The sequence below is a fragment of the Simochromis diagramma genome, unplaced genomic scaffold, assembly GCF_900408965.1.
Source record: "Simochromis diagramma unplaced genomic scaffold, fSimDia1.1 OVJJ01000557.1, whole genome shotgun sequence".
Lineage (NCBI taxonomy): Eukaryota > Metazoa > Chordata > Actinopteri > Cichliformes > Cichlidae > Simochromis > Simochromis diagramma.
In genome coordinates this window covers 3,087,790-3,231,968 of record NW_024387156.1, presented here as the reverse complement: position 1 = coordinate 3,231,968, position 144,179 = coordinate 3,087,790, and the positions used below count along the sequence as shown (strand labels likewise).

Below are 144,179 nucleotides of genomic sequence, written 5' to 3'. Positions count from 1 at the left end.
GTTTTGTGGGGTCCTTATTCAAGGTTTCCACTAGGAGAGAGACACCAAAGTGGAGTTTTCCCGAAAGCACAGTTGAACTCATTCACATGCAACCCTGATTGATACCTACCTGTTACTGGACTCAAATGGTTGGATACCAGCTGAACTGGTGAAATAGTATGAAGTCGTGACATTTCCTTTGTCTTTTAATTTTTTATTATAGTTCTTTCTGAGTAATTCTTTATGCATTAATATGCTAATTGTGAACAGTTGTTTAATGACTGACCACCTGAGGTTTCTGTTTGTTTTTAAACAGGTGTTCGGCATTGGGAAGGCCAGTGGTTTATTGGGGGTGCTGACTGTCACTGATGAAGCTGTGCCCAAATCCTCTGCACCTTACAGATTTTACTGGCAGACATCTGGGGAGAATGTACACTGGTGGTTGGTGTCCTGCAGCACTGCAGCTGTCTTTGCAGCACAAAATCCTCCTGACTGATGGGCTTGTGGAGCTCCGGAATAACACTTTGAAGGATGCAGGGTAGGTTATCACAGGAAAATTTGTTCCAGGCCCAGGAACGTCAGCAGTGCCTGTACAACAGTCACTAGGCACAGACAATTTACAACAGGAGATCAAATACTTGTACTGCTTCTTTCGTCCAGCTCAATTACTGACCAAGTGGTAAGGACCCTTTGTGGTCACACGACAAATGCGGACTTTGATTATGAAGTGGTGTGGTAGGACCGGGGAAAGCCATACAGGTTTACCACCTCAAACTCTTGCATGGAAAGAGGCCGAATCAAGATGAGCTGGCGCCTGTAATGCCAATTTCTACCATTCCCGCCTCACCCCATTACTGTAACCCTCTCACACCACCCCAGAGAACAGATCTTGCTGCAGTGCAACAGTATTTTGCAGATGCATTCTTCCCTCCGCCCGGTCACACCCAACTCATAAAGCCCGATTTTAAAAACTGCCCCAACAAAACGATGCATTCACAGACCTATAGGTTACCTGAAAATAAAAGGCAAATAGTTTGGAAGGAATTGGCTGCTATGTTGGAGATGGGAGTGTTGGAAGTACAATGCTTGGTGTGGCTCCATAGTTCTTTTGTTAAAGAAAGATGGGTGTATAGGTTTCTGTGTGGACCACAAGGTAAATGAAGTGTCACAGTTTGATGTTTGTCCCATGCATGCACTGCTCATTTTTTTCACACTGGATTTGACCAGGGGCTACTGGCAGATTCCCTTGTCTTCAAGTCTAAAGAAAAGATGGCTTTCTCTACTACATACACTGCATATGATACAACCTACCGGGATAATGTCATCATCCACAGTGACATCTGGCAGAAAGTTACTGAAGTGCTAGAGTCCTTGAGCCAGGCGGGGTTCATAACCAGTAGCGGTTTTTGATACGGGTGACACGGGGCGGCATCGTGGTGGGGGGAGGCATCACGGGCATCGGCAAAAAAAAGAAAAAAAAGAAAAGAAATTGCTCGTAGTCATGTTGCCACGACGTCATGCCAGCGCATATCGGGAATGGCATAGGCACCGATCGGTTTTCTATCGCCCATTTGCTGGGAGTAAGGGCGCCCTCCGTTTGCGAGGTGCGCCTGCTGCTTGCGGTACAGGGAGGAGAGGGCGGGGCGGCGGGGGATTCTCTGACCGGATGGAGCAGCATCTAATAACTAGTGATGTGTCGGTCGCGAACGAAAAGCCTCTTAGAGCCGGCTCCTTATCGCGAGCCGTGGGTTTTTTTTTTCTTTCTTTCTCTCACCCTCTCTCTCGCACTTTTTTCCGTTTCACTCCGCACAGAGGGAGGAGTGGCGGTAGTTACACTCGCAGTAGCACAGGAACAAAGCGGGAGGGAGAGAGAGAGAGAAAGAGAGCCAGGGACAACAACGTCACACTAGAAAGGTATAGTAAAGGTATAGTATCCTATAGTAAAGGATTAGGAAAGTTTATTCATGCAGGCCTATATGACAGAGAATATGCATGTTCTTTTTGTTTTCATATTTTAATTTATATTTAATTGTGTTGTGGTTTGCAGTGTTTTGTGGTTTTTGTATTATATGATTTATTTATTACATTTTATGTGGAGTGAATAAATAAAAGTATATTTACGGTGGCTCCTAGAGACAAAGCACGTACAAACTCCAAAACACGTAAAAACTCAGAAGCACATAAAAACGCAGAAGAACGTAAAAACTCCAAAACACGTACAAAACACAACAGAAGTGCTCCAGGATGCTCGGGTGCAGTGTTGAGCTTTTGTTACTCAGTGGCTACACAAGCCAGAAAGTACCAACGACCGGATTTGGTGTGTGTTAGTAACAGGTAAATTAACTTTTTTTTTTTTAATTATTTGAATATATATGTGTGCTTGTGTATAAATAGTAATAGTAATTCCTTTTGTGCATGATTTTATATTATTGTTAATAATAAATTAATTAAAGCAACAAAACAACCTGAAGAGCCGGTTCTTTGTAGTGAGCCGAGCCGAAAGAGCCGGTTCTCTAAAAAGAGCCGGAAATCCCATCACTACTAATAACCAACTCGCAAAATAAAGCAAAATAAAAACAAACCAACAAACACGAAAACACCAGACATTATGATACAGACTTATAATATTTTTTCGAAATTCTATACACAAAAAGTGAGCGTGAGAGCCCTCGGTGCGCCTGCTCACTGCTGAAGTCAAAGTAAACTTTATTGTCATCTCTGCTACAGTCCAGTATATAGAGAGACGAGACGACGAGGCTCCAGCTACAGCAGTGCAAGTAAACAAACAATATATATAAGAAGAGTAAGAAAATAAATATACACTTTAGGACCAGGGGTAAAGGGATCAATAACAATTTAAAATTTATAATTTACAGTTTGATGAATTTAAAGTCTCACACACAATTCGTCAAAAGGGGAGGGGGGCCGGCTGCTTCCAAATAGAGCACATTTCATTCATAATGATGTAAATCCAAGCCCATTATGTATTCATGATTTGAACCCTGGGTTGTGCGAAATCCCAGAAATAAACCCTAGACAAAGTGAATATGTGAACTAAGGTGTAGGTTGTAGGGGATGGGTGTTCATACTGGAGTGCAAAATTGAAACCAATGGAAGATGGACAAGAAAAGTTCAAAGCCATCAGGTCCTGAGTCTAGAAAAGAGAGAAAAAAGAGGAGGAGAAACGAGCAAAAGATGCAGGTAAGCAGATGTGTCATTGGATAATGGCAGGTCATCCTGAAACAATCAGAATCGGAATACTTTATTAATCGCTCAGGAAATTATGTGGGTTACAGCTGCTCCAAGAAGAAATGGTAAAAATAGCAACAGTAACAGACTAAACTCCAAACAATACATTATGTTACAGATTATAATATTAATTAGTCCTTGTTAGTTGTTGATTTGTCCTGTTCTCATTGTATGACGAATTATGATGGCTGTTTGGTAGTCGTTTTATGTTAATGTACAATCCTTAATATGTTTTGTGGGGGGGGGGAGCAGTGCCAGGGGAAGCTGACTAACACTGCTGGCAGACATCAGCCAATTCTGCCTCTACCATTTTACACAGTAGTATGCTGGGACTGATTTGTGTGGCAGCCAATGACAGTGAGGAGCTGGGGACATAGACTGGAGCTAGGCAGGCAATGGCACAAGCATTGCATAAAGTGAATAATAAAGAGTTATCCTGAGCTTGGAATGCCGCATCCCGTGTGTCTATTAAGGGACCAGATCAAGACTAATGTCACAGAGACCTGGACTGGAAATACGTGAAAATGCAGCCAATGGCCAAAGAAAAACTAGACATTGAAGGAAGAGTCCTTCAGAAGCCATTTAACCCACTTAAAAAATAGAAGAAAGGCAAGGGTACATAACATATATGCTGTTATTTTAACTGTTATACTCATTTTGTTATACTAAAATACATTTGAAAGTAGGTTGCTGAAATCTAAATCTCAGTGTCTCGTTTATGGCCAAGAACATGACCCTGCATTGCTCCATTATAATCACAGTGAATCAAACACACATATTCCATGCCGTTCATGCCAGTTCCAGATGGGAAGAAATTCCTCCTTATTTTGTTGTTATGAGTAATGTTTTCCATCAGGCTCAGCAGGAAGGTCATTTTTTGGGAAGAGAAATTATTCTTTTTCAGTCAACACAGTTGCAGCAATCTTTGGGTGTATTAAGCAGAAGTTAGGACATTTTGTATGTGTTTTAAAACAGGCAGGATATTGTAATTTTTCATTCTTTGTTCAGTTTGGAGAATTAAGTATTATGAACAGCAGCATCTGATCTAAGCTCCAAACCTACATTGCTTGATGAGATATTGCACGCTTAGGACTGTGCAGAAGTAGAACAGAAGCAGTGACATTGTGTTGCTGTGTTGTTGGTTAATTTACTTTGACCCTCCCACAAAGTGAGAAATCATAGTAACCAAAGAACTTTGTTCTTGTAAAATGAAAATATTAAATAAAATGGCCCAAAGAGAGGATTCTTATTGTCAGTGAAAGTGTACCAACACAGACCACTGTAATCGGCACCCGTTGGCTAGGTCTTCTCTGCTAATTTAAGTCACTAAAATGGATAGCTCCACTCTTTGTGCCTTCAGCAACTTTTAGAGCATTTTAAATAAATGATATGATACATTTTAGGGCTTCTATGTGGACATGTTTGTGCTTCAGTTTTGGTGAGTGAGATTCTAGTATCTTATTAATCTTTTACTTAGAACTAGATGTGTGACCATATACATTTCTTTTGCTAACATTAGCTAATAACTAAATACAAAAAGAAAGAAAGAAAAGAAAAACAGTTGGGCAGCAGCCAAAACTTTAACATAAAGGCTTTATGAAATCCTTATTCAATGTTTCTCACAGCCATTGATGAAAAGGAAGTTATTGAAATTGTCAAACAAAGTAAATATCAGAAATCATTGGACTGTAATGATATTGATATGATAGCGGTTAAAAAAAGCTATTGAGGCTATTTTAAAACCATTTACATACATCTGTAATTTATCATTTCAGTGGAAATAAATTTCGTGGGGTGATAATAGATGAAAAACTTAACTGGAGAGCTCACATAAGATATATTCATTCCAAAGTATAAAGAAGCATTGCAATCCTAAACAAGGCAAAGCAGGTTCACTTCATACTCTCTACTGTTCACTGGTTTCACCTTACTTAATAAGCTATTGTGCAGAGGTCTGGGACAATAACTATAAAACTACATTACGTTCACTTTTTACTCTTCAAAAAAAGTGGTCCGAATCATCCACAACGCAGGTTATAGGGATCAGACAAACTCACTTTTCTTGCAGTCTGAAATATTGAAATTTGCTGATGTGAAATTCCAAACAGCACAAATTCTGTTCAAAGCAAAAGATAATGAACGACCAGGTAATATTCAGAGTATGGGCTTTTTTGGGGGGGAGAAGGAAATTATAATTTAAGGGATGGGATGCACGTACTGCCAGGAAAAGCTTTTGTGTTTCTGTGCGTGGAGTGAAGCTGCGGAACAGAGTGTTGAGTTGAAGCAATGCCCAAACATAAAACTGTTTAAAAAGGGTTATGAAGAAAGGGAAAATGTTGATATTCAGTGAATACCTCTGTTTAGGAATTTTATGATGATGTATATATTATATCAGACATATGTTCATTAATATTACTGCAGATTATATCAGTAAGGAGGCTGATTAAATATTGATCGATAACTTATGGTAAAGGGGTGGGATTAAATAAGTGTGCACAGCTGACGCAATGTTGAAATGTATTAGCTTTATTTTGTATAGCATTTTTTTCTCTTCTTTTTTCTGCTCGATGGACTTTGCATATTGTTTACATGATCGAAATAAATTAGAACAAACAAACAAACAAATGTGTCTTATGTTAGGGTTTGTGGGTGGTTGTAGTTCGGGAGATAAAGCGGGTCATCTACTAATCAGAAGGTTAGTGGTTGCTCCAGTCCGCATGTCAAAGTATCCTTGAGCAAGACACAAGTTGCTCTATGATGGATACATTGGAGTGTAAATGTTAGGTAGCAAGAACTTAAGTGGAAAAAAGTTCATGTTGTATAAAGTGCTTTGATTGCTCAAGCGGAGTAGAAAAGCACTATATAAGAATCAGCCTATTTAAAAATCAAAGGGTCCAATAAAAGAGTCCAAAACCATTTGTCTTCTTTTATATAAAGTCTATTTTCTGGTGGGGCGGGGCAAGGACTGTTTCCTCACAGCAAGACAGTTCTTGATTAAATCTTCTGAGCGTGCAAGTTTTGTTTGTGCCTGTTTTGGTTTCCTCCAGGTAAAAAAGAAAAAAAAAGATGCTAGTTAGGTTAATTAGTTATTCTAAATGTTCTAGATTAGATGTGCAATAGATGAGCTCGAGTTTTTGAGCTGTCAGTAATGCTAGTCTAGACTAGACTAAGAAGAACTCCACCAAGGTGGTTATTGGACTACAAGCTAGTGCTAGGTTTTAATAAATCTTTTAGTTGTTTTGTGTGTGTGTGTGTGTGTGTCCCATAGACAGAATTATGTATTTGTGTTGCTTTAAATAACAACAAAGGTGTAGTCCTTTTAAATTAACAAGACTGGACAATCTCTTGTCTGTGCATCACTGGACAATCACGAGAGCTCAGGTTTATTGTTACTACAAATTGCGTTACAATAATTTCATATTTTCTTTGGGCAGTGCAGTATTGAATCATTCCCATCAAGTTAGCTTATGTTGCCCTGAATGCAGTTATTGCATCCAACTGTGCTCTCTGTCTTCCTAACATGCTCTCAGCCTGCATTCAAGCCCAAAGCTCTGCACTGTTGATGTGACTGGACAAATTAGTGTTACTCCAACTAATGTATTCAAACTGCTGCCGAGTGGCTGCAGAGGACATTGAGCGGTATTAGAAATGATCGCTTTGACTGTGAGCGACGCTAACCACTCGTGAAAAGGTGACAGCACATTTGGCTGCTATTTGCTAGGGGAAAGAAAAAATACCTCCAAGTTTAACTTTGTGGTATTTTAGATATTTAATTCATACAGGATGTGGAAAATGTGTTTGGTCTATTCACATCTTAAAAGAGTCATTCTGACGAGAGAAACATGCTACAGAGTTCATCTCATGCCATTGCCCCTTGAACACTTTAATGATTTTGTACTTTCTCAGTGCCAGCCTACTCACTGACAAACTATTCTTTCATAAAAATCTCTGGATGGCCCAGCTCTGTACCACTCCTGTTGAGCGCTTGCACACACAAATATTAAATATTTGTGGTGACTCCTGGATGTGTCTTAAGCAGACAACATCTGACAGGCCTGAAATGAAGCCAGGGCAGATATGAAAACAGGCACTGTCTGTCAAAATCAGGAAATAACCCCCACATTCACCTCAAGGGCCCAGCTGAAAATCATTAGTTTAAAACAATGTGCTGCTTCTACTGTTAGTCTGTTGGCTAAGCTACTGTTAGCTTTCAATTTGACGTTTTCTTTTACAAAAATGGTCCAGCTAAAACTAGTTTTCATATCAAAACAAATTTACAGTATGATTCGATAAAAGCATGGAAAACATGACACATCTATTAATCTGCAATATTACATGATAATTTATTTAAAAAAAAAAAATACACAAAGGCAAAAATATTTACAACTGACTGCACACTGAACAGAAGAAAAATGGTTTTAGTGGTTGTGTTTGATAAATTTTGTACTTCCTAGAGAACTCTAGTGTGTCTGCCCATATTTGGTTATAAAAATGAATTCAGTTTATTATTTTTAATAAGGATTTTAACAAAGAGAGGAGGTCTAAAAAAAAAAGTTAAAGGACTGTAAATGTCTTGCAGTTTGCAAGCAGATTACAGTCAGTCCAGCCAGACAAGATCTGTGGTGATATTCAGAAATAAATAACTATGATCGAGATTTGGAGAGCTTATCTGATTCTGCCTCCTTCCATTGAAACTGTTTGTCAAGAAACTACACAGATGAGCCCTTCCTACACAGAAAAAACAACTAGCATCTATAAAATAGGATCACTTGAGGGAACTATCGAAAGTCTGCAACAATACAATACAACAGAAAAAATGAGTATATTACACTAGATTTCCATGTTAACAATGTTGACATCAGCACAAATGATGCATGAAACCAATACAGATGTCATTATTGGGGACCAATGCTAACATCAGCATGAAATATCCAAGTTTTAGTATTACCCTTGCCCTTTGGGGGGAGTTGCAATCTTTGGGTGTGCTTGTTTTTTTGCTTTTTTAAAATTAATATCTATTATTATTTTTCCCCAAAAAACAACTAAACTGTCCCCACATCAGCTCTATAAACATGCCAACATATGCTGTAAGAGTCTATGTAATTTCAGACAGAGATCTGTCATCCCTGTTTTACACGCAGATCACAATGACTAATTAAACTGAGAAATTAAAATATTCCCAGTTGGGATGTGATTCATTTGTAAATTTTCCACTTTGTGGAAACATTCTAGTTTGGTGCTGTTTTGAATGGCATACTGCTCTACATTTATAATATTACTTTATGCAAACAGTTAGCTTTGACTGGACTGAAACTATGATAAGGTTAGCTTGGCTAAAAAGTTAAAAATTGTTCTGAGGAATAGGCTTGCCCAAGCTAGGTGTCTGACCTCTACAGCATTTTCTAGTTCTGCCAGTGCTTCTTTACGGTGGCCCCTAGAGACAAAGCAAGTACAAACTCAGAAGCAAGTACAAATTGCAAAACACAACAGAAGAGTTCCAGCACAATAGGGGCAGTGTTTAGCTTCTCTCTGAGCAAAGCACACTGACTGTTAGTTAACGTCAGATTTGACTCCACCTTAAGCTAAGCGTTCATAGTAATTAAAAACAAATTAAACAAACAACAGTTTGCATATTACCTTTCTTATAAAGCGTGGTTGTTCTATCCTTGCAGGTGTTTCCCGCCAGTATCCAACGCCCTGTGTTTGCAACAAACTTGCCATTTATTTTGCAAATCAAGCTAAACACTGCCCCTAGCATCATGGAGCAGTTTGTATGTGTTTTGGAGTTTGTACGTGCTTTGTCTCTAGGGGGCCACCGTACTTCTTAACTGTTAAGCATTCCCAGAATACACAGTATGATGACATACTGAACCATCCCAGCTGTTTGCTGTCAAGTTTTCTAAACAAAGCTTTTAAAAGTTAGTTTACACCTTAGCAAAACCAATTGAAATGGCATGGTATCTGTATCCATCCACTGCATGCAACAAAAATAACATATTATTAACAAAAATAATATGCCATTTTCCAGACAATGTATCCAGATATATATTACAAGTTTGTGCAAAGTTTTGTTATTAAATCTTACATGATTCATATTTGGTGTTGATGTTTGATTTAGTTAAAAACTAGTCTGAACCACAAGATCAAGATCATTGATGTCATAAAGATATAAAGAGATAAAAGTATGAATCTGCTGACATACAGGATGCTGTCGTATACTGTGTGTGTATACTGTGGCCTTAAGAAAAAAAAATGCCCCAGTTTCCATAAAATCCCCTTGGTTGCCATCATGCTGTCCACATTGCTTTGTCAACATTTATAGATGGATTACACTGCTAAGATTTCTAGCTATGTTGTTCTGCTTTTCAGCAAAACAGCAGAAAAAAATCCTGAAATATCAAGTGAACTCAGCTATGAGCTGAATTTTCCTTTGTGTCTTTAAAGCAAACCACAAGCTTAAGCTGTTTGCACTAAAATTGTCTCTTCTATTTCATAGCAATCATCCAGACAGGCATAATGATCTCTGGGAAGCCTCCCTGTCTCTCAACAGCCAGGACCTCCAGTCCAGCCTTGGCAATGATGGTCTTCATGATGTCCAGGTGGCGGCTAATGCTGCTATCGATGGGGTCCAGCTTGCAGCCTTGCCTAGCCATATTATCCTTGATTATGATAACACCATTTGGACGCAGACTCTTTTTGCAGCGAAACAAGAAGTTCATCAGGTCCTTGTCTGTTAGGTGGCCTAAAGGGAAAGACAGGAAAAATAGTCACTTCTAACTGATTTATTAGTCACTGCAGAAATCATCAAGTCCCCCAATAGAACTATGGAAGTCCAGTGACTGTGATCTCACCCAAATGCAAAAACCTTGAGTCAGAATAATCTTAACAAAAGTCACGTCGTTTATTAAGAAGATAATTCATTAACAAAAAGCTAGACATGAAATACAAAAGGAACTGAAAACTTCAAATTACACAAAATAAACTGGGAAACATACTATGAGGTACGAGGAGCTCGGACACATTAGGCAAAATGAGCTGACGCTCAAGGACAAAGGGAGACCGACACAATATATTCATACAGGAGGGTGATTAGGGGAGCAGAGACACTGTGATACACAGCAGTAACAAATTAGACATAGCGAGACGGGGGGACATAAAGCACACGAGACAGGGGACTATCAAAGTAAATCAGGACGCACAAACACTGAGAGACTAGGACAATGTGAGCTTGACGCAGACAAAAAGTAAAAAAACATGGAGACATGGCAAACTTAACATGAATGACACTAAACTACAAAATACAGATATGAGACTAAAAGGACAGAAAGGGGATGCCAAAGGGAACTAATAAACCTAAAGTTATCTAAAATAAACTAGAGATACATAATATACAAGGAAAACAATATGAGATTAGAATAATTCATAAGCACAAATATAAAAATAGAACCTCGGAACATTTTTTAAAGAATTTTAGGATTTTCTGTTTGAAAAAGTGCAAAATGCATCAACAAGTTTGCAGAATTACAACAGCATGCAAAATATTTGGAAAAGTTTCATTTTGTATCTGTATTTTGTATCAGCCAAAGATAAGGTAGATAAAGTGCCGAGGGTATAAGTGCTTTCTGTCAAGGGTACATGGGCAGTAACTTAGAGGACAGCAGTTAAGTGACAAGCCATTGTACCTCTAAGTCTAAAAGTATAAGTATAATGAGGTACTTAAGAGTATACTGTATCTTCATAAGTATACAATTTGAAGCGTCATTGTACAATAGATGACAATTCAAATATATCAATACACCTGATCTTTCATGAGCAGAGTGTATAGATAACCTTCATACTTACATGCCACCCATTGCATCCATATGACATCATACTTGTTTTGTGGAGGTGTGAATTCTTGCAGATTGTAGCAGTAGTAGGTCTCAATACGGTCAGCATCGTCACCCAGGTACTCCTCATGTGCATGGAGCAGGAAGTGCTCCATCATGTCTGCCATCTCCAGTTTCTCAAACACAGGAAGGAGCACACCTTTGGCTACCCGCCCGATCCCACAGCCACAATCCAGAGCACACTGTGTGCCCGCACTACCGGGCCCCTGTTGTTAAAAAAAAAGAAAAAGAAAGGATAGACTCATATAACTTTAATCAAATTAATTTTGAAGGATACTTAGAGTTTAAACTTAGGAAAATGCAGACTGTCTATAAAGCAAATGTAGTCATAAAATGAGATTTTCAATTTTACAGAAAACAAAAAGATGCTTAAATCTTTCTTGTTCTTCTAGTAGTGCATTATTATCATGTCTAAATCATAAAAAGTTCTATACTTTATGTTTTATGTTACCAGGTGTCAAGCTTTATTGCTCAAAAGTACCAAACAAATCAACCCCAGTTCCTTAGGGTAACAAAGCAATGAACTTTAACACAAGGGAATAAAAAGTCACCTCACTTGACTTGTGCTGGTTTTCTTCCTCTTCATTTGGTATTCTGACCTCACTACAACCCCTCCACATCAGGGACCCCAGTTTATGATTGTAGGAAAGTATGGGGGCCCACAGGAGCTCTGTTACAGGAAGCTTCTTGGTTTCAGTGAATTACTGCCATACTGCTGTGCGCTTATGTAGCTCTCTTTAATCTGGATGCGTTCTAAATCTTTTCCTGCCACACTCTTTTTTTAATGGAAACGTCAGGTGTAAACAGAAGCTGTTCACAGCCAGGGAAGAGACTTTGGAAGAGAATAATGATATGTAGCCAGACACACACATAGATTTTTTACTCATCATTCACCATCTTTACATTCAACCGATGAGAGTGCCACGATAAAGAACCCACCACACAGCAGTGTAGGTTGAGTGCTTTTATTTTCAGAATGTCCTTGCAGCAACTTTCCAGCTGGCCTCCTCCTGCTTTACGCCACACACAATGGGGAGACATAATCAGATGATGCAGGTTATGTGTGTGAGAGCCCTCCCCGAACACCACACCCTGAAGCCACTGATCCACCCCCCTGCAGCAAAGCCACAAGCCACCCATACCCCCATCGATGGAGAGCCATCTAGGCCTAGCCGAGCAGGAGAGGAAATCAGTGACAACCATCTCCATCCCTGGCCTATGGACCACCTGGTGGAGAGCCAGATGCCACCAAGTGATCCGGACATTGGCATCCTTCATGCGACGGAGGCACTGCAGTTCCATCACCCATCCGAACACAGGGTGAAAAGGCAGCCCAGGAGGTAATAATGAAGGAGCATTGTTGATTGCCCACTGGAAGACCAGGCACTCTTTCTCTACTGTGCTGTGCCTAGTCTCCCACTCCGACAGTTTGCTGCTAATAGGAGAATTGGCTGAAGCGGCACTATGGGATATTTGTGGCTGTCCCCATGCACACATCTAACCTCCACCCACTCTGCCTCCAGCAATGCCCCAGGCCAAACCAGGGTTTGGTGGGGCAGGGTCTGCATAAAACCCGAGTCCACCATAGCCTGGTGGACGCATTCAGACTCCACAGCATTCCTTCTGACATCATCTCTAACTAGTGGCTCCAGTTCAGCTCTCGTGTATGGGAGTTTTGGACTGAGGTCCCTCTTCAGTGCAATGTCTCCTCCAACCTGTCAATATGGCACTCCAAGCTGGTGTGGGTAGAATACGCCCACAACACCATGACCTCTGCTGCTATGGGCCTATTAACCTTTGAAGCATGGCTTGGCTAGGAGCCACCTCATTCCCAGCCACTGACGGTGAGCTCACTGTACCCTCAGATGTCCCCTCCTATGAACATTGCGCTCTGTATGGAGTTGTTAGCAGAGACGGGTCTTCTAGCAGAATCTGCATGAATATTGAAGATACTTATTATCTAGAATATCTAGAATAATCACACGTGGGGCATCGGCTTTTACCGGAACATTCACACCAAAAGGTGACTTTGTTTATTGAACTCTCGCGTATACTCCGCAGCATAAGGCAAGGCAAGGCAAATTTATTTGTATAGCACAATTCAACAACAAGGTGATTCAAAGTGCTTTACAGAGACATTAGAAACAAAAACAAATAAAAAGCATGATTTAAAATTGATTAAAACAAGCAAACAAACAAACTAACTAAACACACACATTTCACACCTGTTCGCGCGATCTGAATCCTTATCGTAAGGGGAGCTACCAGTCCTTCTGTGGACGAGTTACTTTCTATTTTAAATTCCCTGAATTTAAAATACTCTCTAGACCCAGTCTAGACCCAGTTGGGGAGCTACAGGAAGCATCCTTTCAAAATAAAATCACAACAGATGACAATGAGGGCATACCTATTAACTAGCTCAACAGGAGTCCAAAAAATTGGCTCCCAGTTTCATTGGCCTGTTTGAAATAGAATAAATCATTAACCCTATCTCTGCCAAGTTGAAATTGATATAGAATGTGAAAATTCACAATGTTTTCAATATCTTCAGTCCACTGTGTACATTAATGTTTAAATTGCTGTCCCAATTTCCCATTTTCTTTATGCTTTTTGAGCATTATAATTTTATATGGTTATATTACTGCTAGAGAAAGGATGCCTCCTAATTGTCTGTAGTTCCTTTTAAGCAGTCTTAGGAGTTTGTAAATAAAGGGCATGTAGCCTGACTCCCCTGTCTACAGCAGCAACACACACACAGACAAACCCAGAACATTAAAGAAATCCTTTCCTTGTCCACTGTACAGAAGTTAGCGCTGTTTTTAAAAAAAATAAATAAATACCATAGTACAAAGTGATTACCAGCTGTTGGCTCAGCTCACTCTGTGTGGGTGTTTATGAGGCTGCCATCACGACTCCAGTATAATTAGAATTTGCACTGAGGCGCCATCATCATGAAACAATAATTTGTTTTGTACAATAAGGATGACAAATTTCTCACCAAAAATAGATTCTGGCATGTACACTAAGAGCTACATTGCAAATTGATATACTACAGGACAATATGCAGAAACTATGACAAAGTGCATGCAAAGCATATACTTTAAAGCTTAAAAGCTATTTTTATTCATCTTTAGGCATGAAAAGATGAATAAAAATACTTTAAAAAAAATCCTGACAGAGGTTGTCATAATTCATGCATGACAGGGTTAAATAACAATAATTACAATGAAACACATCATAGTAACATTAAACGATCAGTGGGTGGCAGGGTATGGAGTGACACATCAGTGTCCAATGGGGTGGTTTATGTTCAAGTATACCAACAACACTCACACAAATACAAGAATACAGCCTTTGACTAGCTGCCCACTGTAGTGACCACTATGCGTGAAAATTTCCCAGATTTGTTTTTGCCTGGATTCTATTAATTGAATGTGAGGTACTAACTTTTGACTTACCACGAACCTCTTCAAAAACTGAAGGGAACCTTCCAGATCAACATTGGATATTTCTACGAAATCTCCCATCATGCCCTCCTCTGAGGCAGGAACATCCTCGTAGAACTTCTGAGCTCTGTAGTAGAACTGTTTCTCTCCTTTGATGTACTCACAGGTGACTGGGAACAGCTTCACTGTTAGAACACATGGACAAACATACCGGGTGACCTATCATAAAACCCAGAACGTCATTTGAACACAATTGTCTGGTGCTCTATTGTCACTTGTAACCTGCAACACAAAACTTGTGATGACCAACTACACAGACTGTTTATTACTATTCAATGACAGTCACAAGACTCATCCTTTAATGTGTCTTGTATTCTGTATGAGATACGAATATTATTGAGGACCAGAATTATGTGAGACTAAACATTTAAACATTTGGGATAAGGGTGCAGGGCAGAGCTGCAGGACAGAGAAAAAGTTCTGGAACTACACTCACAGCTTTCCCCATTTTTAGCAGCAACTGTCACAACCGCATCAGGCACAAAATAGGCATGGTATTTCACTCTAAATATAGTTCAGTGGCGCTATAGTTAACATCAACACCTCACAACAAGAGCTGATGCCAGTAAATTATAAACATTGCCAGTGCTTATTCCTAGTTTCTGTTTTGTAACGCTTATCCACTAATATTAAATTGTGTTCTGCAAAAATCTATTATATCCACTCAGTTCTTTCAGATTACCTAATCTTTTCATGTAACGTGTGGTTACTGTGGAAGCACCCTCTGAGGTGTTTGTGCCCTTGGTTGAGGGTGAGTGAGAATGTCATTGCCACCACTTCAGACTTCAAACTTGTGTTAGTTTTTAGACTTCACCATTTCGCAAAATTATGCTATAGCGATAACCCATGTGTTACAATGTGACAATCAACGCATGTAATGAGCTATAGTGGGAAAGTGTTAAGAAGTTTATATGAATTTATAAGAATGATGTCTGTTTTAAATAATGATCAATTAGTTTGATATGATTATTTTTGACTGGTTTGAGTTTTTCCAAAGCATTACAAAGATGACACCAGACTGCTCTGTATGAAGATGGTTTCAGTCCCATAGGAAATGTAGAATGATAATTTGATCACTACTATAAATAGGGATGCGGTGTAGTATTCCTACACTCAGCTCAGCTGTTATATGGTACATGATAACCCTGTGGTTGATTCAAGTTACTGTTGTGAATTTACAAATGTTTAAAACGAATAAGTTTTATTACTGGGAGGCTGATAATAGAAATGTATACAGTGTTGAAATTTCGATATTGCCTTTCAAGAAACTTTATAATTCGCTTTTTAAACTATCCCAAACTTCCACTACTTCAGCTCTACTGAGCTGCAAATAATTTCTGTAATAAATGAACATATTTCTTGTCACTGACTTCATAACAAGTTGTTTCGGGGAGGAGGCTGAGGGCAATGTGTCAGTTTGATAACTAATAGCATGATTCATGACACAGTGGCTTAATCATGCTGCACCTGGCCAGGCTCACTAAAATAAGATGTAAAAGGAGACAAATGTGGTTATGACCTAACATTTTTCTCACAGTACCAGCTTTGATCAAAGCACCTACAACTGGTGTTTACTTGTCATGTTATCCCTCAGGACAGCTTTCAGGGGAAGTGTAAGTATAGAAACGTCGAGAAGAACGGAGAAGACCTGAAGACAGCTTGATAGCACACTTGTCTGCCAATCAAACTGTACATCTACCTCACACCTTGAAAGTGCACCAGCTCATTAGAAGCTGATCTTGGACTTTCTGTGTAACAGAATACTTGCTTAGATGATACAAGGTATGAGGATTAATCTGTCACGCTGTTAGTAAATGACCTGACTGCAGCCGTCTGATGGTAGATCAGACGGCATAGCACTGTCTGACATGAGTAAGTGCTCTCGTGTTTGATATGTCATTCCATTAATGGTCCTTGTATCAAATGGACGGTAAGAAAATAAGACACGTTTGAGCCTGAATGACCTACAGCTCAAGATCTCCTGTTGCTGCTGTTCAGCCCATGATCTCATGATAGACATGAGTGCACTCTGGAGATGATTAGCTATTATTTAAACTGTTAATGCACTGCAGTGCTTCCAATGACACTTTTTATATGAATGTACTAACCATTAATGATTCATATATGTCAATTCACTCACTAGCATTAACACTAACAAATCGCTATCCTGTAACTGTTTAATGGTATAAAAACAAAGCTACAAAAGAAATTTTACTTTGTTTCTGTTAATAAATATTTCATTACACATATGGTTCAGCACTTGGGAGAAAGGCTAAGTTGTTGAAAACATTAGGAATTACCAGGACTTACAACCAATTAATAATAATAATAATAATGGATTGGATTTATATAGCGCTTTTCAAGGCACCCAAAGCGCTTTACAATACCACTATTCATTCACTCTCACATTCATACACCGGTGGAGGCAGCTACAGTTGTAGCCACAGCTGCCCTGGGGCAGACTGACAGAAGCGAGGCTGCCATATCGCGCCATCGGCCCCTCTGGCCAACACCAGTAGGCAAGTAGGGTAAAGTGTCTTGCCCAAGGACACAACGACCAGGACAGAGAGCCCAGGGATCGAACCGGCGACCTTCCGGTTACAGATACGATTCCCAACCCCCTGAGCCACGGTCATCAAATCCAATCAAGTCTTCATCTAAGCCACAATTACGGACAAAAATCCTGTCTGGTTACACTGATATCAGCTGTATTTGCTGCTTAAAGTCAAGTGACCTCTTGAATTTAAATTTGGAGCACCCCCTTAAGCAATAGATATGGCAACAACCTATATTGCCATATCTATTCACTCATCAATCCAAATCATTAAAGTCAAGTTTTTCAGTCACATCCATGGCCGCAGGTGTATAAAAGAGCTGAGCAGTCTGATGGCTGAGTCTGGGTTTGGTGGTTGCTAGGAGAACGGTACTTGCTTGGGTGGACTGTGCCAACCCTAAAGTTTGGTAAAGGGGGGATTACGATGTGGGGTTCTTTTTCAGGAGACAAGCTCCTTAGATGCAGTGAAAGGAACTCTTAATACTTCAGCATAGATAATTCAGACAATAATATGATCCCATTTGTGGATCCGTCCCTTCCTGTTCCAACACTTCCAACACACTCCTCTAAACATTGTGGAAAGCCTTCCTAGGAGAGTTGAATCTGTTGTAGCTGGACCAACATCATATTCAATCCCGTGGATTAAAAATGGGATCTCAGGTTCATATGCATACTAAGACAGATGGGGAGTACATTTGGCCATATATAGGCAATATCGCCTATATATTTTCTGTAGCTGCTTGGGAAACTAACACAATGATAAGAAGGCATTTTATATAAATTCTCCATCAAAATTCTTTATGTTCTCTCTGTTGTTTGCCACATCCCTATTGAGTTCCTGATGAAGACTTTTAGGGCCCTGTTGATCTCGGATCCTTTCTTGTAGTCAATGAGTAATTTTATTTTTTTATTTCAAGTAACATTACCAGGAATTTCTGTTTGCTAATAGTATAAGTCTTTCAGATAGGCTGGAAGCAGAAATGTGCAGGTAACACCACAGTTTATTGAACAGTGGTGTTGTTTGTTGTTGTTTAAAAGGGATTCACATGCTTTTTATCTTTTAGTGAAAGGCGAAGTGCAATATACTGGAGGTGTATGCAGCAACTCTAGTGTGACCATTACATGAAAATATCCACATCACCTTTCTATCTAAGGAAAGAGTTGTACTCTGTCCACTTTATTAGGTACACCTTGCTTTTACTAGGTTGCCCCCGTATGCCTTTACCTTAATTAGAAGATTTTACAAGATGTTGAAAATATCAGAGCTTTTGATCCATTTTGGCATGATAGCATCACGGAGTTGCTGCACATTTGTCAGCTGCCACGAGGGAGCAATGAGGCATTTCCCATTCTGCCACATGCCAAAGGTGCCCTTTTGGATTGAAATCTGTTAATTGTAGAGGTCATTTAAATACAATTAACTCAATTTTATGTTCAAGAAACCAGGCTGAGATTGTCTGAGATTTTTGACATGGTGCATTAATCTGCTGAAAGCAGCTGTTAGAAGATGGGTCCTGGTTTGGATATTAAGGTATAGAATTTAATCAATGCTCACTTGATACTAGGGGCCCAAAGTGTGCCAAGAAAATATCCCAAAATATCATATCACATCATTACCGCACCAGACTGAACTTTCTGATACAAGGTAGGATGGATTCAATGTATGTATACATGTTGTGATAACTTCGTCTATTTCATTACAAATGGCATCTGATATAAAATAAATAAGTTAATACATTTAAATAGTGCCAAATTACATATGTATTCCATCTGCTGTGTCAACCTTTTAGGAAATAAGGTAGCAAAAGTAGGAAAAGGGCTACTTAATCTATATAGAATAAAGGGAACTTAAAATCTTTTATATAATATATATATATATATAATTTTACATGTTTAAGTTGCATTCACACAATGGGACACAATGTCATGAACATGCACATGTGAGAATGTTTAAGTATCTGGTAGCTCAGACAGGACCACTCGAGCTACAATCCGAGGAGACTTGTTTATACCCCACAGACGGACAGCATTTGGGCAGAACGTCCTCTCTGTCAAGGGAGGCCATCTGTGGAACAGTCTTCCTCAACCCATTAGAGAATGCTCGAAATTCAATTTGTTTAAGGCAAAGGTTAAAAACTGGTTATGGACAAATCAAGTGTGTGATCATGTATGAGTTGTATAGTTTTAATGTTTTATTTGGGAACAGAATGGTGTGTATGTGTAAGTTTGGTGATGGAGTTTTTATTATGAATGAATGATGAATTTTTATGAATTATTATGTCTATTTTTATGCTTAAGGACAACAGATGGAAATTAGCCCTTGGCTATAATCTGGTATGTTTACATTCATGTAATTTTTTTTTACATTTATGTTCATTAACATGCACTGACCTAAATAAATAAATAAATAAGTAAATATAACATTTTGTATTGTAATGCAATTAATGCAATTAAATTTAGTGCAAATAAATGACTATTCTGGTTATACAGTCACTAAACATCTATTTAGACTATATAAAAAACATAACAAAGGAAAAAGAGCTATTTTTATAGTGGACACTGCATGTCCTGCAAACTATACAACTGCACTAATCAGTCATAGGGGAAATTTATTTTTAAGGGGTTTCTCCCATAAAGCCTGAAGCCTATAAAGCAAACTTAAATGAGCTGTGGCCCACTGCTGGCAGTGTCATCTCATTGGAGGGCTACGTTAGTGCTCAAGTAATACAAAAAACAAACAAATACACAAAAATATTTCTGAAAATGTAGTGTTTTGCCTTTTTTTTTATTTTAAATGTTGTATAACAAGGCAAAACTGCATACATGAGCGCAAATATATATATATTTTTTTCTCACTCTTTAACTGAAGCCCTTCATTGAACTACCAAATAAACAAACTGGTACTCTCTTTCTGGTAAGACACATGGCAGCATTTCTGCTATAACCTTTTTTGTATTTAGCAAAATAAAAAATCAGACACATTAGTTTTTGACTGCTAGTGAAAATTGTTTTCTTTACAAATATCTCCATTAATGAACTGAAACAGCCAATCCCTCAACATGTTTGTACTCTCTGCTCATACTGCTTTCATATTAAATCATTTTTTGCTTTTTAAAGAATTTATTTTAACATTGAACTCAACAACAAACAAATCCTCCCTATCAAAAAAAAGGAACTTCAAGAGCCAAATTGCATTATATTTCTTCACGTCACTACAAGTAGGGGTGACGTGGGCAGCAAGTGGTCCCCGTGCTGTGAGTTTGAGACCCCTGCTATAAAGCATCTCTGACCATAAAGGTGATTGTCAGAGTTGCAAAAAGATGTACTGCAATGGTTAAGTAGGGAGAAGACCCATATGTAGACAGTCAGTTAGTCAGTCCAAAATAAGAGATTTATGAAGTCAGACACGTGCTTTCAGTTACTAAGTCAACAAAACAGTTATCAGAAACAAAAACAAACAGGTGAACTCGTCCAAAACACATAAGGAAGAAGCCTATGAAGGTGAATGCCAAAGCAATAATCTCAGATAATCTGAGAAAGCAAGAAAAACATCTTGAGAATGGCTAGAACACTTGACTGCAGTAATAAAGAAATTAAAACATAGATGTCCATAAATCAAGTTGTGTGTAACAATGAAAAATCACACAGGGAAATAAATATTGAACACCCTTATTTTAATTTATTTAATACCTTGTACAGAAGCCTTTTGTGGTGATGACAACTTCAAAACACCTCCCATATGGAGGAACTACTCACACGTATTGCTCAGGTGTGATTGTGGCCCATTTTTCCTCGGTCTTCAAAGCCTTTAGGTTCAGTGGGCACCTTCTGTGAACTCTGTTCAAGTTCTTTCCAAGACTTTCAACTGTACTCCGGGCAGGCTACGCTATTCTAGCAACTTTATTTTCTTTCTCTGAAGCTAATAGAGAGCTTACATGCCTCTGTGTTTGAGATCATTATCTTGCTGAAACATCTACCCATATTTCATCTTCATCATCTTGTTAGATGGCAGCAGATTTTTATCAATAATGTCTCGGTACATTTTTCCTTTAATCTTTCATTCAGTAAAATGAGGCATGCCAGTGCCATATGCTGAAAAACAGCCCCACACCATGTTCCCAACTCCAAACTTTCATCTCAGTAGAGTAGGGCGATATGGCCAAAAATATTTATCACGATATATATTTGAAAATTTGCGATAACGATATAACTGACGATATAATTGATGCGAGACAAAATACAACTCCACAACATTACTAGCGCAAAAAGACAACCTTCCATTTATTTTCACTTAAACAAGAAACTGGTTTTTATGTACATTAAAGCTTTATAAAAATTTAACAGTGCAAATGCAAATTCCTTGCTGAAAGTTTAACCAAAAGGCATTTTCAGTAGAAATGGGCTGACATATCCTGAGCATAACCATGTATAATATCCACTGAAGTTAAAAAGAGGTGCTTTGCAACATTAAACTGCAGTGTGCAGTACGTATTTTTCGGACCATAAGGTGCACGAGATTATAACGCACATTAAGCGAAACAAAGCAGTCAGATAAATCAAACTTTATTAAACTCATTCTTCTTGCTTCCTCCACTTCTGTGCCATTGATTCATTAATGTTGAATTCTCTGGCAGCTGCTCTATTCCCATGTTGTTGCAGTATATTAAAGACTAACCTCGTATTGTGGATGGATTATCTCAGTTGTTCTCCTGACTGAAGTTTGGTCCGTTTACAGCATCCTGCCATGCGATTGCATTTGTCTCTAACCATGAGGAACCTTCACGTTAACTTTTATAAGTGGAAAAGTGTTAGTGTTCGTCCTCCAGCTTCACTGTTTATGTTATGCTAACATAGCTGTGTCGCTAGCGAGCACGTAGCATATAATTATATACCAGCTAGCCCAACTTCAGTAACCCTACAAACGTCACTGCTGTTTAGTTTTCTGTCTTCATTTATGTTGGAAGTGATAGCAGAGCTGTACGTTTGATTTTTTTCAGAAATCTCTCAGTCAGAACATGCAATATCATGCTTAGGTAACTGGCGAAACTAGCGAGCTAACTTCCGCTAGCTTCCTGCTAACTTCTAACTCCGTTAAATGTAATACATTTTGTTTTCATGGATGCCTGGAAGTTAAACTTCATAGTTACACCTGGTAAAGCAGCAATGCTGATCGTTTTATTAAAGATGAAAGAATTTAGACAGTTAACTCTCGGTGATGCTGCAGTGTTCGTTTGACCCGAAGAAGACGGAGTTTAGGACCCAGATTACTCCCAGATTTAAGAGCATCTTAGTCCGACAAATACGACAATAACGACGGCCGCTTGCATGTTTTGCAAAAAAATGTGCTTTGTCGTGTATCTGACGGACAAACACCAAACCAGTTCCACATCACTGAAGTTGCACCATTTTTACAAACCAATTCTGGTTCATCTGTTTCACTCAACAATCGGCCATGTGCGTATGAAAACAAAGGCACTGCGCATGCGCGTTTTACTCATATTCTATCGCGATATTTCATTTTCCTATCGTTGCCTAACATTATACCGGTATTACCGTGAACGGTATAATATGGCCCAGCCCTACATCTCAGTATGGTGTTTTGGGCTAATATGCAGTGCTGTTTGACCTCCAACCATTATGGTATCCAAAGAATTCAATTTTGGTCCCATCTGACTAGAATATATTCTCCCAGTATTTCACAGCCTTGTTTAAATGTTGGTCAAAAAACCTTAAATGCGCTTCAACATGCTTTTTCTTCAGCAATGGAGTCTGGTGCATACAGGCCATGGTGGTAGAGTTCATTACTTATTGTTTTTCTTTTTAAACAATTGTGCCTGCTGATTCCAGGTCTTTTTGTAAGGTCCTTGGGTCTGTGACAACTATTCTAATAATTATTTTCATTCGTCTCTCTGAAATCTTGTGGGGAGCACCTAGTCATGCCCAGTTTATGGTGAAATTATGTTTTTTCTACTTCTGGGTTATGGCCACAGCAGTGCTGACTGGAACCTTTGGGAGTTCAGAAATTCTTTTTTAATTAATGCCAGTATGTTTTTTAAGTTGCAAAGGTCTTGAGAGAGCTTATTAGTTTTACCCATCATGAGATGTTTCTTGTGGGAAACCTAGGTAATGAGACATTATTTGATAGGCCAGCTATTGGGACAAAACCAGCTGATATTAATTTGCACTAAGTGACAGGATTGCTTTCCAATTCCTGATAGATTTCAGTTGGTGTCATGACGTTCCATGTCCTTTGTGTTCAGTGTTCATTATTATTCACATTCACATTATTAAACATAACTTGATTTATGGACATTCTTTGGAGTTCTTTGCATGCATGGACTGATTGTGTTGTTATCAACATCAAGTGAGAATTTCATATCAATTATATATATATATATATATATATATATATATATATATATATAGATAGATAGATAGATAGATAGATAGATGGATAGATAGATATGGATACAGATAAGGCAGGAAATTGCAGCAACTTAATAAAAACTTGATGTCAACTTAAGCTGAGTGATATCAAAATAAAACAGGAAGTGGGTACACAGTCCAAATCATTAAATGTTTTTCCAAAAATTAAGAAGTAGTTTTGCTGGCTACGTTTAACAACTACAACATCCTTTTTTGGTGTGTGTGTGTGTGTGTGTGTGTGTGTGTGTGTGTGTGTGTGTTTTTGTGTATGGACATACTGCAAATCAATTTCCCATTGGGGGCAATAAAGTTACCATTGGAAAGACATAAGTTAACTAAATCTGAGAACAAGCCATAGTTAGAGGTAAATCCTGGCATTCTAGGTAAGTGCAGTGGTGGTGATACAGGATTTAAAACCATACAAATCAATATTTACGAGTAACCGTCTAGATACCCTCTAAGAATAAGGATCAGCATTATCCGAAGGAGTCTATAATGTGCCCTGAGGTGCAGTAAGAACAACCTTTTGTTATTTTAGCTATTTCAGCAACCTGACTTTGGCAAAACATGGGTATGAAAAGAAGAGAAGAACACATCACACCTGTCATGAAATCAACATTCAAGAAAAAATTTTAGTACATTTCTATGACCCATCTTACCCAGTGGAACCTTCTCTAGCAGGTACAGGTAGCTGGCAAAGAACTCACTCCTCAGTGTGTGGTGTAGGTGAAAGGACATGCTGTGGCGACACATGGTGTCATCTGTCCCTTTCCAGCGGTCCCTGAATGCCTGGTGAGCACCCTTGTACTCAAAGTTTGAGGAGCTGTTTTTGTCATTTTCAAATGTAATCTCCATTTTGTCCTGTTGGTCTTTTTATCCAGAAAGATCTTGAAGAGCAATGGTACAGCAGAGAAGTCTAAAAGACTGAATACTGTGGTGCCCGTTTAGGATACTGTTTCTCCAGCTGCTGCTATATCTGTCTAGCTGAGTGTTCAACAAGTCTCTGCCAGTGTTCAAATAACCAGCAGAGATCTTTTTCACAGGAAGCACACAGGAGGTGCCACCAGATTTACAGATCACCTGCTAGAGACACTGACTGTAAAGAAGTGAGAAGGGGGCAGGGCATAAATGAAAGGACTTATTTCTACAGGAACTCATGGCCAATAAGCCCACAGAAGGTGACTGAACTGCAGGGTTTAAATTCCAACAAGTCCTTACACCCATATTTATGACTTGATCCTAAAAACAGCGTTGTCTTATCAAGTTTGTATACTCTAGAATTAAAATACCACAGTTTAGACAACAGGCAGCAGTTATTAAAAGCTCCAAGATTCTATGAGTAAATATGACCAGACAGGAATATTATTCATTATTATGAAATATGAATTGAATACCATTTTTATTCAAGGTCATTTATTCAAAACTTGGAATAAATATTAATTGAATTTATAAAGTTTTCCACTTTTTTAATACTGTTGAAAAAAATTGGGAATAATCTAAGTTCAGACAAGTTAACAAAATATGTGTTAGTATATCTGTGCACCCAAGTTGCAAAATAACCCTGGGACTGTCCAATACAGAGTAACAGGATGTAAAACGCAAGCTGGGACATCATACTCTAAGAGGCACAAATGAGTGGCTGGGGCAGTGTGCAGGAAAATTTGTCCAGCATATAGATTAGAAGTCCCCAAGTCCCCAACACATCCAAAGGTGGTTGAAAACAACAGGGCTTAGGTCCTGTGGGATTTCCAGTTCCAAACCCCAAAACTGAAAGTGTGGCTCCATTCTTCTGATATTGTAAAGATGGGGATTTTAACATGAGATTCTATGGCAGGCGTGCTCATAGTCCAGCCAGGGGGCCAATCATGGCCCTAGGTCAGATTTTATATGGTCCCTGACTCCTACCATAAAATGTATTATTTATAGTCAGCAATCATAAACAGAATTAATAAAATGTAATTTCTCTTTTCACCATGAGTTGGAAAGTGAAATTACCAAGAAGTGCATAGGAGTTTTCTACACTCACACAATAAACACAATAGTGAGTGTCGTTTAAAATAAACCTGAAATGCTGATATTCAGCAGCTTCACTGAGGTTTCAGGTATGCCAGAGAGCTCAATCTTTTTTCTTTTTTTTACACAATGATTCATTGATTTTTTTTTGGAACAATACAAACAGCAACAAATCAGCACAGCCAAATACAAACAAGAAGAAGAGGAAGAAAAAAAACAAATACAGGTACATGAGTTACAAGTGTGCATGTCTGGGTCAAAATATGTACAGTGTTCCACATTTAAAGTCAAGAGAAAGAAGAAAAAAAAGGGAGAAAAAAAGAGGGAATACAGATATTAATTATTATGTTTAAAAACAAAATGTGGTCCCCCTTTATGCAATAGCACAGCAAGGTCACGAGGTAGGTGATCAAGCAAAGGCTGCCATATCCTACAGAATGCATCACAATTGCCCTTTATGATGGCACTAAGGCGCTCCATTGGCAGCACCTTGAACGTTTCTCTGTACCATTGTGTAACAGTAGGGTGCTGTCTCTGAATCCATTGAAACAGTACACATCGCCTCACTAAATGTAAAAGTTTACATAACAAAAGCATTTGTACAGAAGACAGAGAAAGCTCTTCTATAGACAGACCCAAAACGAACAGGACAGGGTTCAGTGGGATCGTCTGGTGAAAGATTGAGCGAAGCTCTATAGCAATATTCTTCCAAAATCTAGTAATTAAAGGACATTGCCGTATGCAATGGTAGTAAGTCCCCACATCCATATCGCACATTACACAATGAGGAGAAATCTGAGGATGAACTTTATTTTAAAACTCTGGGGTACGCTGCAGTCTATATAAGATTCTGTAATGGCTTTCCTGGAGTCTGTTACAGGAAAACAATTTCTTGGCAGATCTAAAAGTTCTGGACCATGCTTCTGCACTAAGCTCAACTTTGAGGTCGGTTTCCCACCGAACCCTGGCCCTTATCGGTGGTTACAAAATTCAGAGACAATGATTTCCTGAAACATACAAAGACAAAACTAATTTAAAGACAAAACCTTTAATGAGCCAAAGCCGACACAAATGTGTTTAATCTACTTTCTAATCCATTTATCATAAATGTAACAATGAACGTGTTTAGAAAGTTGGCACATACATGTAATTTTTCATCTTTTTATGCATCCATCTATAGAACGCTGCATGTTATATTCTAAATCTGCCTGTTCTTTTTTAGAAACCTGCCTGCAAAAAATAAACCTAAAGTATGTAATACATCAATGTAATCACTTTCAAGATGGAGAAAGCATAAAGTTTGTCTGTAAGTGACAGTTATGGATACCTAATATGATAAGGAGATTCTGCAGGTCAATTATCAATGTATAAAACTAAATGTACTGTAGTGACACAGGACACAAACACGGAAGCAAGATATATAATTAGGATTATTTATAGTAAATATGAATAAATTATTGCAATTTCTTTAACCATTGAGAATGACTAAATCCTTCAGGACAATATCACATCAATGCACTGAACTCACTATGTTATCCATCCACAGAGTCTCCACATGTTCTCACTGTAATTTCGCCCTCATGACTGAATTTATGCTTGCGCTAATCAATCTGAATGTTCACGGGGGATCAAACGCATTTTACTCGCAGTACTCAAGTTGACTTATCTTTTTTTGAATGATGACTTACTCACAACGTGGAGGCTTAAAAATAGGCAAATCTTGTACTTAACCATTGGTGAATTGGCTGTGTGCCTCCAGAGATTTATAATTGCGCAATTGGCTCGCCGTGTATGCACTGACTCCAGAGACGAGGTATGAAAATATATCAGGGTAAGTTAATAGCGGTTTGGTCTTCGGGGTTTCTACTCCACTGCCGTATTTCATACAGGTCCACATTTCCAATGCACGCTATTTTTTGCAAGTACCATCTCTTTGCATCCGGACGCGATTTGTCTCAATAACATCCTTTTTCTTTTGAGCTGTTTTTAAGCATGGTTCATAGCAGTCTTCCTTCCAACACAGTTTGTTTTGATTCGTGGCCTTCAAATATGGCACCGAACTCCCACAATACATTGCGCCGTCAATTCCAAAGCCCTATATACATATTTTCCGCACTATAAGGCGCACTTAAAATCCTTTAATTTTCTCAAAAATCTACAGTGTGCCTTATGTATGCATTCTGGTTGTGCTTACTGACCTCGAACCGATTTTATGTGGTACATGGCACTCAAAAATCTGTCAAAAATTCTTTAGTAAGCATTTACTAAATGTAAAAGTAACACACCACTTGATGGATTGTCAGAGCATTACGGCTACTGTTCCAAGCCTGGCGGTGGAGTAATCAGGGTCCAAACTCCGCTTCAGGTCCTAAAGTCAAACGAACACGGCGGCATCACTGACAGTTAAGACTGTCTAAATTCTTTCATCTTTAATAAAATGATCAGTGTTGCTGCTTTACTAGGTGTAACAATTAATTTTAACATCCAGGCATCCATGAAAACAGAATTTATTAAATTTAACAGAATTAGAAGTTAGCAGGAAGTTAGCTCGCTATTTTCCACCTAAACATGATATACCATGTTCTGACAGGGATTTCTGAAAAAATTAAATCGTACAGCTCTGCTATCACTTCCAACATAAATGAAGACAGAAAACTAAACAGCAGTGACGTTTGTGGGATTACTGATGTTGGGCTAGCTGGTATATAATGATGTGCTACGTGATTGCTAGCAACACAGCTATGTTAGCATAATATAAACGGTGAATCTGGAGGATAAACGGTAACCACTCGATAAAAGTTAATGTTCACCCGTTCATCGACAGTGCACCTTCTAATCTGGTGTACCTTATGGTCCGAAAAATACGTACAATGATTTAAACGAAATCTTACTAGGAATGTTTCAAGTAATGCAGAGACATTTGTTTTTGGGAGCGCCTGGAAACTGTGAAAATATTTCAGTGGAGTGGAAAAATACCCCGCTGAGTCATTGAACATCTCCTAAGTTTAAGGCTTTAATGTTTCAATTTTATTTTATATTTTGGTTTGCTTTGTCAGTTTACATGATAACAGCAGTTAGACGTTTTTGAAAGTATCTCAGAGGAAGTAAGTTTGAATTTGATTTAACCACAGAGGCGTCTCATAATATAGATCAGTCATTATTTCGTCGCTCAGTTGATTTCTCCCAAAAAGGCATATGATTGCATAGCCGTGAGACAAAAAACACTAACCAGCTAAACAAATCACACAAAAAATGAGATGAGGTGTTAAATACTTTATGCATCCTTTATTTGGTAAATCTTTTTGTTACAGTACTTACATATGTGAGATGCCTCTCTGCCACACAGATGTATAGTATTTTCACTGCTGGTGTCACCAGCCGTTAAACAGCAGACCACAGCAAAATACACTGTACTTACCACAGCTGACTGTTAGAAAATGATATTGCTGCACACTTTAAACGGTCTCAGCTTCCTTGGGAAATTGCACCTGTTTACTGAACTGTGTTGGACTTCCCGTTCAGCCTGATGTCGATGCGGATGCCCATCTCATCAACATCCTGTCTCAGGGTAGACAAGGGTTGTGTAGCTGTCCTGTTCCTTTCTGAAATTGATCACCATCTCTCTGGTCTTCTTCACATTCAAAAGCAGATGATTCCTTTCAGACCACTCCAAAAAATTGTCCACAATGCTCTGTAAATTAAACTACCGGAGACTAATGACAGTATTTCTGTATGTGGCATGACCCAGAGTTGTATTGAAAGTCTGAGGTTGTACAAGGTGACTAGAAATGGAGACACCACAGCCCCACAACACCAGACAGATCACTTCCCAGTATCATGTACTACAGCCAGTCTGTCAGGTAGTCATGAGATGGTGGATGTGTTTACTGAGATTTCCAGTAGCATCTTTTTTTTTTTAGTAACAACAGCTGAATTGTTTTAAATGTACCCAAAAAATCAAAACAGGTGATTCTCACTGGAGAGCTGTTAGTATCTGGCAATTAACTCTCTGCAGATGATTACAACACCATGGTTTTGGTGTAAATTTTACAATTGCTTGACTCACAGGAACTTAAAGGGATGCACTCTGGATATCCACCCGACTGACACAGCTCTTGTTGTTCAGTATAAGGTGGAGGCAACTGTTCTTGGGGAGCTGGAGGAACCCAAGGTTGTCGTCCAAAAAGATTGTCAGAAAATGTGAGACTAATTATTGACATGAGCTGATTTTTTGTTATGTACCTTACATTAAAAAAAAACATTGTAATTTAATGTTTACCTTTGCATTTTTGCCACTTTTAGCATTTGCCTAAAAAGCCTGAATGCCAGCACAGATACACACTCTTGCTCAGAAGGTGGTTGAGGAATGTCCACTGATTCACCCATCTAAACTCCATGAAGTGGAACAGTTGCTCTTCTACCTGCAAAACGGCAAGCAATCAAATGGTACAGATGAGTTTTCTAGGACTACTTTAATATGACTGCGAGCATTTGTTGTAAGACTCATTCTTTATGAATAATGGAACTAGTTTATCGTAATAGTTTTGTTGTGGATGTTGCTTTTCACAGACACCAAGGAGAAGAAACGGATATCACTTCGAGACTTTCCTCCTTATGCTGGATTAGAAGTAGGGACTGATTTTAAGGCTCCATCAAAATCTTGTTTTAGTTAATAATGGAGTGCAGTGTTGGATCATATGTAAAACAGTATATATGTTTATATACTATTCTTCAATATGGTACTGTATTCTCTTTGAAGACTGGTGTTTATTTTCTTACAGGTGGACAACAAAGCGGGCATCATCAGAATTGATGAATATGTGAGCTGCTTTATGAGGACATTGAGGAAAAGACCAGAGGACCAACTCTCATCCTCCAGCTGGCTCGCAACCCAGATAACCTGAGGGAACTCATACAGAATGGTTACTTTCTCTAGTAGTTCTATGTTTTTGGTTTTGCAACGTTATTTTATGTCATATGCTAATTAATGGTATACTTCCAACTTTTGGTTCAACCAGCTTTATCAGAGTATGGTGGATCAAAATCCTAGTTTTATATTATCACGCAGTGCCCATGTGTGATATGTAGTGTTCATTCTTAAACACGGTAAAATTGTTACTTGAAAATTCATAATAACTGAACACAGCGTGAGGTATTCTGTTGAAAATGTACTGGTATCTCTTTTATAATTGTGGTTTATGGTTTAACTTGTTTTGTGCTCTTCTGATTACTTTTAATTATATCAAGTGACCTTAGGAAAACACTAATTATATCAGCCGGGAGAGAAAAAGAGCACTGAGGGACGTCTGTCAACCGGGCAGCGACATGGAAACCGGTCCAGTCCTGGCTAGCAGGTGAGCTCGAGAGAGAATTCAAGAATTTCAGCATAGGGATCCCATATGGAAAAGAAATTGTGAAAACTTATAAAAGACTTGCATAAGATGTGACCTACTTCATATAGTTAATCATATAAGGTTTATATGATTCACTCATGAAAGTGGCCACTGTCTCATTACTTTCATATATTGTTTTAGTAAGTATCCAAAACATACGTTTCATTTATATAATTTTTCAAGGGATCTTATATCTGTTTTCACTCTTGTATGCTTTTCATACAAGTTTCACACAAGACAGATAGAAACTTTATAAGATTTACATATATCTTTTCCATATGGGATAACAATGAATGAGAGGCAAATATGGAGACATATGACAACAAGATGGATCTAAGGTGTGTCTGGTAGGACTATATGGAACACAAAGTTGGCTAGGGATGGACTGTACATAATAACAAGCACTAGTATGAGTGTGACAATCTTTCGTGAGTCATATCTCATTACTGGAGGGGGGGCTTTTCAATACGAGAGACATACCCCCCAAAAACAAAAAGAGGAACAACAGGTGGGGAAGGTGGCTGGTACATCTTTATTGAAGTCCTCTTATTTGTACATAGTTAAACTAAGTTGCAGTTTGTTAATGAAAATGTTTTATTTAAACAAGGGTTCAATGGGGTGCCTGTGGGGGTCTCAAAAGACAGCCAGTAAATCACAAAAGGATAATGCATACTACACATGAAGAAATAAAGTGTATGTCCTTAATGTTGATGGCACTGGTAACCCAGTTAAAAGAGCCGAGATTATGACTAAACTCAAAAAGGAGAAGACACAGATAATTTTCTTACAAGAAACTCATTTATCAAAAATAGAACACGAAAAATTAAGGAAATTTAGGTTCAAAAAAACCTTCTACAGCTCTCATACAAATTCTAGGAAAAGAGGGGTTGCAATTCTGATAACTAATTCCCTTAAGTTTGAATCTCGCAAAGAAATAAAGGGTAAGGAAGGTAGATACGTTATAGGCTACGTCCACACATACACAGGTATTTTTGAAAACAGAGATTTTCCATTTTTGTTTTTTTTAAAAAAATCTTGTCCACACGTGCAGTTTTGAAAAATCTCTCCGTCCACATGTAAATGGCCAAAACACAGTCAAACGTTGTGAAGAACCAAATCCAAGCCGTGTAGAAATGTTGGCCAATTAGAAGTCTAGAAGCCTGGGAGGGAAAGAGTAAACAGGATTTTATGCAGTACTACTGAAAAGTATTTGTGTTTTTTTGGAAAGACAGATAGTTTTGTGCAGTGTTGGGTGTAACGCATTACTATTTATTTTTCTAATTATTATTATATTTTTTTATATATTGTTTTTTCTTTTTTTCCCTCTATAGATCCTATATTTGTGCCTTAAGTCTGTGACTCTCTGTATTCTATTTCTCTGAAGAAACTGTATTTGTACATAGATAGGAGAGTTGTTCAAATAAATAAAATTTAAAAAAATAATAATAATAATAATTTAAAAAGCCGCAGTCTGAATGAGGTGGTCATATACTGAGATCAGATTATTAAGTGTTTGTTCAAAGATATTCTTCCTGGATCATTCTCTGACTTGACCTTACTCAGATCTATAAAAAGTCTTTATGCTCAAAATTGGAATTAAACTCACATGACTTTTAGAAGACGAACCATGAATTACTGCAAACCTTTACTTAATGACTGTATTTAGATCAAAATTGCTAGAACTCACTAAGATCTCAGTGTTATAGCTCCTTCACTCTGCTACTCTTTGACTTGGGAAGAAAACAGAGCTCAGCTCCTGCTCGTCTCCCTTTCGTGACCAAAAGCCCTTTTTTTCCTGTAACAGCATGTATCCATCATTGCCTCCATCCTTTGTGAGATGGCACAACTTCATTTGTTTCTGTCATAAAGCATTGTCTGCTCACTCCATCTGCCACGCCACATCAGGCAGTCCAGTACTGATAAGAGCCAAGTATTCATGTGAACCGAGACTCTGGGGTCAGGGTGGAAAGAAGAGATGAACACTGAAGCATATGTTGGATGTGAAGCACCCACAGGTCACAATCCCCAGTAGCAGTCAGCATGATCACATTACCCAACACTCTTTTAAATTAACCTCCAGTTGCACTTTCAAAAACTCTGCTTTTCCTTTCTTTTCCTTCTTCATTCCTTTATTTTGTCTCCTGCATATGCATTACACATATCTATAATGACTCTTGTTTACCCGTGTGTTCCCAGAAACTGTCCTTAGAGCCTTGGCCAGAGTCCTAAGAGAAGACTGGAAGTGGAGTATGGACTTGGCAACAACCATCATCTCTGTCTTCTTCTGTTTCTCCAGGTAAAAAATCTAGTATATTGTTTCAAGAGTAGTAATATAGCAGGGCATTCAAGCCACTCTAGAATAAGCTTGGTGTATCTACAATAGAGGCAGGGAGAACAGTGATGTGGTTTGCTCCTTAACTGCATACTGCTCCAGCACGCTGCTGAAATGGGAAGCAACAGAGGGATTAGCTCATGTACAAGAGATGTGCCAGTCACCTCACCTGTTGATGGCCCTGAGCCATCCAGCTCCACCTCCCCCATTTGGAGCTGACCCAAGACCCCACCTCAACACCATAGTTAGATACATCTTTTTATTAAATCAATTTGTATGGATACCCCTAGCAATATACTCACTACATGGCCAAAGGTATCTGGACATCCGAACATACCAGCCATATGCATCTTGTTAATATATTGTTAGATTATTTATATTATTATATTTCAGTTGTCCTGTTCCGGGGTCATGTTCATGTTTATCTGCTCTCTCTCTGTCTCTCTCATATTAATCACCCATCTTTGGCAGCAAAGTTTTACTCTTTAGCTGTGTGTTTTGAAACGATAAAATAAGCCCTCACTAAAACAACACATAAACGTCTGTCAGGGCGAATTTAGGCTTCAAGATGTATGTCTGAAAACTGATCGTCATTCTTGGCTTGTCTCCCTGTCCGTGTTACACTAATTGGCTTGTGAAATGGCTCAGGTTGGGCTGATTATGCGTCAGACAAGGACATACTGTTTGACTGGATGTGTTTTGACTTTGTCAGTTTGCTTTGTAAAATATTTCAGGGGTGACCGATTGGGTAATTTCAATGACAGCTGGAATCCCAAATTTGATTAAAAGAAAAAAAAATAGTTTTGAAAATTCACTTTTGGATAAATAGTAGTCTTTTACTTCAGTTCCATGGAATGATCACACATTTCAAGATTGGGTCCCTGTGTGTGAACATCATTGAATATGAGCTGAAGAAGTATGACCTTTGGCAAGATGAGCTGCAGAAGAAGGAGGCTTATATCCTTTTATAAAGAGTCAAAAACACTTGATTATGTGTTTTTTGTGGTTTGTATTTATTTGAGTTCCTTGACTATTGCTACATGAAGCACTCTCTGAGGACAAAAATCTAAAGAAAGTAGAGGAAGAACACAAGAAGTCTATGTAGACTTAATTTTAGTGGGTGATTAGTTCAGCTGTCCTGTGGCTTGTTCTCCGTATGCAGCTATAATTGTTGATAAATTAGGTGTGATTCCTGCTGTTTTGGTTCTTTGACCCGTTGTTGCTCCAGAAAATTAAATCAGCTAAGTTTATTTAATTTCACAGACATTATATGATAACTTAAACTGCATCATTTGGCCATAACTGCAGCACTTTTGTGAGTTAAAAAGTGGCCAGAATAATTATTTTATCTGAGTTGAGCACTGAAGTCAGATAAAAAGTCAGATCGATAGAAATCGAGTAGAAACTCTGAGTAAGGCTCAGGTAGATGATGGATAACAAATAAAAAATAAAACAGTTTTTTGAGGTTTTCAGCTAGGGTGGACAAGGCTAAGCGTCAGGCTTTCAAATTAAATAAAACTCCGTTTCGGTCTTTGGTTGATTAATAAGCTGGAGTGGAAGATTCCCTCCTCGGCCTGTGCTTTGAGGACTCTGGCAATTAGTATGAGTCTGGGTGCAGATTTAAACTAACATAGTCATCCTGCTGTAACCGGGTTTCTCCAAGGTAGAGTGTTCTTCACTTTGATTTTCCTCTATGCAATAGATCTTTGGTTTTATTTGTTGTTCCTAATTATGCTCACCGTGCTGTAAAACTAGTTTCAGTAACAGGATTTTATGTCCTTTGTGGGTCTATTTTGCCTTTTTTCTTAATTTTTTGTCTGTGATTTTACTTTTAATATGAATCATCTGTATGAATGAATCCATAGTTCTATATGATGTTTTTGAAACGAAATGAAAAGTTCAGCTTTTCACAAGGAAAGATGTGCTCTTTTTCTTGGTCATAGATAGTGAGGTGGATACTTTGGGTGCTATACTGCTGATCAGACAAAAAAATACCTGGGGTTGCTTGTCTTCACTGTTTTTACATGAAATTAAATGCAAGATTAACCAATAATTAACCTAATCACTGGTTACACTTAAGAAGCATATGCAGTTAATCTGCTTGAGGACTGCTACAAAACAAAAGAAAGATATCAGCAGTATTCTTAGAGTAACCAGTGTTGGGAAGGTTACTTTTAAAATGTATTCCACTACAGATTACAGAATAAATGCCCTAAAATGTATTTTGTAACGTATTCCGTTACATTACTCAATGAGAGTAACATATTCTGAATACTTTGGATTACTTAATATACTATCAAGCTTTTTCCAACTACATGAATGTACTATTGCTGTGTGATTTATTACTATTACTGAAGGATAGTCGCCATACCAATACCAACTAGATTTTTAAATCTTAATATAAAATGAGTAACAGTAGGGCGGACGTTAGGTAAAGCTGCACTTTTTGCAGCGAGCTCGTACAGGTCCGCGGCTCCGAACCGTAGCAAAGGGACCTCTGGCTAATACGTCGGGTTGCGTGTCGGGCTCGTAGCTGAAAACTAGCTTTACTTTGTTGTCTGGGTCAACTTTGCTCGTGAAAGACAGAGAGAGGCGTTGAAAGGCTGCTCCAACGGAACTTATTGTTTCAGAGGAAAACACGAACACAGTGTACAGTCGAGTCTTAGTAGCTTACTTACAACTGGGCTATACTGCCCATGAGTCCCCATTCTTTAGGGCTATACCTGTAACACTGCCTATTGCCTTCATATTAAATAATTTTTTGAAAAATAATTTTTAAAAATATTTAGTCATGTCATTATGTGGGCCGCAAGTAGAGGTGACATGGACAGCGAGATTAAGACACAGGTATTAGAGCCTCTAAATGCGTGTTTTGTTTGGGTTTCCACCGGCGGAAGTAGTATTATTTGAATATTTCATGAGCTCAATTTTAAAAAAAGATTTTATAAGATATAAATGTCCAAATTCTGAAAAATATATCTTCTTTTATGCTCATTTATGCTCCTTTGCCAAGAATTACTCTGTCAGCGTGGCATAACTTGGAGGTGATCCATGTGTGCCAGTGCTGAGGTGTTATTGAAGCCCAGATTACTTTGAAAGCAGCTTTCAGCTCATGTATATTTTGGGGTTTTACACTTTCTGTCAACTAGGTAACAGATAAATACTGTCTGCTGTTCTTTCATTAATGAAAATGGACTGGCATTTATATAGCACATTGTGAGTCTTACTGACTGCTTAAACAACTTAAGTCTACAATCAACAGTTTAACCACCCATTCATACAGTGTTTTATTCTATGCACTTAATCCTTTCTTTCGTATTGTGGAAAGAAGCTGATGTACTTGGAGAGACACATGGAGAACATACAGACTCCACACACAAGCCTCCAGCCAGGTTTTGAACTAGGAACCTTCTTGCTGTGAGGGGACAGTGCTATCCACTCTATCATCATGCCACCAAGCTCATACTACCTGGTATTGCCATCAAGAACTTGAGAAAACACAGTGGATCAACTACCACCACCTGTGTTCCAGCTATGATTGTGTGAGAGTTGTAGCAGCTGTCACAAGTTCTTATTTAATAATTCTTTAAGGCTGGTTTCATCTCCATTGCTTATACAGTATGCAATTCCAAGTAGGAAAACACTCTCCCAAAAAATCCTCCCAGGCCTATATGACAGAGAATGTGCATCTTCTTTGTTTTGCATATTTTAATTTATATTTTATTGTGTTGTGGTTTGCAGTGTTTTGTGGTTTCACTTTAAATTTGTTTAAAAGGAAAAAGCTGAAAATTTAAATAGTTAAAAGCTGAAATGTGAATAGTTGGTTTTTGTATTATATGATTTATTTATTACATTTTATGTGGAGTGAATAAATAAAGTATATTTACGGTGGCCCCAAGAGACAAAGCACGTACAAACTCCAAAACATGTAAAAACTCAAAACACATACAAAAGACAACAGAAGTACTCCAGGATGCTAGGCACAGTGTTGAGCTTTTGTTACCTAGTGGCAAGCCAGCAAGTACCAATGACCGGATTTGGTGTGTGGTAGTAACAGGTAAATTAACATTTGTTTAAATTATTTGAATATATATGAGTGCCTGTGTATAAATACACAAACAATACACATATGCTTTCAATTGTGTAATTTAAGTGATCTAAGTAGCTCTGTTTTGGAAGTTCAGTTAACGCTAGCAACGTGTTTTGGAGTTTATAGGTGCTTTGTCTCTAGGGGCCACCGTATATATTTATATATAAACATATATAAATAATAAAACACAGGTTTTTTTTACATTAGTAATTTCTTTTCTGCATAATTTTATATTGTTGTTGATAATAAATTAATTAAAGCAACAAAACCGCCCTAAGAGCTGGTTGGGAGCCGAATGAGTCGGCTCTTTTTAGTGAGCCGAGCCAAAAGAGCCGGTTCTCTAAAAAGAATTTCCATCACTTTTTTCCATTCATATCCTTTGATATTCAGTTTTTTCAGATGTGACCTTCATTACCCTTCTTGTGGAGGCTGTCCATCATCATCATCATCATCTGGACAAATATTAAGTCATCAGTTTTGCCCATGTTTGTGATTGAGTGTACTGAACCAGACCAAGACACATATTGTACTTTTAAAATATTAATTTACGTACTTGAGATGTAATATTCTATTATTTTCTCATATTAGATTTCTGAATTATATGAGCTATAAGCTTTAATCATCAAATTTAACTAAAAAGGTCTTGAAAACAATTCACATGTAATGAAAATAGTTTATTAAAGTTTACCGTTTTTAAATTCAGCTGCAAATAAAGAACAACAACAACCAACCTTTATTTGTCACATACACAATCATACAGAGTGCGGACAGGCTGCAGACGTAGCTGTGCCATTCCAGGGCTTGGTTTTAGCATGGGGGGTCTAGCAGGACCCTTACTGGATCCGGGTGGGAATTTAACTTTTTTACAGTATTCTGTTTTTTAAGGTACACTTGTATAAGTCATATTTTTTTGCTAGTTTAGTGTGTTTTTGTATTTGTGTCTTTTTATAATTAAGTAAAGGTTTATTTATCTCTAAACAGCAGTTCTAAAAAGTCTTTAAAAGCAAGGTACAAGAACCACAGCTAAAATAACTGTTACCTGCACTGTTATCTTTGACCCTGCAGTTGCTCTGTCTCTGCTGCTCAACCTGGGTGAAGACACACACACAGAGCTGAAGATGAGGAACAAAAACACTGTTCACATGCTTTTGAAGATTGTGGACCGTGAAGATAATGAGCTACTGCTGGTTGTTATCACCATCCTCAAAAAGCACTCTATCTTCCTGGGGAGCAAGATTGACAATGGTAAACAAAAGATCTTAGATTATAAGAGAAGGTATTATTAAACATTGTAAAACTGCATTCGGAATATTTGTATAGTATTTCAAAATTCAGAAGGAAAATATCAGGGCATCTATACTGAATCTCATGCAGCACAACAGCTACCTTCAGCACAACGCAAGTATTTATAGGATGATTAAAGAAGAATAAAGATGTTTTCTAGTAGCCAAGTCAAAGTCATGACCTTAATCCAACCAAAATATTATGGAAGGACCTGAAGTTAGCATTGCAGAATCTGGTTTGCTCCGGGTTTAATAATTTGAGGGAAGATTGTGGGACAGTGTCCCAAGTCAGCAAAAATGTTGAATGTTAAAGCAGCCTATTTAATACAGACTTGCTCACATTCTTCTAATTAAGTAAAACAATATTAATATTATAATATTGTCTTTTTCATACAGTCTGTATAACCTACAGACACCGTGGAGCACAGAGTCTTACCAAAATAGGTAAAATCTTAACAAAATGACCATTGTTAGAAAAGCTTGGACTAACTGTTTGAAACTAGATTTTTAAATTCTATTTTCTACCTTTATCTTCACCTCGTCTAATCAATGGTTTGTTTAAATGCATTGTTTTGTTACATTACATAAATTACTCATAAAGGACTGAGGATTTATTTTACTGTATACAAAAATGTAAAGGATAATATTTTCACAAATGTCTGTAACCTTCTGCGGTGCCAGTTAAAACCATGCTTAGATTAGATTTTCATTTTAAAAACATTATTCAGAGTCCACTTTGGTGGGCCATAGTGCTCAAACAGAACCCTGGCTTTTCAACTGTCCCTAATCCAGTCCCATCTGGTTCCAGTCTAGTTCAAGTTTGTGGGTCTTTATCAAGCCCAGGCCCTGTCAGAAACTTGCTTTATCTCCTTGTTTACCATTGATTACACCTTTAATTCACATTAGAAAAACTTTCATACCCACACAAGCTTGTGTCCAGCATGGAAATGTTGGTTTCAACACTTTGACTCATTGAAGTATTTAAGGGCATGGGTGTTTAATGAATCAAAAAGTGATGATCCCATCAGGTTATATTTACTCAGCAAACTGAATCTGATAAGAGTTCAGTACTGCCTAATACATTTTTATTCTGCCTATGTCACCAGTGGAAATGTCAGTGGTAGGTGACACAGGCTGCAGTTGATAATGCAGCTCAGTGTCTGGTTTGGGATGGAGTGACTGGAGCTAGTTTTGCACACAGAAGCAATGAGTGTGTTTTAACTGGTAGCAGATTGTATCTCCCTGGTTTCTGGCAAATCACAGGAGATGGAAACAGACACTTTAGAACGCAGAACTATGGTAAATGGTAAATGGCCTGCATTTGTATAGCGCTTTTCTAGTCTCTAAGGACCCCAAAGCACTTCACACTACATTCAGTCATTCACCCATTCACACACACGTGATGGCAAGCTACATTGTAGCCACAGCCACCCTGGGGCGCACTGACAGAGGCGAGGCTGCCGGACACTGGCGCCACCGGGCCCTCTGACCACCACCAGTAGGCAAACATGGGGTTAGTATCTTGCCCAAGGATATTTGGCATGCCACCAGGAGGCAGCCTGGGATCGAACCACCGACCTTCAGATTAGTGGCTGACCTGCTCTTCCACCTGAGCTACAGCCACCTGACTGAGTGGCACTGCTGGCACTGCTGTGCTGATAGTCACAATCATAGAGTGTAGCTGAAGTTGAACCCTGTGCTATATCTGTGTCAATCTGACTTCAGTTCACAACAACTCATTTCAAGGTGCTTTATACTGTGCTATACAAAGTGACCAGTAGAGAAGCTGGCCCGTTTAGTTCCCAGTGACTACAAGGAGCTCCTGGACGCCACCCTGCGCCTCCTGTTCAGCCTGTCTTTTGACACTTCTCTCCACAACCAGGCTGGATTCATTCCCAAACTTTCCTCTCTGCTTGGTAATCAGTCTCAGTAAAGATTAAGTGTTTATGTTTCCCTGTGTTTGCTCCTGTAGATTTGTTTAATTGTGGGTTCATGTGTCGGAACCAGCATTTAAGGTGTTTTCTAAAACAGAAAGACACGGGACATCAGAAAGACGCATTGATCTCTGCTATTAATTTGCAATCATTAAGGCATATGTATATAGCTTTTATGCCCATCCCTTGAAGTTCCCCTTGGGACCATTTTGCAAAGCTGCACAGGGTGTGTCTTTGCAGAGTTGTGTGACATCGTCATCTCTGTTGGGGCTTTTGAAACCTCTCAGGAGAGGCTCAGGTAACAGTACATACTTAATAGAGTGTATTTGTTCGAATAACATGCCAGATTCTGGTCACATGATTTTGTTTTATACGATCAGGGTTGAGAGATGGATATTTATGTCTTTGGAGATTTAGGTAGAGCTTTGTGGAGGGGTGGGGGCATGCATGCACAAGTAATAACACGTAACAGTGAACAATCACGCCTGCTTATAGTCTTGACACTAGGTGTGTGTGTTCTGTGCCCTGTGTGTGAACCAGGAGACCATTAATCATCTGCTCCCTCTGCCAACTGTCCAGTTTTCAGCTGACACACTAAATGCAATTATCTCTAAGGACAGACAACACAGCAATGGTCTCCTCTCCCTTCATGCCTTTTGGATCTCTGTTCAGGCCAGACCTGAGGTCCTGACCCTGACTGATAAGATGAAAGTGAAGAGGGAGACTCTACTTGACATCATCACCTCTTTCCTGTTTCATCAGACAATCAAGCTTGAACACATCATTTCTCTTCATCTCTGCTTTGCAGCTCACGCATAAACATTTGGTAAAAAAAAAAATAATTCACAGTTTAATGTGCAGTAAATTACATTTTTCATCTATTAAAGTGGATCAGTGGGGTCGGGAGTGCAGAAAAGACTTGGGACCTCAGGACCTTGTGGCAAAAACAAATTTATAAACCAAAAATAAGTTTTCTCTGAATTTAAGACAAAACCAAAACAAATAAATAAATAGTAAGTAAATAAAACTGAATTTAAGATATTGCCTTAATTTCCAAGAAGTCACAAAGCATGTTATTGTTATATTTTCAACTACTTTATTTAAAATGACTCTATCACATGAATCTGAAAGTAAGTAAATTAGTTACATGACTCATCATAAAGCCATACAGACTCCACTGTAAATTAGTTACATTAGTGCATTAGTACTATGAGCAGGCGTGATTGTTCACTGCTACATGTTATTACGTGCTATTACTTGTGCACGCATGCCCCCACCCCTAAATTAGTTACATAACTCATCATAAATGCATACAGACTCCACTGGAAAAAGAGCTAGATATTGTCAGAATTTGGGCTCTTCACAAACACACAACCCAAAATGTGAAGATCTACAGTGCAAGTGGTTAGAATGTTTGTAAAGCTTTACTCACATGTTGTAAACAGCACAGTTAGAGTAATTGCATTCACCAAAAATTTATTGAAACGATGTTGAAGACAGCTTTTCCACAAATCTAAATTATACTGAGATTTGGAATAAAAGTCAGATCTATAAATCTATCTTATGAGGTCATTTGGAAAATGATAGGAGGTAAGTATTGAACACGTGACTAATTTTCTAAGTAAATATTTTCCTAAAGGCCCTATTGACATGAAATTCTCACCAAATGTCGGTAAGAACCAATCCAATCCGCACATGCGAAGCAATCAAACCACTGTGCATAAATTAAGGTATGTGTAATAATGAGAAATGGCAGAGGGAAAAAGTACACGAACACACTTACTGAAATGTATTTAATACTGATAAATAAATTTCTACCACTGCTAGCGCTTCAAATCATAAGCTACAGTGCAGCATGTTGATTGTCATTACAAGACAAATTAGAGGATTTAAGTGGGGGCAGGGATCTTTGTGAAGCATTTTTATAACATCTCGTTATGTGGTATGTGATGTCTTCAAATACCCAACCCTTCATGCTTATTTATCCAGAAAATTCAATAACAATGGAGAGGTGCAGCCCACAGACATTTCTTAATGTTTGTGGGTGTAATTTTACAAAGGCTAGGCAGTTTTAAATTAGCCTGGGGTGTAATTGAAGTTTAGCTCTCCCACTAACTGCCCTTGAACATAGTCTAGTTAATTCTTAACAGCTCCCCTTTACCTTTTTTTCCTTCTCTGCTGCCCTAACCCTACTTGTGTTTTGAACATTTAATGGGGTCTTTCTTTTCGCTCATAAAGAATCCTCGACTCTATGTTCATTCTAGAAAAGTAGGGAATTTTCTTGGCCTGGACAAGCTTATTGCCTCTCTGTGTGTGCAGTTGGTAGTTGTGCACTTCAAGGTGCTGGTTAAGGTAAAGGCTCACTAATGAGCAGCACATGTTCCGGTCAATTGGTGGGCACACGGGAAGGGCCAAAGCAGCGAGCAGCGTGGCTTTAACTTATTAAAGGCAGTAAAATTGATGCTTCCTCCTGTTTTCCCAATTAAAGCTAGAAGCTCCCTCTCCTTAGCATTCACTCCCTTCTGTGATTCCAGAGGTTCACTGAGTACATCTGGATCTAATTTTTCTGAGATAAGGCTTCCTAAACAGCCAGTGACTGAACACAGCTGAGATCAGTTTTAATTGGAACAGGGTGGGGCTTTGGAGGCTGGTGGACATTACAGGGTGTCTCTCAGTGGCTGTCCTCCAGTGAGAAGCCTCTCTCTTAACACTTCCCTTAATGAAAACTCCCAAGGTGAAACTCTGGTTTCAGCTTCATTAATTCTCTGTAGCTGGTTCCTCCTTCAGGCCCCCAGCTGTGGTCACAGGTCAAACTCATAAAGTTCCTGGGCTCACCGACAGCCTAAGCCTAGATTATACCCCACTGTGGATGTGGACAGGGACAGCAGGGGACCAGTGGCTGAGCAGTCATTCCTGTTATACTTCTTTGAACTGTGCTCATGGTGGCGCATGCAAAGTTGACGCTTTAAAATGTAAATTCTCTGCGAATGAGTCTGCGCAGTTAAGGGGCCATTTTTTTTCCACCTTCCGATAGATGCATCTGAGAACAACTTTGGGTTAATATCTTGCCCAAGGATATTTGGCATGCAGACTGCAGCAGCCAGGCCTCTGAGCACCAAACTTCCAGTAAGTATATGACCTGCTCTACCTCCTGAGCGACAGCTACAGCTGTGGTGATGTTTGGTGAGCTGTGCCTTTAGAGCATGACAATCTTGCCTTCATGATGTTTTTGTCTACTAACTGCTTAAGAGACGCAACAAACTGAGAAATTGCAGTTGACTGTTGCTGATTCTGCACTGAATGTCAATTGACCTTCAATTAAAGAGGCCTTTCAGCCCATTAATATTTTTAGAAAAACACACAGCCCTCCTAGATGTGGTCATTGGCATCCTGTGGAACATTACAGCACAACCAGTCATTCATCCATTAACTTCCCTCCCCCTCCTCCATTGACTTACCTCCTTCTCTTGTGTTTATGTTGTAGCTGATGAGGGCCAGAGACAGCTCAGCATGTCCATTCTGTATAACATCAGCATGGACCACAAATTTAGGTCCATGTTTGCCGACACAGACTGCATACCGCAGGTAAGACTGGCTAATGTACACTGCCAGTAGAGCAAGAAACATACATTAGCATCAGCAACTAATGACATACAGGAATTAATGCATGAGAAACAGAGCGAAAGTGAGAGACACACCACATCTGGAACCAAAACCCACCAGAGGATTGCTGCTCATTCTTCTGTCAGACTGTGTGCACATTGCTTTGTTTCCTCCTTCATTTCTTTTTCCAGTGAGTCCTGAAAGCAACCTGGCACCATTTCACATTTTTCTGTATCTTTTTCCATATTAGCGTTTTTAAGTTCCATTACTAAAAGGGGACATAAACACCGAAATACAGCTGCTGATGAAAATTAAGGTAAAACCTCAAACAAAATTCTTTCAACTTTTATTTTAACATCTTTTGAGTTTGCTAAGATTGAGCTGACCGGGTCAGTCATTCCTTTCATCACTGCCATCATGTCCGTGTTAGCAGCTAATGTTAACATCAGGGTTCTCCCATGGTAGAAGGAGTACCAGTTTGCAGTGTGACCAGGATGTGAACTTCAACCTTGCCCTTAAATTTCAACAAAAGTGCTCCAAAGGCACAGGCACAGTGGAGAGTTGAGTTCAGGGAATTAAATTAGGCTCAGGAGATGGCTAAAAAACACATCCAATGTATGAGTTATAAAAATCCACAAATGTCATGAAGAGTATCCATAGAGACCAAAAGCGTTTGTTTGTTTTTGTTTAACCAGTCTGTAAAAATATTTTCATGGCTAAAAGCTTGAACATTTTAAGATTTAATGCTGTTTGATGCATTCTTTCAGAAAACTTCAAGGAGCTCCTTTGGTTTACATGAAAGGTGGTTTTAGATCAAACTACCATAACTGGCTGGTTCAAGACATCTATGAACAATAAAATGTCTGTTTTTTTGCATCACACTCACTCGCTATCCTTCTGTCAGCCAACCTTCGTCTTTGTGGACATGCTGTGACACCATACCTGGATTACCGTAATGACCCTGATATCATTGAAAAGCACCTGTCTGATCCCAGCGACAGGTTAGGCTTTAGAGGCCTAGGGAACTACAGTTTTGGGCACTTTGGCATTTTAATATTTTTAGCCCTATGTTTCCAAACTGGAAACTGGCATATGTGGCAAAATGATGATATCTCTAAATTGGTGAAGTTCTTTCTGGATACTGCTCGTGAAACTATTATGAAGCTTTTTTTGATCAGCACAATGAAAACAAAAGTGACTTGAGAACATTAGAGTCCTTGTATTATTCCCAAAGATTCACTTCCAGTTTTGTCTGTCTACTTAATCCTCCTTGTTTATCTTCCCACACAAAACACAATTTCAATTCAGTACAGGGAATACGTGTTCTTCCATTTGTAAAAAAATGGATCCCTGACCAACTGTTTTGCCCCATTTTCCACCTTTTTATCCTCTCACCTTTCTTGTATTTATAAGACCCCTCTCTTTGATCACTTTCTTAGCATGCTCACTGACCTGCCCTTTTCCCCGTCTTCTGTTTTAATGGGGTCACCATTTGGTACGATGCAAGCTTTACAGAGCAGGGAAGCCAGAAGTAAAGGAGAGGTGCTTACAGAGATGGAGGAGGGAATGGAGGTAGCTGTGTTGGTCAGATTGTGGCATGGTGCTGTGGCCCTGACAAAGCCTCCGGTGGCTCTCTGTGGTAAATAAGCAGATGCAGGTGCCAGAGAGTCTAGACAGGGCTGATTTGGAGTCTGGGGCCCCTGGTATGTGATACCTAACCCTGGCCCGCCCTAGTCTTTCTCTCCCTCTCTCTCTGATTCCTAACGCCTCACTTCCCCGTGAGGCGTTAGGAATCTGCTCCCTGCCCACTGCCACCCCTCAGCTCAGAGCCTTTCCTGTTTAATGTTAAATCAGTGCAGGAGAAACGTACAGACAGACTAGTTAGCAGAAGGAGGGTAGCTTAGGAAATGACGCTTCTTCTCTCTTTCTTTTTAAAATTATTTTGGGACATTTATTGCCTTTATTTTTATAGTCATCAGCTGGAAGAGACATTAAATGTTGATAATGAAAGCTGGGAATTGACACAGCAAATAGTCCAACGAGTCGGAGAGTAAGAGCTAGAATTTGCATTTGCAAATTTCTTTCTTTTTAAATTATTTTCTTGTCACTCTATTTTGTCCTCACCCTTTTTCACTCTCACACTCAATGTCTACAAATCTGAATATGAAAAGAATTTAAATATATAAAAGTGTATGGAGTTTTCATCTAGCAAGGGTTAGAATTATGCAAGAAGCCTGGCTCCTATATAGCATTTTCTTTTACTGTCCTTGAGCACCTAAAGTGCATTATACAACATGTTTTATTCATCCATCCAGAACATGCAAACAGAAAGACCCTAGACTGATGGTGGAATTGAACTCAGGACCTTCTTGCTGTAAGGCAACAGTGCTAACCAACATGCCACCGTGCTGCATTCACTAATCCTTTTATACAGACATCCATACAAGCACTTTTTTCTACATCTAGTTGCTTTATATCACACAAGCACACAGAGCATATCACCAGGGCAGGACAGAGCATCTCCAAATCTGCAGTTCTTGTGGGATGTTCCCAGTCTGCACTGGTCAGTATCTATCAAAAGTGGTCCAAAGAAGGAACAGTGTTGAACTGGCAGCCAAGACACACTGATGCATGTGGAAACGAAGGCTGAATGAATTGTTACGTATTGAAACAGCGTAGTCGCAGACTAGTCAGGGTGTTCGTGCTGACCCCTGTCCACCCTCAAAAGCATCAACAATGGGCACCACAGATGTCACCGTCTAAACATTTGCTGACTATGTGCACACCATTTCATGGAAACGGTGTTCCCTGATGACTGTGGACTCTATCAGCAGGTTAATGTGCCCTGCCATAAAGCAAAAATGGTTCAGGAATACTTTGATGGGCACAACAATGAATTTGACTTGGCCTCCAAATTTCACAGATCTCAATCCGATCGATCATCTGTGGGATGTGCTAGACAAACAAGTCTGATCCATGGAAGCCTGACTTCACAGGGTTTAAAGGATCTGTTGCTAAAATCTTGGTGCCAGATACCAAAGCACATATTCAGGGCTCTCTCTAGTGGAGTCCATGTCTCAATGGGTGAGGGCTCTTTAGGCTAACACAATATTTGGCAGGTGGTCATAATGTTATGTCTGATCAGTGTACAGTACAATTCAGACGTGATGCATTCTGGATTCATTTTGTTTGATTTATACTTCTAATCGAACTGCTTGACTGATTTGGTTGGATCATGTGTTTGACAGCTGATGAAGAATGGTGTATGTGCATCTCTACCCCACAGAGCCACTGTGGGGTAGAGATGATGGACATTGTGTCATGGTCCCCGTGCCTCGCTGGCTGACTCTGTGGTAGGCAACACGTTTTGTTTGTTCTTTGACCTCTCTCTTTCATAATGAGCGGTGCTCATTACGGGCTCCCGCCCCTGGCCCAAGCACCTGTGCTCACCGTCACACCTGCAGCTGATCCCAGCAAAATGAAGTAGGGGTGGGTTTTGATGATCGATTTATTGATTAGAATTGATTCTAGCTTGAATAACGTGATATAGATTCATTAAAATCCTGAATCGTTTTTTAAATATAAATTTATTTTTGCCCGAAACGCCAGAATCTAAGGTTAAACCTCACAAAATTTCTGCAACCGCAAAACAGCTAAAACAGTAAATGAGAGCAGGTACACGGATTCTGCACAAAGAGCTAAACACAAACCTGCCGACGCATCAGAATCGGTGAGACGACACACTGTCGGGGCTGAAAGCCGACAGCTTCACTGATTTTGAAGCGTCGGCGGGCGCTTTGTGTTTACCTTTTTGCGCTAGATTCTGAAGCTGCAGGTTTTATCTCTCTCCAAACAATATTGACTGAACCAGCAGCCAAAGACGATCCAAACTACGCTTCACATAAACATACATGTCACGAATTTCCTCTTACTTTTGCTGTTTTGCTTCCACCACGATAAAATCACACTTCATGTAGAGCTCTCTCTCTCTCAGGAATAGTTTCCCATCTAAAAATCTCTGTTTTTTTGCATTATTCACTTACTTATTAATAACCAGTCTACGGTGTCAGCTGCTGTTTTTTTTGTTTTTTTACTTACTTCCGACAAGAAAGCCTCATTTCTGCTGTTCAACACTGAACAAATGTAAACTTTTTAAAATTATGCAAAATTGCAAAATCCTTAGCTGTGTCTCTAATCGAACCTCTGTAACTTTGCTCCACTTCGTTTTTGACTGCACAGTATTTTTAAGGTCATCTTCTATAAAAACCCAGACCAGGAAAACTGCCTTCATGTTTTTCTGTGTTTTATCCTCAGTTACTTTGACACAAAGGAATCTGCTGTGATGCTCACACCTTTGATAAAGTCTCACAAGTGTCAGCTTTCTTTTTATAGATATAAAAATGCCGATATGTACTCATAAGTGATCAGAATTATAATATTTCTGACTGTCTGTGGCAAAATCTCCCCAATTCGAATCGAATCGAATCGAATCGAGGATTGAATCGATTTGGGACCTTGTGAATCGGAATTGAATCGATTCTAGAAATCAGTGACGATACCCAGCCCTAGATTGAAGCACTATTTATGATGGCGGACCTGTGTTATTCTTCGTGTGTGTGTGTGTGTGTGTGTGTGTGTGTGTGTGTGTGTGTGTGTGTGTGTGTGTGTGTGTGTGTGTGTGTGTGAGTGAGAGAGAGAGAGAGACAGCCCTGGACCTGTTCCCCGTAAAGCTGAGGGAGAGTGTGTGTGTGTAAAGAAACTGCTGAGGAGAGGAGCTCTGTGTATATATCGTCACCTGGTGTTTCACTGTAAATAAACGCACTGTCTTCTTTGCCAAGGATTTCTGGTCTGTGCCTGAGTCCACTTCAAACTCTGTGACAAAACGATCCAGCCATCATGGAGGTCAGGTCAGGATCCCGTGGCTCAGGCGCTGGCTGCCTAGCTCGCCACAAACAAATGCTTATGCAACAGAGGAATGAGATTGCTCCGTTAACACAGGCTGTCGCCCACATAACACCTCTGGAAAGCAACGCACAGCCAGGGAACGCAGCTCCTCAGGCGTCCCCGGCGGCTAGCCCACCTCGGTAGCCACACCATCTCCGGAGGGACCCCTGCCCACTCCAGAGCCATTCTCGGGTGAGTCAGACAAATGTGTCAGTTTTCTAGCTCAGTGGTCGTTGATCTTTCGAGAGCAGCGACGTTGTCATAATAATGACGGAGCGAAAATTACCTTTTTGTACAACTGCGGAGGGATCGTGCACTGAAATGGGCCCAGGTTGTGTTGAACTCTGACCCTGGGATTTCCTATACAGACTTTCTGTCTAAATTTAAGAATGTGTTTACCAAAGGTTCCGGTGCAAAAACGGCTGCACTCCGCCTATTAAACTTCAAACAAGGTAAGCGGAGCATGTATGACTATGCAATAGATTTTTGGATTCTGGCCGAAGAAACAGGCTGGGGTCAGGAAGCGCTGAGAAGCGCGCTTTTGAACAACATTTGTGAGGATTTAAAGGATGAACTAATTATGCATGACCTGCCAACTTCATTCAATGAACTAATGTCTTTACGCATCAAGGTGGATGAGCGGCTGCTGGCCCGCCGGTCGCAACGAAACTAATAGAAACTCCCATGAGGTACTGGGGCAATTAGGAGCGGGAGTCGCGCCTGAATCCAGCTTCTCCCGGGCACGGGGCATGCAGCTAGGCGGCTCTCATCTCTCTGCTGCGGAACGGCAACGGCAAATCTCCGCTGGTGAGTGCCTACACTGCAGTTGCAAAGGACATGTTGTTGCCACCTGCCCATCGCAAGCAAAAGGGACGGGCCCGCCAGTAACGGTAGGAGTACTGGTGGGCGGGTTCGGTCAAGAAAAATCTCCTCCACGATTAATGTTCTCAGCTAAAGTCTCCATCTGAAGTAATGGGCTGAAGATCCCGATGAAGCGGGCGTTAAAGCTGAAGGATGTACGGGTGATGAAGATGATCAGGAATCTGTATCAGCATGATGGACCCGCCAATATCTCTGCAATATCTTTTTGCTGGTCTGAGAGACACAGTACTGTGACACTGTTGAAGCACACATTCATAGAAGCACTTTATTTCTACGGAAGTGCTTTCTATCTAACATTCATACTCAAATCTGAATGTTTGTAATTTATCATGACAGAGGCATGCACAAAAATATGATTCCTGCTATGGATCTCTGAGAAATGACATGGGTTTCTTTGAAACTGTGCTGAGCAGTTTCGGACAAAACAATAAATATAATACAATAATAAAACCAACAAATTACATAAAAATAAAAAGGGTTCTATGGATCTGTCGATCATTTCAGTGTCAAAAAGATCTTATACTGCTAAGATCAGAAGACTAAAGGTTTGAATTAATTGAATCTTCCAAGTAAGAACTGTTATAATGTGATGTATATTACAGAACTCTGTATTTTCGTTGTATTTATTAAATTGAATCAGAGCCCAAATTACAAAATAAATGTTTTATTGTTCTACAACAAAAATTTAATAATTAATCTAAATTCAAATTCCAGAACCAATTCCCTGAACTTCAATCTATGCGCTAGCATTTCTGCACTCTGTGGAGCATTCCTACAACAGATGCTCTGTGTGCTCAGAGTAGAAAAGCACTATATAAAAACATTTACCATTTATGATTTCTATTCAAAAGTGATTTTCTCTGTTGATCATCTCTTTAAAAAATCATCTCTTTAAGTCAGAGCTTCTCTCAAATTTCACATCAGTGATTAACTAACTGATGAATTTCTTGTGACTGACACGTGTGGTCAGCTCCCAGTCAGTTTGTGATCACTACCAGACCTCAGATCAACATAATTAGCTGTAGATTAGAGACAGGCAGTGCAACAGGGCAAAGGAAGTGTTTCATTGAAATTATCAGTGAGACCTATTAAGTTGTGAACCACATGAAAGGTAGCCATTGGGGCTCTGGAGTGTGTCAGCAGCTGGACAGCAGAGGTGAGAGAGAAAGCAGAACTGTGGACACAAACACACATCATTATTGCTTGGCAATGTGGGATCCTTTTGGCAGCACACGCCATAACTGCGCAGTCCTGAAATGCTTGCCTTTGATCATTGCAGCTCTGCTCATGTACAAATACACATTAACATAGTGATGGTTTCATGTGAAACTTTATAGATGCTCCAAGTGGGACACAGGCCCAATTCACAATGATATTCTTAGCCTGGGTGTATTTCCTTAGGAATATGTTCAAAAGCTCCCAAAACCTGTTATGTGCTTCCTTAGCCCTGCTGTCAGCTTATTTATATGAAATTAGTCATGTAAGAAATGCTGAAGGACCTTTAAGTGCTCAATCAAATTCTGTGTCATGATGTTGTGTCACCCTCTTATGAATCGGTCTGGTGACAAAACATGTCAGGACTAGTGGAGGGTGAAGGAGGGGAGGGGAGGTCTGAGTAACACTGTAATAGTCCAGGGATTTGGGTGGTTGCATAATCTTCTTTTTTACCCCTCCTATCTCATCTTTTTCTGTCCTCAGAAGCATAATGAGGATTGGGGGGGGGGGAAGATCCAGATGGAAAAATTCTGCTTGCACAACAGTAAGTGGTTAGAAATGATGGAGACCCAGTGTGTTCCGTTTTATATTATTAATCTTTGATTTCTTGATGTCTTGTTAGTTCTTAGGTTTTGGTTCTGTATCAGTATTGAGTCCTGTGTGTGTGTTTTCTTAGATTTTGCCCAGTTTAGGTTTTGTATGGTTTTTCTGTTCAGCAATAAAGCTGCTTTTTGACTTTCACTCCCGCCTCAGTTGAGTCTGCATTTTAATCTTAGCCGGGGGGGGGGGGGTTAGTAAAGGTTTTTTAAGTAGGGTAGGGCCTCTGGTTCGGTGTTTTAAGGTCCTTACCAAACCAGATGAAGGTTAGGGCCTGGGGGCTCCTGTTTGGGTGGTTCGGGGTGTTGAATGGTTGTGGTTAGGGGCAATCCTCAGGGTTGGGGATAGGATTGGGGGGGTATTTCTGTGGGTGGTAAGGTGTGATGGATGGTTGTGGTTAGGGCCAATTTCCCGGGTTGGGGCTAGAATCGGACGTGATTTGGATTTTAGATTGGATGTGTGTGCCAAATCAAATTCCAAAGGGGGTTTTAAGACTCCTATAGGATTCACAATGCGAGTAATATCCAATTTAGATATATTTTGTCATCGCCAATTATTTGTAATTTCTATGAGCGAGACTCCATATGGTGTCTTAGCCCCATCTAATATTCAGACCTCCAGGAACCAAAGTGTTAAGTAATCAGATCCACTTCTTTTCACATCTCCTTCTTTCACCATCCGTCCAGAAGAAGTTTCCTTCAATACCCGCAATTTTAAGTCACTGCAAACCATGATAGGCAGCACGGTGGCACGGTGGTTAGCACTGTTTCTGCACAGCAAGAAGGTCCTGAGTTCAATTCCACCATCAGGCCAGGGTCTTTCTGTGTGGAGTTTGCATGTTCTCCCTGTGTTTGTGTGGGTTCCCTCCGGGTACTCTGGCTTCCTCCCACAGTCCAAAGACATGCAGCTTGTGGGGATAGGTTAATTGGATAATCCATGAATGAATAAAATGTCTGACAAGAGGAGTATGGCCTTCTTTGTTATGTGTAATGTTATATTTATGTTGCCACATGTGAGTGGAAATTGAGCTTTTGGTTTCCCCAATGTACTGGATGTGGCATCTTGTACAGACAATCATGTAAATGCAATTGGAGGTCCTAGGACTAAAATTTTGTGAGAGTTTGTACAACCTGTTTCTTGTCCTGTTCTTAACATATGCTAATTTGACAAATGGTATAGATGAATTTCTGGTTTTCTTTGGTTGTGCCGGGCTAAGTCTCGCCCTCATTAAGTAATCCATGAGGTTTTTGTTACGTCTATATGGCAAAATCACCTTGTGGTTTCCAATTATCCCGTGTTGCCCAATTAGGGTTGGGGTTAGGTTTAGTCACAAGTCACTGTCAAATTATAATACGGGCAGGATGATTTGTCAAAGTAGGACAGTTTCTCAGAACACCGATGAGAACAGCAAACTCCCGGCACATCGTTTTCAAACCCCCGCGGTCTTTCGCTACTCAGGGAAAACATGATATATAAGTCACTTAGATAAATGTTATTCTTTGGCTTTTTTCAGTGTTTTATTTGTTCGTGAGTAAATTGGTTTGGCTGAGATTAAAGTGATTAGTTTAGATTAAATAAAACTATTAATCCCTCGGGTGGGTTCCTCCGGGGTTTTCACACAGCTGAATAAACGTCAAACAGAAAACTGATTAAATAGAAGTGTGAGATGGTTGAGAATTTATGCCAGCGTCCGGTTATATTTTAGATAGCAAGGAGCAGACGGCAGAGTTTAACTACATCGAGAGAGCTCTTGATGTAAATCTGAAGGCTAGACCGTCCAGTTTCACAGTCGCTCACTTCCGGCCTACCCGGCTCACTTAGGGGGTGTCCAAATTCATGGGCTGCAGTTGCAGGAGTTTGGAAGAGAACTGAACAAATATTTAAAATATAATCTGATCATTTTTGAAGCAGCCTTCAGAATCTCCACGTATTAACATGCTGTTTTTCTTCCCGGTGAAAATGTTTCCTCCTGAATTAAAATATTTTTAAGGTTAGGTTTAATTCAGAGTCAGCTAATCTCAGCCAAATCGATTTACTCAGGAACAAATAAAACACTGAAATAAACCAAACATTAACATGTAGAAGTGATCTAAGAGACTTGTGCATCATGTTTAACTTGAGTAGCGAAAGACCGCGGGGGATTTGAAAACGATGTGCGGGAGGCCGCTGTTCACTAGAGTCCGGGCTCTAGTGATCCTTGACCTCCCGGTCTGTTATCGAGCTGGCGGGTAACAGATGTCTCCGAAAGCATCGGAGCACTTTTGGAAATATGTGATATCTTGATAAATCAAGCAGATATTTGAAGTTCACACAACTACAGTCTCACATGAAAATATCTTAAAAGTTTATTTTGCAAAATGGCCTGTATTTGTATAGCACTTTACTTAGTCCCTAAGGACCCCAAAGCGCTTTACACTACATCCAGTCATCCACCCACTGGTGATGGCAAGCTACATTGTAGCCACAGCTGCCCTGGGGCGCACTGACAGAGGCGAGGCTGCCGGACACTGGGCCCTCTGACCACCACTAGTAGGAAATGGGCGAAGTGTCTTGCCCAAGTGCACAATGACTGTTGGAGCCGGGGCTCGAACCGGCAACCTTCAAGACGATTATAAGACAAACTGCCAACTCTTGAGCCACGACGCCCCATTTGTGACCCAGAGAGAGTAATATTTAAAAGTTTTTAGCCGCGCTCCTCTGGGTTTGAGATTTGGACGAAATGAATTCTGGGATATCTAGCTGTACCAAGTACACACAAGTCACCACCGATGCATGCTCGATAAAACGGGCAGAGCGAGAACACATCCGGAATTTTTTGCGTTCTTGGCTTGATGTGTACTTTGAGTTGGAACAGTACTTGGTTTCTGACTGATGACGTATCGCGAGTACACGAGAACGCAAGTACGCACAAGTACGCATATCCGGTCTTTAAGTCTGCCGTCATTACCCATGTCTGGGTCCAAAACTCCTCTACAGGTCTCTAAGTCACACAATCACTGCAACATTACTGAGAGTTGAAAAAATGTCTAAATCCTTTCGTCTGTAATAAAATGATCATTGTGGCTGCTCTACCAAGTTTAACATCCAGGCATCCATGAAAACAGAATTTATGAAATTCGGTGGAGTTAGAAGTTAGCAGGGAGTTAGCTCGCTAGCTTCCACCTAAATAAACACTGTAAATGCTGTAAACGGACCAAACTTCAGTCAGGAGAACAACCGAGATAATCCATCCACAATACAAGGTTAGTCATTAATATACTGCTGCATAGGCTGGGCTATCGTTACATCGTAAGACTTTAAAAACCGAGCTTTAAAATGATTAGCGGTAATAAAAACTGAGAGAAGCCGACAGTGATCACTGACTGATTTTAGGGGCTTGTTGAAATTAAATAGAACAAGATACAAAGCATTAAAACATGTCAAAAACACAACAGCCTTATTAAATGCAGAGTACTTTGGGCCCAGAAGGATCATCACTTAAAGACCGGATTGAGACAGGCCATGCGTCCTTCTTTTCCCCGAATTTGAAGGATGGCTCGAGTGTATCCTTTGCGGTCCACCATATCTCAGAATTCATAGCGAGGCCCAGCCAATTTCAGTTTCCAACAATGGCGACCGCTATTAAATTTTAATATTACTCTTATTACTCTTTCTGGGTCACAAAATAAACTTTTAAGATATTTTCAGGTATAATGTAGCTGTGCAAACTTCAAATATCTGTTTATCAAGATATCACATATTTGCAAAAGTGCTCCAACGTTTTCGGAGACGTCTGTTACCCACCAGCTCAATAGCTAGCTGGGAGGTCGAGGGTCACTAGAGCCGGTGAGAACTGTCGTGCCAAAGTAGGTATCCCAGACAGAATTTGTTTTCCCTGCGTTGGGAGCACGCAGGAAGTACTGATGTTTTAGTTTAGTGAAAAAGTGAAAAATTAGTACCATTACCATTCAGTTTGAGGGTTACAACAGAAAATTATACATTTATTGTTGTCATGTGGTATCGGATGGGATTATTTTAACAAACCAAGAACATTTTGGCTGATAATTATTTTTATCCTCCTGTAACTTTACTATATAAAGTGCTAAATCCTCCAAAGTTTCAGGAGTCATACGTCATAATAAGAAGTGTTTCGGACCTACAAATCAAGAATGTGGGATACTGTTTGTCTGTGATTTACACAGGGGGAACAAATTGTGACAGGACCATCCTGATATTATTACCCACTATAACTCCCAGTATAAAGAGCTAACATCTCAACAATTTCAGGAGTAGTTAGTCAATATAAGAAGTGTTTGTATGTACATGTATATCCTCACCCCCCAACAGCCCTTTTGAATGTCTCCCTAATTCTGAGGTCTCAAGGTTGGCAAGTATACCTTCTTCTAGTCCTGCACCACAGATGAGTACTATTAGTAGCTCAAGTTAGAAACAACAAAAATTCAGGCATAAAACTTTGCTATTATGTTTCCTTTACTGACAAATCAAAATTATCTTAAGAGGGATGTTACTAATGATCACAATCTGTTTTGGACAACACTAATATTTTAATTACATTGATATTAGCTGATTGTTGTTGAGATTTTTGTATGGTTTGTTTGGATGTGAAATGATAATAGTCTTAAAAATGTTATTTAAAAATCTAACTTCTTTAACCCTTATTTGCCCTTGTTTCCATGCCAACAGTACCAAAAAATCCTTTTTATAACACCTTTCCTAAAGAGACCCAACTCACTAAAACACACAGCAATGTATGCAGCGTTGTTGTGAACGCGAGTGTATGACAACAGCTGTAAGCAGGGCAGGTTGCCTTGTCCATAAACACTGGCTGTGTGAAAGCACTGAATTGCAGGTGTTTACCTTCAGCTCTCAGTGACTCCGTCAGCTCGTCCAGCAGCAGTACTTTCATACTGTTATTTCGAATCACCATTCACTGATCTGTGTTATTGAACCAGCCCGGGCCTAAATCAACAGCCCCCCTCACCAATCCCAGAAGACATCACTCAATAGCATTGCTCCAGCTTTGAGAACAAACATTCTCTGGCTGTCTCTGTGTCACCATGTTCTTGTTGTACTCTCCAGGTTTCTCTCATTCCTCTGTGAAACTATGAAACTAGAGCCAGGGAATCCTGTTATCAGTAAATTCAAGTTTCAGTTTTGTAGTCCCAGTTAAGCACCAGTTAATTCGATATGCTGCTGAGATGATGAATAGTCAGGGAAACAGAGAGTTTATTCATAGTAATTTGTCTTATTTAGCAAACCAGTCCTTGCACGCAATATACTTTTTGCCAATTATTTTATTTATTTATTTATTTATTTTTGCCTCTACCAGCAAGGATTGTTTAGTTTGGCTGACATTGAGAAGCTGACTGTGACTAGCTGAATCCACTGCAGAGTCAGTCTGAAAGGACTGGAACTTGGAAAGAACCAGAGTGAAATCCCAATCAGTGCTCCCTTCGCTCATTGCTCTGCTGTCTGTTTTTGCTCTTTCTCCTTCCTCCCTCTGTCGCTTGTCTCTCTCCCAGGTTTGTTACTGATACCTTTTAAATATACTGTGAGCACCAGGGGAATTGGCATCTGTGAGACTGTTTTAATTTGGCCCCTGTACTCTAAGGAATCCAGGTTAACATAATAATCAAAACCAGATCTGCTGCCTGCTCTAAACTATGTGTGAAACAGAGTGTGAATGAGGCCTTTGAAAATGGACACATTCTTGTTCAGTCACCTGTATTATAATGAGCTGTTTGTACTATTGGCAGAGTAGTAATGAGGCTGATATAATGTTATTGATGATTTCATATGAACCATGAAAAGAAATCTTAATTTAATCATGGAAATGTGGTATCCAAGGCAAGAACATAGTTTATACAATTCAAACAAGTTTAAAGGTCAATAATATTGGGGTAACTGTATTTCAGGTGATAGATCAGGTCACCTACTAATCAGAAAGTGGTGGTTTGATCCCTGGTGTGCATGCCAAATATCCTTCAGCAAAAGAAACTAACCCCAAGTTGCTCTCCAGTGCATCCATGTGTTTAATCTGTGTGAATGTTAGATAGAAAGCACGTAAGTATAGTGCTTGTATGAATGGGTGTGAAGCAATCAATGAGGCGTGTTGTACAAAGCACTTCGAGTCCTCGGGTAGAGTCAAAATGTGCTAAATAAGAACCTGTCGATTTACCATATTTGGTATGACCATCTTTATCCTGTATTTTTTTATTGTTTTGCAAAATCCATGTATGTTTTTGCGGCATTGGCAGTGTCTTGGGGATCACTGTCATGCTGAAAAATGAAGCCATTGCCAATCAGACATTTTATTGCATGCTTTTTAAATCTCATGATACTTTTCTACATTTATAATTCCATCAATTTAGTTCCCAAGACCAATAGCTGAAATGGTTTATAACAGAATCTCCAGTGTGTTTTTAAGGGTGACTGTAGACACACTATTGTACCTCTCTCCTGACCTTCTCTGTACATACTGACAACAATTTGAACCAAGACCTCTTGCCACATGTTTTCAGTCCAGTTCTTGTATAATTTGGCTTACCTCATCTTTTTCTCCTTGTTTCCCTTAAGAATGTCTTCTTGACAGCCACCTTTACAATGTGACCATTTCTGATGAGGCCTCTACACACACTGTATGGATCTGTTCATGTGCTAGATGAATTGCAGGTCCTGTGTCAGGTCTTTATTCCTGTTTCTTAAGGGGAAGACTTTCAGATACTGCTCATCTACTGTCGAACCTTTTAGGCAAGCCACTTCTTTCTTTTGTTCCTTTATCCTCAACTTGTTCCTTAAAATTGTAAGAACACAGTGCACAATTTTGGCTAACAGCACTTTGAGGATCACTGGTAATATTTAATGGTAAATGGCCTGTATTTGTAAAGCGCTTTACTAGTTCCTAAGGACCCCAAAGCGCTTTACACATCCAGTCATCCACACGCTGGTGATGGGAAGCTACATTGTAGCCACAGCCACCCTGGGGCGCACTGACAGAGGCGAGGCTGCCTGACACTGGCGCCACCGGGCCCTCTGACCACCACCAGTAGGTAACGGGTGAAGTGTCTTGCCCAAGGACACAACGACCAAGACTGTCCAAGCCGGGGCTCAAACCGGCAACCTTCCAATTACAAGGCGAACTCCCAACTCTTGAGCAACGATCGCCCCATAAATGCCTGTCAAACTGTTTTAACTTTGGCATTTTTCGTAATGAAAAATCATTTTTAATGCTAAAGAAACAACAAACTATGTGTTAAACACTATAAAGAAAATGTATGAAGACAGAGTTTGAAATAGTTTTTTTGCCAAGTTATCTGTTATCTGACCTAACGCTGGTTCATCCCTGAAGTTTGTGCATTATTTCCTACTTGAATGATTCATACATCAGTGTTGAGTAACTTAACAAACAAAAAACCTGCCCACTGAAATTGGTCAGGTGCAAAAAAATCAGGACTAATACATGTAGGCTCTTTTATCCCTACTGCGTCTTGTCTCCTTAATGGCAAATAATTGTCCTTGAATTTTCTATCATTATTATTGTTATTATTGTTTTATAGTATTGTTCTGTTTGTTCTTATCCTCCTGCTGCTAAACTAATTTCCCCTTGTGGGACAATAAAGAAATTGAATTGAATTGAATTGAATTGAATGTAGTACAAGAATGCAAGAGTAAAGTATATGCAAATACAAAAAAATAGGTCTAACTGCTTGGGGCCGTCTAACAGTGAGGGGCTGTCAGGAGACGTGACCTGAGCAATGACAGCAGGCAAAGTTCAAAGCGAAACCCTGGAAGAGTCAGACATATGTGAAGGAGAAATGGAGGAACACGCCAAAGGAGGAAAAGGGCCATATTCCCTTTCCTGTTCATTCCAGGAGAATTTTCCCAGTATGATATATTCTGCTCGGGCTTCTCCTCTGAGGCCAAACAGACATCTATGAGAACACTGGGCCCCATTATCCCAGTTGCCACCCTCCTCATTTTGTTGCCCTCATTTTGTCAGCTTCTCACAACACACATGATGTATATAATGTAGCAGACAGGCTGATTTCCATATTTCATCATCACAAATATCAGAGCTTACAGCAGCCATGTCATGTGTCATTTCTGGTGTTCAGTCCTGCTGGGCTTATAGAATATTTCAGTTGCATCCTAAAAAAAATGTAGTAGATATTCTGAGGCGCTACACTGACAGAAATAGGAAAAGCATCAGTTGACCTGTTGGATAAATCAGGTTCTTCAACTGTAGTGTTTTCAAAGTGATCATTATCCACTGCCTGGAAGGTTTGTGGTTTGATCCCATCGTCACAATACCAAAACGTACGTTTTGTCAGCATGTTTCAGCAACAAAGTTCAATTCAGTTCAATTTTAGTTTTATGGCGACAAATCACAACAAATTTCCCTCAAGCTGTTTGCGCATTGAGTAAAACGCAGCGTAAATGTGTGTCTGAGTAAATGAATGTGACTTATATTGTAAAATCACTCGGATAGGTTAACTTCTGATTTTAAAAAAACAGAACAAAACATATTTCGATTCTCAGTTTAGCCTGCTTTTTAAGCTGTTGCACTATAAAAGATAACCATCATAACAACCATGACTCTCACCAATTGGCTTTACACTTCACATTTAGCATTTTGGCTTCCACCACGCGTGTGCTGCTGAACTTGGGGAGCCGCTACAATGAGTCTTCAATCTCAGTCTGCGACTGGGGAGAGTGCCCGCCCTATGGAAGACATCCTGCATCGTCCCGGTCCCCAAAAGGAACTGGCCCAATGAGCTGAATGACTTCCGACCGGTGGCACTGACGTCACATCTTATGAAGACTCTAGAGCGGCTCTTCCTCAACCTCCTCCGACCACAGGTACAACATGCCCAGGACCCACTACAGTTTGCATACAAGGCGGGTGTCGGAGTGGAGGATGCCATCCTGTACCTCCTGCATAGAGCCCACTCACACCTGGATGGGGGAAAAGGCACGGTCAGGATCCTGCTTCTTGACTTTTCCAGTGCCTTTAATACCATCTGGCCCTGTATGCTTCAGGAAAAACTGAACAGGATGGAGGTGGACCCCTGCCTGGTGGCTTGGATCTCCGACTACCTCACCGACAGACCACAGTACGTCAGGCTGAAGGACATCACGTCTGACACTGTGGTCAGCAGCACAGGAGCACCACAGGGAACTGTGCTGTCCCCTCTTCTCTTCACCCTGTACACCTCTGACTTCTGCTACAACTCTGAATTATGCCACATTCAGAAGTTTGCAGATGATACGGCCATCATGGGGTGTATCTGGGATGATCAGGAAGAGGAGTACAGAAGTCTGGTGAGGAACTTTGTCGCATGGAGTCACACAAACCACCTTCAACTCAACACCTCAAAGACTAAGGAACTGGTTGTGGACTTCGGGAGGTCCAGAGAAGGTCCACTGCTGGTTCAGATAGAGGGGGAGGAGGTGGAGGTGGTCAACAAGTACAAGTACCTCGGGCTGTAGGTGGACAATAAACTGGACTGGTCATGCAACACAGAGCACCTGTATAAAAAGCCAAAGCCGACTGTACTTCCTCAGGAGGCTGAGGTCTTTTAACATCTGCAGGAAGCTCCTGAGGATGTTTTACCAGTCAGTGGTTGCTGGAGTACTTTTCTATGCTGTGGTGTGCTGGGGGAGCAGCACAGCAAAGAAGGACTCATCCAGGCTGGAGAAACTGATCAGGAAGGCTGGCTCTGTGGTCGGCATGAAGCTGGACACTCTGGTGACAGTGGCAGAGAAAAGGACACTAAAAAAACTGCTGGACATTATGAACAATGCCAGGCATCCTCTGCACACGGCCATTAACAACCAGAAGAGTCTGTTCAGTGACAGGTTGCTTCTCCCCAAGACAAGAACTAACAGACTTAAAAACTCCTTTGTCCCACACGCCATCAAACTGTTTAACTCCTCTCTGGAGGGGAGAGGGAGGGGAAACAGGTGGACAAAGGAGGGGGGAACAACTAAGCTGTAGTGCCTCTCCACTTCACTGTGCAATACCTTTTGTGCAATACTTTTGTAAATAGTCAACGGTGCAATAGACCTCAATACTTGAAATGTGCAATTCACTTGTATTTTTATTTTTATTCCTATTTATTCTATTTATCCCCTTCGTATATTTTATGTATATTTGTCTCTGTATTTATGTGTGTGTGTGTGTGTGTGTGTGTGTGTGTGTGTGTGTGTGTGTGTGTGTGTGTGTGTGTGTGTGTATAATATTCTGTAACTCTGTAACTCGGTGCTGTGCTTTTTGGAAACCGAATTTCCCAGAGGAACCCACCCGAGGGATTAATAAAGTTTTATCTTATCTTATCTTATCTTTTTAGAGAGCCACAAACAATCACAGGGTGTAATGCTGAAGTTGTCATCTACACACAAACACATGTATTTGTTAATAAACCGACTAATAAAATACTACAATTTCACTCACCAAAACTGAAGCATGAACTTCTTGGAGGTTTCTTTACCACACAGCAGTCGTGTTATTTGTCACATAATTACATAAAAATGCTCCATAAGCCACCAATTTCACAAACATATCAAAAGGTTTTAATGAGCTGAAGTAGTGTTGATGAGGCCCAGCAGCTACAGCTGCCTGTGTCACTACCACCATGTTATTTCTGTTGGTAACGTTGGCATTTTAACATGGGAGCTTGTTTTGGTACTAAAAGCTACAACTTAGCTGGTACCAACTCCTATTTAGGTCTTACTACATTGACATGAATTAAATCAAGTCGTCCGGCAACTTAAAAACTGTGTATTATACATTTAGAGTGAATGGTCTGATTCTTATATAGTGCTTTTCTACTCTCCTGGAGTACTCAAAGCGTTGTATACAACATGCCTCATTCACCCCCTTCACACCCACTCATACAAGCACTTCTAAACTTAAGTGCAATCTAACCAACATTCACACTCCGATGTTAGTATCTTGCCCAAAGATATTTGGAATGCAGACTGGAGAAGCCAACCTTCCGATCAGTAGCTGATCTCCTCGACCACCTGAGCCACACACTTTATGCACCTTAATATAAATTTCAGTATAGATAAGAAGTTTACCTGGACAAAAAAGGCCTAACTTATAAATGTATTTCATTATACTGATGTTTCAGAAAGCAAGTTTAACAAATCGGTAGACATCAAATACTTAATTTTACTAACACAATAAATAAAGAGATGAGGCTACGTTTTAATCAGGTGCATCTTAATGAGGTCGAGGATGTTTCATTAACTAACAGGGACAAATGCCAGTAATGGCAACTGCAAATTAGTTTAATTAAGGAGTTCTGATATCATATCCATTAGGAAGTGAGGTGTGAGTGTGTATTAGACAAAGAGCTTAGGCTCTATATAACTGTGTGTGAATGAGTTTTGTAGTAAATATGAATTGAAACAAAAGTCAGCTTGAAGTTCATAAGACATGAACTTCACATCATCTCCAACGTGATGTCAGTAAATGGGACATTTTTCCATCACGGCAACAGATTACAGCATGAAAAAGATCGTTGTTCTCAGTCGATATCACGAACCTCAATCAATACCAAAGCTTAGGTCTTCACTCAAACCTGCAGTTTTAGAACTTTTATATCATAAGTAAATGACTAAACTAAACCAGGAGGACTCATACAGGTCCTATACAGAGCCTCGAGGTCCGGTAAGTGTAACCAGTAAAGCCAGCCACATAAAGGGTAGACAGGCATGCGGATGGTGTGACTCAGAGCTCCAGTGGTTCTCCAGCCACCTTTAGCCTGGCTCTCAAATCCCCCCTGACAACCGTAGCGTGCAGAAAATAAAAAGACATATTTCTACCCTAAGAGGAGAGAGAGGAAGATTGTGGAGGAGGTGAAGTGGCAGGGGGCAAAAGCAAAACATCAAGCAAGGAGATGAACCCAGTGGGGGTTGGGTGGGTGTTGCTGCAAGCTGAGCAACTGATCGCTGGAAGTGATTTGGCTAAAAACAACATGTCATTATAGGAGCTTGCAGGGGCAAAGTAAACAGCTCGTATTTTTAGAAGGCCAGGAGAGGACAACGGCTGGGTAGCAGAATTCTCCCACTTCCACTGAAGAACGAAGGAATTTGTGAGATGTGGCGTCATCCATCACAGCCTGCTTTATCCATCAGCTGCTCTGTCCTGACAAGGCAACCGGGCCCAACCCATTGACCCCTTCACCAGGCTCAAACTCCAAGCAGCTGGTCAGAAGATGGAGCATGAAATAAGCCCCCAACCTTCAAATCCACGCCCCATAGTAACTGATTTATATGGTGTAGATACAAGCCCTTTATCATTGCTCCTCAACAGGCCCCTATTGAGGAGGGCAGCCAGGTCCTCTAGGCTTGGCTGTCAGTCCTCACTCTCATCATGGTGGGGCTTTTGTTTTTTTGACATATCTTTGGTTTTTATGGCTTGGCCACTCTGATGTTTACCCCTCCAGCTATTAGCGAAGTGTAATTCATAGAGTCACTGTGATGTCCAATGTATGCGTCATTGTAGACGAATATTACATTTACTTTTTATGAGGCTTTTTTAATGTCCAATACCATGACTGAGTGAGTGGACGGGTAGGGCTGATGGAGGGGCTTCTTTATGAGATGTTTGGTGTCATAGCGCCATCTAGTGGTGTGCGTTTAACAGTATTTAACTGTTATTCATTTATGGCATCAACGCTGATGCTGATTGATAAGATGCAGCTCACAGTCTGTCTCACTCTCTATCCAGTTGTGTTTACACTTCTTGTGGGAGAAAACAGCAGTAGCTGTATTTCATTTAATTGAATTTCTGTTTTATACAAGCTGAAGTTCCTCAAAAGCACTTCATGTTCTAAGATAAATACTCTAAAATATTAGAGAGTAAGTTACAACAATCTGAAATTCTGATTAATCTGAATAATTCACTTTTAACAGGAAGAAAGCAGGAAGACAGCAAAACCAGACTGCAAGCCTTTTTTATATGTTTATTTTGTTAAATAAATGCAGTCTAAGGATGTTTTTAAAAAAAAAAGTCAAGAGGAAAAAAATCATCATGTGTTTCTCTCCCATTTTTCACTCTCAGTGCTGCTTAACCTGAACAAGATATGACTCTGGGAACGCTAATCTCCTCCCTTTTGAATACTGACCTAAAATAGAGTCGAATCTAAACTATTTCTTCTTCGTTCTACATGTCAGACCTCATTGTTTGTCTGGGATTTTTTCCCCCCCATGCTTTCAAATATTTTCATTATTTCCAGCTTCACGTTAAAACATGACACATATTTGATGCAGCCTCAGACTTCTGGACGTCACTGCATTGATACACTGGCTGTGAGGCAGCTGTGACTAATGTTAGTCTGTTAAAGCACTGCCTTTTATTGTGAACAATCTGTTTTAAATATGAACAGTTAAAAAATAGTATATTGATGTTTTCTTATTTTGCTTGTCCTTGATGCACCTGGAGTACTGCTGAAATATTACAATATATCAAATCAGAAAATAATATTACAGTCAAATTTTTTCTGTGGTTCATTAAAAATGCTGAGGATAATAAATGATTAAATCATTCTGCTGCATTTGATTTACTGGCTGATAAAAGTATTTATCAATTGTTTCCAAAACACAAAGTTTTCACACGAAAAGCTTTCAGGGAAAGTTTGTTTATTATATGTATTTACAGGCTTTTACTAATGAGACATATTCAGCCGGTGGACAGTTTACGGTCAATATGCTATAAACAGGCACTGTTAGGAATACATGCATGCGCGCACACATGCATGCACGGACACACGCATGCATGCACGCACACATACGCACACACATGCACGCACACACTCCTCCGCATGTCCCCTGATAAGAGGAAGTAAATGAATGAATGAATGGATGGATTTACAGACCAGTCTCTATAGCAACTGCATCCAGTTGTATATCTGGTGAAATCTAAGGCAACGTGGAAGTACTACAGAGGCACTTTAGGCTGATCCATAGTAGTATTTAGGTGGATATTTAAATTAAAAAAAAAAAAAATCACAATAAGGAGAAATAATGTAAATATTGTATGTGTATGTTAAATTATCTGTTATAGTGATTTCCAAACACCCCGAAACTTGAAAATACCAAATAAATACAGGGCCAGTATTTTAAGCTTATGTCGGGGAGATCAGTGTGATTTTTGCTTCCCACCCTGTTTTTTCTTTTTCTTGAGACCTGGAACGTACGTAAAGTACTTTGAGTCAACTTCTATTGTGTAAATGTGCTACAGGATATAAATAAAATATATGTGACAATCAACACAAAAAGATTCAGACATTTTTCATAGTGCATATTTTTCATCCCCCCCCCCCCCAAAAAAATGAAAACAAATGAGTGGACTACATACTGAACACAATAGTATTTATCCTATCGTGCTAGTATTGACCTGATGCCAATACCAGCATTGGTTTAGATACTATCGACATTTGGAACGATCCACCCACCCCCAGTGCTCATACTTTGAGGAGCCGGTTACATCACTCTGATCTAAGGGGGCCCTCACATACTTGCGGACACCTTAAATACAACTTTTCTAAGTGGAGCATCATCCCTCAGAAACAACATCTGGCCAAGTCACACTTTCAGTAGACAGCAGGAAAATCTTCCCTGCAGTCACACTACTTCAGAAAAAACATGCTACATGAGGTGTTTATCTTTGGTATAAATGACAAGCTGCTAACTAAAGGTTTAACAAAAAAAGTAACACCATTAGCACTGAACCTGTATTCTGCAAAAGTATATTTGAATCAGTTGCACTCAAACACTTCATCCATTTTCTTCTTGGAAAGAGGAGCAGAAATGAGGAAATGTGTTCTTTATGGCCCTTATAACCTTATCAAACATAACACTCATATGAACCCCATCCCAAATGCATTGATCCTTCATATCAGATTAATTTACAGAAATTTCTTCACTTATAAAATTGTTCTAAATTCTTTTTTTTAATAATTTAAGAGTTGTAGTGTTTAAAAAAAGCCCTGTCCAAGTCACTGAGTGGAGAAGACATTTTGGTTTAGCCACTTTTCAGCTGAAATCAAGACTAATTTATTCATATAAATAATCATGCTATCACACATATTTATAGGAAGGAAGCTGAGGAGGCTTCCCATCTGTCACATGGTCGCGTTTAAATATAATGGATACAGACTGGTATCAGAAGTGGAAGCCGTTCTATATAGAAGTGACAACTACTGGAATATTTAATCTTCTTTAGAGATCCCGCTGGGGTAATGCTGCACAGGTTCCTCCACCTCAATCACCTCCACCACCAGGTCACGGATCTCCTTGACGCAGTCCAGAGGCCGTGCTTGGGCAGGACTGGAAGGTGTCTCCTCTTGAACGGGTTCACTAGACAGAGATGCTGTCATTTTCTCCACCTCCTCTGCTTCCACCTCTATAATGGCTCCAGTTCCAATGACAGTCCCACTCTTCACCTCTGTCTGGACTGGCACCTTGTCACTTGCTGTTATGTCCTCAGTAGCATCTCCTGAACCCACTGGTGACTTCCTGATGTTAGCTTCGCCCTCCAAAATGTCTGAGGATGTTGACACGTCATCTGTGGACTCAACATCTGAGGGATGAGACTCGCTTCCCACTGACACAGCCAGAGAGCTCGTCTCTGAGAAAGCAACTGGTTCTGCGTCCCCTACGTTCTCACTGAGGACTATTCCTCCTAGTGCTTCACCACTAGGTGGAGCCTCGACCATGATTTCTGGGTTCTCACACTGTGTCTTTGCTTCAGTATTGGCAGGCAAGGATTCAGTTCCTTCTGCTGAAAGGTTAGAAGCATTGAGAGATTCTGCCTGTTTTGGTGCTTCTGTTGTTGTTATACTTCCTACAGCAGTGGGAGGTTCTGCTTCTTGTCGAGCATCTGCGCTGTTCGTTTCAGGCTCAGCAGCTGTCTTAGTTTCTTCTGTTTTGACAGAAATCACATCTTCATGCATCACAATCGCTGGAACTGCTGCTGCTCTATCATTTGTGCAGCTCTCTGGCATGTTCTCTATTAAATCAGGGCTGTTGAGGTTACTATTGCTTCCTGCTTCTTCCGCAGCAGTTTGGATGACATCTTCTGCTTTAAGTGCTGGTAGGTCTGATTCCTGACTGCCAGAGGAACTAGTACCAACCCCTGTTTCAACCTTCCCCAGAGGTGTCTCACCCACTATCATGTCCTTTAAGGCCTCACTCTGAAGCTGGTCTTTCCCTTCCTCCTGCTGTTCTTGCTTCTGGGAGCTGGCGAAGACATCATTAGAAGCAAGTGGAGAAGGCTGCGGCTCTAAAGAAGGTTTATTGAGGGAAGCCAGTGTCATGGCTGGGCTGCCAGGAATAGATGCTGGCAAAGAAGAGAGGCTAGACTGACTGGTCAGGTCGCGCTTGTCTGTGAACAAGTTGTACTTCTTTAGGTTGGCTGCCTCCTTCACCACTGCAGAATGACAGAACAAACAGGAGGATCGATTAGACGTAACTCTACACCTGTGTCTGGGGAAAGGCTGTGTGTTGCTAAGTTGCCATTATTAGTCTTTTTGTACCTTTAGTGACTTCCTTGTCCAGAATTTGCAGAAGGATGTTTTCATAAACATTGTCAACATGAACGAAGCTTGAATGGTCACTATAGATGGTCTGTTCAAGACCCTGAAGCTCCTGTATAGAGGGACAAAGACAAAAGTGTCAGGCTTTGTTGAGGGATGTGTGTGTTACATAGTGTATACAAATATAAAATCCCATAGACCTGGCGTCCACATATGTGGACATCACATTTTGCTTTACAAGGGCCTGATATCCACTTTCCACTTACGAGGACATTATACTGCCTTTATTCTATCAAAATTTAAAGCGAATGTCCTTGTAAGTATATCTCATTTTTCTCAGAAACAAAAATCAGGTACAAAAAAAAAAAAAAAAAAAAAAAAAATCACATAATTCTTTGTTTTTACATTCATCAGATCCCAATCAGCCCAAATAGCAAACAGAAATTTAAAATGCATGCCATGGAAGAGTTCGGGTCTTTAAATTTTCATTAAATCAAAATACAAGAGAACGTGATAAATTTCCTTGAAAATTTTATTTGAAAGACATAAACTATACAGGGTATTCCCTATAAATTGCTAATGCTGCTCAGTCATATGCTAACTGTTAAGCCAATGCATATCCCACCTGCCAATGGGACACAAATGTAAATATAAGAGCAGTACATTTAGGTCAGAGTTATGAGTAATATCACAAACTGACCACCTCCAAAATTGGCAGTTTGCTATACCTGTATGGACCAACAGCCATTATGGGGACAAATTCCCGTCCCCATGAGTTTGAAGGCATTTTTGAGACCCAAAATGTAGTTTTAGTGTCAGGGTTACAATTAAGTTATTGTTAGGTTTAGCCTAAGGATTAGAGTTAGGCATTAATTTTTGATGTTTAGGGTTAGGGTAAGCATTATGTCAGTTAGATGTCCCCGGGGTTAGGGGTATGGTTAGGGTTAAAATAAGCTAGGGTTGATAAAGCAACTGCTATTAATTGCAGAGTTGTGGTAGGAACAGATGTGCTGGAATTTAATGTCCATAGAAAGACATTATGCTGTGTGTGTGTGAAAGACAGAGCCCTCACAGGTTTGCAGGTAGACACCAGGCTCTTCTTGATGAAGGGCAGAGTGATGGAAACCAGAGCTTCCTGGAAGATTCTCTTCCTCACCGTGCTGCTGTCATAGTTGTATTTCTGCAAGAAGATGGAATAAAACCAGTCAGTGCATCTGGAGGAGAGTTTATTAGTTTTAGATAAAAAGGACCTATTCTGATTACACCTGGTTACAATTTTCTCATGTCTTAACTAGAAACTTGGGAACTTTAGTTTTGTTTTAGATGACAAACTGACCTTGAGCACTATGTGTTTGACCTTCTCAGTGGCAGAGCTGGCGTTGTCTGGGTTGTCCTGGATGGCTTTGTAGAGCAGCTGCTCGAAGGTAAAAGCTGCATTCTCAATCAGCTAAAATGAAGAAGCAGAGAATTAAATTGGACTTAACACTCACAATATGTTATGATTTTTTTTTTTTGCTATCACTGTACACTATAAAAACTTAATCCAAATTTTCTGGAGCTAATCTAAGGAGCTTGGAAAGAAAAGTTGCTTGAAGACGTTTCACCTCTCATCCGAGGGGCCAGGTTTCACAATGAGCTCACCCGAAACTCCATTGTGACCCACACCCGTTTTCACACCTTGGCTCATGTGATTAGGTAGAGGATCATCAGGGGGTCCTTTTGTGTCCACCATTTGACCTTAGAACTGAAGAAGCTTCTCGGATGAGAGGTGAAACGTCTTCAAGCAACTTAAAGAAGTCCAGACGCTTTTCTTTCCAAGCTCCTTAGATTACGATGACCTGGATGACTGAGAACCTTCACAGACATATTTCTGGAGCTAGTTTTCTGGCATCTTCTGGTTTAATCAAGGGTAAGTAGCAAAGTTAAAGCAATTTAAGAAACAACCTTTCTGCTTTTTGTTTCTACTTTGTTTACTGCCACTCAACAGGAGTGAACTCACATTTAGCTAATTATCCAGTTGATTTGACAAAATCAACAGTTTTTTTTCTAATAAGAAAAGTGAAGCTCATATTACGAATCACCAGCAATCATAAACTACACTAAGTAAATAAACTATCACCAGTGTTTCATAAAATGCTGATTCACAAACGAGTTGTGAAATCCTTACACTCACTCCATCTCAGTAGAAATACCCTCTCAGAAGGAGGGAAAGGGAATTCAAATAAATCGCCATGTGAATGACAGCATGAAGCTGTACCTGCTGCAAATCGATCTGAGCACTGTGCATCACTCCTGTGGTGTCGGAGAATCCAAACCTCGCCTGCAAGTGCTGCAGTTTAACCTGCAGGGAGCCGATCTTCTCATAGCAGTTCAGCAGGTTCGGTTTTGCCATGGCGTCGAGAGACTGAGAGACGAAGAGAGAAGAAGACAGAGTAGAAATTAATGAGATTAATAGACAAGGTTTGTCTGTTCACTTTCACAAGGTATGAAAGTGAGTGCAAATGGACACTTTGTGTCAGCCGTGCAACAGACTGGTGACCTGTCCAGCATGTATCCAGCTTAATATCTAATAGGTCACCAACAACTTATGTTGAGGTAAATTTGGGCTTGAGGAAACATTTCATTTCTGAAAAAATCCCCTGTATTAAAGCAAAACACTACTCCTAACCTTAGTTAACTCTTTCCTGTGAATGTTATAAAGTTGAAGGTTTAAAATGAGATGAATCAGCCCAACCAAAAGTAATTCTCTGGAGTGTAACAGGTTTGTTCCGTTATATCAGAAAAAAACCAAACAAGTGAAATTCCAACCAACCTGTTTCAGCTGTTCGTTACCACATCCCTGCTTGATGTCCTGATACACTTGGTCCATCGTGTTTTCACTTAGTTGCTGTCCTTCCTGGAACCCAGCGCTGATTGGCTCCATCAGCTCCTCCAGGACTGAGCCTAGGTACGGCTGGACAGAGTCGGAACACAGCTTCTCAGCTGGCTCTGACACTTTGGCTGGAGAAAAAAAAAATACATTTGAGAAAACAGCCCAATTCCGTCACCCTTATTCCCTATACGAAGCTGCACTTCATTAGATCATTACATGGAGAGGAATGCAACACATCATTCTGTTTCTGAATGTTCTAAGTAACAAGGCTATCAGATAGATGAGAATACCTCGGATTTTTTCCTCGAGCTGCCTTCTTGAGTTGAGGATCTGGTCCATGTCGGAGTGAATCAGCACCTCTTGCTGCCGAACAGACACCCGACATTCCTCCTTCAATGCTGATAGCCCCTCAAACATGTCCTCCTGGACCAGGATATATACTGCCTCCACCATCTGAAGGTAGCAAATTCATGAAAAAGATGTTTTTTTTCCTGTTTTTCCTCTTTTAAATGAATTTCAGCTCTTTTTTAAAAAAAGAAAAATGACTTCCAAGAGTGCAGAAAAGAGCCCGGAGACTTCATGAATAATGTATTAGTGCACGACTTTTTCAGATATAACCCTGAAAAACAGACTTCCATTCATTTTTCCTTTCAACAGCTGGGAAATGAAATCATATATTTCTTAGAAACTGCATCAGTTGCAAACATAAATGACTCACAGCAAACCAAACTCTCTTCCTCTCAGTCTTTTTGGCTTTGAGGCCAGGCAGCATGTCTTTCTCCAGAGACGGCAGCAGCTGCTCCATCACCATGTTGGCCATCACCTAGAGTTAACAGACACAGAAAATATCTCAGGTTTGTCTCATCATCATCCAAACGAGGCCAGAATACACTTTTATAAACCCTCAGGTTTTGCTAGTAAGACAGGATTTCAATATTTTTTAAAAAACGGAAAGAAAAACAAAAGCAAAAAACAAAAACATAGTGTCTGTTCATCTCTTCTATTTCATAACAAAAACACACCATTTATATATCGATATATATACACACATAAAAAGAGTGTTCTCTGGAATATTTCTCAAACCTATGTCAGGAAAAATGTCCAACAAACCCAGAGTTTAGAAATTAACTCTGAGCTGATTAACTCTGAGAATATTAGCTAGTTACTTCAATCAACTCTGAGTATATTCAAAGAGTTCAGCACGTACATGAGTAGAGAAAGGAAGCCATCGTGAATTGAGCTCCAATAACACACGTTGCTCTGTGGCAACAGGTAAACAAAGAGCAAAGCCTCCATTATAATCTGAGGGATACTGATGCATGGGAGTGTGGACATTTTAATTAGCTTAAAATATTTATTTATTTTCCTTTGGTCATCATTTACCCCATTGGTACTTTAATTTCATGAAGATAAACTGTATATAAACTGTATGAAGGCCTGATAGCCGATGTCTTTGTGTGCAGACCCACTCTGACTGATTTAGCTGATTCTCAGTGGAAAAAAATACAAATTTTCTGTGAATTTCAGACTCTGTGCCTTGTGAAATACTGTTTGACAACATTTAAATTTACACTGTTCTTGAATATACTCCAGTGGCTCCAGCAAGTGTTTGTGTTTTACGCATGTTTAGTTTGTTGTTATAGCAGAGGACAAATTCCTTCTATAATGCTAAGCGGAAGGATTGGAGACTGTTACGAAAATGTCATGTGGGTAAAGGCATAGTTTATGTTCACTGCCCCAAATTATTATATCTCTTTCTAATAGTCTGTGCTAGTGGCTTATATAATGGGAAAAGTACGGGGACAAAGAATCAACATTGCCGGTAGCCTCTTTCAAGGTCCACATGGTGAGACAAATTGCCATTTATTTTAATTAGAGTAATAGGAGAATGATGGAATGATTTCACACCTCTGATTATACAGACATCAAAGCCAAAACAGTATTACCCAAAAAACTGAATCAAAGCCCTTTTAAGTTTCAAGGCTTAAAACTATTGATCCTTCAGAGGAATTTTGCATCTGGTCAATGAGATTCCTAACATAAGCCAATGTGTGTGTTTTATAAGAAGCCTGTTTGATCTACATCTATAAGGTAGAATAGACAGAATGCCTTTTGTTGCCACTATACACATGTACATGTCCAGGGGTGCGTTACACAGCTAATAAGTCAACCTAGCTATCCTAGCTTTCCTGTACTATCCTTTATCCGTTTAATTTTCATTTTGTAAATGTATTTACATGTATTAATTATGTAGCCATTTCACTATTTATACTTAAGTAAATATTCATCCTCAGTATTACTATGTTGGAAGAAATAACTGTTGCTAAGAAAAATAAAGAAAAGAGACATACCCTTGCATCACTTCCTATCAGCATGTCCCAGGCTTCGTATTTGCCTTTGTCCTGTCTGTAGAGCTGAATAGCTTTAAGGAAGGCCTGAACTTCACAATTCTTTTTCTTCAGGAAGTCTGACAGAGGGAAGAGAAAAAAGTCAGACATGCAGGGAGCTTTGAGAAAATGAATTCACTGTCAAAACATTGGGCCATTGCGCTCGCTTGTTTTATCTTTATCATTTATTCATCAGCTGATTTTAACAGTACTTCACTGATCGCACACAGCAGATATTTATCTTTCATCTTGATGCTCAGATGACAAAATCGTCACACGACAGTCTTTGTGGCACGACGGCCAGTCATAATCCTCTCAGTTTTTTGTAATCCGGCCACAGCTGGGTAGAAGACACGACTGTATGATCATGTTGGTTTTTACCACCATTTTAATGATCTTGCGTGGGTTCTCTCTGGGTACTTCGGCTTCCTTCCACAGTCCAAAGACATGCAGTTAGTTGAGATAGGTTAACTGGAAACTCTAAATTACCCATAGGTGTGAATGCAGCAGCTTCCTGCAGCTTAACTGCAGGTGTAAATACAAGCGACTGTGAGACGAGGTTGTGGGGCCGAGCGAAGCGACCATTGTGGCGGGTATACTGTGGCCACTCTGTCAGCACTCAATACTCCATCCACAACCCATTCAGCCTGCCATTATTATTCATCTTTTCTCTGACTACAGTCCACAAACTGCTGGGTTAATGTTAACAGATGGCTCATGTGACTATCAGAGAACTGCTAGTTTAATGGATAATGTTAACATGCGTACTGGCCAAGTTAGCATTTAAAATATGTAATTAACACTTCAGTCTTGTTGAAACAGGAACTTTACTGATCTCTCTGAAAGTCTTCATAAAGGGTTGTTCGGTGTTATGAACATTAATTACTCACACTATTAGTAAGAGGAGGAACTGTGTGCCTGACGAGGTAAGAACATCCTTTTCTGTAGCATCTTACCTTGGTTCTGGTGTCTGATGCAGTCTGATAGGATGGAAATGAAGGTAGCCTGTGTGGCCTGTTGTTTGAAGCAGAAATAGGAGTCCCTTCTGTAGGGCAGACGCAGGTAGACTGGAAACTGTCCCGGCATCCCTGCCACAGGTGGAGCAAAGTCCTCTTTTGCACCTGAAACAGAAAAGAGTAGATGAAAGTCTACATGTGCTGCTAGTGAGCAGCTGTCAAATGGCCAGAACCATTGATTCTTTAACTTTGTAGTGCACTAAAAATTAGATGACAGTAGCAGGCTAGACAAGATTACTTTGATTATGATGTAGGAGAAGGTAATGGAAAATAGGTATTGACTTGGAGATGAATAACTTAGGCTTATTACTGTAAACAGTATGATACTGCAGTATATTTCTAACTAAGCAGCTCTTTCTATTTCGCTTGACAATACTTTCCTTAACAAATACCATGCATTTTGGGATCAACTTGAAAGAAAGGCAGATATGAAATGTAAAAGTGAGATCAGAGGTCAAATGTGAACGTTATTAGAAAGCAATCTTTAATGTGAGTTTATCATATCTTAGATGTTGCCATTACAAAGGCAGTATCATTTTAAGCATAATTTTAAAGACAAACATTTTATGAGGGTTTGACCGTCTTAAACATTGAACCTTGGATCTCTTCTTAATGTGATATAATGTAATGTGATATTTATAATTTTCTTATCATTCCCTACATGCCTACAGACAATATTGCCAAAAGCATTTGCCTGTTTGCCTTCTCATACATATGAACTTGAGAATTGTTAATCCAGAGGGTTTAATGTGATGTCGACACACCCTTTGCAGCTGTAACAGCTTCAACTCTTCTGGGAAGCGCCTTCCACAAAGTTTAGGAGTGCGTTTATTTAATTTTTGATGATTCTTCTAGAGGCACATTTGTGAGATCAGACACTGGTGTTGGGCAAGAAGGTCTAGGTCTCCGTTTCTATTCATCCCACAAGTGTTAAAGTTCTTTATGAACCTTGTTTTGTACACTGGAAAATAGTTGTATTGGAACAGGAAAGGTCCGTCCCCCCTTCCACAAAGTTGGGCACCCTCCAAACCCAGATTCGTCCCATGGATTACCAGACAGAAATGCGTGACTCTAGAAATATGTTGTTGATCATGAAGTAGTGTACAGGCAACATCCATTGAAAAATACAAATGAAACACATGCAAACAGAGAACATCACATTTACAGGGGGACAATGAAATGAACATAATATATAGGAAAATCAAAAACATTAGGATTTATAATGAATCCTTTTTGAAAAGCATATAGATTTTAATAATCACTGTTTGTGACACAATGTGTGTAGAAGGTTTAGTTCAGATCGGCCCACCCTCTGAGGAGCTACGGTACATACGAACATATATACGCTACGGTTATTGTTGATTATTATTATAAAATAATAATTGATAAAATAACCATTTCTGTTTGGACATTTAAATTCTCATGATTTCGTCTTTACCTGTGCTTCTTAAGAGGCTTGATGCTTTATGTACCCTTTTCCCATCTCTAACTGTTACCAGTTTGAAAATTTGAGCTTTTCATACGTAATAGTAAGGTGTTAGAGGCTGTTCTACTATTAAACCAAAAGCAACTGACTTTTTCCAGTTAAAGAAAGGTCTAAGATAAAGCCTATGATGTCATCACGAGCCAAAACTATGGTTTTATTACAGAAATGACGGCGAAAGGTAGATAAAAGCATTGGCTGTGAGTAGAGCAATGTGGAAAATGAACCCATCACACAGTTACACGTTATTCTTACTAAAATATAAAGCGTAATATAAACTTTCATCATTCAGCTGGCTTTTTAAATATACTAACTAATTGCTATAACATTAACATTAATATTAGCAGTGGAAGAAAGGGTATTATCTAATATTCTACATTTGGTTTTTCCAAATTTGTCAAAGATTTTTAATAAAAATTCAGCTGACGTTACTAACACTGATATTACAGGATCTCCTAACAAGGTGGCTTTAAAGAGAGAGTAGCTAATACTAATGGAAGTTTAAGGTAAGGGTTATTTTGAACTGCCAGTTATCGGGAGTTAATTTAGAAGAAGAGATTTGAAGACAGGAGACAGACACGACCATAGTCACCTTTATAGCACATATAAACGTATCGTGCAATGCCTACATATAGGTTAGACAATATTAAATTGAAAATGTTCTCTACTGGAATTCAATATCTTCTAAAATTACTGTCTGATGATTGCTTTGTTGTGTGATAGAGGAAATTTGCAAAGCTTTATTAAGAACCCAGTACCATAAGGCGATGTCATAAAAGTGTAAGTGAATCTAATGACTCTTAAACCATATGTTAATCCAGTGGTTCCCAAATTTTTTCTGCTAGGCCTCCCTTTGTTTTACAAACACATCCTCACACAACCATATTTTGTTTCCAAACTCTAACATTTCGTAAACAATTAAACAAATACAAGTAAACTGCAATAAATTACAGGCAATAATAAAATAAACTACTAATTCTTTTACGCTACATCCACACCTACACGGGTATTTTTGAAAACGCAGCTGTTTCTATGCGTTTGGGCCTTTCGGCCACACGTAAACGGTGTTTCGAATCACCGACAACGGAGACCCCTTTTTTGCGCTTACGTGTGGACGAGGAATACAGAGTTCGTCGTGCAACGTCAAAGGTGTGTGCACTTTCTCACGTCACGCTGTGCGCTAAGTTATTGTGGCAAAAAAAGAAAGAAAAATAGTTGTTTTAGGTGTTTTACTCACAGCTTTCATCAGGAAAACATTTATCCACTACAGCCATGTACGCCTCTTCTGCCGTCAGAACCTTGCCCCCTGTAGGCAGGAGCTTGTGGCATGGAGGAGCTCCTTTAACAAAGGTCTGAAGAAAGAAGACACCGAATCAATAAGAGGGGCCCCTTATGTAGATGCCTTTGATTTGCTGACATCACTTTCACAGACTCACCTCAACGCTTTCGTGACACTCCAGGCAGTAGTTGGCTCTCACCACCACATACCTCTCCCGCCACTTCCTGGTGTCATCAAAGTAAAAGACACTTTCCTCATATAGCACTTCACCCTCCTCTGGAGCCGCCTGGTGAACACGAACACGTGCATGAAAATTTGTGCCTGCTCGTCTTTGAGTTGGTTATAAACTCAGTTTGCATATCAGAACATATCAGAGTTGAGCCTCCGGGCTATTGTGGACTGCATGATGAACTTTAACTGTTTCTGCTTTTAAAATAATTCATTAAAATGTGTTTCTTACTTTGTTGTAGCCAGCTGCCAGGTCAATTTTAAAATGCAGGACGTGATCAGGTCTTTCACAGTGAATGCTCTGTTTTTTATACCTTCCTTATTTTAGTATAGCTTTTCCAAAATGCAGCTATTCTACAATTATTAAATTGTTTAGAGGTTATCGTGTTGTATTCTCTATTTATTAGTAGATGGTCAAATATAGATTTACCTTGACAATCCTCTTTTCCAGTCTTATTGACAGAAGTGCTTAAAGCACTCACGTTTAGTGCTCTATATAAAGAGTGCTTTTACCTCTCACACATATTGCAGTGTTACTTCAGTCTCTATTGTGTGTTTAACATCTTCATTTTTCCCCTCAGTATAGGGTTATCTTCTTTTGTAAAATCAGCTGCTCTGTTCCCAGCAGCCTACACTTCCCGGTATTTGTGTTTGTGATTGGCCAGATGCTGCAAGCACCACCCCTTTCATGTGAACACACAGGGGAAACCCCTGTGTGTTTATTATTGATTCAGCTCAGGTGAAAAGTTGCTAAGATAAGGTTTGTACGAAGCACATGCATCATGGATCTTAGCTGTTACATTTCTCCAGTACATTTTAAAAGACATACCCTCTGTTTGAGCAGCTGTGTGATCTTCTGTTTGTGCTGTTCCACATCATCTTCTACCTGAGAGAACTGAGCCACAGAGAACTGTTTCCTGTAGTACGGGCTGAACTCTTCCAGCACAGCCTCGGCCTGGCCTGCAACAATACAGAAGAAAGGCCGCGTTTTTAATACATTGCTTTTGAAGCTTAGAAAAGCACATATTATTGTTGGGGATGGGTGGTGAAAACTGAACACTGAAGCTGTGAATGGATGGTGGTCAGATTACAGACAGACTAACAAAGAGACTGAAATGCAAACCAGCAAGTTTAGACCAAGGGGAAAGCTGTAGAGCTGCACTTAGTGTGAATTGAGTTATTTTGAAATACCAAAAATACAAAAATTAGTTTACAGCAGCGTGAAGACCAATTGTGAAGACCAAAGGAAATGAGATAAGAGAGCCACAATTTGTCAGTGTGAAACAAAATACTGTAAAACCCATATGGACCCATAACCTGGTGTTTGAAAGATCTTTAAAGTTAAAGATCACCTTTCCCTCTCCTGCATTTTATAAACTATAAAATATGTGTGTGTTCATAAACAGTTTTACAGTTAATGTACATACAGAAAACAGGCTAATGTTATGACTTTATTTTATTAGACTAAAAAGATTTAAAATCATGACTTGGCCTTCTGGAGCAGGAAAAAATTAACAGCAACAGAAGTAGGTTAATATGTAAAACTACATTACTGGTAATAGATAACCTATAAATAATGAATACATCACTGCAATAGCTGTGAATATGAGGTTAGAATGTTTAGCTAAATTATCATGAATTTTCTATTATTCAAGGCCCACTTTAGTGTCTGCTGGTCTTGAAAAAACGTTAAAACAAGTAAAGAGAATGATGACGGCTTACAAGAAGTCAAGGAAAAGGTTAAATTCTAACGCTAATGACACTTGATCGATAAACTGCAGACACATTTATCCCCGCTTCACTACTACAAGCCAAATTAAAAACGTCTTAACTGGTGAAACAGTTCAACCACTTCAAAAAAAACAAAACATTGTATAAAATGGGCCGTGCTTGACTAACAAAACAAACACATGAAGTGCGAGTTGAAATCGCCATATCTGATTCAAACTTTTCCAGATGCCTTTTAGGAAATATTGAAGAAAAATGGCTCTTCTTTCTGCTTATTTTCAGTGTCTTTCACTGTCCTCTAACATAGTATTCCAGTCTTAATACATACCAGATGGTATCTCGCTGTACCTGATGTGACCCGTATAATTCACCTATAATTAGGTGACTGAGGTTGTTGTTAGTAGCTCTCGAGACTATATGAGTCATCTCTATCCAGATTACAATTGGCACATCAGACTCCAAGACCTGTCACCAATAATCGTCAACAAGAAACCCTTTCTCTTTCTGCTTTTCTTAGTCCTTCCTGTTGTCAGCCGTACTGTTGCCAACACAGAGAGAAAAGAAAACCTCTCAGATTTCTCTCCATTCTTATTAAATCAGGTCAGACGCCTTGTGTGAAGGGATCCTGATTCCTGGGGGGGGAATAAAATTGAGCTCACCAATTCTTTCCACTGTTGCTTGCCTTTGCAAACCAAATCATACCACCAGAGAGATGAGGAGGGGTAGGGATGCGTTAAATGTGTATTTATGCTCCCCCAAATGTTCAGTGTCCCCAATTCCCAGTGATACATCATTCACTTACTGGACGAGCAGCGACAAATATTTGGCTGCTGTTTGTTGTGTCTCCCAGTATAGGTATGCTAATGCTGGGGTTAATGCCTCTGCCATTATGCCTGCATTCTGCCTTCAGACTAGTATGGAACTGGAGCTCTGTTACACTGTATTAATGCACTGAAGAACAGAGCACTCACGGAGCAGAGTTGGGAAGTGAAGTATGTGTTTGTGTAGCATTGTCCAAGGCAAAAGCATTTACTAATGTAGCTATTAATTTATGCATTTTTCACAGACTCTTATTGGAATCATAATGGAAAATAATATAGTATAGTAGCCTTAATGGCCTTCATGTACTGGCTACAGCATATAAACTAATGGCTGTAATTTCATAATGGTTTATGGAACATTTCAATTCAACCCATGTCAAATTATCGACTTGATACTGACTCATAATCAGCTAAAACTGTGCTAGCATCCAAACTGAGGGTTAAAAACCTTTAAGGGGACAACAAGACCTAATTGTGGATTGAGGAAGGAAAAGAACAAAGAAAAAGTGGCGTAGTAGTAGTAGTCTGTCATAGTCAGAAGTACTCGGAAGCTAGGAGAAAGGGAAAGAGAAAGGTGGCAAAGGTGAAGGCTAGTGAGTTCTAAGGAAGGCTTGAAGGAAGAGTGGGACAAAATTCCACCCAGTGTGCAAAAGGAGTGACAGGTGGGTTGGGATAACATCAAGTATCAGGCTCGGAGCCCATTCTTGCTTGCAGTGGTGATGGACAGGTCTATATGGACGACTTGCAGTACACACTGTGATTTGTAGTGAGAGTATGGAGCACAATATATGTGTGCATGACAGGAAGGCAAGTGTAAGGTAAACGTGTGGTCAACCATTCAAAGCAACAGACAGTCCGCAAGAGACGTGCAGAAAAGAGTACAAGCAAGGTGAGGAGTGGGTGGAAATGAATGTCACGGTCATTTATGACAGAAGAATACATCGAGAATGAAGGCTTCAGAGAAGTTCACGTATGTTGTGAATAAAATAAAGGATAATGGAGTGTGTTTTAATGGACTATTGTGTCACTAGGTACTGATAAGGAGGATGTAGTGGAGGAGGACATGGAAAACGGTTGGTGTGACAGAACAGGATGCTAGCAATATGGTGAGATTGAGGAAAATCATCCACTGTGGCAATGCCTAAAAGGAGCAGCCGAACGATGAAGACAACAACTATGAAACATTTAAATACCCTTGATCTAAAGTTGAGTAAAATTCTTTTCTGTAAAACAGTTTACATGGCCAGACACTTTCCATCACGGCAAAGACAGACGATGACGTAATGATGTAAAGTGCTGGCTGTTCTGCTTCAAGAGAACATAGAGGAAAAGGTGAGATGATTTGGACATGTGCATATGATTTATATAGGATATACTGGACAAAATGTTGAAGATGGAAAACAGGAAGACCTCAGAGAAGCTCATGTATGTAGTGAATAAAACAAAGGTGAATGGTGTTTTAATGGATTATTGTGTCACTAAGTACTAAAACATAAGCTGTGAATCATTTAGTAGCTGGTTTCACCTTATTGATGCAGATGTGTGTGGGCGGGGATCCTCTGCACTGCAGCTACAAACAAGGAAATACCCCTACTAACTTATATATACACACACTTACAGGCACACTTATTCTGGCTGCCAGCTCTCTAAGCTTTCTGTTAGAATACATTTAACAATAAAAAATAAAAAGTTCTTTTCGTAGTCTCAGTGGAGCCTCTTCACAAGGTTATCTCAAATCGTCTCTGACGAGACTGAGCTAAGTGTCTGTGAACCTTCAGCTCAAATCTGCTGCTGTTTATGCAAAATGTCTGCAGCCACTATTTGGTTAATGTATCCTCTTTTTCAGGTTAAGTGATCATGCAAACACAGAAAGGTGCCTTTAGCACCTTTTCATAAAATCACTGATTTAAATAAATAAATAAATACATGATAACAACTAAGGTCATGGCTTGCTGTATGATACATCCTTTCCAAGACAGGATGTATCTTTTTGTTTAGGAAAATTCTGATTCTGATTCAGACGTGTGTCCATGTGTTAGGCCTGTACAATTTATGACTGCTGCTGCTAGCAAGTTTGCTAGTGTTAGCATGTAGCTTAGCTGGGCTTCCTTTCAATCAACTTTCAACTTATTGCTCTAAAATACAAAACAAAAAAAATTATTGACACAATGTGTTGTTAGCTGTCACAAAAATTCCCTTATGAAGTGAGACACACAGAGGAGCGAGTTCTAATGCATTTATTTTCACTCTCGGTGAACGTCTATGCGAGTGCTTGTCAGAGCAATCCTGTTGGGCCTTTTTATACATTTCTCCCAACGTTATCCTGGGAACAGATATGTGTGTGTCGCTCTTACAGAGAAACAATTCAGCCACATGGTGTGCTACATGATGCTAACGATGCTTTGGATAACAGATAGCAGAAGAGTCAGAGATACAAGGACTTTGAGAAAGACTGATTAGCGGGACAGGGAAACTGACTGACAGAGAGAGCGATTCCTTTAGCTTACTGAATGTCGTGTTTTAAGTTCATAGAGTCTGTTATTGTTAAGCTGTCCCTTACTGAAGGAAATGCACTTATCACATTGCCACGGTAATTAAGTGATTTAGAAAATGATTAGAAAATTGTTCTACTTTATTTCAGTCTACTGTTAAGCCTTTTACACTGCTGGAATTATAGCTACTAGAACAAAGAACACACACCAAGAATACTTGTTCAACCATTTAATTAATTTAACCACAATCTACCTACAGAATCTACTTTTTATTCACTATTTTATTATCATCTGATAATGTCTCTGTTTGGAGTACGTGGCACTCAGAGGAATCCATCTGCCTTAAAGAAGAGTCACATGATCCACGAAATGCCCCTTTTAGATTGGCTAGATTCTGACAACACAATCCTTTTTATTTGAACATGTAAGGGAAAACCTGGGTTTACCTTAACAAGCTGATAACCATCTTTATGTGGACAATGTTAGGGTAAGTGAATCCTGACAACAACAACATACCATAGGTGTGTATGCTGTACTTGCTTTGTAGTACAGAGCCAAAGATTTATAATAACTAATGATTCAATGCAGGATTCAGGGTCACCTGATCCAGCTCTGATAAAGAAAGTGTTTGACATTAGGGAGGAGCTAACAAGCCATGTGATAAATAGAAGAGACAATGATAGTGAGTGACAAACAGAGGTAACTGCATGCCTGGAGATGCTGGGGCTAAAAATGTTATAGCCATGGGCTGTCTACAGCTGACAGGGAAAATGTTGGACTTTTAAACCAGATGCAAGATAACATTACTGAAATGTACCCAGAGCTAAAATGAGCATTTTTGCATTGTATTATACGTGAGACCTATCGAGAGCTAACTTGAATAGGGGCTTCAAGAAGGCCAAACACTGGTATAAGGGTATATGTTTTGATTAATATCATCTTATGTGTCGGTTTAATTCTTGTTATGCTTCTGGAGAATTTCTAGTTCTTAGGCTTTGGTTCCCGTGCTTCCTCTGTTCTCCATGTCTGTGTCTGTCATGTGCTTGTTTTGTTTTGACATTCCCTGTTCTGCGTTCAGTCTCTGTCCTCATGTTTTCTCTGTGCCCGTCCTGGTTCCACGTTTCCTGTCTAGTCATCCCCGTCTTTATGTTCCCTCAGTATCGTGTCAGCTTGTGTCTCTGAGTCTGGGTCTGTAAGTTAAGTCGGTGTGTTTCCTGTTTTACTTTGAAGGTCCGTGTCTTAAGTCAATGCATTCAGTTTTGCTTCCCTTGTCTCGTCCTGCCTGATTAGTCCCAGCTGCGTTTCCCTTCCGTTTCCCGTTTCCTGATTACTCCGTCGTGTATTTTAGTCCTCTGTCATCCCATGCTTGTTGTCAGAATACATTCAGAATGCATTTCTTTTAATACCGGTCTTTTCTGTGTAGGGTTAACAGACCTAATTTATTAGTGTGAGCTCGTTTAACTTATGTTCACTACTAACTCCCATGACTAGTTTTTTTTTTTTTCCTTTTACAGGCAATCAAATGTTAACAAACTTACTTTTGGGTATAGTGACCCTTTAGGTTAGAGTACCTATATGTAGAGGAGGGGTCCAGGCCTCATCCAACACCCAGAAAACTCTCTGAAGTAGAAAAACAAACAAAAAAACTCCATCTACAGTATAAGAATTACTATAAAGAATCAAAATGAACAGTTTCGCATCCGTGAGAACAGGAAAATAGCAGCAGTTCCTCCTCTCAATGCCATCCTAATGCAATATAATACAAATGCATGTTCAAACAACATGTTCTTACTCCCACAGCGCAACATTTTACGCTAGGTGACAAATCGCCTGTATATTATGCTTCCGGGCACCCAACACGTCCCTATATACGAGATCGGAAGAATTAGGAAACATGAGAACCGTTTGGAATGAATCTACACATGTACGTTCGTTTTACTTAAATTGCTTTGGAAAACACTAACGTCATTAAAGTGCTGGTTAAGGTTAGGGATAAGCTTAGGGTTAAAGCTGAAATACATGTCCGGAAAGTGTATTACCCCAGGAGCGTCATTCTACTGGATTCCTTCCATAACATAAGATGGCGCATAGCATAAGAATGTGGAAGGTCACCTTTTGCGTTCCTCAGGATCCCCTCGGGACTTGACAAATCATCATTATATTACACCTCGGGAGTGAGAACAGGCTGTCGAATCACAATTAAAAACCAAATGCACCTACATTTGGTCACATAAGTCATAAGTCAAAACTCAAATCTACTGTATTGTAGATTCAGCCTGTATCAGTATCTTTGTATTCAGTAGTAATCCATCCATCTCAGGAATTATTCCATGTCTGCAAGCCTATGCTGGTTTCAGGTACCCGTTACAGCTTTCTGTGAGATTTCTTGCAGACATTAAAATATACTTAAAAGGTTCATGACTCCAGCAAATCCAACCGTCTTCTTAATGAAGCCATTTCTTTTACTAATGACTCTTCTGTTTGCTGATGGAAAGACAAGCTCAGGCCATTTTTGATTTGTGTGTTTATTAAAGGTGACACACAAAAGCACAAATGTGTTTCTGTTGTCAGACTCAGTAGAAACTGATGACACTGCAATGAAATATGTGAACAGGTGCAGTGCAGTAGGTGTTGTGCGTTACACCACTTACACTTGTTGCATGTTAACAAGAATATGAAACCCAAAGGATCTCACCTAAGTCTATAATCTGGATTATCCTATAAGTAAAACAACCATTATGAACGGAATAATCTTTAATTGTGTGCAAAGGAATTCACTTACTAGCTCAAAAAAAACAACAACAAACAAACAAACATCAGGGAACACTACAACCCAAAAGGAATGTAGACAACAGTCACTGCAATGCAGTATAGGCAGGTGCCCAGTTTCTTACCTGAACAATATCTTGGTATGTGAACTATGAGTATGTGCAGGGGAGTGTTGCAGGATTTCAACTGCAAGTCCCAGTTTCACAGGAGAGACCTGCTCTTCCACTTCCACTTCATGTCACAGGATAATCATGGACTAGATTATTCATTCAGTTTCATGCAGATGCTTCCAAGTTAATGCAACTGTTCAGAAATGTCCTCTCTTGAAATTCTTTGAATATTTTCTGAGTCTGTTTCTGCAGCAACAAGTAAACTCAAAAGAAAAAGACTAAAAATGAGACATCCTGAGCCAGAGTAAAAACTTTTCCTGCAGTCTTTTATGGCAAAAGTCTGTTTTATAAGTGAGGCAACATGAAAATAGTTTTGTGGCTCGCCAAAATAAACTGAAGGTACAAACTTCACATTACCAGACCAGAAAGCTGTCCATAGTCTGACTGCACAGAAGCAAGTGTTTGGTAGTGAGCAGTTTTATATAAATAAATAAAAAAGTATTTTACAAAATATATGTTTTAACAATCATGATATATATATTTTTCAGTAATATTGCAAATACAGCATCAAAGAAAAAGTACTATTTTGATATACTTGTACACTTCCGTTCCTGTTGGGAATCCAAGTTTTCTCTATTTTCCTTCTTTAGGAATGCCTTTTTGAAAGCAACCCTTTGATTAAGATCATTTTTGATGACATTTTGGCAAACAGAAGATGTATCGACTGAAGGGCCAAATACATCTTTAAGGTCTTATGACTTTTCCTGTTACTTAAAGATGTGAGTTAAGATACTATTCAACTGCTATAGATGTGTTTTAGGCCTTCCACTTGTTATTTTGTGAGGCATTGATAGGACGAGGCAAAAAACATTTATACAGTTTCTGTACCAGCGACTGAATACATGTAAATTCCAATGACAATGCAACACATATTGTGCTGTAACTTTACAGATGTGCTTTATTCTGTTTGGCACATAAAGCATTCCATCCTCAAAAGATTCAGTGAAAACTTGTCTTTTTTTAAAAAACATGGTGTCTGATGAGCAATCAGGGAAATCTACTGGTCATCTCTAGATTTGTACTCAGTATACACTCACAGCCAGGATATCTGTATGGCGTCCTAAGTGGAAAAAAACTGAATGGTGCATCCCTAGATGTATGATTTTTTACATGTTTTTAAAATGGTTTTTAGAACCTTGAACATGACCTCTGAGACGATTACTGGGATTGTTATTATGATGACATGATAGTGTATAAGAGGAGAATGCCAGAAAGAAGGTCTTTCAGAGGTAAAGTTGGAGAGAGGTTCATTTAGATACCAGGTTTACGGTTTACCGTCTAGTGGAAAAATCCCAAAGTTCTTCCAGGACAACAAATGTTGAAACATTAACATGTCGGCTCATGTCATGCATGTTTTTACATGCATTCATGTAAACATGTAAACCCACATGAGCAAATGGACAAGCATCAAGTTTGTAGTTACAACACATGGCTTTTACCAAGTCAGACTTCAGTAAACAGGTTTAAGAAACAAGTATAGTTAATAGTAAATACTGGGAGCATTGTGCTAAGAGGAATAACACTAAATTGAAGTCCAGTGTCTGCACTGAAGGTTTGGCAAGTCAGGAAATACCTGAAACAGTAACTTGCTGAAAGGCAGAAAAAAACAATGGCCCATAGAGACAAAGGCAGAGTGAGTGGAGAGGAAGACGGCACGAGCGCATGCGTGTGGGTGTCTTTGACAGAAATACAAGTATTGTGAGAACACACACAGAGAAATGTAAATACGCCACAGCAACACAGTGCAGTACATCAACTTGTACTGTACTTTTCACCGCTGCATGTAGAGCTGTCAGAAGTATCAGGCTATAATGGCTGAAATGTACAACTGTATGAATATAATTCATGAGCATAACTGGTTTGCTCATTGCCTGTTTTTGTAGAACAACGGAAAATATAAAAGCATTTGCATGTTTACAAAAGCTAATTAACTTAAATAAATTAATGATAGAAAATGCTTCATTGGTCATTTGTAAGAAATAATAGTCTCCTTGGGAGCCACATTAATAATATTTTAATGTGCAGCAGAGAAGCTTTGGAATCCCTGTGGTTTAAGAATTATTTGAGAAATTTAGTCGTTCAGGTGCTGTCAAATAAAGTTACCAATAAAATTAAACATGGCAGCAACAGTTAGTGCCAACGTTACTCCATTCCACCCATAGCTGAAAGGTTTTGCTGCACTAAGAAATGCCACTCTCATTAGAGATGTTCTCTCTATCAGGCTTACATAACCTGAGAAATTGCTACAGATGGCTGACACTCATCATAAGCTCTTCTTGAACAACTGCATTTCAGCAAGTTTTATGGCTTGTAGAGCCAGTTTAACAGTTGCATGCCATCGTGACTTGATTACATAAGTAAAAAAATAAAAGGTCTTTTGCCCACAGTCCTTATGTTTACACTCACAACAGCCTTAAACAGACTTCCCTTGCAACTTCATCGACAAAATATTAACTTCTGTCTGTGCTTCAACTTCCCTGATTGAAAAGTAATATATAAATATACACTGTCGCTGTTTATTATTACTATTATTAAATATCACACATAAACTTGTGGAAAGAATAAACAAGTAGTTTATGAATGAAGGTCATTTAACAAGCTTGTTGGTGTTATCAGATAACCATCAGCTAACAAGCTTGTGTTGTGCTCCAGCTCCAAAACCACAGCATCTGCTAATGTTGAGACGTCAGAATGTGGAGCTCAGAACCACCTGTGCCATCGCCATCTTTCATGTACAGGCCACAGTGCTCATTTGAGATTTAAATGAGCAGAAGCAGCAAACTCTATACACATCTTCATCAGTAGATGCAGGGTGGATTCATGTTGAGAATCCTCACTCATGACTAATGTTGAGTAAGTAACCAAGAGACAGTTTTTACAGTGAAAGACGTCCCACCCTCGAAATCTAAAGAGTACAACCCAAAGAATGCTTCGACCTACACCCATTTCCACGCCTTGGCTCGTGTGATTAAGTAGAGGATCAATAGGAGGACCATTGTCCCTCTTGGAGGGAAACTCCCACAGGGCTTAAATCTGGGACTCTCCACCATTTGACTCTAGAACTGAAGAAGCTTCTCGGATGAGACGTGAAACGTCTTCAAGGAACTTAAGGAAGCCCAGATGCTTTTTTCTTTTCAAGCTCTTTAGACTTTGTGCTTTTAGTTTTTATTCACTTGATGATCAGAGGCTGTGTATCAACCAGCATATAATGTCAAATCATATATAGTGTTCCAAGGTCATTTGGTGGAAACAATCCAAACTATGAAAACAGTAGTTAGTTGTTGGTCAGTTGTTCGGAGTAAACAACAGGTGGGTTTCCAGCTGAGAGCCTGAGCAGCAGCAGTTTCCTCTCTTTGTACAGAGCAGTGCATTCAGATCCAAAGGGTGGAAAAGTCCCACAGTTTCTCTCAGCTCTCTGAATATCTGAGGGATTGTGTAATGGCAGCTGGAGGCAGAGTGACACAGCATGAAGGATGGCAGGCTTACAGCAAAAACAGACTCTCCACAACACTACAGCAATGAAAGCCCCCTTAACTGCCACAATAAACTTTTATTACAGCTAATATAAAGTCCCGAATTATTTGTTACATATATGATTGTTCGCCAACATTTGGCCAAATGACATATTTTGCTGATTAAGCAAATACCGAAATTTCAGAAAACACAAATTAAAGCATATCTTAATAACCTCCTAAGTAAGTGTGGGGAACTGCTGAAAACTGCTTGACCATTACTTACAAGTGAATACAAAATGTTGCAGTTACCTTAGTCTGTAACCTTCACACCACCAACACGTGTTCAAGCCAAAAGAAGTAGATTTAAGAGGATAAAGGGAAATCTTTGACATTTAGACCACATGCATATAATCACCAACTAAAAAGAGGGAAAGTGTGTAAATGAAATACCTAAAAAAAAATCTTTTAAAGTTTACTTAGGAATTAAGAGGGGAGAGTTTGTTTTCTTTAACAATGGCTCATTTTCTCTCTCAGATTTATGAGTTCATTCAAACACACATGCAGACATATCAGCTTTTGTGCTCTCAGACACGGCAACACAGCCTCTCCTCTGGTGTAGTTCATATACAGGCAGTTTGATCATCACTGAGGACTACGTTTTTCAAGTTTAGGTTTGTTGCTGAGGAAGGAACAACAACACACACACATACACAGCTACAGTATATGGACAAAAATATTGGGCCACCTACACATTACACCTCCAGGAGCTGCTTGGCAATAAAAACCCACACCATGAACCTACCGGTGCATGTGCCTCAGCACTCGACAGTCCTGCTCTGTAACATTACGTGGTCAGCGACTTCGTGAAAGAGTTGCTGTGGTTCCTAATTGCTTCCATTAGGCAGTAATACCACTTACAGTGGCCCGTGAAATGTCTGGTTGGGTATTACAGTACCGTGCTCTAATTTAGTGAGCTCTTCAGAATGATCCACTCTTTCAGAAACGCTAGGCAGGCTGCATGTCTACGTGCTCGATTGTATACATTTGTGGCAATGGGTCTGAAAACACCTGAATTCAAAGATTAACAGGTGCAGCCCACTACTTTTGTCCATATAGTTTATGTGTCAGAATGTGCAGAGAGCCTTGAAAATTAGCAGCTATTTCACTGAAATATATCTCATCTATTAAAGTGCAAAGATTGATAAATTCAACTATATTTATAATCAGCATGAAAAACTGAAAAAGCTGATAACCGTCATAATGAAAAGACACAAAAGCAGCCTGATATCAGACAGAACTGTCAAGTAAATATGCCTGCATGTAGGGCTGGGCGATATGGCCTAAAATCCATATCGCGATATAATTTGAAGAACGTGCGGGTAACGATATATATCGCGATATATAAGCGCAGTTTTTGGCTTTCCCCATATTTCTCTTGCTGTGACTGACGCCCGGCATAATTTGCAGATGATAATGGTTGTAGCCGCTACAATGCTTTCGACCAAAACAGGCGCAGCTTGATGACATCATCAACATGCGCTATCGCGATAGAGCGGTATAGTCAAAATCTCTATCGTTGGCCAAATTTATATCGTTTATATCGTTTATATCGCCCACCCCTACCTGCATGTCTCCTGACACAGCAGCAGTAATGTTAGATGTGAAAAGTTGATCATTTTTTGAAAGCAATGCCAGCAATCAGAATGCAGGAAGCAAAGTTTCTGATGCTCCAAGTTTCTTGCAGACCCTCTGCCCTAAGCTCAAGTGAAGCATATGGTAGCCTATGACAATGTTAACCCTGAATTCTTTTACTATAGAGAAAATTACAGGTAAATTTACATCTAAGCACTGTAATGCTTGGAAATATTAACACTTGCAGTGTATTATGAAGTCCACAAAACTACCCCTCAGACTCCTAGTAGATGCAGTTTTCAGTTTTTAGTAGGTTCCTAATTAAATAAAGGCTTAAGTTCAGTGACTTTTCCCCAAAATGAGGTCTGGAGAGATTTTCTTCCATGCTGGTTACAATTACTATGAACAAAGTTACGCACCAATGTGATTGCATCAGAGAGCTGCAGACTATGCTTGTACATGAACGTAAGTAGGCGAGATATTTGATGTAATGGAATTTTCCTATACATTTGTATTCAGGATTTTTCAAGGGATTTGTCTCTGCCTTATAGTATAATGGCTCAAAGTATTGGATGAAGCCTAGCAGACTCCTGGGACACCTGTGAATCAATGCAGGGCCTAGATGACCTATAATTTTTGCCTCTGCATTTGCTTGTTTTTTCAGCTTTAGAGGTTGCATCTTGGTCAACTGTCAGAAAACACAAATTCAAAGAGAATCAATTTTGTAAACACAAGACTAAGAAAAGCAGCATATCGTTAAAAATAACAGGTTGCAAGAGTGTGGAACGTGGCACGACTTTTCTTCAAAACAGATTCATCTGCAGCTGATCAACTCATATTTTCAAGTCTGATTAACACTACAAAAAAAAAAAAAAAAAAAAACGAAATATTGCTGCCCCCCCCAAAAATAAAAATAAACATCATAAAACTGAATTCATTTATTGCTAAACATTTGATATTTCTAAGGCCACTGTAATAATTTAAGCTTAATAACCTGGAGAATAATGCGACCAAACCAAACTGGAACTGAATGACAACACACCATGAATCAAACATTCAAGCCCCCTTTATCCTGTGTGAATCTGGGGTATGTGGGATGTAAGGTCTGGGGGTTTTCTGAGGGGGGGGGGGGGGGGGGGGGTGTATCCCATATTCCTTCTCTACTCCCCTTTTTATAACTCCAATGTGTTAACATGCAGCACCAAGCAACACAGCCCTCTGCTAACAGTTTAACAACAAGAAGACATCGCTTTGGAGAATGATATAGTCAGAGTTAGAAATATGTTCAGACACAGTCAGAAAAAGGTCAAATTACATCAGTCAGAAAAACTGCTAGTGAGTGTCAAGGGACGGAGCTCCATCAAAACTGGACCTTTGTCAGCTTATGAATCATACACTATGTACTGCAGTAGGATCACTTCATCTAACCCAACCTTGGAAACTACTCACCAAATTGCCACGCTCCACCCTGTACACACATTTCACTGCTACATAACGATAGACAAGAATGCTCTGGCCATGAGAAATAGATCTAGAGTGTCACTGATCTTGACTGTTTTAAGCCTCCCCTCAGTAGCAGCCAGGAAAATCTGACAAGGCAAACGTGAAAGCACACGCTTCACCCCGAGACTGAGTGTACAAACAGCTTGTACAGACCATAAGCATAAACTCCAGAAGATAGAAAGTTCCCAGGGGATGTCATTAAATGAAGGTCTGAACACTGGCTTCCTAACATACAGAGCATTTCCACTCTGATACTATTAAGAACGGCAACAAAAATAAACACAGACTTCCCCAGCTGAACCCATTTTACAGCTGAGTACTGCAAACTGGTATCAGGTCCAAAATCAGTCCAAATTTTGTCACAGCATGGTGTCTTCTGGTATGCCTGTTAATCAGGAAATAGAGTGGGGCTGATTTAATAGCCGACTCCCCACATTGCATGTTGAAGTGGGCAAGAAAAGTCCAACTTGCCCTGAGTGTATTCATTTAAGTGTGTGTGAGACAAGGCACTTACTCATGGAATAAAGGGCTGTATGAATGTGTGTGTGACTAAGCGAACAAAGCTATTCTAAAAAGCACTCTGAAACTGCTCAGTTGGCTTTGAAAAGCACTATAAGTACCAGTCCCTCTGAAATAAACCATATTTGTGGTTAAAAAACTTGAATTATGAAGCTCAGATTCGCTTTAATAATAATAAAAAAAACCTCCCTACAGCAGCCTGTATGATGAAGAAAGCATGAGGGGAAAATGCTGCATGAAGGATTGCCTTCAAATCAGATTTCACTATTTATGCAACACACGGGAAGCACAGCTGCGGTGAATCCTGGAACACTAACATCACCACATGTGCACCTGTCTGCTGTGCACTCATACACACAATAAAAGACAGGTAACATTAGTCCACACCCCTGGACACGCCCAAAAGAAAGAGAGAGAAAAGAAAGAAAGTTCGATCTCTCTGATTTTCCTTTTTCCTAGCAGTACTGGAAATACTGGAGTGACCTCCATGAGCCCCCCAGACTAACCAGGCGGAAGTAATAAATGCATGAACTAATGTTTTTGCCATGAGAAATACATGTAAAGTGTCACCCCCCCCCCCCCCTCCCCCTCCAGAGAGCTTATTGGGAGAGGGACAAAATGCCTGGTTAAAGATAACCAGGCATAACCAGACGGACAGCTTTGCGAGTAGCCTGATACTCGGCTCTCTGGAAAATCGACGGGAACTGTTTCCCACTCTAACCTGACTCACATTTTCACGTAAAGAAAGCTCAAACCGGCATTACAATTCAAATTAAAATCGCGCTTCTTATATTTATGCGCAAACTAACAGCTTCAAGCGCCTCGACTCCAAACACAGTGATGTGAAACGTCGCTGTAAACCCGACAGAAACAGCCCACTCTCTTCATCGGTGCTCAATGAAACGCGCTGAGGAGTGCGCTGCGCCCTCGTTGCGTCGCTCACCCAACGCATACCAAAATTTCAACCTTAAACTTTCTCGGTTATTTAAATTTTTTTTTACCTTTAATGTACTTGGATTTGTTTTCATCCAACAGGCTGGACGCGGAACCCCCCATGATGCTTCTGACAGGAGACGATCCGCAGGTAGTGTTCTGCACTCAGGTACTTACACCGTCACATCAGTTTGCAGGGCGTGCTCTCCTCCTCCTCCTCCTGCCAGTGTGTCATTCAGTGACGCTCCGCCACTTAGGCCAGCCCCAATAGCGCCTGCGGTCTCCCTAATCATCCACCGTGACTTGTTGAATCACAGCTGTAAAAAGCTCTATTCAGTTCGGTTCATCAAACGACTAATAATGAATAAAGGAATAATATTAATGTAACTGACCCTTTGGATTCAGGAGTGCTCTATCTAGACAAGGAGACAAGAGGGTAGAATGTAAAATATTTACTTCAAACATCAAACTTAGAAAGGGACAATCTTGTGATAGATTTATAAAAATACTAGAATTTTACCAACCCAAACTGTGCTGTCCGGCAGCTTGTGCAAACAGAATTGTGATGTGAATGCAATGTGGTGCCGAACACGTATTGCTTTTGCAAGAACAGCTATATAACATCTTTTTGTTTTTTATTTGTTTATTTATGGATTTTCTATTTCAGTTATTACATGTGCTATTAACCTCTGTCTCTCTTCCACAGCGTGTCTTTTATCCTGTATTCCTTCTCTCACCCTAACCGATCGCAGCAGATGGCCCCACCTTTCCCTGAGCCTGGTTCTGCCGGAGGTTTCTTCCTGTTAAAAGGGAGTTTTTCCCTCCCACTGTCGCCAAAGTGCTTGCCCAAAGGGGGTCATATGATTGTTGGGTTTTTCCTCTGTATGTATTATTGTAGGGTCCACCTTATAATATAAAGTGCCTTTAGGCGACTGTTGTTGTGATTTGGCGCTGTACAAATAAAATTGAATTGAATAAGCTTCGGTGGAAGCACAACCATCTTGGTTGATCAAAGAAACAAATAAATCACTCACATAAGCAATGCTAGTCTCGAGTGATTGAAAAGCAGGCAATTGAACTTGACATTTGACTTCTCATCCAAGATGCTTTTCACACACAGTAGCTAGGAAGAAACTACCCACAGAGACCGAAACCCTTTTCTGTATGACACTGTAAAGCGGATTTTAAATGTTGAAAAGGTTGACATTTTAACGCTGAAATCTGCAGTGACTGAGTTACTTTTGGAGCCATGCATGGGAGGAATTGCAGTTTCTTAGTACTTCCATGGCTCTCGAGTTTGCGGTTACCGTTTTGCTGGTGACTAACAGACAAGCCCAATATTAGCATGTCCAGTGGAAAGAGCCAACCAAAACAAACTTATCCACAGAGCAACAGATTTGGAAAACGAAATCTTTTAATGTGTTTCTTTTCCCTGAATGCACTAAGGTTGTTTTCATCACTTTTTAGGCTGATAATATTTTCAGTGTCACTGTTCTATGGCTAAACGGGCTGGTTCTTATTCAGCGACTTTTTACTCTGAGCACTCAAAGCACTTTATACAACGTGCCTCATTCACACAAGCACTTTTTTCCTATGCTCTTTCTATGGAAGTGTTTTCTGTCTAACATTCACACTTTCACACACTACCTGGGTTAGTATATTGCCCAAGAATATTTGTCATGCAGACTTGAGCAGACGGGCATCAAACCACCAACCTTCTGATTAGTATGTAACCTGGTCTACCTTCTGAGCTACAGACCACACAAATATCTAATGTATATCTCATGCCTATTGCAGGTTACATTTTAAATATAGTAGTTCTTAGGTGTCTCTCTGTATATGTCACTGCTTAGTATTGACTCTGACCCTTCATTGTACATTTTGGGTAACATGTGCGCCTGTTCCACACTGGACAAAAAAAAACCCAGAACAGTTTAAAGAATGAAATTAGAGCCCAATAAAGAATTACTAAGACAGCAAGAGACGAGATTTTTATGATGCTTTTATAAAACAAGGGAAACAAAAAGGTAATAAAGAGATTTTCAGGAGAAATAAATAGAGATAAAATGAGCCATCTGTAACACGTGACTTTGTGTACAAATAGAAAAATATCTTTCCTTGGTTTATGTTTGATTAAGGTTTATTCAGAAAAACCACATGTTTTGACTGAAACTGACTGAGAATTTAGTTCAGGCGTAAAGAAGCAAAGAAATAAAGTTTCACTTCAGGTGTGGAGTAGTGAAGCCTTTTATTTGCTCACACCGTTTTCTCCATGCTCACGCTGGTCTGAGTGGCGCTAGCGTTGGTGCATGTAGGAACGCTGTACTTGGCGAGGACAGATTTAAACTGCAGCAGCGTGGCGTCGGTTCGAACCCCCGTTGGATCAAAGTGAGTCCGACTCACTCTGAAGCCAGCTTCTGTCAGGTACTGAAGGAACTTGTTCAACCTGTGCACAGAACAAAGTATTTACAGCGAGGTGCACTCTGATCCTGACTAGTGTTTGGCCTGTTTTTGTACTTTGGTCATTAGTTTTCTATTTGTTGCAAAGTCACCAAAATGTGAAAATACCTGAATTCTTGAGAGAGTTTGGTAAAGGTCACTCACTTGGGCATATTCATGCCACGAATGCTGTGGCGATGGATGCTGTAGTAGAATGGTGGGTGATCCAGAGCGGCATCAGACTTGAGCTTTTTCACAAAGTTCCCAGATTCATCTGCAATCTTCCTCTTTCCTACGGGAAAATTCAAAATTATACCTCAACAGAAAACTGGAAATGAAGTCAAAAATCTTTCATGTAACGTCATATATGTTATACTGAATACTGAATATGTCTGAAATAATGCAGTAAAGGAAATTTTTAGGACAAAACTACAATAGTTTTTTAATAGATGATGCCTGTAAAAAGTGTTAAAATTAAGACCAAGTAGTTAATTTATTCATCATGAATCTCTTTAATGCAGGAAAGGCTTGCACTGCCCTCTAGAGGACACATGCATGCTTAGAGTATGGCCGTCTGTGTACACAGTCTTTACTCCTTTCCCTTGTCTGCTGCAGGTTTTCACTCAGTTGTCCATGTGTGTGAAAATATTTCACACCAAGTAGGAGGCCTGAGTGAATAATGGAGGCTTAGAAAACTTTGACTCACCAGACTGATCAGCAGCACCCGACTCCTCTCCAGTGTTTAAGGTCTTAATGACAACGCCGCACTCCACTGCAGAAGAACAGAAGATCCTTTTAAGATTCAACCATGTCAACATCAGACCCATGTTACAGATGATAGATTGGTACCTTGGTTGGTGAGAGCAGACGGTCCGTGGACTAAAGACTTGAGGGTGTTGCACTCAGACTCATAGATCAGGGTTTTGACAAGCGGCTGGATATCATCCATGCTGTGCTTCACAGCTGCAGAAAGCATCCTTCTCAGAAAGCCTGTGTTAAATAAAGGACCAGACCTGCACATGCACACATACACAAACAGCTTGGTAAGTATTTGGACAATGACACTTTAACTCTTTGCTTGTGTACACAACTTCATAGGATTTTAAATGAAAGTCTTTAACAAAAGCATTAACTTTGTAGCACCATTTTCATTTTTCATTACCATCTGTGTGTATTATTGTAGGATCTACCTTACAATATAAACACTTTGAGGGAGCTGTTGTTGTGATATCGACGATTTTTCATAAACAGCCCCCCAGTTTCAGAGGCTCAAACATAATTGGACTGACTAACAAAGTTTTAAATATAAGGAATGTAAAATGTAAACAAAGCATCCTTCAAACTAAAGAAGAGAGGAACGATCTGGCTCGCTCAGATGGTACAGGGTTGTTGTGTTTGTGGAATTGGCAGCTTGCACATCTGAAAAGACGTGCAAGCTCAGTTTGGAAAAACATACAGGTTTTTGAGCAGCATATTCTCCCATCCAGATGATATCTTTTTCAGGGAATACCTTGCATATTTAGACTTTAGATGGGTTATTTAGTCTAATTAAGGAAGGCATTAGAGGAATAGAGAACTAGGGCCAGGATGAGCCACACAGTTTTAAAATAGTTCTTGATTGTTGGTTCTTGTGGTGATATCATGCTTTTATCTCTTTCTGGACTCTTTACAAGCTTGTTTTTATCATTAAATTATGCACCCAGTTTTTGTGGGTGTTAGATGCATCCTTCAATAACAAAATGGTTTAAAGTATCAGGATTTTGGTAAAGCATTTCTTTCACTGGCCATTAAGTAATTTAATTGCCACAAAAATGTTTTAAATTAAATGTTAGCACAAGGATAAGTGGAAGAGAATGGATGTTAACACCAAACTATTACAGCTACATGAGAACGCAGCAGTCTGTGACTGGTGTTGCTATGTGCAGTTTACCATAGAGGTCCCAGCTGCACTGCTGTTTTTCCAGGCAGACTTCCATGACAGTTGCAGGGTAATGTGTCTGAAACAAACAGGCATTAGAACACGATGATGAGGTAACTTCAGCATCTTATTAAAATTAAAATTATTTGCTACAGCTCACCAAATATGTGACAGATTCTTAAATTGCTTTAATGCTTCATGATTTAAAAGCTTGTAAATAATCCTCTACAGTATATGATTTTCAGCCACTCACCATCCACCATGTTTCCCTGTTTGAGGAACACTCTCTCCTCACACCACTGGCAGTGCATCAGTTTTCGTAACTTCTTGGCTGACTCATCAGCTTGCACAGGACCTCTGAGGACTCTCACGACCACCAGCACAAAATGCTCTAATGCCACCGCTAGCAGCACCTCAATGCCCTTGTTGCAGCGTGCTGCCGCTCTGCAGCAGATGGAAGTTAATCAGTATAAAAAGCTGATTTAATTCTGCATCACATCCCACATTAAAATAAAAACAGCCTACCTGGCGACAGTCGCCACGACCATTCGTGCTGCCAACTCCTTGTAGTATTCGGTACGTACAATGTGACAGCCATAGTGACGCAGGGTGACGTTGGGTGACTTGGCATAAAGGGAGCTCGTGTCTGTGGATGTCACAGAGATGATGCCCAGGTTTCGGACGTTTCTGAAGGCAGCATCCAAGTAGTTCACTGCCGTACCGAATGGATCTAGGTGACTGAAACATTCATGAAATAGAAAGAAGTAGAAATTTTTTAATGACATTCTGACAGAATCGGGACCTCCCATAAACCCATAACACAGACAGTATTTAGATTCATAACATGAAAACCCTACAAAGATGAAGCTATAGTCAAAGATTATATTGAAATAGGGTCATAACCACTTTGAAAGGGAACCTGTTGTTTTGAAACTGGACAAGATGAGAAATAAATGTTTCCAATTCAACTAAGAAACTAAGAGACACTTAAAACTTATGTAGTTGTTCATCACAAGTTAGACTCAACCTGAACGATCGCATTTTGACTAACTGGATCAAAATAAATGTCATGTTAAATGAAACTTGAAACTAGGGATTGAGTCTATAAACACTTCAGTTACAGTAACTGAGTAACTGAGGTTAACTTTTATGACTCAGCGTTACTAACTTGCCATGTAAAAGATACCCTGCACACTTACATGTAGTCAAAAGGTCGCAGGTGCATGATGACATTAGCATCCATTTTGACGACCTCAACAGTAGCAATGGGCACTCCTTCGACCTCATCGCTGGCCCCGTCAGACCCCCGGGGAACTCGCATGCCTCCGTCCACTCGGATGTTGTTTAGCTTGCAGTTCTCTTTGATCATTTTGACACATGTCTCACTGATATCTGTTATAGTAACTCTCACAGCATTAAGAAGATGCTTCGCCCACTGGAGGCCCATGATGCCTGAAAGGTGGCAAAGAAGAAATGTTGTGGAATTTTATTGCCGATTAGCTAATACTGCTGAGACATGATGTAAATTTACTTTCTGTGTTTTGGTTTGAACTCCTGACTAAAATGAAACTCTTCCGTGGAGTTCTGTACATTTCATACTCACCTGTGGCTCCAAAAGCATCCAGACACTCAACAGGGTTTCTCTCCTCGGCCAAAACAGCCAGCGAACAAAACACCAGCTGCCTGAAACAAAACCCCACAAATTCCACTTTAATTTCTCAACATCAGAGACATACTGGACATATTTTAACAAGAGCTCATCTCCACCTGTTGGGCTTCATCTTGCGATTGAAGTAGGTGTCACTCTTCTGCGGAGTGGTGTGGTTTGGGAGGAGCTGAACATTTGTTCCGAGTTCTTTCATGATTTCGTAGGCTTGACCTGACGGACCTGTTTGCACAATAAAGCAGACGGAGAGATCAGTTTTTTATCACTAATACCTTGTGATTTTGCAGAACAAAAACAGGACCTTTAACAGCTGTGTTGCATTTAAAACCCTGAAATTAAGCTGCAGACAGCTAAAATAAATAACAGACAATTTACATGCAAAAACAATTTGGAAAATTGACTCAATAAATAACTTTATAAGCCATTTTTAAGAATTGAAAGGTGGTCCAATGGTCCCTGTGATGGCCAAACCCATGGCCAAAGTCGGTAACTCTTGTGTATTTTCATTTCTTTATTTAAACACAATAACACACGTTGGTTTCCAATAAGTTTGTTGATTGGTTTGGATACATTTGTTCTATTTGTAAGTGCACACATTTAGTTTATTTATGCATTCATACCAGTTCATTTTGATTTTTGACTAACTATTTGTTTCTTTACTTCTTACTTGCTATGATCCAGAACCTGAGTTCATTTGAGTTTCTTTGACATTTTTTTATGAGCTCAACATTTATGACTTTTGTAAATATAATTTTTGGGGGTTAAATAAATGAAAACCCTATTTTTCTAATAATTCCTGTGACGACTCCTGCTTTTTTTCAACTCGGTCCATCACAGTCCCCACCACAGTTTGTCCAGTTTTGTAGCCAATCATAGGCCCAGCTGTCTTAAACAGTTTATTCAGTTGGCAGTTGTGATGCTGCTTCCCCAGCAGACCACAGCAAAGTACACTGTGCTCACCACAACTGATAGAAAATCTCCAGCAATGTTCAGAGTGTGGATACCTAGGAACTCATATTCCTCTACCACATCAACATTCTACGCCAAGACAGACAAAAGCTGTGTAGCAATCGCTGCTTCTCTGATCTTATTCACACTGCGAGTTGGACAAAGTCTGATGTGTTCAAAGAGTAATGCCCAAGTAGTCAGCAATCCATGAGACGGTGGACATGTTTACTGAGATTTTCTTTCTTGGAGTTGGAGCAGGATTGCACTGGAGAAATCAAAGATGAAACTTTTACTATCTAGACCGAAGTAAGCTCTCTGCAGCATCGAGATGATTGTGCCAATATAGAATTATATTTGTGTCACAAATCACAAACAATCATAATCTGAGACATTAGTTGTGTTTATTTTTGAATGGTACTCCTGGTCCATCTCTGATTGTTTCTAAAATGTTAAAATTGTGTCCATTTCACTCATACTACGACAAACACACATTTTTTTCCAACACCTCCCCCCAGATGTTTGATTGGATGGAGATCTTGGAAATCTCAAGGCCAAGACACAATCTTCATGTTGCTGAGATCTTTATTGAAGCATTTTTTTGTGATATGGCAGGAGACATGGTTTTGCTGAGAGAGGCCACAGTCACCAGAGAACATGGTTATGATGCAGGGGCTAATGTTGCTGGTGATCTCTGATAGATCACCGTCTTCCCAAAGTGCATTCTGCTTTGTTCTCTTATTCATATTATTATACTCTTATTTAATTTATCTCTTTATTTTCAAATAGCTGTACAGCACTTTGTCTGAAAGCGCTTTATAAATAAAGTTATTATTATTATTATTATTATTATTACTACAAGTAAACATGACAGCTCATGGTCAACTTCTTCAAGTGGCCCTGGGTCCAGACCTGCCATAAAACACCTTTCATTTGGGAGATTTTCTGGAAGTCATAATATAAACTTCACTTCACCTCTGAGGGGACTTTTATGATTTTTATCAATACTGCAACTGTAAACGTCAGCTTAGCTCAGTGTTTCTTACTTGGCTCTTCAAACAGGACATCTGAGGTCCCGGAGTAGCTAGCCTCAGTCTCCCCTTTGTTTACGTGGCGTTTCAAGTGGCTAATCATGTCCGTCTTCCTGGCAATGGTAACAGAGCACACTACGCAGTGGTAGTGAGCGACGTGTCTCCCAGATGCCTACAGGGAAAGAATACAAACAACAAAGTGATAAAATATAAGCCCAGATCATTCTCTCACAAGAAAAAGGAATATACAATATGCTGATAATATGAATTTAATGTTGCTGTAGTGTCCTGTATTGCCACATTCCGTATTTTCCGCACCATGAGGCGCACTTAACCCTTGTCCTCCCGATTTCCATACACCTGTGGTCCTCAGGGGTCAAAAACGACCCGACGTCATTTGAGTGTTTTTTCAAGTACAAAGTACAAATTGTCAATCAATTCAGTGTTACACCTTAGTTTTACTTAAGATTCACACATTAACACAAAACTGACCTTTCATTTTGCAATTTAGGGCCACCAGACCTTGTTTACATAAAGTATTTGTATTTATTTATATTTGTATCTGTTTTTGAGCGAATATAAACGAGACAATAAAATATTTAAATGTTTAGATTATTTTGACTATCTGACTAACCACAGAGTGCTGTATGTTAAACTTTAGTGAGAATGTTTTTTTGAATCATTTAAAATTTTCAAATGGCAGCACATAATCACACCTGTGGTCCTCAGGGGTCAAAAATGACCCCATATGGTTTGAAGTGGATTTTTCACCCACTCGCTAGCTTCCACCTAAACATGATATAGCATGTTCTGACTGAGAGATTTCTGAAAGAATTAAAAGGTACAGCTCTGCCATCACTTCCAACATAAATGAAGACAGAAAACTAAACAGCAGTGACTTTTGTAGGGTTACTGAAGTTGGACTAGCTGGTATATATTGATTTGCTACGTGATTGCTAGCGACACAGCTATGTTAGCATAACATAAACAGTGAAGCTGGAGGATGAACGCCAACTTTTTTCCACTCGATAAAAGTTAACGTGAGGGTTCCTGATGGTTAGGGACAAATGCAATCGCATGGCAGGATGCTGTAAACGGACCAAAGTTCAGTCAGGAGAACAAATGAGATAATCCATCCACAATACGAGGTTAGTCATTAATATACTGCAACAACATGGGAATAGAGCAGCTGCCAGAGAATTCAACATTAATGAATCAATGGTACAGAAGTGGAGGAAGCAAGAAGAATGAGTCGAGTAAAATTTGACTTATCTGACTGTTTTGTTTCGCTTAATGCGCCTTATGTATGAAAACAGACCCATTCATCAACAGTGTCGATGAATCAAAAACAGATACAAATATAAACCCGCCTTATGGTCCGAAAAATAGGGTACATAACCCAAAATTACTTTTTGACCTTGAAAGTAGGAGTGCAAATGTGAAAAAAAGCTGTCACATAATAACTTTGAAATAATGAGTATTTGCTTGTTTTGCAGTGCCTTTCAGCTGTGGAGGGCAAAACGTACAAAAATAAAATACATGAATAATTATCAAATACATAGATTTTTTTTAAATGTCTGCCAATCTGTCCATCCATTTCCTTCCACTTATCCATGACTGGGTTGCATTGGCAGCAGCCTAAGCAAGGATGCAGAGACCTTCCTATCCATAGCTACCTCCTCGAGCTTATCCAGGGAACACCGAGGTATTATTTTCTCTTTGTTGGCTCCCTGTTAAATCCAGAAACTAATTTAAAATCCTTCTCCTCACATACAAGGTCTTAAATAATCAGACCCAACTTATCTTAATGACCTTATAGTATCATATCATCCCAACAGAGCAGTTTGCTCTCAGCTCCTAGTTTGGATTTGGAAGCCAGACATCCTCTCTACTTTTACAATGAGGCTTCAAACTTTCCTTTTTGATAGAGCATATAGTTAGGGCTGGATCAGGTGACCCCGAATCTTCCCTTAGCTGTGCTGCAACAGGCGAAGGCTGCTGGGGGATCCCCATGATGAGTATTTCTTCTTTCACTCACCTTTTTTGCTCACTGTGTGGTTATACACCACTCTGCATTTAATTATTATTCATCTCTGGCTCTCTTCCACAGAGTGTCTTTTGTCCTGTCCCCTCTCCCATTAGCGCCAACCGGTAGCAGCAGCTGGCCGCCCCTCCCTGAGCCTAGGTCTGCTGGAGGTTTCTTCCTGTTAAAACTTTTCCTTTTAAAAAAGTTTAAAAGTTTTTCCTTCTCACTATCACCAAGAGTTTGGTGGTCATTTGATTGTTGGGGTTTTCAACAACCACTGTATGAATAAAATTTCATTGAACTAAATACGTTAAGCATAAGGAAGGAGGCCGAGGACTAGTGAGCGTCAGAACCACTATTGAAGATGAAACAACAAAAATCTGTAAGTACAACAAGAAGATGCCCACAATTGCTCATGTGCTTAATGAGGACCTCAGGCAGCAGAAAGAGCAGCAAGAACAGGAGTCCCCTGCATCGCATGCATCACCAGCAGATAGAAAATGTGTCTCATAGAACAAAAATCCTACCAACACCTGGACAAAGCTTTGCTGACACACAGCACAGAGGCAGACTGCAATGTGCAATCTACTCTTACACACTGTAACGTTAAAGATCCATTTATTTTTTTCATTTCAGCACTTTAGCCCTGCACACTCAGGAAGTCTTAAAACTTGTTAATTGTTACCTGTTTTTATGTTTATCTTATTAGCATTTTATTGTTTACAAAAACCTAAATGATGTGTGTATGTGTTTTGTGTCTCACATGATCTCCGCTGAGGCTGGGCTTAACATTTCTGCAGGGCAGGTGACAGATGCACATCCTGTAGCCTGTTCAAAGAAACAGTTTTCACATTTTGATACAGAAGAAGATCCCTGGAGTACAAACAGTGACCACACCCTTATCCAGGACAAATTTAAACACAAAATATGATCCAGCATCAGTCACACAGAAGAAACAACTCCTTGCTGCTGCAGATTTTAGTTGAAACCAGATGACTGCTGGTTATTGTTGTATGTGTGCCGATTTGTATTGTTCCTACCTTCAAACTCTGCATACACTTTCCAGTGGAGGTTCTGCAGGTGTCGGCGGAGTTTGTGGCTGTAACAGGCCTTAAATTTCTCCTCAGGACACAGAGGACACGATTTCCGCCCAGCTTTTGAGCGAAAAAGGCAAAAATCAGCACAACACTAATCAACTGCTTTATTGATTAAAATTCGTTGGTTGGTGTGTGACCTATTACATAACTGTATTTCAAATGTAAAAAAATAAAATAAAATAAAATACAGGACTGAATCAATATTTGCTTTGTCCATAAATGTCTGAATGGTAAAAGCTGATACATCCTGATACAACGTCTGAAACTGTGAAAATTTTCAATCATGTAAAATCTGACACATCTGATCACATTTGACAGGACTTAAAAAAATTACTGAAGTAATTATTAGAGTATCAATAATTACTGATTCATTGTCAACTAACCTCTTAAACACATACTAATTTCAACCTTGTGCATTTACTATCAGTGTGCTTTGATGTGTAATTTAACCTCAAACCGATACTATCGGCTGATATTAACTATTTGCAAGCCCTATTAGTATCAATATTTAATATGGCCAATAAATGAACATTTTAAAATTAAACACCCTTCAACCATGTGTTGCTCTTTTTCCCAGGAAATGCCACTCTGTATATTCCCAGTTGGCAACACACGATGAGCCAGCACCAGCAGAATTGAGCAAAGTGTAAATGATTAAATAAATAGCTCGACATAACTAATGTTAGGGAAATCTGTTTGTGTATCATGTGTCTGAAAGAAAAAGAAACACAGCTAACATATCACAATATTGGATTTTTGAAATGACCAAATATCAGTATAACCCTAAAAATTCTCTATCGGTCGGGATCTAGAAGTAATGGTATTTGTTACTTGCTGTTTTGTTTGTCTCTCCTGTAGTTTGTGTTTTGTCCCATCTTTACTGGTCTCCCTATATTCTTATTTTTTTCATTTTACCCTCTGACCAGGATGTGCCTGAGCCTGGTTCTGCGAGAGGTCTCTTCCTGTTATAAGAGAATGTTTCCTTCCCACTTTCCCCAGGTACTTGTTTACAAGGGATCATGAGATCATTGAGGTGCACTCTACAGAAGTGTTTTTGCCTTTTTAAACTTCACAAGAATTGTTGCACATTTGTACAGCTGTTTGTATTTTCAGTTCAATATCTGTCAATTTAAATGCCTATCGTTGTCCCTTAAAGTTCACTAAAATGTATCACCCTGCACTATAAAAACAAAGAGTGATTAACAAGTATGAAATGGATTCCTTAAGAAATTATTGTCAGATACACACTGAAGGTGAGGGATTGTTATTGTGTCATTTAGCTACTTTATTGGTATTAGCTAAATAATTACATAATCAATAAGCTAACATACAGATGAGGACAATGAAAAGCTGTTCTTTTTTAAAACGATAATATTTCATAATACTCCCACCACAGTGTTTCTATTTGACGACAGTATTCTCTGAGTGTCAGCATTCTCTATAACCAAAGAGTCTAGAGCTCTTTCATCTCATCTGACCAAAGGACATATCCGTATGTATAATCTGTCTCTAGGTTATCCTTAACATACTTCAGGCTGGCTTGAAGGCATCTCTTCTGCAGAAGTAAAGTTTTTCCCGACCTGCAACATAATGGTCCCTTCCTGTGCATAGTTGTTGTGAGTCTCCTCACTATAGTTCCCGGCTTGGCTATTATTGGTTATTCACTAGTGTCTTGGTAGTTTTACTGGAGTCTTTATACACATCTCTCACTATTCATTTTTTTATTTTTCACTTGCCTGTTCTTTACTGTGTGCCTCTCTTTGAATTTCTTCATTACTTTTCCCTCCAGTTCTTGACACTTGGAATATCTGTGATAACTTTGTATATCCATCGTTTTTTATTATTGTTTTTTCTTAAAGTATTTACTGTGTACTATAATAATAATTAATTCTAAGGAAAACTTTCTAAGGAAGTTTTGTAAGGAAAACTACTATGTTTAGAAATGCTATGTTGAAAATCTCCCGGTGGGAGGGGGGGTGGTATCAATTTTGTTCTAATATGTAATTGTTCAATAACAAATCAACAAGTCTTTAAATCTGCCCGTCTGTCACTGACTGTCTAATAAAAACTAAAGAAGTGAATTTACCACCACTGAGGTCAACCAGCATCTCAAGGCCCTCCAGTTTAGTTTGAATGGAGAGGTGTCTCTCTATTTGGAGAAAAACAGAACACTTGTTATATTATTACAACGACCAGTTAAAGTTTAGTCATTATTGCTACCTGATTCAATTCTGATGAGCACAGGAATGCAGCTGTTATGCAAATCCTAACAAAAATCGAGTTGTATTTAATTACCAGCGGTTGTGATGGAGGGTTTGGCATCATCATCTGTGGCAGTTTCACTCTTCAGTGTCTCCTCAGCAACAAATGGTCCATCGCCCCCATCCCCACCTTCAGAAATGAAGAGAGAGAAAAGAAAAATACTTCCTTAACTATTTTAAAGGAGTTCAATGGCTCAAAGTTTTAATTATTATTATTATTATTATCATCATCATCATCATCACTGGTAGTAGTAGTAGTATTATTATATTTACCTCTATGACCAACTTCTCCAAAACTAGACAACTAATACCAAATTAATCACTACAGGTCAGAGGAAAATGATGGAAATTCGATTTTATGATTTTATTCCAATAAAAATAAAAAATATTTGACATCGTTTCACAAAACCTGAGAACAATAAAGTCAAGGAGTTGCCACTGAAGTTTACTCCCCACTTAAATTTGAATGCACTTAAAGAAAAAAAAGAACAGCTCATTAAAAGAACATTTGGATTTTTCTCTACCACACACAACTGTTAAGTATGTCAGGCATAAGCATTTCAGATAAATGTCAGCAGAATACACTTTTTAAAAAAGTTACTACCAGACTTCTTTGAAGAGAAAGAAAAGCTTAACTTAAAAACAACATTAACAAGAACAAGAATAACATCACATCATGTTTCCAGACAGAGTTTCTTTAAGTTTTACCCATTTGTGCTTCATCTGGCTTTATCTGCAGTTCTGATACACGTTTAAGGAACAAGTGATCAACACGAGGCCCTCACTAATCCTCTCAGACACTTGGGTTAGGCCTTGGTGAATCTTGAGACCCTTCTCCAATGTTATCCTTTTTCCAGGTATAAATGTAGGTATACAGTTTGTCCTTCAAGTGTTCTTGTTCCATCCACTGCCAAACTTATCATTTTAGTCATTTCCATTTTTGTTTCATGGTTTAATGCCATGTGGTCCACAATTAAGTCTTCTTGCACTTCTTGTAGCCATAAATGGGTGGATCCAAACCACTATGTAGAGACTTGTCAAGACCCAAATACAGAGAACTGCAATAATGCAATCTAGAGGTGATGACGGCATGAATACGTTTTTCAATGTGTTTTGGGGGACGACAGGATTTTTGCTTTGGTAATTTCATGTAATGGCAAAAACTAGTCTCAATAATCGTGGTCAGTTGCTTGTAAAATTTAAAATAAATATTTAGAAACATTAAAGATTTCTAACAGTAGAAGAACAATAAGAAGGAAGTGGGCAAAGTGAACTCATCCATAAGGGTATTATTCTGAAGCCTTGTTTTCATTAAGGGTAAGAACATTTTGTGTTTACTGATCTTTGGCATCTTGTAGGCAGTTATATAGTAAAACTTAATTTGTTACAGAGTCAGCAAAAACAAGTCACTCACTATGTGCTCACAGCACAACAAAGACAGTGTTATTGTGGGGCTCAGTGTGAGGACTGAGCGAAATTTCAGGACAGAGCCGATGTTTTGGCACTGCAATAACAACTTGAGCCATCCACTTGAAGTGCAGATGACTCACTCGCCTGATAACGTAACTGGTTTAAATATTCTCCTCCTGAAAGTGAAACTCCATATTTCAGCCACAAAACTCCTCCTGTTCACAACTTTCAAGCACAAAACTAACACTGGGACTCTTTAAAGCCATGAGCTTTTTAACTTCAAAAGGCAGCTTAGACGTTTGTAAATATGGCCCTAAAAGTTCCTCTATCTTTAAAATTCCAACCTTTGGAACAAAGGGATATTTGTCCACAGGCTGACCTCATTCATATGACTTCCATAAATCACTGATATGAGAACACGTGTTGGCAAATGTGCATCTTGTAGTCCATCTTCTGCCCATTGTAGTTTCAATCCATCTGTCCTTAACAATGTGACACCCAGCATTACATTTTTAAGGACAATAGTGTAAGGTCATTACAATTGACAACACAAGGCTCTTGTCTTTACCCAAGTTCTTAGCAATTCTCCTAGCCACTTTTCCTTTCCTTGAAAAGAGTTACAGTCGAAATGTGGAGATTACTCTTGTTGTTTCAAGACAAACTGCCATAACTGTGATACCCTCTGAGGGTCGAGGGTAAAGCAGCTGTAATCTAATCATCTTTTTGATGTTTTCCAAAAAAAACAAAATTTTGACTTTTATCTCAAAATAGAATTACAAGTCTGAAAATAGTCTGAAATAATATTTTTTTCTTAATATGACCCTAACACTCCTTCGTAAAATGCTGCCCTGCTTTTTTTTTGTTAAATGTGAAACAGTGAATCTCAGGAAGCCAACATCTATCAGGTTAATATTAGACCAAATGATGAATGCTTACACTGGCAACATTAAAGCAAAGTTTTTCTGTCTTTAAGCATTTTTATCCAATAAAAGGTAGAAATAATGGAATTCTTTATCGTTACTGGAGTTATAGCAGAAACTGTTTTTATTGAAGGTTAAACTAAACTGTGGATGAATGCATCTGGACTCTTTGCTATCTGGGTCCATCAGTAAACTGTGTCTGATCAGTCTCTCTGCATTTCATCTTCACTTTCTCTCTCTTGCATTTTGACCTTTCAGGTTTCAGCTGAATCATTAGATCTAAAATCAAACGTAGAATTAGGATTCAAATTCATCTAATGAAAGTTCAAGCTGGCTAAATGATGAGCATGGATATTAAATTAAAATGATACATTTTGGATCTAACTCAGGATGAACTTACTCAGAGTTAGTTGACTGAACTTACTCTGATCAGCTGTTCTGGGGCAACCCGGAGTTGCCGATCATAAAGTTGACCAACTCATATTTTATTTTTAAACTAAGGTTTGCTGGACATGCTTCCTAGAATAGGGCCCTGAATTTGGGTCCACAGATGAAATGTTCACAAACATCACCAATGAAAACCAAAACCAGTTAAGCTGGAACACCGGTTAAAATAAATGAACAGTTTAAGCGGTATGAAGTGAGCGGCTCTGCGGTCCTGTAGTGCAGCTCCGTGATGAGACCAGGTTAACTGAAAACGCAACTCAAACCACATTAAAATCAGCAGCTGTTCAAGGCCAGCTGCGCTATCTCATGCAACAGGAAGCGACAGCGGAGTACTATTACCGCCTCCCTTTTTGTCGTTGATGTTGTTGACTATTAGGTCCTATGGCGGAGCTCCATGCTGAGGCCCTCGTTTAGTTCCGCAGTTATAAACTCAAACTCCCGTTAAATAGGCTGCGTAGCATTAATAATGCCTGTAGTATGATTTATGCTGCATTGTATGTTTGCAAATTTAGCGACCAAACATGCAGGCGCTACAGTTTACCCACGTTTGTTATCGACGTCCTCCTGGTGTAGCTGAGCAGCGTCCGCCTCTTTAAGCTCCGCCATTACGAACTACAGCAGCACACACAGGAAATGTTCTATTCTACGTTCTTTACGTAGGGCGCGTTGTTTTAAACGCAATTTGACATTTTACGGAAGCGCAGCGCATTCACGACAGAAGCGTGATTAATACACATTTTATAATCTAAAATGAGTTACTGTTGCAAATAAAATAATACCACACTCAGAATACCTGACAACGTGCTGAGGATAACCAGATACCTTCAGTGTCAAATTATGCAAGTAGCCTATAGAAAGTGAAGAAGAACTCTTACTGGTTCATTTCAATGATGTTGACAAAAAGAATTACAAGATCAGAACATTTGTAATTATGACATACCTAATTATAAGATAATGTCTCCAAACAGGTTTTCCGTTTTTGTTGCAATATTTTGTCATGGAATTTTATTATTAAACTGAATGTTAAAAAATGAAATGATTAATGTAATGGCTAAAGGAATGAACCACCCATCCATATGGCAAACCAGTTTTGAGACAATTCCTTGAAAAAAGAAGTAATTCCTAATTTTCCTAAGCAAACATGTGATAAGCATGTAATTACTCCACAAAGAATGTAAGCTTTTACACAATGACTGCAATGACTTATACATTGCTTTTGCATTAGGGTCACTACTGAGAACAGGAAGGCTGCGCAGAGCGTAATTAACACTACCCAAAAAATCACTGGCTGCGCTCTGCCACCCCTGCAGGCCATCGCCAGCTCCTCCTGTCTTGCATCCCACCACCTGTTTGACCCGCTACACACTGGCTGACTCCTCAGGTCAATCAGGTCCCACACTTCCACAAACAGCTTCTTCCCCTATTCAGACTGTTATTGTGGATTAAAGTTTTGGCCTGTCTTAGCAGTGCAAAGACCCAAGCATATAAGTATATATAATATATAAGTAAGCATATCAGTATCAAGGAGAAGGCGGCACTCATACCGCTTAGTAATATCATCATCATCCTTCCGGCAGACAAGGGTAGGTGCACAGTTTTGCTAAACCAGGACAGACTATCATGAGAAAACTTTGTCACTGTCATTTACTGACAAAAATACATTGCATCTGGAAAGCATTTACAGCACTGCACTTGTTGCACATTTTCTCATGTTACAGCCTTATTGCAAAATAGAGTCATTTTGTTTTTCACCTCAAAGATTCTGTACACAATGCTCCATAATTGCAAAGTGGAAAAAAATTCGCTTAAAATTCTTGTAAATTTATTGAAAACAAAAATATAATATTTACAGTATTCACAGCCTTTAACATTACACTAAAAAACGAGCTTTGATACATCCTGTTTCCAGTAATCATCTATCAGATGTTTCTACAGTTTGGTTGGAGTCCATCTGTGGTAAATTCTCTTCCCTGGACATGATTTGAAAAAGCACACACCTGTCTATTTAAAATCCCAAAGTTAACAGTGCAAGTCAGAGCACAAACCAAACTGAAGTCAAAGGAATTATCTGTAGATCTCCTTGACAAGACTGTATCACAGATCAGGGGAAGGGTCTTCCACGAGAAAGCGGCGTCTGGATTGGTACTTTGAGTTGGATTTCAATATCCTGTTCATTTCCGCAAATGCTGACTGATACCATGCATGGAAAAGTGTTGACTCATTTCAGGCCAGTGAGCCCTTCTAATGCTTGGTTTAGTGCCATTAGGTGCAGTGTTGTTAGGGATAAACGTTCAACAGCACGTTCCGAACATCCTGCATGCCCTGCTGTATGCAATAATGCAGAAAGAAACACAGGTTACACTTGGGGACAGCGAAGGACTTCTAAACATCTGCAGCATGCATGCTAGGCTGGCTGGACAATTACCTGATGGTAGTCGAAATGGTGATGTGGCCAGTGTTGGCGTAGCAGGTGCACAAGCTCACAACAAGAAATATTAGTTTCAGAGGCAGTCTAAAACATCCAATTATCCGTTACAACGACTCCTGTGTAGGTGTGGGATTCATTGTGTGTTACAGTGAGTTCGATGTAACCAGGTATTTTGCTCAGCTATTTTTACAGCAGTAGGTGTGGACAGCAGTGTCTGATATCATACCTCCTACCTGGGTTGTTGACCATGTTTTTCTTTTATGACCTTGACAAACACCCAGTGTCCAGGCTTCACCAGCTCTTCTCCTCTGTGCTCCGGTAGCTTCTACAGTCATTATTATTGTCAAGGCCGGACAGGCTGGACTCAAACGCAGGCCTCCGGGGGAATCGAGGGGAAGTCCAGGGGCACACTCCTCTTCACACAGTCAAAGTTTCCCCAACCCCTTACTACTAACCGCTTCTAGAAACTACAATTCATATTTACTTGTGTTTCAATATGTTACAAACATGCAAAAAAAATGTGGAAATCAGGGAGGGGTAAAACACTTTCAGTTCCCTCAGCCCTCATCTCATTTACAAATTTCAAACTTCCCTCATTTGCCTATCAGTTAATAATAATAATAATAATAATAATAATAACAACTATTACTACTACTACTAATTCTATTACAACAACAACAACAACAACATCCTTGAAACATCCGAAGAGTCACAATTTAGGGGCCTTTATTTTTGAAATGTCAGATCAAATCAGATTATGAAACACATTCTAAGCACAATGAACATGTTTACATGAAATATTTTATATATTTATACTCCCCCCCCATAAAAAAACAACAAGGGAAAAGAAAACAAATACACAGGAATTAGAAAGCAGATTTCTGAAAGTTTGGTATAAAAACAAAAAGAAAGAAAAAAAAATCACTCGTTTCCTCTTCGACTCTTCTTGTGACTCTTTTTTGAACTCCTGTAACGTGAAACAAAACAAAACCAAGTTAAATAAACAATGAATATTCTAATACCACTACACTGGAGTTGGTGAATACAAATATGCACGCAGAGGGAAACTCTTTCTTCTCCCTCTCTGTCTTGTTATTTTTAACCTGGAGCTTAAAAATACACATTTCTCTTTCTTTCTCCGTCTTTTCTGTCTTTAGCCCATATAAAATTACGGCACAGTATAGTGTGCCTGTGCTATTTCTTGTTAGTTACTTAATTTAGTTACTTGTTTATAGACAATTAAAATCATGAAAGTATAATGGAGAAACTGCTCTCACGGCTAGAGACTGGCAAGGAACAACACAAATGCAACACAAGGGGGAGCCAAGACGACAAGTCAGGGGGAGATACCCAAGTTTGGGTGAGAATGAAGCCCCGGGTATCAAGAAAGTATCGTTAAGTGAGAGAGGAATTGACCTGAAAGACAGGATCCTGGACCCTCTGTAGCCGGTTACCAAGATTACATAAATTACCCTCTGAAGGTCTTCTAGATGATGTGAATCCAGCACTACGGACAATACGTACTGCAAACATTACCGAGACTAACCAGCTGATCTATGGCAGCAGTGATCATGAGATGTTTGGCTACAAGATGAACAGCCCCAAGGAGCAGTACGCGAGGAGTCAACTGAATGGTAAGAACAAGATCTGGGCTATCAACACCTATGCCTGTGATCAGGTACCCTGCTGGGATAATAAGCTGGTCACAGGAGGAGATCGAAGCCACTGACATCAAGACCAGGAAGCACAGCGCCCACTAATCAAATAACGTTACCCAGATATACATTGATAATAATAATAATAATAATAATAATAATAATACTCACCTCTCTGGGGACTTGGAATGGCTGCGATGTCTGTGGCTTCTGTGGTGACCTGGATCACAACAATGACACCAAGTCATTTTTAGTTATAGACAAAAGTTTTCCAAACTTATGTAACTATGGAAATAACTTGAACATTTCCAGTGCTAAAAAACACAGTTGCAAAACAGATGGCAGAAGAACAACATGAATTTCTATGATTGCTGGCTTCATTTCAGTGGTTTAAAACCCACTGATATTTGTGGCACAAATCTTTGCAAAAAATAAACAGATGAAAACAAATTTGAATCCAAGTCATCCTGTGGACCACTGGCCCTGATCCTGAGTGTCCCACAAAAATGTCTGGCCCAGGTGTTTTATGGTTTGCATGCATTTTTTAAAAAACCCTGTTGGAGGTAAGAATGTCCGATATATATTCAACCATATATTATTTTTATTTTAGGATTTCACCTATTGTGGGTTATTATTAGAATGTAACTACCACGATAAACGAGTCACCACTGTACATATATATACGTATAACAAAAATAACAGTAACAAGCCAATCGATTAATTTTGGTTGATTAACTGTAAACAAAGTGCTTTGTTCATTAGTAAGTGAGCAGTTAAAGATATAATGGCTAAAATGCTTTGGAAGTTGATGGAGAACATACATGCTCTAAATCATATGGATGATATATTTGGTTGCTTCTTTAACTTAAATGTCTGCAGACTCTTTAATAACCCATATTTTCCCCCATTCTCAGCTGTCTGTTATTGTGGTTACACCATATGGCCACAGAACACTGATCTTCCCTTTAATTACCTGGTGATTTGGAGCGGTGGCGTCTCTCTCTGGACCTGCTGCGGTGGCGCCGGGGGCTCTTGCTGCGATGGCGATCTCTCCGTGGTGAGGGGCTGTTTATGTACAATAAAAAAAACACAGATATTCCTGTAAGACACACATACTAGCAGTGCAGTTTTAACAAGATTAAAGTGAATGCAAAAAGCAGTCATACCTTCTCCTCTTTGGAGACCTGCTCCTCCTGAAGAAGACAGAGATAATGGAGTTTACCATAATGAAAGCAACTGTATACACTCAATGTGGGAAAAGGTTGCTCTGCAAGTCTACTTGTCTTATTCACAAACATATGAAGACTCAAGAAAATGTAAGGATGAGCACAATGAGTACCGTCTGGGAGAACGGCTGCGTCTGTAACGTGGTGATGGGGAGCGGCGAGGTCTGTCATTGTCACGGTAACCACGTCTATGTGGCTCAGGAGTCTGAATTCTCTCCATCTGCAACCAAATTCATTCATGTTTTTATTTTTCAGTTAATCCACTAACAGACAACATTTTCAGTGGACATAGAAGCTATTTTATGCAGACGCCTCTATATAACTGAGCTGAGCAACCTAAACCAGTCATTGTATTGCAAAGGAACTAATTTACACTATGTAATACTATCTGTATTACTTGTGTTTGCAGTTTTTACATATTTGGTGCCAGATCGCGGATACAAGCGGCAGAAATGAGCTTCCTCCGAAGGGTGGCTGGCCTCTCCCTTAGAGATAGGGTGAGAAGTTCGGCAATCCAGGAGGGGCTCAGAGTAGAGCAGCTGCTCCTCCACATCGAAAGGAGCCAGCTGAGGTGGTTCGGGCATCTGACAAGGATGCCCCCTGGGCGCCTCCTGGGTGAGGTGTTCCAGGCATGTCCCACCGGGAGGAGGCCCTGGGGCAGACCCAGGACACGCTGGAGAGATTATATCTCTCGGCTGGCCTTGGTGTTCCCCCGGATAAGCTGGAGGAGGTGGCTGGGGAGAGGGAGGTCTGGGCCTCTTTGCTTAGGCTGCTGCCCCCGCGACCTGGCCTCAGATAAAGCGGATGAGGATGGATGGATGGATGGATGGATGGATGGTGCCATCTTGTGGCAGTACAGAACGTTACTGCTATTACAGATGGATTTTCATGTTTCAGTGAAGCTGAACATATGCTAACTGTGCAGTTAAACAAAAGCTGATAGTTGAACATAGTGTGTTTTGTTATAGTGAGGGCTCTTTAAACATTAGAAATATATTTGGAAAATGAACGTGTCAATCAGAAACCACCAATTTATTGCATCAGTTTTATATGGTAGATTTTTACTGATAATTTTATTTTTAACCTTATCTTCTTCCTCATCTTCTTCTTCACTGCTTTCTACTTCATCCAAGTCCTCCTCCAAAGCGCTAATCCTTGGGTCCAGCATCTCAGCCTCCTCCAGCACTTGCCTCTTCTGTAATACACGCATAAAAAAAAGAAAAGTCAATGACATTGGCACGTCAAACAGGTCAGATATACAAAAATGACACTAACACACCTGAAGCCGAGGAAGGATGACGTCACACATTCTCTCTGCGTGAAGAAGCCCGTCGATGAACTCGTCCACATGCATCACCTCAAACTCTGTAATAATTTACAAATAAAAAAATAAAAAATTACGCATTTGTCCTGGTTCGAACACATCCACTTTGAAGACAAAATGTTTACTTGCTACCTCACATATCCCACCCACTAACAAGTGTCACAATGAGGAAAAAAATCAGTGTCTCATTGTATGATCGGTGCCTGATTGGTGTACATATACATGCACAGCGCCTACAAATATAAACAACCACCCAATGTAAGGTTTTTGCCAAAGTTGTCCTAAATTGCAATGTTTAATCCACTAGTATGTGCAAGTGCTTTGTATGGAAGAGGATTAGGGCCACTGGGGGGAAAAAAGTGGGCATGTCCTTTTTTTTTTTCTTCTTCTTTTCCAGAATTTTGAGAAAAAAGTCAGAATTTTGACTTTTTTCTCAAAATTTTGAGGAAGAAGTCAGAATTCTGACCTTTTTTCTCAAATTTCCAACTTTAATCTCAGAATTCTGAGAAAAAAAGTCAGAATTCTTTATTTGCAATCGTAAAACAGAATCAATACTGTCAATGAATTAAAAAAATTACTGTTTTAACAAAAAGAAGAGAAAAACAATAGTCAAGTAAAACAGATATTTTTTTATTAAGATGTCAAATTACATTTTACTGTAATTTATTTATTTATATTCTTTAGTGGGTGAAAGTTATGCTTGATGAATTCCTCACTTCTCTGGACTGTGCTGTCTCAAGTTTCGGTATAAAATAACAAATTGAATAAATGTATAAAACATATAAAAATTGAGTTAGAAAAACATAATTCAGGTTTATTATATTACAATTCTGTACAAGCTCTTGACAAGTTACAAGGTTAAATTACTTTAATTATTGTTAATCTAAAATGTTAACCAGTAGTTTCATACTTAAACACCTATGCCACTTTTGTGCTCACCTTTGACTCATGCTGTCAGTACTGCTACACTGTAATGCTCCTAGTGCTGGGGTCTTGTTTCAATAAGATTCACACTTCAAATTAGGAAGTTTATTAGTGACATTAGCTCATGTGAAAAGATGGAGAATGCATTTCATGCACTTACATTGTACATTGCAAGTACTGCTGATTGCAAGCAGCGAGCAAATAATAAAATGTTTAGTATTTTTCTTTTATATGTCAGAAATATCATTATTGCAAATTTTCTTGAAATATTGCGATATCATTCACCTCCCTCCAACACCAGTTAGAGTCCAGTCATTTATAGATTAACTTGTCAAACTCACCTCCATTTCTGTTCTGGCTCTTAATCTTTCTGTAGTCATTGTACAAAGGCTCCAAGTATTTGTAGCAATCCACTGCAGTTCCAGTTAACCTCATGTACATCGCTCCAAGTAAACGCACATATCTAAAAAAAGAAAAAAAGAAAAAAAATGAGCACGAACATGTCATACCTCTTCTATGTGTTACACACATAAAAATATATTCTTAATCAATCCAGCACGAAATGTGCTACACACGCTGCTGACTGCTGACAACAGTTTACCAAACTGCTGTGCAACATTATAATCAGCAAGATCACATTCAGGCACAAAGACATTTAAAAACACATAAAACTATAAAACAGTACTTAAAGAATTTACAGAGCTTTTTATTAATAACAATTTTACAAAATAGCAGAAACATATTTTCCTTACCTAATCATTATCAATAAAGTATTCAACAAATACACAGCCATGTGACAGCTATGGAAGCCCGTTTCCGCCACTAAAAAAAAAAAAAAAGCTAGTATCCATAACTCGAAATTTCGAGTTATATTTCTCGAAATTTCGAGAAAATAACTCGAAATTTCGAGTTACTTTTCTCAAAATTTCGAGTTAGCTCTGCCAATCAAAAATATACGTGAATGAGGTCGCTTTCTTGTTACCCGGAAGCATATGGCGCAGGACCGCGCACTCAAAAACGGATCCCAACAAATTAAAGTATGTTTGCTGATAGTAACACCATGTGATTCAGCTAATAACACAGGGATTTCATCATTTGTGAAGCCAGGCTGAAAACACTCAGCAATCTGTGCATTCATGACTGGATGTAATACCGGTAGCTTAGCTGTAGCATTTGTAGCTGAGGGCTTCAGCTTCCGGGTAACATGGAAATGACGTCATTCACGTAGATTACTGATTGGCAGCGCTAACTCGAAATTTCGAGTTGCTTTTCTCAAAATTTTGAGTTAATATGTCGAAATTTCGAGAAAATAACTCGAAATTTCGAGATAATAACTCGAAATTTCGAGAAAATAACTCGAAATTTTGAGTTATGGATCCTTTTTTTTTTTTTTTTAGTGGCGGAAACGGGCTTCCATAGACAGCAGCAAAGTAAACCGAGGAAAATAGGTTTCACTCATACAAATTAACTGAAGAAATGTACAAATATCTCAGCCCCGCTATCATATAGCCCGACGGGCGGGGCTGACATAGATTTTGGTCGCCCGACCGGAGATATCGCTAGCCCCGGGACGTCGGGCTAGCGATTTTGAGAGCCCTGGTGATTCATCACATTTGTGTTTGAGTTCATTATTCGATTTGTAAACACAAAAGCTTAAAAAGTTTTGAAGAAATTCAGATAAAACTCAAGGGTCATAATAATCTATTACAATTTGGCTTACATCCACCAAGATCAACTGAACAAAAAGTTAAGTTATGATTCTTACAAGTGTGTATTTTGAACATTAAAAAAGTACCATATAAAGGTTAAAAATCTTGTCACATTTGACCTCTGACCTCTCCTTCAAGGTCAATAGACTGATCTGAAGTTTCGAGTGATAATGCTGCTATAAAGAGCAATTTAAAATGCCATTCTCAATGCCACTGTTTGCACTGATAACATACAGCCATATAAGAAATCATATATGGGTATTCTAAATATCATGCAACTTTTTCTTAAGGTCAAATGTTCATAAAGGTCTGTTATCTTTACAACTATGCTACAACCTTAGCTAAGCAAAATAGTGGTAATGTGCCTAAAAGTGTCACGAGTTTGAGTGAATTCTATACACTATGAACTTGGTTGAGAAAATTAACACAACATAAGTGTTTACTCCTTTTCTCTCTGCAGAAAACTCACTTGAAATCCTCGTTTTTTATGAATTCGACAATGATGTCTTTTTCAGGTTGAATCTGCAACATCTTCAGCGTGAGACAAAGGAAAGGAGTGGGTTTGATATTTCCACCAAAAACTCCACCAACATACTTAAGTTCCATGGCTTTGTCGACAACCAGCTCAGCTGAGGATGAAACAACATGCAAAAGCATTGTTAACAAAAAACTATAAATACAAATTGCATTGTATACAATTGTTGCCTGCAAATGCACCTGCATACATGCTTCCAATTAGACAATGAACAGAGGTATACAGACTTGTACAGATTAGAAGTTTACAGTTCTACTACTATTTTACTACCAGTACCATTTCAGAACTGGGGAGTGATGTCCCTCACATATTAGCATATTAGCACTTTGAGTCAATTACTGTGGTATCCAACTATCAGAGAAGGAGATGAAGAAAGATGAAGAAAGGAATGCCTAAGTAGTACAACAAGCTGTGTCCTGGATTGTTGATTGCCTGACAGAAAGACCACAATATGTGCGTTTTAACATTGTGTGTTTGACAAGATCATCAGCACAACTGAGGCACCAGAAGGGACCGTCCTCATGCGATGCAAGCAGAAACATCTGCAGCTCAACGGTACAAAGACCAAGGAATTGACTGTGGACTTTAGGAGGACCTGGAAATCAATGACTCCCACTGACTTGGTAAAAACACTGTACAAGAAGGGCCAGAACAGTCTCTAATTTCTGAGGTAGATGAGGTCTTTTAACATTTATTCCTTTTGCTGGAATGCACCAAATTGGGAGTGACATCACTTTTTCAATATTAATGCAATTTCATTAACACAAAATTTTACACCATTTCAATTGCAATCTGAAAAATGTTACGAAAGCCTTTAAATAAATATGGCCAAGAACAGTCCATGTCTCCCTTTAGACCCCTGTTTGCTGCAGGTAAGGCTGTAAAGGCTGCCATCAGCCTTTAGCAAGCTGTGTAATATAAACATGGTATGAAACCAAGTTAACAGTTCATCTGCATGTTTTAATACTACTCTTGGAGGCTTACTGCAGATTTTTCTCTGTGTAAAACAAATTTTGGTGTTTGTTGATCAGGCGCTTTGATGAAGGGCTCCTGCCACCTTTTTCCCAGTATAGGTTTTATTGGTGGTTACAGGAACAACTGCTGTTTTTGGGCTCTAGAAACACGTTTTCTTTCCTCAGCTTCTCTGTAACAGCTAAGCCTATTTGCTCTTCCCGGTGCATGTGTAAGTGTAAACAGAGTTCAGCTCCATGTGAAACTATGCCAGTGTTATCATCACTGCTGCTATTGTGTTATCAGTGCTTCTGTATAAAACTGGGAGCCACGTGGACTTAATGTTGTCAAACTAAATATGTTTGCAGGTCTGTTTTTAGTCACAAATGTGGGTGAAACATTTGCATTTACATCGTTTAACACAACGGCATGTTACAGAACCATGTGTTAAATTTGTTTATTTTTTCTATAGCCTTTCTTCAGTAACAAACTGTTTCAACTTCTGCAATCAGGCAGGTTTCGCACTATCAGGACAAAAACAGAGATACTCAAGAGGAGATTCTATCCTCAGGCCATCCAAGGCTTAAATCAGAACATGCCCCCACTCCCCTCATAGCATCACCATAAGGGTCTGGAACACAACCTTATTATCATATTCTTGTCATATTTCATATCGTATCTGATTTATTATTACGGTACACGCTGCTACACTGATCATGCTGCTTACCTACTGCTTATATTACTCTGGTCACTGTTGTACTCCAGTCACTGTTTACATTACACTAAATAACTATAGTCACTCAGTTCAATTACTGTGTTTACGTTTTTTAATTTTGTTTATTCTACTTCCATTGCACGGTCAGACATTGCTGTGCTAATATGGTACAAAACACTTTAATATTCCATTTGCAAAATGTACATATTCAGTTTTTTAATTTAAAATTTCCGATTTCTAATTTAAAGTTACTTATTGTTTATAATATTTTGCACAGTCAAGGAGCAGTTCAGGACACATCTTAATGTGTGTTGTACTTGTATGACTGTGTCTTGAATCTTTAGCCTAAAATAAAATAATTTCTATTGCCTAAAAATATCTCTCTATCTATCTCCCCAAGAATATAACTGAGCCCGCTTAATGTCGATAGTAACCCGCTTGCTAAAATGAGCCCTCATGAAGCTAACGTTAGCTCACTGGTGACACTACTAACCGGTGAGACCGAAGCATTCCTCCTTCCAGTACTTAGACTCGTAGATTCGTGTGCGGATGATTTTCTCCACCAGATACTGCGGGTTAGTCCCGTGTATACTGTTAGCGTCTTTAACGGTTCTGTTTGCCATGATACTACTATTCTGGCATGGAGAAAATGAACAAAAAAAAAAGAAAACCTTAGACGCCAAACCGGAAAGAGTAAATATTATTTCCGGTTCGACTTCTTCTTCTTCTTCCTTCCGCTTCTTCTTGTTGGCAAACAGCGAAACGGTGCATTACCGCCGCCAACTGGTATGGCGTGTGGACAAAAATGACACACACACAAAGAAATAACGACACTCAAATTCATCCATCCATTCGCTTCCGCTTGTCCTTTTCAGGGTCGCGGGGGGTGCTAGCAACACTGTTGAGGATTTATTCAAAACTGAAAGGACACTGAACCAGAGCTAACACAGCATCCTGCAGCGACATGCCATCCCACCCGGTTTGCGTTTAGTTGGACCATCTTTTATTTTTCAACAGGACAATGACCCCAAACACACCTCCACGCTGTGTAAGGGCTATTAGACCAAGAAGTAAAGTGATGGAGTGCTGCGCCAGATGGCCTGACCTCCTCAGTCACCTGACCTAAACCCAATCGAGATGTTTTGGGATGAGATGGCAGAGTGAAGGGAAAGGGGCCAACAAGTGCTCAGCATCTCTGTGAACTCCTTCAAGACTGTTGGAAAAAAATTTCAGGTGACTACCTGATGAAGCTCATCCAGACAATTCCAAGAGTGTGTAAAGCAGTAATCAAAGCAAAGGGTAGCTATTTTGAAGAATCTAAATATAACAAATATAAAATATAAAACATGTTTTGAGTTATTTCACACTTTTTGTTTACTACATAATTCGATACGTGTTCATTGACGGTTTTGATACCTTCAGTGAGAATCTACAATGTAAAGACTCACACATTTACTATTATGTCCATGTTATAGCACATAGAGTGAAGCGTCTGTCTCAAAATGTTAACTAAACGTTTCTAACTTTTGTTGAAAATGTGATTTATGTAATGCTGACCAGGTCATTTCAAGTATGCGGCTTGTTTTGTGACACTGTTGACCTAATGTGATTAAATTATAAATATGTCGGGTTAAACAGCTGAGAGCACCTTGAGCACAGCATAGAAAAAGTTGTGCATTGAAGATGATTCTGAACCATGAAGTGTTCATCAGAACAAGCACTTCTAATTGTACTTTGGTCCTCATTGTCTTTGAAAAGCTAGAGCTGACAAAACAAGGCCAGTAAACACATTTTTATCTGTAGGTTTGGTATAGTAATCTGTCTTAATTACATTTTTATTTTTATTTTTATTTATTCATTATATGGGGGGAAAGTCCTGTCAGCCTTGTGCTCAGAGGGCTGCAGTCACCCATCTGTCCTGTTCTAATAAACACCTTCTTTAGATCTGTTCAGTTTTATTCATATGGCACTACTTAACAGTCAACAAATCTTGTCTTAAGCCACTTTATACTGTAAAGTGTTCATTTAGGACAAAGTATACTGCAAATCTACAGAATTGTCCGTTTTGACATTTAGTGAACTTCCGTAAAAAACAAAACAAAAAAACCCAGAAAATGTTCAGGCATGAATTTACCAGGACATTTGAAGAGCAAATGAAGAGCAAAGCAGAAAGTCACAGCAAGTTCATCCCTGGTGTCCTGACGCAACCCCGAAGGGCTGGAGTAATCAGCAGGGGGCAGCATGACGCCAGTGTTGAATCCTCAAGACACGAAAAAGAAAACCGGAAACTACGCATTTTTCGCGCGAAATCTCGTTCCTGTCCTGTATTGTATTTTCAGTAGATTAAATCAGAGAATCGGGCAGATCGGCTTCGCGGTGGGGAGAAGGTTACTTTGTTTTTTGTTGTTGTGCTTTTGTCCTCTGTGTGAGCTGAAAGAGACGAAACAGGATGAAATATTTCACTCGAATGAAAATCAGACGAGTATATGAGTGGAGTGGAAGGGCACGAAGCTTCAACAGGAGGCTAAAAACCCACGACTATGAGTGAGTAATTATTTTTCCACCTTAAAAATGGCTTTTTATGCTCCGTATTTTCAATGTGATGGTTAAAAATGTTTCTGTTGGAATAATTAAGGGAGATAAGAGTCCTGCGGATGAATTAAGTAGAATGACAAACTATCAAGCAACAACTATGTGATAATCATTTAAGGCAGTGGTGGGCCGCGTGATTGTGCTCTTTTGTTGTCCCTAGCCCTCGATCCCTGGGGCTGGGGGCAACAATTGTCTGTTTATTTTAAAGAAGGGAAAGTCTAGCGCTCCTTGATCTTATTCTTCACTTTATGTTGTCGGCCTTTGCCTTTGATGTGGTTACAAAAATGTCAAAGTTACCAAAGTCGACACTCATACAAAGTTAACATATAATTTACTGCCATAGTTTGTTTTATTGACTTGTTGCTAGCAGTTTGTCCACAGCATTGAACTCTCCCAGGCACAAAGATGGTAACTGGATATCACAGCTCTAATCTGGGCTCATGGGTGGAGTCAGTTTTAATGCAGTCTACCATGTTACTGTTTGCCTGGAGGGGGGCACAGTTTTAGTGATGGGTTGATGACGCCTCGTGGAATGTGTGCCACATTGGCTTTACTGTGGTTTTTTGTTTTTTTGTTGTTTTTTTTACTGTTTGTGGACTTTAAATCCACACCGGTGTTATGATCAGATGAAAGTACTCTAACCTTTTTTCCATCTCTGGGAACTCCTTCAAGAGTGTTTAAAAAAAACCATTGTGCAGAGTGTGCAAAGCAGTAATCAAAGCAAAGGGTGGCTATTTTGAAGAATCTAAAATATAAAACATGTTTTCTGTACTACATAATTCCACAGGTGTTCATTTATAGTTTTGATGCCTTCTGTGAGAATTCACAATGTAAATAGTCACACACTTATTATTATGTCCATGTTGTAGCACATAGAGTGAAGTGTCTGTCTCAAAATCTTTACTAAACATTTCCAACTTTTGTTAAAAATGTGATTTATGTAATGCTGACCAGGTCATTTCAAGTATGTGGCTTGTTTTGTGGACTTTAAATCCACACCGGTGTTGTGACCAGATGGAAGTACTCTACCCTTCTTTCCATAGAAATCTAGAAGAACTGTTAAAGTGTATTTTCAGAAGTTTGTTAGTTATGTTTTGGTGCTTTGAAATGACCCTCCAAAAGTTGATTCTGTTCATCTGGACGCAGCATTTTGTTGGAGAAACGTTGGAGAACCGATCCTTGGGGTGCACCAATTTTTGGCGCAATCTTTATAAGATTGGGGAAACCTGCAGTCAGCTGAGACGGAAGAAGTCACTTGGATGAGTGACGAAACGTTTCTCCAACAAAACGCTACGTCCAGATGAACAGAATCAACTTTTGGAGATTTACTTTCCTGGATGACTGAGAATGCATCAAGACGTTTGAAATGACCCGTTTTGAAATTTAAACCCTAAACCAGAAATCAAATATCTGCTAGATGACAAAGGCGTTGTGACACCATTGATCAATGTGGCTGTATTTTGAGATTCCAGTTCTTGCTCCCATAATCGGTAGTTTTTGATTGTTTCTTTTCTCCCGTTTGTTTCAGCTCTTTTGCGATCAGTGTGGAGGGTCTCTCAAAAATCATCATCAACACAGGCCAACACATCCTCATAGAGGGGTATGATGAAGACAACCCATATGTGGCCAAAGTTACCAGGCTGTATGGTGATGGTGAGTCGTATTCACACAAGCTTGGAGCTGGCTCAGCTAACCAAGGACCTGACGTGTACTTTTCTCAACTGATGACAAATAACTTAGGCTCTGATTTGGGATTTAACTCAAGACAGATTTGGTTCTGACCCTCAAGCTGACATGGACGTGTTTCAAGTTTGACAAACAGCTTTTTTAAATTAATTAATTGTTTTTATGAATTGACATCGACTTTGGCAACTTGAGTCCTGAGCTGGACTTGACTTAAACGATGATACATTATTTTAGACTTGAATAACCCAAGGAGCAATCAGGGCTCGCAAAATCACTAGTCCGACGTCCCGGAGCTAGCGATATCTCCGGTCGGACGACCAAAATCTATCTCAGCCCCGCCCGTCGGGTTATCATGGTCTTGTTTCAAATAGTAATGGATTTAGAATAATTTAGAACTCGACTTGACTTTCTTGGACTTCAGTTGGACTAAAACAACTCGAGACTAATCTCAAATGGCCTAACTTGATATTTACTCTGTTCCACTTTGAGACACTGACTTTCTTTGTCTTGTGCCTGTCTCTTCCAGAGAATGGGCAACAGATGAAGGCAGTAGTTCAGTGGTTCATGCGTGTGTCTGAATTGCCTGTCAACAAACTGAAATTGCTTGGCAGAGAGCCTCATCCGCAGGAGATCTTCTACTATGAATGTCGTAATTGTGATAATGAGGTCAACGTCGAGTCCATCCTCAGGCCTGTGAAGGTGAGCTTCATTTAAATCACAAATGCTTTAAAGTCAAATGCGAAAATGTTTAATTTCCTTCCTTTATCTCCAAGGTGAAGCACCTCGGCAGCAATGACCCGTTCCCTGACTCCTCTGACAAAGATACCCTGTACGTGAAGTTGTCCTGGGACTCCAAGGTCTTCGGGGTGGTGAACTCGACCGTGATGGAGTCTCCCGCTGAGCCAGCACCTGCTTCTTCACCTCCTTCCTGTCTTAAACCCTCCCTCCCGATATCACCTTCTTGCTCCCAGTCTGCAGCCACCCCCAGAGGACCCTCTCGGCGTGTCCTACCCACACCGGACCACGCCATAATGCAGAAGGCGTCATTAGGGGAAGTTGGCTGCAGCAGTGTAGGTACACCTGCCAATGTCGAGGCTGAGTCACTTCACTCGGCCACTAAACTGTCAGCGTCAAAATGCCTCAGTGCCAAGAGGAGGAATGCCACGGCCAGGACGCCTGGTGTCCGAAAGAGACTGGAGCTCAGCAGTGAGTGTTCGCACAAGGATTTTAAAATGCAACCATTTTGTTGTACCAGAGAACAACAGGGCTTTTTATCAAATCAAATGAAGAAGAAAAGGTTATTTATGGATGGCACCAGCACCTGGGCCATATTTGTCACTGTGTAGCATACCACCTTCTTCTTTTCTTTTTCCAGAAAGGAATTTTCTCCCTTCTTATCTTATATAGGATTCTAGCTCCTCAGCAGAACTGGATCATTGTCATATTTATAGTTTCATGATCCAGTAAATGTTTTCAATTGGCCAATGGCCTGGACCAGGTCAGTTCAGCCCCTGGACTCTTCTACAAAACCAATATGCGGTTTGACAGGAGCAAGTTTCTCTAAACCCCGTAGATGCCTTTCAGCATTTCCGGTGCCTTTCCAGGTGTGCAAGTCAGTTCCATAAATACTAATGTACCTCCATATTATCAGAGATTTAGACTCACTGATGGCCCCTCTTCCTTTTTGTCCCAACGATGCAGCATTCTTGTCTCCCAAATTTCTAGTTTCAATTTATTTGACCAAGCAACAGTTTTCAACTTTGTCTCAGTCCATTTTAAATCACCTACGACCCAAAGAAGACGAAGTGTTTCTGGATCATGTTCACGAAGAAGCTTTCTAGAAGCTTCCTAGCCCACGCAATGATTTCCATGACAGATCTGAGTCCTGTGAAGCTTGAAAGCCCACAGATTACAGGAATCCAAGACTGATTTTCAGCCGTGTCCTTGATGATAAGATATTCAAAGTCTTGGCTTTTATGTTGAGAATCTGAATTTCTTCCACAATTTGTAGACGTATTTGCAGATTTAGTGACAATGCCCATCTTTACGTCTCTGAGCTTTTTAATCCAATCCTGCTGCAGTCGATGTTCATTTTAGATTTATTTAAAAGCACTTTTTTAGCCCTTTGATTTGTTCTATTGTGAATAAAATATGGGTTAGAGATTTGCAATTCATTGCATTTTCTTATTTATTGACATTGTAAACAGAATCCCGAGTTTTGGGGCCAATACCTTACAATATGAAGCGCCTTAAAGCGGCTGTTGTGATTTGGCACTATATAAATAAAACTGCATTAAGTGAATAAAACTCTGTTGTCCATCTTTGTTCTGTCAGGTCCAGACAAGTCAGTGACAGGTGAAGAAGTCCTGAGTCAGCTGCTAAACGAAGAGTTGGAATCAAAGGTGACACTGACTCGCAGGCTTCCTCCCTCTGCCGCTCATCCTCTGCCCGTCACCCACAGCCTCACACCCCTGAGGAAGGCCCGCAGACCCACCGGTGCTCGGTGTGGTGTCCCCTCATCTGTCTTCCTCAACAAACTCTCTGATTCGGATAGCCCTCTGTCACCAGCCAAGGATGACTCCACAAGGTCAGCACCGTCTCGCACACAACACACCGAAAGCCAGTCATTTAATTATGTAAATTCAACCGTCACACAGTTTACAATATGCAGTAGAAACTCTAAGTTAGGTTTAGGGATTTTCAAGTTAAGATTGAAAAATTAAGAGATTTTCATTGACACTCACAGCTTCCTACTTTCAGCTTAAGGTCCGTTTAGGTTTTGCTTGTTTTAAACTTTTCAAACGCAAAGATAAACAGGTTGAAACCAGAAAGCTTCTATATTTAGTTTTTTAAAATGACTTAAACTCGATGTAAACATACACACTTGTAGTGAAAGGGGTTGTTGTAGCTCAGGAGGTGGAGCCTGATTTTTATACTGGTCAAAACAGGTACAACAGTTCAAAGGAATGTGAGCATAATTAGGTTATTGGTTTAAAACCTGAGATAACTGGTATAAAACCAAGCACACTGGCGCCACTTTCAGTCCTTGGGAGGTGATGAAATGGTGACTGGTTCAACAAAGATCTTGGTTAGGACACAGAGGATAAGCGATGCCACTCCAAGGAGAGTATACAGTGGTGTGAAAAAGCGTTTGTCCCCTCACTGATGTCCTCTTTTTTTATGTTTGTCACACTTTAGTACTTGTTGTTGTTTGATGCTCTGAAACATTTGACAAAGACAACAAACATGCACTTACTAAATAAAGGTGTTTATTATTAAAAGGGGGGGATCCAAACCTACATAGCCCTGTGCGGGGAAAAGTGACCCCCTCCCCTTCTTATGGTGACTCTACCATAAGAAAGAGACTAGGCAAGAAATGGCCGGCATGGCAAGAATATCCTAAAAGTTTGTGCAAAATATTGTGTGGATGAAGAGACAAAAGTTGAACCTTTTGGAAGGTGTGTTTCACATTACATCTCATGATAGTAACAGCATTTCAGAAAAGGAAGATCATACTAACAGCTGGATGTGATGGTCTGGGGCAGGTCAGGACCTGGAAGACTTGCTGTGGTAAATGAACCATGAATGCTGCTGTCTGCCAAAACACCCTGAAGGACAAAGTCCAGCCATCTGTTTGTGCCCTCAAGCTGAAGCACACCTCAGGTCTGCAGCAGGACAATGATCCAAAGTCCACCTTTGAATGCCTTAAGAAAAACAAATTGAAGACTTTGGAGGGGCCTGGTCAAAGCCCTGACTTGAATCTGACTGAGATGCTGTGGCATGACCTTAAAAGGGTGTGTCATGCCGGAAAACCCTCCAATGTGGCTGAATTATAACAATTCTGCAAAGATGAGTGGGTCAGAATCCTCCACAGTGCTTCACCACCAGTTATCACAAATTCTTGATTGCAGTTGTTGCTGCTAAGGGAGGCCCAACCAGTTATTAGCCATGTAGGTTTGGATCGCTATATTAAAGTGATTAGCCTTTCAGTGTCTAGAGAGATTTTCAAATGTTGTAACAAGTCCTGTGTGTTTTCAAACAGAGCTACAACTGTGTCACAAAAGAAAGAGCTGAAAACCATTAAAGAGCCAGTCCTCGGTGTTCTGTGAGTACACTCATCCATACATTTACCCTTCATAATCTTTCACTCTGCACACAGACAGCACCGCGTGATGCTAACGTCACCTGTTTATCGTTGTTGTTTCAACATGTTTGGTTTGCTACAGTTTGTATCCAGTTCTACTTTCCTCTTAGAAGTATCAACCAGGTTCACCTGACTAACATTCATATTCACATACAAGTCACACACACTGTGCATTTGATATATGCGTTGAATTTAAGATGTGGTTTTCCTTATGTAGACTAAACCAAAAACTACAGGCTGTTCCTCTTATACCCGTCCATGTGTTGTGTGTGTAGAGCGGAGGTGGAGAATGAAAAGTCTCCAATGGTCACTGAAACACCGAGGAGCTCTAAGAGGAAGTCGGCCATGCTGGTGTCATCACGCATCAAGAAACAGCTGTGAGTGCAAAAGTGGATCCATGGGATCTCTCTTATTTTTACATACAGTGGTGTGAAAGAGTGCATGTATGCTTGTATGTGCAGTTATGCAAAACGACCCTGCAGGCAGTCTTGAAACTTGGATCGTGGCTCAAGAGTTGGCAGTTCGTCTTGTAATCGGAAGGTTGCCGGTTCGAGCCCCGGCTCGGACAGTCTCGGTCGTTGTGTCCTTGGGCAAGACACTTCAGCTACCGCCTACTGGTGTTGGCCAGAGGGGCCGATGGCGCGATATGGCAGCCTCGCTTCTGTCAGTCTGCCCCAGGGCAGCTGTGGCTACAACTTGCCTCCACCAGTGTGTGAATGTGAGAGTGAATGAATAGTGGAATTGTAAAGTGCTTTGAGGGTCTCGAAAAGCGCTATATAAATCCAATCCGTTATTATTATTATTATTATTATTATTATTATTGTTATTATCCTCTGCCAGAGGCCTAAGAGCGTGAGATCCTGTGCAGTACCTTTGCTATTCCTATGATCACGCTCTTCTGGACAAAGATCTTGGATGTCATTCCTGGAATCTGCTGGAGCCACTTGGCTGGTTTGGGGGAAGCTTCACTGTCCCAAGTGCTCCACTTACCACGGGGACCATAGTTGCTTTCTTCCATATCTTCTTTAGCTCCCCTGTTAGCTCTAGGTATTTCTCCAGCTTCTCCTGTTCCTTCTTTCTGATGTTGCTTGGCACAGTTGGATCTATCACCACAGCCTTCTTCCTCTACTTATTCAGCACTAGTATGATCGGTTGGTTAGCCATCACCAGTTTGTCTATCTGTGTCTACAAGACCCACAGGATCTTAGCTCGGTCATTCTCAGCCACCCTAGGGGCATATATTCCAGGCCACACTCGGCACGGCACAGATGTTCCTGTACACTATGCCGGCCACTTGGTTATGGCGTTCCATGTATGCCTTGCCTGCTAGCATCTTGCACCCTGCTGTTATGTGCTGGATTGTCTCAGTGGCATCTTTACACAGCCTGCACCTGGGGTCTTGCCTGGTGTGATAGACCCCAGCCTCTATGGATCTTGTACTCAGAGCTTGTTCTTGTGCTGCCATGATGAGTGCCTCTGTGCTGTCTTTCAGTCCAGCTTTGTCCAGCCACTGGTAGGATTTCTGGATGTCAGCCACCTCCTCTATTTGCCAGTGGTACATACTGTGCAGGGTCCTGTTCTTTCTCAAGTTTCTGCTGCCTGTGGTATTCATAATGCACACATCATCTTCTTGATGATCACGGATGTTTGTTTCATCCTGGTTATTGGTTCTGACACCCACTAGTACTCACCCTCGTTCCTTTCACTTAGCACACATTCTCAGGATGCTGGAGTTTGGGTGAAACCCTCCATGGATGATAAGGAGCTTTCTTGTCTTGTTGTCAGTGGCTTCTGTCTCCTTCTTTTGCCAGCTTATTATCTCAGCAGGATATCTTGTGACTGGCAGGGCATAGATGTTGATTGCCCGGATCTTGTTCTTGGTTGCAGCTTTCCTAGCGGCCCTTTCATGCTTCCCATTTGCCTGTGGTATTCCAAGGTACTTGTAGCTGTCTGCAATGTTGCCTTCTGGTAGTTCTGACTGCCTTCCCTATCCTTGTTACCATGTGACTACACTCCAGTGTTGTTGGTGTAGTATCCACTGGTGTGGATCAGTTAACTGATGTGTCATTCACTCTTGGCATACAGCTCGGTGTCATCCATGTGGCGGAGGTGCTGACGATTGCTCCATTTCGTAGTCGGTATCCTTAGCTAGTCTTGTTGAGGATTCGGCTGAGGCGGTTCAGGTCTTTGCGAAACGGCAGCAATGACAGAGCATCTCACTGGTAAATCCCACACTTAATGGCAACTTGTGCAACTGGCTTATAGTTTGCCATTGACTTTCTGATGGCGAATTTGTTTGTGTCCGTGTGCGTGCAGCGTGATGGTTAGCACTGTTTCTCCTCACATGCAAGGCCTTGAATAGTCAGGCCCCATCTTATCTTAATGACCTTAAAGTACCATATCAGCCCATTAGAGCACTTCTCTCTTGGACTTCAGGCTTACTTGGGGTTCCTAGGATATTTAAAGGTAGAAGAGCATTAGGCTGTATAAATAAACCTGAATTGAATGGAAAGTTGAACGTTCTGAGTTTGACTCAACCAACTAGTCGAGGCCTTTCTGTGTGGAGTTTGCATGTTCTCTCCAGGTACACCGGCTTCCTCTGAAGTTAATTACATCTAAATTGTGCATAAGTATGAAAGTGAAGGATTGTCTTTGTGCATCAGGCTGCCCACCTGTGCAGGGTGTACCCCACCTCTTGTCCAGTGATTGCCACATCATAAAGTCACGCATGAATATGTGGAGCAAAATTAAGTATAATTAGTGAGCGTTGTTTGAAACCACACAGTGTGCATAATTTATTTATAAGGGCCAGTAAGCTTCCAGGCCTTAAAACATTTCAAGCAATAAGAAATACCTGGATTAAAGGTGTGAGGGCACCATTACTGCTGCTTGAAGCTTGAATTAACACGATTTGTTTCAAATGATCATTTTAACGTTCACACCCTTTCTGTTGTTTTATTTTTTTAACTTGTGTCAGTCTTATGTAGTCTGTGTTTTGGCTTCGTAGCACCACCAGAATCTAACATTAACAAAGTGAAAAAGGACTCGTAAATCTTAAGGGTGTCTGTTATGTGTTCCATCAGGAATCTTCTGGAAAACGATCAGGACCTAAACTCATCTGGAGAGGAAGAGGATGAGTTTGTTCCATCTAAGAATGACTTGCTGAGCAGCGAAGAGGAGGGTCAAGATGAGGATGGGCCGAATATTGATGATCAAGTGTCAGCGAAGAAGTTCCGATATGTTGCAACGGGTTCTCGCAATTCTCGTTCAAAAAGGAAATCTTACTCCTCAGCGAGAACACAACGAAGAACTCCCGCAAAGAAGGTGATGAAGACCAGACGCACACTGATATTCAGACATGAGATCACCACTTTCTCACCGTCTCTCTCCTATTTCTACAGATCTCGCCGGGAACGCCCAAAACCCCCCGTCACGCCACGCCCAGCATCCCCATCAGGTCCCTGCAGACCCAACAGCCGGCTAACATCCTGGAGGAAGCCAGAGCCAGGTGAGCTCACGGTAGACACAAGTGAAAGGACTCAGAAAACTAAACTTTCTTTGTTGCGGTGCAGACACATCGGATGGTGAGCATGACGCTTCATGCGTATCCATGTTGTATGATAAAGATACAGCCGTGGACCTTTTTTCTTTTCTTTTTTTCTTTGAACCGCAACCACAGTGCAGCAACAATGCATGCACCCTTCAGGTGGACTTTGAGTGTCCTTGAAAGTCAAACAGGAACAACTGTGTTATTGTGTCTGCAGCTGACCTTTTGGTCGCGTATGTGTGAAAGAGGGCTGTAGTAAAGCACGTTGCAGTCACGAAGTAGAAGATGAAATTGAAACTGTTGTATTTTAATGAGTTCTTCCTCTTTTATCAGGCTGCATGTGTCATCGGTGCCAGAGTCTCTGCCCTGCAGGGAGCAGGAGTTTCAGGACATCTACAGCTTTGTGGAAAGCAAGATCATTGACAACACAGGAGGGTGAGAGAAAGCTTTTAGCAGTCTTACTGGAGTCGCATCTGCACGCTTCAGGGTCTACATGTCTCGAGGTTGTTTTTTGTTTTTTTGTTTTTTTTTGTCTTTTTTTGAAAAACTGTGGGATTTTGTTTTATTACAGGTGCATGTACATCTCTGGTGTGCCAGGAACTGGAAAGACAGCGACAGTTCATGAGGTGATTCGCTGTCTGCAGCACGCAGCTGACATGGACGAAATCCCTTCATTCCACTTCATCGAGATCAATGGGATGAAAATGACAGACCCACACCAGGCCTACGTCCAAATCCTACAGGTGGGAATGAAGCTTTTTCACAGCCGCTGCAGGTTTTAGTCAAGTAATAATCATTTTGCTTTATCACTTCACCAACTTACTCTTCAGAGCTTATAACATGTGTGTGTGTGTGTGTGTGTGTGTGTGTGTGTGTGTGTGTGTGTGTGTGTGTGTGTGTGTGTGTGTGTGTGTGTGTGTGTGTGTGTGTGTGGTGTGTGTGTGTGTACAGTGTACAGTGCTATCTATCCCTATGTGCTTTTATCCAACATTCACAGACTTGTGATTAATGCATATGGGGGCAGCTCGTGGTTCATTGTGCTGGCCAGATTGACACATGGGCCATCTGCTGACCTGCCGTACTAACGTCTCATTTATCTCATCCCTGCAGAAACTGACTGGTCAGAAAGCCACACCTGACCACGCAGCAGTTCTGCTGGAAAAGAGATTCAGCAACCTAGCGCCCAGGAAGGAGACTATTGTGATGCTCGTGGATGAAGTAAGAACAATTTTTTTTTTTTTTTTTTCTTTTAAAGAGGAAATTTTTTCCGCTTATCCTTATCATAGTCATGGGGGCCCGGAGCTTATCCCAGCTACAATAGAGCAAAAGGCAGGGGACACCCTCAGTATATCAACAGTGTGCCACAGGGCTAACACAGAGATGGATAACTATGTGCACGTACATTGACAAATATGGGCAATTTAGAGTCACCAATTAACCCAACCCTAGTAACCGCATGTCTGTGGACTGTGGAGGAAGCCGGAGTACCCGGAGAGAACCCACAGAGACACATGAGGAACATGCAAACTCCACACAGAAAGTCGACTCAGGACCTTCTCCCTGTGAGGTGCTAACAGTGCTAACCACCATGCCACCGTGCGGCGTGAGAACAAGTTCAGCATTCTTAAATTATATTCTGTGAGCAAAGCCCCTGACTTCACATTCCCTTGTTCACCATTTATCACAAGGTAACTGGTATTCTGCCTAATAGTCCGAGAAATGTAGGTTGCTCTCAGGAGCTATGAATTTCATACTGTGATACTGTGATGCCATCTGCACATCAAGTACAGTCGTGAAGTTTCCTTGATATTAAATATTCCGCAATCAGCTGTTTGTGGTGTTATGACAACTCAGGCACAAAGTGGAAAGCCACATAAAATCACTAAGTAGGGTCAGCGAAGGCTGAGTTGTGTGGTGTCCAGAGGTCAGCAACGCTCTGTAGAGTCAGTCGCTATAGACCTCTAAACTCAGATTAGCTCGAGAACTGTGTGTAGACAGCTTTCCATTGAAACCCATGCAGCTGCATGCAATCCTTAAATCATGAAGCACAATGCAAAGCAATGAACGCAGAGGTGTAAAGCATGTCAGCACTGGACTGTAGAGCAGAGAAGACGTGTTTCCTGGAGGAACAAATCATGCATGTTTGTAGTTCCAGAGAAAGGAACTCTTAATGCTTCAGCAGAACGAGACATTTTGAACGATTTCATGCTCCCAACTACGTTGGAACAGTTTGGGGGTGGCTCCTTCCTGCACACCACTGCACAAAGCAAGATCTATAAAGACCTGCATGAGCAGGTTTGGTGCGGTAGAACTGGACTGGCCTGCACAGAGTCCCCACTCAGCTGTATAGAACATCTTTGGGATAAAACAGACCCGAGTCTATAAACCGGACTTTGTCGTCCAACCACAATGTCTGACCTATATTTGGAAATATAGTCTATTTAGTTTTAACAAGTTCATGTCTGGTTGGGATATGTGCATCACAGAGGCCGATATTACTCTAATTAGTAATATAAATCATACTGGATAACCGTTTGTTCTGTCTCTGTGTTAGCCCTGTGTTAGGTTGGTGACCTATCCAGGGTGTGCCCCGCCTCTCACCCTATGATAGCTGGGATAGGCTTCAGCCCCCTCCCACCCGTAACCCTTTCCCCTGTAAGGATGAGCGGGAAGAGGATGGATGGATAACTTTTGCTACACATGTTGCAGAACCCCAGGTTTCTCAGGAAATGGTGCCTGCTCACACCATGTATAGAGCCTGTGTGCTTGTCTGTCACTTTTAACTAAGAATTGTGACAGCAGAATAACCATCCTGTACTATATTTTTTGTTTCGGCCCGCTTTAGTTAGACCTGCTGTGGACGAGGAAGCAGAACGTGATGTACAACCTGTTCGATTGGCCGACACGGCGTCATGCTCGCCTGGTGGTGCTGACCATCGCCAACACAATGGATCTGCCTGAGAGAATCATGATCAACAGAGTGGCCAGTAGACTGGTGAGACTGTGATTAAACACTGCTATTCTTTACATTCCCTGACAGCAATACTATGAATGATGGTTTAAAGGTCACTGCTGTGTGGTAAAAAGATTTGAGCATGAAGCCAAAGCCACAATTTACTGGCTGATTTATGTTCCTGCCCTCACATGGACACAAGCTGAAGCTGTGACAAAGTAGTAGCAACAGAAATGCACTTGTGTAATTCTCATTCAAGACTGTGTTAAACAATTTGACATCACTTTACTTCCTGTCTTTTCCAGATCATTTCTTCTCCTACTTATTTTGCTTTTCAGCCCTTTGAATATCTGAATATTAATACAACAACTAAATATCTCATTCAGATGACTTGTAGGAAAAAAACATAAACTAAAAGCCACTGATCATTTGCATTGCTGCTTCCAGGGTTTGACCAGGATGTCATTCCAGCCGTACAGCTTCAAGCAGTTGCAGGAGATCATCATGTCCAGGCTGAACAAGTTGAAAGCCTTTGAGGAGGACGCTCTGCAGTTGGTGTCCAGGAAGGTTGGCAACCAGATTGTCTTTAATGCAGTCTCACCCGCTCTGTTGTGTACTGACCTGCCCACCGTCAAGTCACGTCCGTGTCCCTCATATCTGGCAGGTGGCCGCTCTGTCCGGTGATGCTCGCCGATGTTTGGACATCTGTCGGCGGGCAACGGAGATCTGTGAGCACTCAGCTGCTGACCCTTCCTCCACAGGATTGGTGGGAATGAGTCACGTGATGGAAGCACTGAATGAGATGTTTTCCTCTGCCTACATCACTGCCATCAGGTGAGACCAAACCTTTGGTCACTTTAGTAATGCACGCTGTAGAGATGTGCATTGGCAGCTGTGAGGAGAAGTGACTGATGTGGTTTGTTTTTTCAGGTGTGCGTCAACACAGGAGCAGCTCTTCCTCAGAGCTGCTATTGCAGAGTTTAGGCGGCTGGGATTGGAAGAGGCGACTTTCCAACAGGTGAGAAATATAAAACAATGGAGGTTACTAAAACAAAACCAACAAGCCTCTATAGACTGTATATGAAACGATTCCATAAGTTGATTTACTTTTTTAAAGGCTTCAATAAATACACATTTAAAGAATAAAATACAAACCTTAAATCTAACATGAATACAGATATTCATTCATAATCTAGAAATCATGTTTCGCTGGATGTTCTGTGAGGAATTAGATGAGCTCAGAAACACAGACCTACATCTTTATTTAGATTACAGTCTGTGCAGTCTATCTCTGTGCAGTCTATCTCTGTGCAGTCTCTCTCTGTGCAGTCTCTCTCTGTGCAGTCTATCTCTGTGCAGTCTATCTCTGTGCAGTCTATCTCTGTGCAGTCTATCTCTGTGCAGTCTATCTCTGTGCAGTCTATCTCTGTGCAGTCTATCTCTGTGCAGTCTATCTCTGTGCAGTCTATCTCTGTGCAGTCTATCTCTGTGCAGTCTATCTCTGTGCAGTCTATCTCTGTGCAGTCTATCACAGTACATCACACATGTTGACCGAGGTGATGCAAGAGAAAACTCATCTGTTATGATGATAAATCACTGGGCTTTCAGCTTACCCAGCTCCAGTCGTCGTTAACTGGAGGTGAATGAGAGAGATCTCTGCAGTGTCCTAAAGAATGAAATGCGTGTCGATTTCAGGGACAATGGCAGTGATGCTTGCATAATATCCAGAGGATGTTGCATTGGAATAACTTCATTCATCATCCAGGAACTTCCTGTATATTCTCTCTAAATAAGCCTTGGTACTGCCCCATTTTAGAGTCTGACAATGGGTCCAATGATTTCATCCCAAAACCTAGTGGCCCTCAGGGCTGTTGCCTATCCTGTAGCGGTCTGTGCATCCCTCCATGCCTGTGTTTTACCAGACCATCACTGGTCCACCTCAGCATGACCCATCAGTCATGCTGGACGATGTAACAGGCAGCATAATTTTCTGTACAGATTCTCCACAGTCTTTTTATGGTTGTCACATGTGTTTAGAATGAGCCTGCTGTATTCTGTAAAAAGCATCAATGTACCTACCAGTTCTGGTTCTCTATGGCAAAGGCCAGTCTTGCTCCATGGCAGTGAGCATAGGGACCACTAGAGGGTGTCATGCAACCAGTAGCACGCTGGTCAGAAAAGATGAGGAGGGAAAAATTTCAGTTTCTGCTTCCTGCAAAACATCCCTGTGTTGGGGTTTCTCATTGTTACCCTTCTAGTGCACTTGTTAATTTGAAATGAATTAATCCTCTCAGCTACTTAACTAACCTGATATCCTCTTAATTAGGGTTATATTAGCACAGAAATCGTTAAAAGTAGGACCTTTTTTTTAAAATGGGGATTTAAAACTTGTAATAGGCAGCTTTAGCTCTCTTTGCCTGTTTGCCAATTCCATGAATGTTTCAACTTATAAACCTTTTTTCCCTCAAACAAAATGTGTGATGATTGACAGATAACACAACAAACATCAGTCGTTTACTCGGTTACTACAATAATTGCAGCCCAGATTTTCTACAGTTATAAGCTTAAAAGGCTACACATAAAGATAACAATTGTAGCTGATTGTGTCATTTTAACACAGTCCACTTTCACATTGCACTGTGGAATTGGAGTGCTGTGTCTCAACTTGAAATGCAACATCAGGTCCCCTTGTGTTTTGTATGCCAGGTGTTCGTGCAGCACCAAGCTCTCTGTCGGATTGAAGGTCTTCGGCCCATCGGTGTCTCGGAGGGTCTGGCTGTTTGTCAGCGTCTGGGAGCCTGCAGGCTGCTGCTGCTGGAACCGAGTCACCTGGGAGTCCTGCAGCACATCCGACTCAACGTCAGCCAGGATGACATCTTTTATGCCTTGAAAGCTGACTGAAGGGGGGAGTCTTTCACACAAACTGAACAATGACAGAAAAGTGAACCCTCGTCCACGGATTTCAGTTATGAGCTTAAATCTTTGTCATGCTCCCAATTTTACTGGAAGATTTTCTTCTGTCTCTGGATTTTATTTTTTATGTTTGTCTTAAATGTACAATAAAATTCTACTAATCCCTCAGTTGCTTTCTTGGAGTAATATTAAAACCTCTTTGATTATAGTTTCTTTAGAGTTTTAGCTGCACTTTAGGGATCAGGAACACTCAAGCTGTAAAGAAACTTAAAGACGCTTCTCTGCTAGCAGAGTTTGATCAGAGTTTAATATGGAAAACACATCACCATCATGACTGTGGACCATGTTGCCGATTCACTGAAGCACAACTCTTTTCTCTATGAACCAAGGAATACTTTTTTTGGTAATCATTATGTAGCATATCCACATTTTGTACATTAAACAAGTTGTTCATTAACACAAACCCATGTTTGTTTAATGTCAATAATCTGCAGCTACAAACAAATGAATTTAAGTGTTGTGCTTCTGCTGTAGGTTTTGTGACCTGCATGTTTAGTTTTAGTTTTTGACCTATGTGGTATATGTGATTTAAGATATTATGTGGTTTTTGAGAAGAAATAAAACTCATTTGACGAAGGATATTTGGCATGCAGACCGCAATAGTCAGGGATCAAGTCATCAACCTTCCAATTAGTAGATGAACTGCTCTACCCTGAACCAGCAGTATGTACAAACACCATAAAGTGTAGCAGCCTCACTGCATGGCGACAGAGATCAAAACTGTTTTCCTGTGTGGAATAGGAAAATGAGACCAACATGGACTAAAGTGCCTAATAAAGCATGGATAGATGCTCCCAAGTTGCAAAATGAGAAGTTGGCAAGATCACTTTGTGAAAGCGCTCAGACCTGAATACAAACATATATACAAAAGTCCACAACTGGACCTTTGAATCAGTGATCAGTCAAACTAGTGGTTGATATATTAAAACTGTAAGATCATTTATAATGATTGAACAGCACATGGATTAACAGTGTGAAAACACTGAATATTGATCTTTTAAACAGCATTTCAGTTGTCGTCTTGTTGGCCTGTCAATTTGGGCTGAGGTCCGACAAGAAAACTCATCATTGTGTCAGGGAAACATGGAGAGAAAGCCCGAGTGAACAGATGCTGGAGTTTGAGTTTTGCTATTGGTGTAGGCTGCTGGGGAATTCCCATGATGCACTGAGTGTTTCCCCTTCACTCACCTTTTCCCCTCCTCACGTGTTTGTACACCACTCTGGATTTAATCATTAGTTGTTATTAATCTCTGGCTCTCTTCCACAGTGTTTTTGTCCTGTCTTCCTCCCCTTACTTCCAACCGGTCACGCAGACCTGCCTGATTCTGTCGGAGGTTTCTTCCTGTTAAAGGGGACTTTTTCCTTCCCATTGCAGACAGGGGGTCATATGATTGTTGTGGTTTTTTCTGTGTTATTGTAGGGTCTTTACCTTACAAAATAAAGAGCTTTGAGGCAACTGTTGTTGTGATTTGATGTTATATTAATAAAATTTAATTTAATTAATGGTGCATACGTTTGAGAAAGCTTATGAGCAGTTTGAGAAGAAGTGGTACAGGAAGAGGCGTCTTCAGTCTCAGCTTAATGCAGGTTTCCCCAACATAACAAATAGTACATTTGCATAATGACTGAAACTAGCACTGCTGGCCACTCGCAGTGTTTGTGCTCTTGGAATTGTGTCTTCATTCTACATATTTTACATACAAGGGTCAGTAATACAGGCATAATCACAGGTGTACCGTGGCTTTAAAAGTTCCTTTTTTCTAAATTAAAGAAATATTTTATGCACTTTCTTCTTAGATCTAACAAATGCACCTCTAGCTTTATTCTCATATATTTTGTTCTGATCCAACTGTAACAGTGAGTATTTCTCAGATTCTTGGTCAGCCAAATTCAATTTTGGAGATTATCTCATTATTTTGGTTATTATTTTTGATTTATCTATTTTTTCTTTAGAGCAACCCTTTTCCATATTCATATGGCCAAATCTGTGATGTCTGGGGCCTGGATCTCTTCCATGCATGCTTCATGCCCTGGGGGACGGGGCTATGGTTCCCACACCCTCTAGCAGATCGTTACATGGAGAACGCACACAGGTGTACACACAGGTGTGCACACTATTTTTTTTGGCTCCTACCTCAAAGCACATTGTGTGCTGTTGGTCTTGCGTGCTGCACAATGACATTCAATATTTAGTATTTACTGTTACTTATACTTATCTAGGTTATTGCTGCAGTGATGTGTTTATTGTGTTGCTTTCCTTTTGCTTTTGAGTTTTGCTTGAGTACAGTTTTGAGATCCCTTCCCAGACGCCTTAACGCCCACTCACATCCTGGGCCATCTGACCTCAGGAATTCGCATGATAAGGTGGGGCCAGGTTTCACAATGAACTCACCCGAAACTCTGGCTGATTGGGGCCCACACCCAGTTTCACACCTTGGCTCAGGCGATTAGAGGATCATCAGGGGGTCCTTTTGTCCCTCTGTGGGGGGTTACTCCCACTAGGTTTATATCTGGGACTCTCCACCATTTGACCTTAGAACTGAAGAAGCTTCTCGGATGAGAGGTGAAACGTCTTCAAGCAACTTAAAGAAGTCCAGACGCTTTTCTTTGCAAGCTCCTTTGACTACAATGACCTGGATGACTGAGAACCTTCACAGACACTCTCCTTTTGCTTGTTTTCTCTCTTTTTTCTTCTAACAGGTCATCCAGCTGATTTTTTGTGTGTCTTCTCTCACTGTGCCTCTCTACCTCTGTTTTTCTTTCCCTACCTTTCAATCTTTCTTTCTCCCTTCCTGTCCCCCAGTAATGTCTGTCCTGTCTGTAACAAAATAAAATAAAATAAAATAAAATAAAATAAAATAAAATAAAACCTCACAAAGTAAATCCGTTGTGCATCTTTCTTGGCCTTCAGACATAAATTCTGATTGCTAAAGAACCAAACGGAACAGGTGAAAAAAAACAAAAAACAACAACAACAAAAAAACAAAAAAAACAACCCAAAAAAAACAAAGCCATGTTGCCAAATTTGTGAACTCAGATGTAATGAATTCCCAGCACTTTCCAAAACTGTTAAATAGTTTTGCTCTGTGTCCAGTCTTTGCTGATAAGTAGTATTTGTTAAGAAGTCTCAAGATTTCACATTGCAATTCCACATTTTATAACAAACCAATTGTGTCTGCTTTATGGTCTGTCAGGATTGTTGGTTTGTATTAATATATCCATCATTTTATCTTTGATAGTAAACTGATGGCAGAGTTCCCAGATAGCAACTTTGCCAGTTACTGTCCGAGAACACTACACTATAACCAACGTCCGTTACCTTATGAAATTAAGTAAATTAAATCTTTTCAGCTTATCAAAGGAATAATAGGGCATTCACGGTATAGTATCTTATCATCATATTTTGATCTTAGACCTTGTCTCCTCTATTCCTGGCCTCCTTCACAGCCAGCCACAGCTTGCTGCGGGTTTCTCTATCATCAACTGCCAGATCCTCTTTCTAAAGTTGAGCCGGATGTTCTTCGAGTAACTGCACTTGTTTGATCCCCTCCATAGGAATCCATGCTGCTCTGGACAGGAATCTATTGATTACTCGGTATGCAATTTGGTCGTACCCAACAACTATGCCAGCCTCCATGTCTGTTAACGCTCTCCTCCTGTTCTCCCACCAAAAACTCATTCCTTACAGACTGTATCTGCTCCCCAAGTACATAAATTAATAATTGATCAGCAAATTCATGTATGCTGCCTTACAGAAACCTGGTTACAGTAAAATGATTTTGTTAGTCTAAATGAATCAAAACCCTTGAGATATACTAATTTGTCAGAAGCCTCAAATATGGCATTTAACCCTCTGATGGTCATAGTCAAAAAAGGGTCCCTTTTTTGACTATGACCATCAGAGGGTTAATGTATTTTTGGACTCAACTGACTTCTTTCAAATGTAAAAGCACCCACTCACTGCTCTAATCACACTCTAGATCTGACATATGGCATAGAAACCGGACATTTAACTGTGTTTTCTGAAAACCCTCATTTGTCTGATCACTTCCTAATAACATTTTCTCAAAAGAAAGGCTTTTCTCCAGGTTATTTCCAGAAAGAGAAACTGAGCACAGTGGCAAAAATTTTATCTTCATTAAAATGAATCTTTATTAAAATAACAAATAGTTTTTAAAAACCAGAAGCAACCCTGAAACATAGAATCAAACATGCAAACTTGACACAAAGTCAGAAAGGTAAACAAGACAGAGCTGACACACGAGGACAAAACACTGAGATGAAACTAGGATGGAAAGACACGAAAGGTGAGTGAGATCGTCTGAAAAAGAAGTAAGAACTAGAAGCAAAGGAAACAAAACTCAAAAGCAGTGGGAAATAAAATAAACTAAAGACCAAAACCAAACGGGAACTAGAATGTAATAGCACTTGAAGTCCAAAAGAAACCAAAAAGACAGAAAACTCAAAACTCTGGATTAAAGACCAAGGACCATGACTGTCAATATATTTAAGGTCAGTAGTTTTACACATTATGAAGCAGAAACTTATCTCCATATTACACAATATAGTTCAATTAAAAGCATTTCATAAAGTTTAAAGAGTTGGCAACAGAACATAACATCACTGCGAAGGTTTCTTTAGAGTTGGAGAATGGCCTAAGGGCTGAACGCTTACCTTGGATGCAAGCCAGTTTCACTATTTTGACAGAGAAACATGTCTATAGCTCTTTATATGAAAATACAAGAACTGGTGGTTGCCTGCTAGACCCTGAGCAGCTGGCTCCTTAGAGCAATGACCCAGCTCCCTCTGAACTCCTAATCCATCCAAACAAGCTGTGTGTGTGAGGTAGAAATAAAGTGTCCTCAATGTGACCTCACATTGAGGACCTTCAAACTTTATGAACAAGCCATTGTTAATAAGGAACCTGATCTGTT

At 39.9% G+C, this 144,179-nt stretch overlaps 6 protein-coding genes across 6 annotated transcripts; 2 read left to right on the top strand and 4 right to left on the bottom strand.

Moving 5' to 3' along the window:
* Window positions 1–7,580: 7,580 nt before the first annotated feature.
* mettl11b (methyltransferase like 11B) lies at window positions 7,581–24,702 on the bottom strand. The gene is made up of 4 exons (XM_040048547.1): window positions 24,263–24,702; window positions 14,576–14,748; window positions 11,071–11,323; window positions 7,581–9,970 (listed from the first exon to the last, which is right to left on the bottom strand). Exons 1-4 carry the CDS (start codon window positions 24,456–24,458, stop codon window positions 9,714–9,716), a joined length of 879 nt encoding a protein of 292 aa, XP_039904481.1. The 5' UTR covers window positions 24,459–24,702; the 3' UTR covers window positions 7,581–9,713.
* A 4,886-nt stretch (window positions 24,703–29,588) lies between these two features.
* On the top strand, window positions 29,589–31,188 carry kifap3a (kinesin-associated protein 3a). Its single transcript, XM_040048573.1, is given in 6 exon segments — window positions 29,589–29,816; window positions 29,919–29,954; window positions 29,956–30,062; window positions 30,186–30,244; window positions 30,398–30,434; window positions 30,437–31,188. Coding segments are annotated over 6 exon segments (540 nt in total). The 5' UTR covers window positions 29,589–29,631; the 3' UTR covers window positions 30,553–31,188.
* A 33,718-nt stretch (window positions 31,189–64,906) lies between these two features.
* niban1a (niban apoptosis regulator 1a) lies at window positions 64,907–93,971 on the bottom strand. Its single transcript, XM_040048456.1, has 14 exons — window positions 93,792–93,971; window positions 78,531–78,661; window positions 77,631–77,759; window positions 77,432–77,546; window positions 74,652–74,816; window positions 73,660–73,775; window positions 72,027–72,131; window positions 71,599–71,761; window positions 71,249–71,436; window positions 70,694–70,840; window positions 69,773–69,883; window positions 69,509–69,616; window positions 68,437–68,548; window positions 64,907–68,330 (listed from the first exon to the last, which is right to left on the bottom strand). Exons 1-14 carry the CDS (start codon window positions 93,844–93,846, stop codon window positions 67,111–67,113), a joined length of 2,865 nt encoding a protein of 954 aa, XP_039904390.1. The 5' UTR covers window positions 93,847–93,971; the 3' UTR covers window positions 64,907–67,110.
* Window positions 93,972–94,733: 762 nt separating this feature from the next.
* trmt1l (tRNA methyltransferase 1-like) lies at window positions 94,734–110,540 on the bottom strand. The gene is made up of 16 exons (XM_040048541.1): window positions 110,429–110,540; window positions 107,141–107,236; window positions 106,932–106,994; window positions 104,789–104,902; window positions 104,512–104,576; window positions 101,738–101,894; window positions 99,848–99,968; window positions 99,684–99,763; window positions 99,280–99,532; window positions 98,606–98,818; window positions 98,334–98,524; window positions 98,093–98,159; window positions 97,012–97,175; window positions 96,869–96,934; window positions 96,328–96,454; window positions 94,734–96,169 (listed from the first exon to the last, which is right to left on the bottom strand). Exons 1-16 carry the CDS (start codon window positions 110,487–110,489, stop codon window positions 95,980–95,982), a joined length of 2,028 nt encoding a protein of 675 aa, XP_039904475.1. The 5' UTR covers window positions 110,490–110,540; the 3' UTR covers window positions 94,734–95,979.
* A 2,475-nt stretch (window positions 110,541–113,015) lies between these two features.
* Window positions 113,016–122,054, bottom strand: prpf38a (pre-mRNA processing factor 38A). Its single transcript, XM_040048505.1, has 10 exons — window positions 121,844–122,054; window positions 119,619–119,778; window positions 117,782–117,903; window positions 116,472–116,557; window positions 116,277–116,387; window positions 115,306–115,412; window positions 115,133–115,159; window positions 114,940–115,031; window positions 114,138–114,186; window positions 113,016–113,278 (listed from the first exon to the last, which is right to left on the bottom strand). The coding sequence occupies exons 1-10, from the start codon at window positions 121,971–121,973 to the stop codon at window positions 113,233–113,235; spliced, it is 930 nt and encodes a 309-aa protein (XP_039904439.1). The 5' UTR covers window positions 121,974–122,054; the 3' UTR covers window positions 113,016–113,232.
* A 1,552-nt stretch (window positions 122,055–123,606) lies between these two features.
* On the top strand, window positions 123,607–139,353 carry orc1 (origin recognition complex, subunit 1). The gene is made up of 17 exons (XM_040048504.1): window positions 123,607–123,894; window positions 125,471–125,595; window positions 126,155–126,327; window positions 126,402–126,834; window positions 127,963–128,215; window positions 129,671–129,733; window positions 130,048–130,149; window positions 132,856–133,096; window positions 133,174–133,280; window positions 133,653–133,754; window positions 133,891–134,062; window positions 134,430–134,537; window positions 136,165–136,314; window positions 136,720–136,839; window positions 136,937–137,106; window positions 137,203–137,290; window positions 138,979–139,353. The coding sequence occupies exons 1-17, from the start codon at window positions 123,800–123,802 to the stop codon at window positions 139,171–139,173; spliced, it is 2,697 nt and encodes an 898-aa protein (XP_039904438.1). The 5' UTR covers window positions 123,607–123,799; the 3' UTR covers window positions 139,174–139,353.
* The last annotated feature ends 4,826 nt before the right edge of the window (window positions 139,354–144,179 follow it).

Excerpts from the sequence above, each read along its gene's own strand:
- niban1a (XM_040048456.1), bottom strand. The coding sequence starts at position 93,846 with ATGGGGGGTTCCGCGTCCAGCCTGTTGGATGAAAACAAATCCAAGTAC. Across the intron at positions 74,817-77,431 it reads ATGTTTTCCTGATGAAAGCT|GTGCAAAAGAGGACTTTGCT; the intron begins GTGAGTAAAACA and ends TTTCTGTTTCAG. Across the intron at positions 69,884-70,693 it reads CTCAGATCGATTTGCAGCAG|CTGATTGAGAATGCAGCTTT; the intron begins GTACAGCTTCAT and ends TCTTCATTTTAG.
- orc1 (XM_040048504.1), top strand. The coding sequence starts at position 123,800 with ATGAAATATTTCACTCGAATGAAAATCAGACGAGTATATGAGTGGAGT. Across the intron at positions 133,755-133,890 it reads ATCATTGACAACACAGGAGG|GTGCATGTACATCTCTGGTG; the intron begins GTGAGAGAAAGC and ends GTTTTATTACAG. Across the intron at positions 136,840-136,936 it reads TGCAGTTGGTGTCCAGGAAG|GTGGCCGCTCTGTCCGGTGA; the intron begins GTTGGCAACCAG and ends CATATCTGGCAG.
- prpf38a (XM_040048505.1), bottom strand. The coding sequence starts at position 121,973 with ATGGCAAACAGAACCGTTAAAGACGCTAACAGTATACACGGGACTAAC. Across the intron at positions 119,779-121,843 it reads GGAATGCTTCGGTCTCACCG|CTGAGCTGGTTGTCGACAAA; the intron begins GTTAGTAGTGTC and ends TTTCATCCTCAG. Across the intron at positions 113,279-114,137 it reads CATTCCAAGTCCCCAGAGAG|GAGTTCAAAAAAGAGTCACA; the intron begins GTGAGTATTATT and ends TTCACGTTACAG.
- mettl11b (XM_040048547.1), bottom strand. The coding sequence starts at position 24,458 with ATGGAGATTACATTTGAAAATGACAAAAACAGCTCCTCAAACTTTGAG. Across the intron at positions 11,324-14,575 it reads AGTTTTTGAAGAGGTTCGTG|GGGCCCGGTAGTGCGGGCAC; the intron begins GTAAGTCAAAAG and ends TTTTAACAACAG. Across the intron at positions 9,971-11,070 it reads ATGGATGCAATGGGTGGCAT|GCCACCTAACAGACAAGGAC; the intron begins GTAAGTATGAAG and ends CTTTCCCTTTAG.
- trmt1l (XM_040048541.1), bottom strand. The coding sequence starts at position 110,489 with ATGGCGGAGCTTAAAGAGGCGGACGCTGCTCAGCTACACCAGGAGGAC. Across the intron at positions 99,969-101,737 it reads TGTCCTGTTTGAAGAGCCAA|GTCCGTCAGGTCAAGCCTAC; the intron begins GTAAGAAACACT and ends TTGTGCAAACAG. Across the intron at positions 96,935-97,011 it reads GTCTGCTCTCACCAACCAAG|TGGAGTGCGGCGTTGTCATT; the intron begins GTACCAATCTAT and ends GTTCTTCTGCAG.